The sequence below is a fragment of the Balaenoptera ricei genome, chromosome 7, assembly GCF_028023285.1.
Source record: "Balaenoptera ricei isolate mBalRic1 chromosome 7, mBalRic1.hap2, whole genome shotgun sequence".
Lineage (NCBI taxonomy): Eukaryota > Metazoa > Chordata > Mammalia > Artiodactyla > Balaenopteridae > Balaenoptera > Balaenoptera ricei.
In genome coordinates, this window is record NC_082645.1 from 54,448,535 (window position 1) to 54,592,713 (window position 144,179).

General features: G+C 35.8%; 1 protein-coding gene and 1 non-coding gene across 12 annotated transcripts; one reads left to right on the forward strand and one right to left on the reverse strand.

Annotated features, from left to right (window-relative positions):
* Nucleotides 1-20,440: 20,440 nt before the first annotated feature.
* LOC132368520 (sodium channel protein type 2 subunit alpha) lies at nucleotides 20,441-110,442 on the forward strand. Of its 11 annotated transcripts, none has more exons than XM_059927195.1 (26): nucleotides 20,441-20,707; nucleotides 21,602-21,720; nucleotides 32,028-32,117; nucleotides 32,846-32,974; nucleotides 33,363-33,454; nucleotides 34,525-34,797; nucleotides 37,473-37,536; nucleotides 39,099-39,240; nucleotides 39,382-39,588; nucleotides 41,068-41,355; nucleotides 46,323-46,670; nucleotides 53,312-53,444; nucleotides 57,743-57,981; nucleotides 63,736-63,909; nucleotides 65,819-66,175; nucleotides 72,121-72,600; nucleotides 82,287-82,407; nucleotides 90,731-90,885; nucleotides 92,484-92,657; nucleotides 96,166-96,288; nucleotides 97,284-97,565; nucleotides 98,892-98,945; nucleotides 101,721-101,858; nucleotides 102,224-102,328; nucleotides 107,444-107,714; nucleotides 109,247-110,442. In XM_059927195.1, exons 1-26 carry the CDS (start codon nucleotides 20,441-20,443, stop codon nucleotides 110,440-110,442), a joined length of 6,021 nt encoding a protein of 2,006 aa, XP_059783178.1. The 11 variants fall into 11 exon arrangements, with proteins under 11 accessions (XP_059783178.1, XP_059783186.1, XP_059783179.1 ...); XM_059927203.1 differs by having other exon boundaries at nucleotides 46,323-46,523; nucleotides 98,892-98,949; nucleotides 101,725-101,858; XM_059927196.1 differs by having other exon boundaries at nucleotides 34,525-34,737; nucleotides 46,323-46,709.
* Nucleotides 89,740-89,845, reverse strand: LOC132369432 (U6 spliceosomal RNA). Its single transcript, XR_009504407.1, has one exon. It is a non-coding gene; the product is annotated as a U6 spliceosomal RNA (small nuclear RNA).
* Nucleotides 110,443-144,179: the final 33,737 nt, after the last annotated feature.

Below are 144,179 nucleotides of genomic sequence, written 5' to 3' on the forward strand. Positions count from 1 at the left end.
GATAGCTAGTGGGAACCTACTGTATAGCACAGGGAGCTCAGCTCGATGCTCTGTGATGACCTAGATGGGTGGGTTGGGGGTGGGGTGGGAGGGATGTCCAAGAGGGAGGGGATATAGGTTTACATATAGCTGATTTACTTCATCGTACAGCAGAAACTAACACAACATTGTAAAGCAATTTCACTCCAATAAAAAAAAAATTGTCCTCTTAATCTTAGAGTATATTTCAACATTAGCATATCGTCTTTTGTAGTAATTTTGTTTCATAAGGAGGTATCTGCACCGATTATTACAAACATACACCTTACTTTAAACAATCATATGTCTGGTGATTTTTCTCTGTTCATTCATCCTTACAGAGAAAATTCTATGCTGTATAATATTGGAATTTGTGATGGTTCTATCAAGTATTGTTGGTTTCCTCTAATTATCTAGAGATCCTTTAGGCCGAAGAGAAAGCTTTAAATTCCCAGTTGTTATAACTTTGCCATTTGAACGGTCCAGTGGCCCAAGGAAAACAAGAGCTAATCACAGCAGGGACTGTGTAGGCTTGGCAGCCAGGATCTAATCTTGGGAAATAAAGCATTATTTCCTGAATTCAGTTGTCTTCATGAGGAGCAGAATTCCTGTTATTTGTCTGGCATGGCTGCCTGCATCTGTTGTAAACTGTGCAGAGACTTTGCCATCTAGTGAACATCCCAGAAATATTGGTGAAATCTGCAGTGTCCTATGATTACTACAAAACCTACTCTTCCTCCAACCTTTGCCACAGGCTCCAGCAGTGATGATGCTGTTCTATGGGCACATTTTTCATTTATTTCTGAGTGAAAACTGATCTATCTTATGCCCGCAGTTCTGCATATGTTTGGCTTTCCTTCAGTCTGCTGCTAGTGGTCTATATCTAGAAAGACACTTATGGCATGTGCAGATCTGTCTTCCTAGTTTCCAGAAATGATACACATTTTCCCTCCTCAACTCGTCTCAGAGTATGCAACGCTCTTTTCACTTGCATCTGACATTTGAGAGGGTTGTGCATTGAAAGGAGAGGAATTCTGTGTCTGTGATTGAGAGACTGTTTCACCCAAAGTAAATGCCTTCAAAGCCTAAGATTAGTCATGAATAAAGGAAAGAGATATAATAGAAGTATTCACTGACTCTAATAAATCTGTATAGTTTTATTTACTTAATAGAAAACAATTCCCATTTTTATCATTCAGTTCAAATAACTTTTGTTCCTTTTCTTTTTAAAAATCTCATAGCTTGTTTCTCTTCTTTAGAGATAACAAATCATTACCAGTGAAAAGAGGACTGGACTGGGAATCAGAAAAACAGAGCTCTGGCCCAGATCTGATACTAACTACCTATACTCTTAAATTCTATAAGCTTCAATTTTACCACCATTAAAGTGGAAAAAAAAATGGACTACATTCTCTCTGAAGTGCTCCATAGTTCTTCTAGCTCATATTAATAGAACCATTGATGATGACATGTTTAAAAAACTATAAAGTTATAGGTGGACAAGGTTATTTCCTTGTTTAGAAGACAAGAGGTTCCTCTCACTCCACGTCTGGAATACTAGTAAAACAGAAGTTATGCAGTAGGTAAACAGAGTGCTGTAAATGATTTATACTTGGCTTTCCCCTACTAACTTTCTCGGTCTTATTGATTTTGTATCATTTGCAAAAATAAAGTATGCTGAATTACCTGAAGTAGGGGTACATCTATGAGGTGAGAGTGATTCGGGGGATACCTCATATGGACCTTTTTTTTTTGCTGCAAATTATCCTTAATAGAGAATATTGCTATGGTTCCTTCTTCACGTGCTTGAGCATCCCATCACTTTATCACTCTGCATCACTGCGTATGATGTTGAATGTGTTTTAGCTGTTTGAAAAAGAGAAAAGGTATGATCTTTCCATCTTACTAAAGTGTTGATTTGTAATAAATAGTAATTTACTATCACTAACACTGTTTTTTTGGGTATTGCTTAATCTGTACAATGAAAAGTGGCTTTTGAGTACTATAGTTATCTCTCAAATGGAATGGCTTCTATTTTTTTAAACTGATAATGAAAAATATTGCAAGCGAAAAAAAAAGTTGCAGTTCAAAGTCTTAAAGCCAACTAGTGTTTTATCCAGATGGCTATCCTGTTTGGAAATGGTAAAAATGTACAGACTACGGTTCACAAAATACTGAGGTCTGGATGTTTTGCTTTTCTGTGTGTGTCTTTTATATTCATCTCTAATAATGATTGGTACTCTTCTGGCATGCTCTTCCACCTTATCCCTTAGTGATGAAGCTGCATTTTGTTGAATTTTTAAGTATTGGTGGCTTTTTTTTGTTTCATTATTGGCCTCTTTGGTGAAGCTTTAACTCAACTTTCCTTTAAATGAAAATTCCATTATTCACTTTTTATATTGATTGACTGTTTAAAATATCAGAATATTCTTTCTTAATACTAGTTTCATGTTCAGCCAGGCTAACAAAATTCAAATAAAGGAAAAGGTTATTTTTTTACTTTTTTGTTACATTTCTTTTTACTATAATAATTTTCTTAATATTTTATATTAGTAAAAGATAAATCTAATTTTTCAACTCCTTTTTCTGGAAGACTATTATTTTTTTCCTTATTATAGAAAAAACAGTCTATGATAGTCTAATGAACTGTGGAAATATTCACTTACTCTTAAAAAACGTATGTATCTTATATTAATCATTCAAACTTCACTCCGTTTTTTTTCTCTTATGAAATAATCAGAAATATTCATTCTTCACAGTTCAATATCCAGCTGACTTGGATATCTTCCTGCAAAAATTCCTCACTAGTATCCTTGATTTTAGTCTTCCTCTTTCTCCAGTATCTCAAAGCTGAATAATTTTTCTTTAATAAAACTTTCATTCTTTTTCCTCTATAAATTTGGGATGGCTTCACGTGCAATTAGACTTTAAAGACGAATATTAGTGAGGGCTGGGAAAACCAGAGAAGTTGTCTACCTCCTGTGCATCAAGTCCCCTGGACAAGAACCCTGGAGTCATTTTCAGCTTCTGCAGCTCTCCTCCACCAATGTGAAAACTTCAAGCTTTACTGAAGCAACCTCAGAAATGCTCAGATCATCTCCTCCTGATCCCATTGCTTCTGCCTCATTTTGACATTCATTGTCTTTCATCTGGGCTCTTACAATAGGCTTTTGTCTTACCTTGCGCCCTAAAAGGCTTCACACTCCAGACCTCTTCCACACTATCAGAATAATATCTAAGAAATAAACCTGGTTGGGTTGCTTTTCTGAATAATGTTCCCCAAGGATTCCTGTGCCCTTAGTATAAATTCCAGATTGCTTAACTTGCACGTGAACTCCACTCCATGGACTTTATACTCCAGTCCATATACATCCAGTTCTACTGGATATAAAGCCTGGGGAGATGGCAGTGGTCACAGTCTGACCTGGTATAGTAGACCTAAAGTAAAATTTTGAAATCTTAACACTGTAGCAGGAAATAGAGCCATGGCTAACATTTTACAGTTTACATAGATGATTTTAGTCAGCGTGCATGGTTAAGAACTTGGACTCAGACATTAGGTTGCCCCAGTCCAAATTCTGGCTTTTCTAGTTACTCCTCTGTTCTTGGGCAAGAAATAAACCTCTTTGGACTTCCTTGTGTGAAATAATTGTTCCTACCCCATAGGTTATTGTGAAGATTGAATTAAATAATACAGTGTACATGTAAAACATTTAGAACAGTACTTGTCCTTAGTAAGATTTCAACAAGTATTAGCTTTTTTTGACTAATTTTTTTAAATGTTAGTTATTATGATGTTCCATTGTGTTACATTTCTGGAGAAGTCAGATAGTAAAGTTTTCCTAATTTTAAGCTTAAATTCATCTCACACAAGGACATCATATCCTCTTTTATTCAAATGGGGAAAAATGCTAATATAATAATGATACTATATATGTATGAATTATTACTTAAATTTATGTTTTTTTAAAAGTCTCCTCCATTTCTGTATTTTTATTATTATATCTTATTTCTTTTGTGAACAACCAAAAAATCTGCTTCTTATCAGTGATAATTTAAATGACCTTATTATTCTTTCCTGTATTTTCCAATCCAAATCTTTTCTTCTTTTTTTAAAATCAATATCTGCACAAGACTTTACTCAAAAGATTGAGGTGATCAGATGAATTTGATCTTCTCTGTTGTCAATCTTAAGTTAACTGTATTTTCATCCATTTACTTGGACTTTTCCCCATACTTAATGTTATCCTTCTTGATTTCAAAGCTTAATGATTTATTCTTTGTTCTTGACCCTGTCCTATCCTCATATTCCAAGAGAAAGTCCCCTTAAGCAAGTACCCTCTCCATATCTTTAATTTCCTATTCTTCATTAACTCCTTTTGTTCTGCCTTCGAGCAAGCATAGCTCTCTCTTACATTGAAAAATGATGTGCTCTTTGGTTCTATTTTGTCCCTGTTTTTCTTCCCTTGAAAGTGAATTTCTTAAACAAGTTTTGTGAACCAATTTCCTTTATTTCTTTATAACCTACTTGTTGCTTATCTACTCTCACTACTGTACTAAAATTGTAATCTTACATGTGTATTAGTTTAGTATTTTCATATTAATATTTTATAATATTTAAGATATTTTATAATATACATTTTTCTTCTTAATATTTCATTTTCCTTCTTAAAAACTTCAGCAAATTGCACTGACCTTTGGCATTCTATTTGACACCTTCCCCGCTCTTGCCTCTAATATCCTTCCCTGATTAGATCTGCAATTTGATGTAGGCAAGAACTTCCACTTCAGTTCAATTGATCTTTTCATTTGCTATTGCCCTGACCTGTCTTGTTTTCTCTTGTAGGTCAGAGCCAAGCCCTGCTTAGGGCTGAGCCTTTGATTATGATTTCCCTTCCCATAGGAATGTCCTCTTCTTCTGGTACAGCTTTTAAAGCTTAGCCTAAGTTCCACCTCACCTAAGAAGCTTTTGTTTATCACTTCAGCCCTCAATGCCTTTAACCTTTTATAAACAGCGAAGGATATAAAATGAAATCTTTTGGGGGGAGAGTCAAAATATGTAAGTTGCACTCTTGCATCTGTTGTGTATTTGCTGTGGCCAGTGATATAACCGACTAAAAACTTTAGCTTCTTCATCTATTAGATGAAGTTATTCATACCTCCCTGATCTACCTCCTAGGGTTGTTGTAAGTGATAAATATAACATATATACAAACATTTTGTTAAATTAAAAAAAATCTGTCACAAACAAATCAACTTGTTAACTGTATTGTTTTTGTACATTTTTCTCTTATGCTGTTACTGGACTCAGTACTGTCATTTAAATTTCCATGTATTTATTTGGGCTAAATTAGGTTTCAAATTCTTTGGGTGGGGCTGGGGAGGCAAGGAAGATTGACAGTGATATGATCAAAGACCAAAAAGAGCCAACTCCCAATTATCTTAGAGCTAATTATCTTAGATGCATAATTGGCTTGTACTTCCCTTTAAAGTGTGAATCCATGTCAGAGGAGCTTATATTCTTATCTCGACCACATGGAGAGAGTAAATTGAAGATACCTGATAGAAACACTCTATCAGCTGAAAGAGGGTCAGCAAGAGAGTGAACAAAGATGGTTAGCTTGCCTCAGCTCACCCAGGTCTGGCTTGGTGTAGTCACACAGACTTACTGGAAAACAGGATGTAGAAGAAAGGCAGTAGAGCTTGGGCTCATCCCATTTTCTTTAGTTGAAGTATAATTTGCATAAAATATGAATTAGCTTGAGTCTTGACAAATGTATTCCTTGTGTAACCACCATCTTGATCAAGATGTAGAACATCTCTATGCCCAGAACATCCCCAATGCCCTTTCCCGGTCAATTCCTTCTGCCTCCAGAGACAAACACTGTTCTGATTTCTATCACCATATCTTAGTTTTGCCTGCTCAAAAACTTTACATAAATGAAACTGTAAAGTATGTGGTGTTTTTTTCTTGGCTTCTTTCATGCAACACAATGTTTTTTTTAGATTCAGACATTTTGTTGCATATATAAGTAGTTCATAACATTTTGTCAAGTAGTACTCCATTGGATAAATACATCTTTATTTATTTTTCATTAACCTATTGATGGACATTTGAGTTGTTTCTGAGTTTTAGCTATTATGAAAAAGGTGCTATGAACATTCCTGTATAGGTTTTTTTGCTTCTCTTGAGATTCTCAGCAGACTGGATAAAAAACAAGATCCAATGATATGCTGTTTTTAAGAGACACATTTTAAGTATAAAAATACAGACGGGTTGAAAGTAAAAGAATGGCAAAAGATATAGCATGTAAACACTAAGCAAAAGAAAGCTGAAATGTCTATATTAATATCAAATAAAGTAGACTTCAAGACAAGGAATATTAATACAGATAAAAATGGTCATTTCATTGAGATAAAAGGTCAGATTTGTAACGAGACATAGCATTCTTAAATGTGTATGACAAAATCATAACATTCTAAAACAGAAGAAAAAATTGACAGAACTAAAGTGAGAAATAGACAAATGCACAATTATTTTTAGAGATTTTAACAGTCTTCTTTCAGTAGTTGATAAAACAAGTAGAAAAAAACCTGTAAGGACATAGGAGACAAATAGTATTATCAATTATCAAACATGAGGCTCAAATTGACAGTTATAGAATATTACAATCAACTACAGAGTATACATTCTTTTCAAGTGCACATGGAACTTTCACCAAAGATCATATGCTGGGCCATAAAATAAGTCTCAATCTATTTGATTATTTGGCTACAATGGAATTAAGTTAGAAACCAATAACAATAAGGCATCTAGAAAAAGTCCTTTTTTTTTGAAAAATTAAGCAACTCACTTTTAGGTCAATCCATGAATCAAAGAAATCATAAGGAAAATTAGAAAGTGTTCTATACTGAATGACAGACTATAACATGTTAAAAGTCTGTGTGTTTATGTCTTTTAACTATAATGTTGTCTCAGGACCTGATTAATCAAATTTACATTTTCTTCAGAAGAATTGGGGAAGAGAATGGGCAGAAAAGCAGACTAAAGGCTTAGAATTATAGGGATCAACCCACCATCAGCCAGTGTTTTTATTTTACTACAGTTGTTATTGAGTCACTGTACCTTGGTTGAACTAATAGGTAATATCCTTTCAATGTCAATAAAAAGAATGCTAAATAAATGTTTTGGCAATTTCACCCTGATAAATCCCGTACTGGGATGTGTATGGTGCTTCCATTTCCATCCAATGAAACACTAGCAGAAATAGTCTGGATAACGTTAATATTAACAGATTATAACTAAAGAGTAAGTTAGATGGTGATTAAAGAGTTGAATAGACAACCAAGGAAAATTGAGAAATCTCTGTTCTGAGATCTGAGACAAAGCCATCTGTCTCTGATTTTAGTTCAATCCTTAATGAATATAAGTAGTCTGACTAAATGATCTCTTGGGAGGCCCCCTTCCAAACACAAAACCTATGATTTTAATTAGCATTGGTTATGGTGCCAATACAAGGAAAAGAATTTGCTCAGTGCCATAAAGAAAGTAGGGGTTTAATTCTAAATATAAATCATATCTTCTAATTTGCAAATTCTTTTATTTGGAAGAACATTTTCTCTATAGAACTCAAACCATTCTCTCTCTCTCTCTCTCTGTATCTTTTATGAGAAACCAAAAGAAAATTCAGTTTGCAATTTGTGATCATGATTCGAACTTTTTAAAAAATGTGTGTCATTTCTTGCCCTTTGATAATTTCCAAGTGATGAGGCTGCTTTTACAGACTGGTCCTTGCTTTTAATGATTTCAGTAGATTTTGGTTGGGAGTGAGAAAAATAAATGGGAAATGTCATTCATGAGTATGAGCCTGGAAATGAATATGTAGAAGACAAATGATCACTTTATTGGGGAGAGGCGGTATGTTTTCCTGAGGCTTTTGCCCTTTTCCCCTTTTAAGCTTGCTATTTTTCCTGTTTTAGTTTGCAGATGAAACTGGTACAGCAATATGGTGGGAGGGAACTCATGTGACCTGACATATGTGGGCTTCTGCATCTATGTGCATGGATAGAGAGCTGTTCAAAATCTAACCATCTTATGAGTTCTAACCATACTTTTATAATTCACATACATGGCGTTATGTAGGGAAACTTTTAAACATAGAACGTAAGTGGTCATTTCTTTTTGTTTAAAATACCCTTTCTCCATTCATTTCTACAGGCAAATTTAATGTTTTAATAATATGAAGAAAAATAATAAAATGAATAAACAATGTTATAGGGCTCTACAGTTCAAAAAATGGTTTACTTTAAATAATCTGATTTCATCCCAACAACAACATTATGGATTTGATCAGGAAAGGAGTTATCCTTGTTCTAAAGAGCGGGGGAAAAGAAAGAAGAAATAGAAATAAAGAAAGAGAGAGAGAGAGAAGGGAGGGAGGGAGAGAGGCAGGAAGGAGCCCTTAAGGCTTGAGGGAAGAGTGGCTAATTCTCTTTTTGTTCTCTCTAAAATGTATTAGGAGTGATTAGAAGCCAGGGAATATGCTAGTGAAGATAGCTGCCACCATGTTGAATAGACAAATGCATTAGCAGCACACTTTTCATACACAAAAACAAACAAAAAGTTTTGTAAGCAATACCTGTTTCACAGCTGTGATTTTAATTGGTGCTATATCTTTTAATTGGTCTATTTTAAAACTGCATCACGGTCCCAAAAGAATATCCCTTTTCTAATCTTTTAAAATTTCAACAAATATTTCTAGGCATCAAGGATAGGCAACATTTTGCTTTGCCTGCTTCTCTGATGTTGAGCTGCTTCTAGCTGCTAAATTTGGCTCCTGTATACTCCGTATCTATCCATAAGGTGGTTCTTGGGTCCACTCTGCAGACGGCCATCCAGTTTAGAATTTTCTGAGCCACCGGGCATGGCTATCCTGCTTTTAACATCCCCCTTTTGTGCTCAGGCTGAGGACATTGAGTGGCAGTGAGCTTTCCTTCATTTCTGGTATGATTGTTGCTTCTCAGGTTCTGGCTTGGGCTCTGATCTTGACATTTATGTCACAGGTGTCCCTGGTGAAACTGCTGGGAAAGCAGATGGCGGGCCTAACTGAGGCTGGCAGCATCTGCTGCTGTACTCACTGTCCCTGCTACCTGCTCCACTTTCTCCTTCCTGTTGATACGTGTTGCTTTGCATGGTCATTTCATTCTTTCAATGTTATTTACCTTTCTTTAGACCTTTCCAAACCTGAATACCTTTCTGCAACTCTTTCGATGCGTTTGCTTTGCTTGCAACCCTGTCATCCAGGAAGGCTCATGACGTGGCTGGCTTCTCTGAGTCCTTCAGGGATTTTGCTTGAATGTTACTTCCTCAGCAAGACTTTCCTTGACCACTCTATTTCAAATTACAACACACCCTTCTTCTCCCTCACTCTCTACCCTGTCTTTTTTTTCTCTCTCTCTCTTTCCTACATTATCTTTTTCCATAATAATTACCACCACCTGCTATATTCTGTAATTAATTTTCTTGTACATAATCTGTAGTTCTAGGATACATAAAATATAAGCTTCATGAGGGCAGAGATTTGTCTGTAAGCATCTGGAAGAATGCTGGTTTTTAGTGAGCGCTTAAAAATTTTTTTGTTCAATGATAAACTGGATTGTAAATTGCAAAAGATCAGACTTCTAGCTTTATATTTAGTCTTATTTATTCTGCTTCATACGGTGTTATTTGTAAGAACTTGAAGGGGTCCTAGAGTCTGTCATACAGAGTGAAGTAAGTCAGAAAGAGAAAAACAAATACCGTATGCTAACACATACATTTGGAATCTAAAAAAAAAAGAAAAGGTTCTGAAGAACCTAGGGGCAGGACAGGAATAAAGACGCAGACGTAGAGAATGGACTTGAGGACACGGGGAGGGGGAAGGGTAAGCTGGGACGAAGTGAGAGAGTGGCATGGACATATATACACTACCAAATGTAAAAGAGTTAGCTAGTGGGAAGCAGCCGCATAGCACAGGGAGATCAGCTTGGTGCTTTGTGACCACCTAGAGGGGTGGGATAGGGAGGGTGGGAGGGAGACGCAAGAGGGAGGGGATATGGGGATATATGTATACATATAGCTGATTCACTTTGTTATACAGCAGAAACTAATACAACATTGTAAAGCAATTACACACCAATAAAGATGTTTAAAAAAAAAAGAACTTGACGGGTATAGGAAAAAAATGGAATAAGTAGCATCTTCTGTGTGTGCTGGGTAATTTACTTATCTTCTTCAATCCTCACTATAATCCAAGTACTTTGTTCAAAGAACCACAGCTAGAAAGTAGGAGAGTAAGGATGCAAACTAGTTCTGTCTGGCTCCAAAGTTACTGCCTTTTCTTCAGAAGCCTGGTGTACACCAAATAATTGTAAGTCAGTTAGAGCTCCTCAAAATGAGTGATGTTGCATAAATCAAGTGTAACTAGAAGATGAGTGCCAAAAAAGTTTGGTGAGAAAAAAAAGAACCTTAAATTAGCTCCCTAGAGAATAAGCAACAACCCCAAAAGAAGGAAATCCCAAACTATCTAGAGCCATAACCCTCTTGGCTTAAGTGCCTGGACCTCCAAGGTAACTAATTTTTAAAAGGAAGACATGTATCTGGGCACATATTTTCACATATTTGCTGAAAATATATTTTTTACAATGTGAACTCAACAAAGACAAATAGATTCATTCTTTATCCTAAAAAGAGGCAAGAAAAACTTCTACCATTGCTTTTCAGTGTTTTCTTATTGCATTCCAAGAAGCAGTAATTGATTGTATTTTTAAAACAAGCCAGATTTTGTTAAGATTCTTTTTTACTGTGTCTTCTTTCTGACCTCTTTCGGTCTAGTTATGCAAATGCAAATTAAGTCTCATTTTTAATTCAGTTCCGCATATTTATGGAGAAACCACATGATACAATAAGCACTGGAGAAGAAGGTGTGCTTAGCAGGTCCAGATAAGCTCCCTGCCCTCATGCTGCTCATTACCAAGCAGCGGCAACCACTGATCGGGGAGACAAAATATTTTATCACAATCTTCTGGATGTTGAGTTATCTCTAATCCAGAATTTATGTAAAAGACCATAATAATTAATTTAATTTTGTCTTCATTTTTTTACTTTAGTAAAAGATAATTTGGTGCTCTGCTTTTTAGGCAATCATACAATCTGGAGGTTGGAAATATTTTTGGAATTATATATTCCAATTATTTGCCCAGACAAGCATCCTTTCTACAGTATCAGCTTGAATATCTCTGGTAACTGAGAGTTACTTCTTATTAAAGAGTAGCTGTTTTGCTTTATGCAGGTCTAAGAATTTGAACATTATTATTTATATCGAAACAGTTTTTTTCCTATGACATTCACATGCATCTTAGATCTGTTCTCTTGAGTCACAAGAGCCTGTTGTACATCCAGGCCACCTTCAACATCACAGCTTTTTCAATACTGTCTCTCTGAGATCTTTTGTTATTCAGTTCTTTTATTGGGTATCTACTTTGTGCAAGGTATTGCTTTATGAACTTCAAGAGTTACAAAGAGGAGGACATCATACACTTACCTCAAGGCAGTTACATAAATACAACAAATAGTGTGTAAAAAACAAGTGTTATTTAGCTCAAAAAAGTGAAGGACATAACAGGATGGAAGGATGTGGAAGTATTTATGGAACATGCAATATTTGAGATTTAAAGCTGCTATTGGTCTCATCAGGTTGGATTGGTAATATAGTGAACGTCAGGTCGTGAAAACAGCATAAACAATTGCTTGGAAGTGAAGATACAGAGATCACAGTGCAAGTTTAGGAAAACTTGAACAAATTATTTTGTCTTTACAACAGGTAGGGGTAGGGGTTGACAGGATGTCAGACTTGAAAGAAAATTTGGAGCGTCCTTTAAATGTCAGGCAGGGGAATTTGTACTTTGTGTGGATGGTAATGGAGAATCCTTGACGATACTTGGATGAGGATGACAAATGTAAGGCTCTAGTTTCATTAAAACTGACCTAGAAGTAGTAATTTAGGGACAAATTAAAGCAAAGGAAAATGTATGTAGAGGTATGCCTTAAGAGGTAAATACTGCACTATTTTTCTACCATAAATATAGCGGAAATTCAGAAAATGAAGAAGAAATTTCTTAACGTTTTCCACAACAATGGCTTGTGAAGAATTGATAAGATTGTGAAAAGCAAATACATGAATGTTGAACTTTCTGGGCTGGTGAAATAAGCTAGAGAAACAGAAACAAACATATCTGTGTATATGTGCACATGTGTGTGGTGTGTGCATGTGTGATGGAGAGGAGAGGCAGTGACGATAGTAATCTGACTTTAGGTTAAGGGCACGTATTAGGAAAGGTGAGGTCAGCTCAAACTATAGAGGTGCCATAAATGTATGCAGTCAAGTATAAAGTTCTATATAACTGAAACAACGACCACAAAATCAGAAACCTAGAATTAGTTGGTGTCATGACACATAAATTATCCCAAAAAGGAAAGAAAGTGTACTCAGTAAAAAGACCAAGAAAGCTCCTGAATAAATATAGGGTTACGACTGTTAATTCATCAATGATTTACTGAACGGTTTATCTCAGGTGAGTACTATGCTGGACACTTGAAACCACAAACAAAAATGGGATAAGATAAGGAAGATGGGGTAATGGAGAGAGAAACTTTACAGAAATAACTTTAATAAAAAGTTCAAATGACAAACAACGGCACTAAGGTATCTCTGAAAAAAGGAAAAGAAGCCAGCATTTACTAAGCATCTACTATGTTCCAGTCATAGTGCTTAGTTTGTTCTTATAAATTTATTTCATAAAACTCAAAATGAGCCTTCATGTCTACTGATTAGAACACTGAGGTTCAGAGAGTTTAAAGCTTATTCCAGCGGAAGTCAAGCAAACCCCACAATAGCAAGATTATGAAGGGGAAACTGAGTTACCCTAGTGGGTCACCAGTTTGCTTAATAGCAGTGGGCTTAGTGTACCCTACAAACATCTTAGCTATAGATGGGGATCCAGTGACTTAAAAAATCAGACTTATTTCACATTATCCTTTTCAACTTGTGTATCAGTGGTACATTTCTCACTCCTGAGGCAAAATGGGACAATGAAGTATTTTTGAATTTGAAATCAGACACATGTGAGTTTAAATGCTGGCTCTGTGTGACCATGTCAGGTTACACAGCCTATGTAAGCCTGGATCACCATCACATTAGAAAAGTGACCACAATACTACTTCCTTCACAAAATATTAGAAGAATTAAATGTGGCAACTAATAGCAAGAACCAGGTAGAGTGCCAGAATTTAGGTCATGCTAACATGATGTGAAGAAACAAATCCGTGGTCTCTTACGCGCTCATTCTCATTTCTAGTTCTCTGTCTCTCTGAGGCACACACATGCGCACGCACACACACACACACACAGGCATGAACAAATTTTGTATCTAGGACACTTTAGAATGTAGCTATCTTTTGAGTATTATTTTTCATTCCAAAGACCTGCTCCTGGCTCTGCCTGATTGTTCTCTCCTGGGGAAGATGCCCAGACATTCAGATTTACTATCACACTTATGAGGTTAGAGGCCACTTTTTTCTCCCCTATAAAAAAGGATGAGGGCTGAGGGGGACAGTTTTAGGTAGCAATCCTTAGTGAAACAGAAGGAAGGAAGAAAACTGAGCTGGAAATATTCAAGCCTTTGGAGAACATGGAAATGTCTCACTCTCATGGGGAGGACCACACCTTAGGAAATTTCCTTCATTAGTTGACTCTTAAGATCCAGAAGTAGAATTCAACGATTCTAGTATGATCGATCCATCAAAAACAAACTAGTATGTAATCAGATTAGAGGTGAACTTCCAGTTGATAAGTCATTTTGACAGGGTTGAAGTATTTCACGGATGTGAACATGCATTTAATATATCTGAAGATAAAGAAAGGATGTAGAAACAAGTTGCCACCCTACCTGCAATAAAATGAAAATGCTTGTATAAAACTGGAGGCATATTTCATATAAAATTTATTTTTTCCCAGGAAATTTGATGAAAGTGATTATTGTTACCTTGAATGATATTTCCCAGGGATCACGATAGCATTGGAGTACATCTCTGTTAAAGAAAAACAAAATGTGTTTAAAAACATAACAGTCATTTAAAGGAATATCTATACTTTTATAAAGAATATTGCTCAACAAATATCATATGATTATAAAATATTGAAAATAAGGTTTCTAAAAAGTGTTGTAAGTAAAACTAGCATTTAAAGAAAAATGACATTTTATCTGAACAGTACGTACTGAGCATATGTCTTTTATTTTCTGTTATGCTCTTTTTCTAATCTGTAGTGAGAAAACATGTAAGTCTGGTAGTTCAGAACTTTCTCACTCTTACGGAAATTGTTAGTTATGGAAATGAGCTAGTGGATCAAGGTTAAAGAAAAAAGGATATGCAAAAACACAGTAAGTGACAATCAAAAAGTTCATGAGAAAATAGAGTCAAACCTATAGATTAAGGAAACTAGAAAATACAGAAAATAAATCTCCAGGTAATACTTAGCAAATCTTTCCTTAGCTTATGTTTCCAGTATTACTTTAATGTGCTGAAGAAAATTAAAAATTACAATTGTAAAATAGGATTAAAAGATCACTTTCAGAAAAAGATATTCCTTAGTCTTTCTCAGCTTTCTTAACTCTTAGGTACAAAATCCTCTAAGTTTTTTGAGCACTTATCCACAATCATCAATTATAATATAAACTATTTTATAGTTATTTCCTTATCCATAAAATGTAATAAGCCAACAATTTTCTTAGTATAAATTTAATTTTAGAGTACTTATTAATATAAATGTGACTCTTTGTGGAAAGGAATTGAGTCATATTCTATTTATTATTTCTTTGTTTTGTTATTGCTCTTTCATATCACTGTAATACAACTTTTTGTAGATATCAGCATGTGTAATTATATCGTTAATTTTTCTTTTATATTTTAATTTAGAAAATTAATGTTCCTCTTTTATAAGTGAGACAAATTTTTAAAAAAGAAGACATCGAAAGGGAAACAGAAATGTCATTGGAATTTAGAAATCCAATTCTTAATATTCTTTCCAACCACTTAAAATAATATTGCTTGCCTTTCCCATTATTTATGGGTCTTCCAAATATAGTGTCTGGCCTTAAAAGTTGTAATACAAAATCTTCTGTCTGAAAAGTAGTACAACTGAATGAAATTTAAAAACCATGTAACGTATGTCATTTAGCATTCTCATAAAATGTCAGCATAATGTTAACAAGGGTCAGGGCAAATGCAAGAAAAACTAATATGCGTGACTTCTGAAAACATCATCCTGGGAAATCAGAAACAAGAGACTATGATTCTTATCTATATTTTACAAAAGACATTTTGAGACGTAAAAAATAGTCAGGTGTTGTTCATTGTGTGTCTTGGATGTTTGGTAAAATATTTTGTGTTCACCATTTTAAATATCCTAAGACACATTCACTGGCTAGGATCAATGGGAGAGAAAGGGGTGACCCTACAATTAATGTAAATGCACATATCTTGGTGTGTTCCTGATACTGAGTGATTCCTGAAAAAGACTTAAGAAGCATTGTATGATGGTTAGAACATGGATTCTGTAGCCAGAGAGCATGGGTTCAAATCCTGACTATACTTCCAGCTGTGAGAGCTTATGCATCTTTCAAATTATTTAACTTCTTGGTACCCCAGTTTCCTTATGTTTTAAGTAAGGATGATCACAATATCTACTTCATCAGGTTGTTTTAAGAATTAAATGGTTTTATAGTTCTTAAAATAGTGCCTGGCAAAAAATAAGCACTGTGTATGTTAATCTCGCCCCCTCCCCACAAAATGTTTGGCAAAACACTTTGTATATTTTTACTCCTTAGTTTATTTTTTGAATTAGAATCTTTTGTATAACAAGTTAGCCTATTGTTGAGCACATCTGTAAAGTAAGACCAGAATATGTAGATACAGGCATACCTTGTTTTTTTTTAATTGCACTTTGATTTATTGTGCTTTTTACAAATTGAAAGTTTGCAGCCACCCTGTGTTGAGCAAGTCTATTATCACCATTTTTCCAACAGCCTTTAGTCACTTCCTGTCTCTGTGTCACACTTTGGTAATTATCAAAATATTTCAAACATTTTAATTATTATTATATTTGTTATGGTGATCTATGATCAGTGGTCTTTGATGTTACTATTGCAAAAAGATTATGACTCACTGAAGGCTCAGATGCTTCGAATTTTTAGCATTTTTTGGCAATAAAGTAACTTTAAGGTCTGTACATTTTTTAGACATAATACTATTGCACACTTACACTGAAGTATAGTGTAAACACAACTTTTATATGCACTGGGAAACCAAAGAATTCCTGTAACTTACTTTATTGCAGTGGTCTGGAACCAAACCTGAAATATCTTTGAATTATGCTTGTGTTCATTTGATAAATGAAGTTAAAGCTCATCATAGAGATTTGTAAAGTACTTTATTACAGTAGGACACCTTACTTTGAGGAAGTAATCTTCTAAATATCGTGCCTGGTTTCTAAGTCTTTAAGATGGTATACATGGAAGACAATGAAAATTTTCCTAATGAAAATGATAACACTAGAAAATATGCTATATATGTATATATATATATACTCTCTGCACTCTCCATATTTATACATATAAAGAGAGAGAGAGAGGAAGAGAGTTACTCTCTTGAGTATTGAGGCACTGCAAATATGACCACTGTGTGACTAGACTGCATGCTGGCTTGCTTGCTTGTTTTGGTTGACCAGCATCAATCCCCTTTTATTCCAGTAATAGCACCCAAGCTCTGCATTTGAGGAATGTTTCTGTGCCACCACCACAACCCTGACTGTTCATAGGTTTCAAGTAGGATTTCCTCCCTAGTCCAGGATGAGACATTGGCTTAGGAGAAGCCAATCAAAGCACAAAGCATGGCATCACCCTGGACAGCCTGATTACTTCAGAATGAGCATGTGACCCAACTGAAGCCAGTGAGATGTGGTGAGAGTTTTTCTGGGTCTTTGTTCCAATTGGATTTAAATCTGGGAGATTGGGAGGCCAGAGATGCTATAGCATCTTACTACAATGAGGAACGAAAAGCTATCACCATAGAAGTCAGAGCCAAAGGATGCAGTATGACTAGGTGCTGGTAACATCAATTGGGCATGCCTATAGCTAGCCCTAAACAATAAACCTTGACAATGAATTCCCATGTTGCTTTCCTTTCTTTCTTTTTTTTTTCTCCCTTCCTCCCTTCCTCCTTTTCTTTTTCTTTCTTTCTCTTTCTTTCTTTCTTTCTCTCTCTTTCCTTCTTTCTTTCTTTCCTTTTTCTTTCTTTCTTTCTTTCTTTCTTTCTTTCTTTCTTTCTTTCTTTCCTTCTTTCTTTTCTTTCTTCCTCTTTCTTCCTTCCTCTTTCTTTCTTTCTCTTACCTAAGCCACTTTGGGTCATTCTTTTGCTTCTATAACCAAAACAGACATGCTAGAATGAATTTAAAAATTCTTTTTGGCTATATCTTATTCTTGCTTGTTTCAATCAAATACCTTTTCTAATGAAAATGGTGAAGCTAGAAAATATGTAAAAAATATATTGACTTAATAATTATGACTGTTTCTGATTATAATTGATGCCACTTACTGATTTTTATTTAATCTTTATTTTAGGATTTAGTTACATGAGCAGGTGTTTTTATTTTTTGTTTTTGTTTTGTTTATGGCTGAATAAAGCTTACAGATTTTGAGTTTGAATCCTGCCTGTGTGATCTTAGGTAACTTTTCCTAACCTCAGTGTACTTCCTTTCTTCAGTTTTCAAATAAGGATCATGGAAGCCTTTATCTGATGGGGTTACGGGGAGGATGAAATGATACAGTGCATGCAGACTCAGCCCGGTCAGTGACTGGCACATAGTTAGCCTGCAAATCTTAACTATGTTATTAATCTAAGTATTGGCATTTAGTATCTCACTGGCTTTCATTTTTTTTCTGGTTGCTTTTCAGCCACTTAAATTAGAGATAAAATAATATTGGTGTCCCATTAGTTTAGTTTTATTTCTAGGGAAAGATAACTTAGATAGCGCAAAGGCCACCTCTTTGTTGAACAATCAAACCCCTTTATTGGAGTTCAGATACTCTGGGGCTGAGGCTAATGTTAAAGCTCATGTATGTAAGGCTTTCATTAATATAATTGCTGTTTTATGAGTTTTTATTTTTAACCCTTCTTTATTTACTTTCTTTTTACTTTGAATTATTTGTGTCGATTCAATTTGGCTTAGCAAATAAAAAGCATGAATGGAAGCATTATCAATTAACAAAATTAGTAATTCAAACCAGCTAAGTCTTAATGTTCTGTTCTAAGAAAAGCTTGTAGAAGATTAGAGCTCCATTACTGAGAGCTTTGGGCTGCTTCAAACATGCTTCTGTGTGTACACTGAGGGTTTTCTCTTCACAGTTCCCCCGCCCTCTAGTGGTAGTTATAATAATGCCATTTTGTAGTCCCCGCACAGGAAATGCCTGTTCTTACTTCAGTTACCAGAATCCTTTCACAGGAAGTTAGGTGTGGTCTTTGAAGGAGAATTAAAAAAAAAATGAAAAAAAGAAAAAAAGCATGATGGAATTTTAGCTGCAGTCTTCTTGGTGCCAGCTTATCAATCCTAAACTCTGGGTGTAAAAGATTCTGCAGGGGTAATGTTTTAATATTCTTATTATGCTTATTCTCTGTGATGCTTCTTTACCTTTACAGTAGAATCCTTGGGGGAATCTGCAGAGGACCACTTTCATTTTGAAGCTGCTGTCTGCATGTTTTAGCATGTCTCTTCTATTAGAACATCCAGGCATGGCAGGTTCCTCCCTGAAGTGTGCAGGGACCTTCTTCATGCCTATGCCTGTCACTAGGCATAAGGGTCTCTGGGGATGGGAGAGGAAAATGAGGGATGTATTGGAGGCACTGTGATACTGAGAGGGCAGTCTTCTAGCTGCTGGCTGAAAGGTCCTGGTCTACTTCAAAAAAAAAAAATGTGGAAATGGTACAGTAACTTATGTTATTTTAGATTTCCCTGTTTGATCTAGCATATCTGCAGAAATGATCTGGATGTGAATGAATTTTACTTTTAGAAAATGCAACTCATATAATTAAATGGCAATTCTCATTCCTGTAGGGTAAGGGTTAAAATGGATTGATATTTTAAAAAGAAGGAAAAATAGATAAGTGATTGTATATGGATGGCATTCAGGAGTCAAGATTTTGGTTGTATTATTTCAAAAAGCATAGAAACTCTTGCCACTGATTCAGAGATAACGTTTGAAATGATTGGTGTGCTCTCTTGAGCTATATATGTTAGTCCAGTAAAATATGATTAGAATATAGTAAAACTCCATTTATGTTATCACAAAGACAAGCATAATAGGAGTTCATGTAAAAGATAAACTATCTTAAACTTATTATTTTTTTCAAGTCCAAATCTGCTACGTGGATTCTTAAGAAATGGGCACTGTTTGAGAAAATGAGCTATCTCTACAGTATTTCCTAAGGTACTGCAAATTTGTTAATTTAAGAGGCAATTACACTAGCTAGCAGCAGGTTGCTAAACCAGGGGGTCCAAGCTCCAGACCTCTTGACGTGGGTGACTTCCTGCCTGGTTTGGCAGGAGCTGGGTCCCTTCCTGTGCAGCTTCCGAGCAGTTCCAAATGCAATCCGGCATTCCCTGCTCCTTCCCGCTCCCTTGCTTTCAAGCAGTATCTACCTATGTTTCCACAGCCTGGCATTTCAGGATTTCCAGAGCTCTTTACCAGGTGCGTTGATTTTGAATAAGCTCTTTGAGGTGGAAAAGTAGGCCAAAGGGAACATGGAAAAAAATGGAGAGATACATGCAAGATCTTCGCACAGCCCAGGTTCTACAATTTTTGATCATTATTCATCTCTTGTTATGGATCTCGGATATTTTTTTCAGAAGGGATGCTGAAAAAGATGGCTGCCAAAATATTCACACAAGTGAAACAGCAAGCACAAACCAGTATTCTCCATTTCTGAGCTCTGAGTTGGATATTTTCACTTAAAACATTTTGGGAGTGGGAGATTAGATTACCTCATAGACACCTACTGAATGTGAAAGATAGATCTCCATGCAAGCAGATGAATGCATGCAGGAGAATCCCCCGAATGCCAAGTGCAGCTTCCTTAGTAAAATATTACAGATAGCTTGGTTTATATATTTTATCTCAGTATCATGTAATTGGCCACAGTCACATTTTATCCTAATGACAGTTGCTTTTTTTTTTTTTTCCTCTCTCTCTCTCTCTCTCTCTCTCTCTCTCGTTTCCATAGCACTTTCTTATGCAAGGAGCTAAACAGTGATTAAAGGAGCAGGATGAAAAGATGGCACAATCAGTGCTGGTACCGCCAGGACCTGACAGCTTCCGCTTCTTTACCAGGGAATCCCTTGCTGCTATTGAACAACGCATTGCAGAAGAGAAAGCTAAGAGACCCAAACAAGAACGCAAGGATGAAGATGATGAAAATGGCCCAAAGCCAAATAGTGACTTGGAAGCAGGAAAATCCCTTCCATTTATTTATGGAGACATTCCTCCAGAGATGGTGTCAGAGCCCCTGGAGGACCTGGACCCCTACTACATCAATAAGAAAGTGAGTTCTTAGTCAAGTTGCCTTTATTTCCCCTACTTCCTAATTGCTTCCAGGCTAGTGCCAGGGATGTCACGTGAAGAATGTCGCGCCTCCTCCCCTCTGTCTGAAGTATCATTAGGGTACTAGGTGGGCTTGACCATGTAATGGCCCCATTACCCTAGAAGCCTTTTGGAAGCACTCATTTGAACCCATGTCCAGGACAGGGAGAGAACTGAAGGGGCATCCTGCAGTGGGGAAATGAGGAAGGGCAAAAGTCTGTTCACCTTACAGTGTGGTGAAACAGAAAGTTAAGACAAGGAGTATATTTTTTTATGCATTAAAAATAATATTTCCAGGAGTAGTATCCAAATTCCTCTTTACAATATCTAGCTCTACATAAGGTACTTTGATTTTCAGCAGGTTTATTCCTTCACACCATAAACTTTGCCCATTCCATGGCTCCCCCCAGAAGAAATAAAAGCAGGTGGCTTTTAAATGACCAAAAAAGAGTGTGATCAAACAACACCTCTGGAATACCCTGAAGTTCCTCTGAGAAAATTTTTATCTAACTGAAAAAGTAATCAAAGCCTCATTTTTGAGCTCTTTGTGAATTATAATTAGTTTTAAAATACTGATATTAAAACTTGATAAGGATGCTAAGTATTCCTATGGCAGTGACTACAGATTTTCGTTATGTTCTTTAAATCCTCATATCACTTACCAAATTTAGGAGAGTTTATAGGGCTCAGAAAGAGAAAGTTCGTAGCATCATGTCATATGTTGGTAATTAGTATATTATTATATTATTTTATAAGACAATATTTCTAAAAAATTGTCTCACTTTTTTCTTAAAATGGTCTTAATTTTAATACTAAGATTCTAAATTCTGTTTTATGTGTTTGTTTTCTTTTTCAGACGTTTATAGTATTGAATAAAGGGAAAGCAATCTCTCGATTCAGTGCCACCCCTGCCCTGTACATTTTAACTCCCTTCAACCCTATTAGAAAATTAGCTATTAAGATTTTGGTACATTCATATCCTTTTTTCAAATAGTCATTTAATATGATTTTGCTCTTTGACTTACTGAGTTGGGAATTTTTCAGAAATATGCGTGGTTGGCAATGTTATGTGCTCTTTCTTTTTTTTTCCCTCTTACTCAACAGTTAGCATTATTGCAAAATGGGATCATAGGTAAGTGAAACACTTTGCCCCATCTTCCAAGTATTTCTTCTTTCCCTGACTTACTACTTCTTTCTTTCTTCTTTCCTCCTCTGCTCCCTTCTGAATTGCCTACTACATCCAAGACTTCTTCATTAATTTTGACAGTATTACCAGGCTCTCCTTTTATAAGTCTTCAAATTTTACAAGGTTATTTATATAATGGGTAAATTCTGTGAGCTAATTTTCTTCACTGCTTTACATTTGGAAAATATATGCATAATCTGAATTATACAATTTTATATCTTTTTGATCTGAATTTTACTACTTTCTGCTTTTCATTTTAGCATTTGAAAGCTTTGAGTTAGTAAATGTTTATAATTGTGATGGAATACACATTAGCCTTTCAAATGTCACTTTTTTGGGTCACTTGTTCCTATGTTTTATTCAAGTCTCAGGTCCTGCTACAATGATCTCTTTCCCAAGGCTTAATTTCTATTTATCCATATACATCCTCATTTCATGCTTCATTCTCCTCATGAAGTATCTACTTCCTAGAGATGGGATTGATGACACCTTGGTGGGAGATGGTGATTTGATTTACTCCTGAAGGTTAAATAGAGTAGTTGTGAATGAGAAGTTTTATTCCAGGCCAGGGACAGTGATCTGGCTGACAGCCAGCCCTGGAAAAACCAGGGAAGCAAAGGTTTGCAAGACTGGCTGTGCTAGGCAGAGGCATTTACAGGAAGCGCACAGAAGCCTTGGGATGAGGAACTGATATATATCAGGAACCAGAGGTAAGGAAGGGGAAACTGAAAGTTAAGCAAAGTCTCAGGTAGGACAACTTTAAATTTTGTTTCCTAATTAGAAAGAGTCATTGCCTGCAATTTACAACATGGTCAGCCCAGGGCTTGGCTTTAAGGCTTACAAAGTAAAAACTTACTTCCTCTAGCAGGCCCAGAAAATACTTGAATTAGATACGGTAGGGAATTAGAAAAGATAAGGAATTCAAGAGATGGGATAAGCTTGGTACAGGGAAGTCATCTAATTTCTGGGTGGAGGGGCTGTAAAGCATGTCCCCAGACTTGCCTGGCATTGTGGCAAATGATGTCTTTAGAAGCGTGGCATTCTGGAATTCAGTTTCCTTTTAACCTCTAGGTCATTCCTTTTCCACCACCCCACCCCCAGTTTTGCGTAGACATCAACATATTTTAATTTTATACTTTAATTTCATGTTTTAACATTTAATAATTTCTTCTGAGTTTTTTTTAAGCAATAATGATTCCTTACCTCTGTTTTTCAAGTAAGAGAACCCAGTTGTACAGGGAGAAAAAATGCTTTGAGTTAGCTTTAGGAATGAATAATAAAATTGAGATTTAGATTTGAGTCTCTTGAACTATAAATTATGGTCCATTATTATGTTTGAGTATTTATAATCTGGGCACTGAATAAATCTTTCCATAAACTATTTATTATATTTAAAAATAATTGTACATCCCTATGTAATCACAATTTATACATGAAGTTATGTGGAAAATTCAGACTTAGCCCAATGCTCTGTTCATAGTAAATACTGAGAGAGTACATATTGAATAAATAAGTGACAAATGAGTCAAGAGGTTAAATAATTAGATGCAAAACAAGTGAAAAAATGGAAGGTTTGAAGAGGTCAGAAAAATCTATTTTTCTTGAAACTGAATGATGAAATAAAATTAAGAAAGCCCAATGTTAAAGGAAAAGGCAGGATTTTTTGTTGTTTTTGTTGTTGTTTTAAAACTTTTGTGGGGAGATAGTATATTTTTTTGAAAATCTATGATCTCCACTCCAAAAAATTCTGTATTAGGAGACCCAGGAACCCTAACTTAACGCCCTCTGGGAAAAGAGACTTCCAGTGGTAGAGGATGAGAGCAGTTTTAGAAGTTCTGATCAGAGACTCTGGGCATTGAGGACCGAGTTTATGGTGGGGGCTATTAAGGAATCAAGATACAATTTGAATTTGAAGGTTTGCACTTGCTTCCCAGAAAAAAAGAAAACCTCCAAGGGGCAAAGTTGTTAGGAGGCATGCAATGGTGCAAGTTGAAATGTGAAGGCAGCCAGGTAAATCTAAGATTTGCCAAACTGAACGGTTGACTCTCCCAGAACCTTACAAATGGCATATAGTTACAAATTTCTTCCAACGTAGAAAAAGTAGATTCTTAAAAATCTCTGATTGCCTGAATTAAAATATTATATTTCAGATATCTCACCTTGGAGTAGAGACATGAGAAAAGGCAGGTAGACTGATAGACACATTCTTCAGTCTTGTGGTGATAAGGCACATTTGCCTGGAGATCCTAGTAAACTTTGATGTAAATAATACTGTACAGTTTGCAGGTGATTTTCCCAGTGATTTTGTCTTATTCCTCACAACGCAAATCCTAAACTCATATCCTGGTTTTCTGACTTCAAGTGTCTTTTGCTATAAGATAAAAATGCTTGGGGTTGGTAATGGTGGGTTTTAGGCACAGTTAAGGGGTTGTTGTGTATTTATTATCATTAGTTTATAATCCAGAAAATGGCCATTCACAATCAAGAAATTTGTATTTTAAACCTAGATTGGTATCTCTATTTCCAACGAAAATCCTGACTTATTTCTTAAAGAGTTGTTATCTTCATTAGGAGCTGTTGCATATCAAATTAGCTTTGTTTCTTGATTTTGGCAGAAAAATCTTATGCTTACTATATTTTTGTCAGGGTATATTTTGAAAACTGAAAATACTGTTGATGTGCCCATTACCTTGTTTCAATAGTTAAATAAAATATGGTTATATTTTCTAGATAGTAAACAAGTAAAAAATAATCCATATTCCTAAAATTCCCTATCAGAATTTTCAATGTGTTGCATGTCAGTTTTTATTATTTTACTTTAATATGCACACTCTCCTTTACTTTGCATTTGTTACTCATTCATTTGTTCATTTGCAAATATTTATTAAGTACCTACTGTGTGGCAGGTGTTCTTCTAGACACTGGGATGCAACATAGAACCAAATCTAGTCCCTGCTCGCATGTGGTTACATTCATGTGTATGTGTGTGTTTGAGAGGAGAGAGGTAATAAAAATAAATCAGCTAGTGTCAGCTAGTGATAAGCGCTATTAAGAAAAATAATGCAGTGTAAAAAGAGAAGAGTGGCAAGGTCCTGTTTTAAATCATATGATCAGGGAAGTCCTCTCTGAAAAAATAGCATTTGAGTAGAGAACCAAAGGAAGTGAGGGAGTGAGACATGGAAATCTGAGGGGAAAAGGGAATAGCAAATATGAAGGCAAAGGATAAAAGTGGAAGTGTACCTGGTGTGCTCTAGAATCAGCCACGAGCCCAGAGTGCCTGGAGGAGAGTGGGAAAGGCAGAGAGTAGGAGAGGATGAGGTCAATGAGAGTGAAGGTCGGGGCTGAAGTTGTAGGCCGTGGTGAAGACACCAAATTTATGCCGCATGAGATGGGGAGAGATGACTGGAGGGTTTTCAGCAGAAGAGTGTCATCACCTGACTCAAATTTGAGAAAGATCACTCTGGCTGCTGCGTGGAGAATAGACTGCCTGGGGCGAAAGAATGGAAGCAAGAAGATAGATTGGGGGCTTACTGCCATTATGAAGGCAGGGGACGCCGGTGTCTTGGCCTTTGGTGGAAACAATGAGGGTAGCAAATGTCATCAAATTCAGATGTGTTTTTCAGAAGAGCTGACGGGATATGCTGAACAATTGGACGTGGGGTGTGAGGGAATGAGCAGAGCTAAGGAAGACTCCAAGTGTTTAGTCTGGTCAAGAAAGAAAAATGTAGTTACTTGAGCTTGGGACAACATTAGGTGGAGGGATATGCTGGGTAAAATCAGAAGCGTGGATTTGAACATATTTTTTTTTGAGGGGTCTATTAGACATTCAGTGGAGGAGTTGAGAAGTTAAATGGAAATACAAGTCTGGAGTTCAGAAAAGCGTTGGGCTGGAGGTATAACTGAGAGATGTCAGTGTATGGATGGTATTTAAAGTGATGGCAAAGACCTGAAACACTCCAAATCACACAATAATGCAGAACTACCTATCATTCATAAGGGATAGGAAAATAAACAGCTTTTGGTTTCAGAAAACCTGGATTCAAACTCCACCTCTGAGTTTTACTTATTGGCTCCATGACCTTGGGCCAAGTTACTCCAACTGGTTTGAATCTCAGTTTCTCCATCTATAAAATTGCAATCGTTATTTATACATCAGTAATAATAACTACATAAGTACCTGACACCATGACTAGCACTTGGTAGGAACATGATAACTGGTAGCTAGGACAGCTATTGTTGGTAGTAGTAGCTACAATTCTAGGAGCAGCTGCTGCAAGATTAGCAAAGGAACACTCTTATATTGTTTAAGGAATTCCACAAAGAATTCTGTACAAATCTCTACTGTCTTGAGGCTTGATTTTGCAAACAAAATGTTTATACAGCACCAGAGTTAGGAGCTGTTAGTCGACCAAAAAACATAATGTGGTCAGTTCCAGCCTTCTCATTTTGCCGATGAGTTCATTGAAGCCCACACATGTTTAGTCTTTTTCTAAGACTACATTTTATATAAGTGGCAGAGCTAAAACTTCAGGTTAGGCCTTTTGCAATTTCCATCTAACAGAAGAAAACTGATTTCTGAACCCTCAGGTATAAATAATGTACTGGGGGCATTGCCAGTATCTCTGTCTCTGTGTATTTCAAAGGTTATTTTCAGTGGCTCCAACTTACTATTTCATTAAATAGGAAGCAAGCTTTTTAGCTCATCCCAAAATTATATGGTATCTATGTAGAAATTTAAAAATCACGGTTTTCATCTATGTAGAAATCAAAACCCAAAAATTATATAGGTCTAAGGGAAAGGAGGGTGAACAGCTTATGATTTCTATTTTTCCTGCTTTCAATGCTCAAAAGTTATCACATAGTTAGGAATTTGTTAATAACAAAATTAAACAACTCAAGAGTTAACATTATGTGTGTGTCACATATATATGTGACATTTAGTCAATATTTCTGCTGTCTCACAAATATGCACCAATATGTAGAAAGAGGCCTGTCTTACTTTGCTTTGAATTCTCCATTTTTATGTTAGAAAACCTCTTACATAAAACTATCTTCTACCTCTAGTTCATATATATTTTAAGTTGAAAATTCCTCTGCAACTTCTCTGGATATTATGTATTATTACAAAGCCCCTGGACAGAACAAACGATGTCTTCTCCTTAAGAATAACAAAGAAACACCCTACATTTTTATGTTTAATAAACAAATAATTAATAGTAATAAAAATGATTGTATTCTCTAAGAAAAGTATTAGTACTCTTATCTGCATTTACACAAGAAAACTGAGGCTTAAAGAATTAACTTGCTGAAGCCCATGTGTTTGGTAAAGGATGCATCTGATCCCACAGTTCATCACTTTAAAACTCATGCTGCTTCATCCTACCTACATGGATATAGGGGTAGACATCTAGTGTCCATGTCAAAAGTTACATAAACCATTTTCAGTATAAACTTGAAGTCTTTCCTCATAATACACACATAGGAAATATTTTAGACTTGCCAACTGACAAGTTAGTATCAATCAAAAGGTTAACACATTTTTATTAATACCTGGTATAGAGAAATTAATAGATTTAAATATCCTTTTTTTCCTGATATTATGTGAGGTTAATCTACCTCTATTTTATTTTATATACAAAGTCTCTTAAGGAAATACTATTCTAGGATTCATTGTTCTTTCGAAAAATGTACTTTAGTTGATGTCATGGAATATATATTTAGAAAATAAATATATGCATTTTGTTACTAGTTCTAACTCCTTGAAATCTGCCTTGACATGGAGTTTCTATACTTTTTCAATGTATGGTATCACCAATACCATGTCTACATTTTTTTTCATATTTGTATATTTGTTATCATTATCTGAAACCCTACTATTTCAGTCACTCACCAAACTCCAAGAATCTTAAAGATATGTGACTGATAAAATAAATTTATAGTGATTTTAAAAAATAATGGATTTTGAAACTCTCTATTTAGAGATTTTCTATTAAACGAAAAGCATAAAAACCTGACTCTAGTTATCTCTTATTTGGTTTAAAAGCAAAATAGTTTTATTTGCTTTCCTTTCTGAGCATCTGTCAGGATCTTTAACTTAAGCATATTTTTTATTATTAAAATGATAGTCATACAATGTGAAAAACACGAGTTTGAATGTAATGATTTATTAATTTTGACTTACTGGGTAATATTCACTCTATTATTTATTAATATTTGAATATATATTTTACATTATTATATATACTTAATTTTTATCATTATAAGGAGTAAATATTTTTAAGGGTCATAAAACCATGGCTCAGTCTGTTGTGTGACATAAATCTCATGAGGCTATTAATTTCCACTTTATATTTATCCAGTGTTCTCTCTTTCAAAAAAAGTGTAGAAACTTGTGAACTTGATATATGTGAAAACAAATTTCATGCTGTATTTCTGATCCATATTAATAAATATATCATTAAAAAGGGAAAATTTACTTCACTTAGTAATAAACAATCTTCCGAACTGACATCATTCAATAGCCAACGGACACTGCAAAATGGCAAGGGTATGGTGGTGAACAATATAGACATGGCCCTCATAAAGTTGACTGCCTAGTAGAAAAAAAAATCAGTGTTAAAATTAGTCATTGGAGGAATGGTATCAGGTGCTACAAGTATATATTACTGATAGACCTAATCAGGAAATATGCTATTGTGCACAGCATTTTACTGAAAATAACTTTTAATCTGAGTGCTGGAGAAAAAGTTGGAATTGGCTAGGTGAAGTAGAGAGCATGTCCAGGGAAAAGAGGTGATATTTGCTAAGATCCTGACTTGAACAAGAGCTTATTTAATTCCATGACCTAGAACAATTGCAATAATATTGGACTGGGGAGAGTGGAATGAAGAGTAAAGAAGCTGAAATTGGAGAAGTAGAGAGGAGTTAGACCTCCTATTGTAAGATATTTGATCGCCGTCCTAAGGTAGTGGAAAGCTATTGAAATTACATTTACAAAGGTCATTTGGTACAGTATGCAGAAAGGATTGAAAGGAGTCAAACATGGATTCAGAGAGACCAGTTTAGATGAAATTGCGGTAATCTAGGTTAGATTTGATGGACACCTGGGCTGTGTAGTGATATGAGGATTGGGGAAAAAGGTCACTGAATCCAGGCATAGCAGGTAGAATTGACAATATATGGTGTTAAGTTGAATGTGGAGGTTTAGGGAAGAGAAAAATGCAAGATCGCTCCTAGGTTCCTGGCTGGATCGTGAGCCATTTTCTGTGAAACAGAGATGTCAAAGGGGCAGTATTTGAGAGGAGCAGAGGGATAGGATGAAAAGATTTTTAGTTTAGTTTTAGAACTGAAAAAATTTGAAGTGTCAATGAGATGAGTAAACATAAGTGCAGATGTAATATGTACAATTGGGTACCATGGACAGTTGAGTTCAGAAGAGAGGGCTAGTCTGGAGAGAAATATTTGAGATCAGTGGGCATGTAAATGTACTTGGAGCTATGTATGTTGATGAGCTTTACTAGGATAAATATAGCAGGAGAGGGAAAAATGGCTTGGATATCTGATGTCCTTTTCAAAAAGGGAAATATAACATTTCAAAGGATACAAAAAAATTGTCCATGAGACATGAAAAATCAAGGGATTGGGACTTCATGAAAGCAAAAATAAGAGAACATAATGAAAGGGGGAAGAATCATGCTTGTCAAATGCTGCTGAGAGAGCAAGTCAAATAAGAACTCAAAATTATCCTTTTGTTTTCCGGGCAGAACATGAAGATGTTTGTCATATTTAGAAAGAAAACTGGTAGGCTAGGGATGTGATAGATAAATGAGGGAAAGTAAAGATAAACATCTCTTCCAAGAAGTTTGGCTGTGAAATGGAAAAAAGAAGTAGCTAGTAGTAAGTAGTTAGAGGATTGTGGGTTATAGGAAAGTATTTTCTTTTTTTCCTCCAAGATAAGAGAGACTTCAGCAAGTTAGTGCTGATAGGAAGAGGTGGATAGAGTGGGAAGTGTTAAAGATAAGAGAAGGAAGAGATTAGAGATTTCTGAAGTGTTCTGGAAAGGTGGAAGGTGTCCAGAGTATGAGTAGAGGGATTGAAAACTCCCCCCATTGAAACAAGAAGGAGGAAAGGATCTTAATACAGAGAGGTTTGTCAATTTGGGGGTGGGAAGTAAAGATATGGCATTCTGATCCTATCTCTTCTCTCAGTGAAGTAGGAAATAAGGTCATGGGTTTGAAATGGGGAGGGAAGGAAGAAGATTGGAGAACAGAGAAGAGTGGAGAATATTTGGAATTGTCTTTGCAGAGTAGGAGGTGCAGTGAAGTGGAGAAATATTTAGACTGTGTTGAGTGTGGGTGAGGCTGGGAACCATGTATTTTGAATGGCGCCAACCGACCAAGGGGAGTCATTTTCTCCAGTAGAGCCTAGCAGCCTAACAGACACAGAGGATCCTCTAGTTTTATATACTAATAGCAAGTCATCTTTAATTTTGTCTTACTTTTTGTTTCTTTTTAGTAATAAAGGAAAAATGTTTCTTCTTTGAAATGGTGTTTTTCTGTGTTCTCTAGGTTGTAGTGCCCTCATGTGGCTGGTCCACATCATTCACTTATGACTGTTTTCATGTGGATGCATTTTAACAAGCTGAGAATTAAGCATGTGCCTTGCATCACTGCCAGTCAAAATGAAAAATCAATGATTGCTTTGACTAAAGTCAGTTGCGGGTGCAAAGAAGCTTCCTTTATAGATTAACACATAATGCATAACACAACATATAGATAACACAACACTATTCTATTTTACTACACTTAAAATCGTGCTGATATTTTGCTATGTGTAAGTAATGTGAAGATTTATAATAAAAATAAAGAGTGAGAAGTGATATTAATAGCATTTATTCACTGGAATTTTTATAAAGTTTCTAAATCTATATTGATAAAGCTCTTGTTTTGCATAAGTACAGCTGAATCCTTCTTGTGCTTTTTATTAACTATGAAAGAAAGTTATTTCAAGTATTACTACTGAATGTTTTCTTAAGGAGCTTTTGTTGCTGTTTTTCAGTATAAAGGAGAGTGAACTGCATTGGCTATGTCTACACAGGCAAAGTGGGGTAGAGTGAAACAAACCACATTTTTGTTATAAGTAGTGTTCTCTATGATTTAGGAAATTAAGAAAGTAATTTATTGAGTATCTACCATGTACAAGGCACATTAAGTTGTAGGAGGTTTAATATATTTTAACTAATTTGATCCTGACAGCAATCCTGTGAAATGGTTATTCTTTCTCCCTTTTATAGCAAAGTGAACCAAGGCTTAGGGAAATTATTAAGTAATTTGGCCACAGTTACAAACCCAAGAAATGTCAGTACTAACACCAGCCATCTTCTCTTACTATTCAGAATTTAATGAGCAATCACTGTATATTATATACTCCACTTATGAAGAATTTTATTGAAGATATTCCACTCAGGTGACCCTTAGGATGGAGTTATAATGCATTCAGTTACAGTCGGCCCTCCTCATCCACGGGTTTCATATCCATGGGTTCTACATTTGCAGATTCAACCAACAGTAGGTGGTGTACAGTGTTCAGGATCCATGGTTCCTTGAACCTGAGGATGCAGAAACCACGGATACAGAGGGCCCACTATGGGACTTGAGCATCTGTGGAATCTGGTATCTGCTGCAGGTCCTGGAACCAATCCCCCATGCATACTGTGGGACGACTGTAATTACTGGAATTCTCTTGTTGAATTTTTGTCAGAGTCTTCATACATGCTGAGCTTGCACTTCAGTCATTGAGTCTGTCATTAAAGAAAGAAAAAAACTTAAATTGGTAAATTATTTACCAATGAGCTAATTTCTTTTCATTTAATCTTTTTCATTGCTAAAATCACATAAGTAGCCTCCAAATAATTGATGGCTTGGCCTGACATGACTTGGTTATGGAGTTGTTAAAATTACAGAAATGGAAAAAGCAAACTCAATAATAAAATAATAAGGGCATAAAAGTTCTAAACTTCATGGTGGTGAAAGACATAATGGTGTATGAAAGTGAAATTTTCCACTGAATTTTGTCTTCCTTGACGGTATTCTTCTACTTTATTCAATGTGCTCATTATGTGCACTATTCTTACCAACTGTGTATTTATGACCATGAGTAATCCTCCAGACTGGACAAAGAATGTGGAGTAAGTAGAAGATTTAAAAAAAAAATCTTGCAATATTGTTGTCCCTTTATGTGCATTTAACATCTTGAGACCTCATCAGTTTCTTTAGCAAGTCTTAGTAGCTACTACAAACCAGTTAGACAGTGATTCAAGTTCATTTCAACCACTGATTTTCTGTAGGACAAAGCTTGCACTGGCTCATTAAGTTGCTCCAATTACTGCACTGATTTGACTGCCAATATTTGTAGCTCTTTATCTTCCTTATGAGTCTCACACTCTTTCAAAGGTCATCAGTGATTACTAATATCTGATGATAAAAATTATACCCAGTTTGTATGTTCTTTTCCTCATGGCTATCACCTTTCTATGTTTTATTAGTATATATTTCATGGCTGTTAATGATGCACATTTTATTAAACAAAAAATCTTCATTTATTTTTGTTAATAACTATTTCCTTAAATTAGACCAAAACTAGTGTATTTCGGGTAATATCTTCATATAGAACCATATTATTTGGGCCTTCAAATGAATTAATGTAGCAAGTACAATACTCATTTATAGTCAATGAGAATGTCTTTCAGAATGTAATGTTTCTTCCTTAAGTACTACCTAAGGTCTACATTATAGGGAGACCAATATAGAACTATATGGAAGCCTCTAATTTGTATTTGTGGTTTTTCTCCTTTAAGACATGTACATGTAAATTACCTACTAGATCTTTAATGTGGGCTTGGCTATTTTCTCTCAGGTACACCTTTACAGGAATTTACACTTTTGAATCACTTATAAAAATACTTGCAAGGGGCTTTTGTTTAGAAGATTTCACATTTCTACGGGATCCATGGAATTGGTTGGATTTCACAGTCATTACTTTTGCGTAAGTATCTTAATACATTTTCTATCCGGGAAGAGTAAATCATTAGTGGGAGCCTACACTGTATTTCTCCTTGGTGGTTTCCCTTAACAGATCAAGCATTTTTCTTGGTTATTATGTGAATTTAGGATATTTTTCTTCCAATCAGATTGTGCACTTTGGAGAAATTAGGGACTATCATAGTAAATTACATGGCTTTGATTTCAATTAGTGCTGTAGAGCAATAAAATAAGTTACCCAAGTAACAGAGATTATGATTGATGACAATGCCATTTTTCTCTTAATTGGGAAATCTGATGACAACACTCATTGAAGTTGAAAGATCTTGATGAAAGACCAACTTAGACTTAGATTTCCCTAAATTCTGAATAACTCTGATTTAATTCTACAGGTATGTAACAGAATTTGTAAACCTAGGCAATGTTTCAGCTCTTCGAACTTTCAGAGTCTTGAGAGCTTTGAAAACTATTTCTGTAATTCCAGGTAAGAAGAAACTGGTATAAGGTGGTAGGCCCCTTATATCTCCAACTGTTTCTTGTGTTCTGTTATTGTGTTTGTGTGTGAACTCCCTATTACAGATATGTGACAGAGTTTGTGGACCTGGGCAATGTCTCAGCGTTGAGAACATTCAGAGTTCTCCGAGCACTGAAAACAATTTCAGTCATTCCAGGTGAGAGCTAGGTTAAACACCGAGGCTGACTTTAGCAGCATTGGTGCTACAATCACAGCTTTTGTGCGTAAGCCTTGTTGCTTCTCACCTATTGCAAATAAATTTGTAAAAAAGCAAGAATCAGTACATCATATTTTGGGTGGATTTGATTCTTTGCTTTTACTAGTTGCTTTCTTTAAAATGATCTGTTCTAAATCAGCCTTTGAGTTTAACAAGTTTTTGCATGAGGCATTTGCAGTAACAGGCTACGTGGTTTGCGTCCTGTAACATCAAGCTTTCTGCATAGAAGCTAAACTGTAAGGCATTCAAACTGCTGCAGATTTGACCAGTTAGGTCTAAAATTGGTAATTTTCTTAACTTCAGATAAATGAAAGAGCAAGGGATAGCATGAGTGCTGCATGGGGCTCATTTTTCAGATGTCTTCCTTTTTTAACCCATACTCAAGCTTGCAGAATTCACAAGTATATAACCTCGTAATTCAGTGGCTTCAAGATTTCTTACTACTTTATTCATATAGATTTTTATAAAATCAATAAGAGGTTAGGGAGTAAGACATCTGCAAATAAAGGCAAAAATTTTATACAAGGTTGATGTTTAAGCATGAATAACAAAACCATTTCTTCTGCTCTAAGGAGTATTTGGAAATACACTTTTGGTTTATTTCCATTCACGGTTTTCTAATGAACATACAAATTCTGCTTTCATTCATTTTCACCAGCTAGCAGGCTTTTCATGAAAATGTTATTCAGTCACAAACATTAAACTAATATTGTTGGCATTCTGCATGACATCTTTATTTTCCAGGACAAGCTCATGATGTTTTTGTCTGTGAAGTAGCTGTCGAATAGTATATTTAAATTCCTCCCTTTGATTTTACGTGTAGGCCTGAAGACCATCGTGGGCGCCCTAATCCAGTCGGTGAAGAAGCTCTCAGATGTAATGATCCTGACTGTGTTCTGTCTGAGCGTGTTTGCACTAATAGGATTACAGCTGTTTATGGGCAACCTGCGAAACAAATGTTTGCAATGGCCCCCAGATAATTCTTCCTTTGAAATAAACATCACTTCCTTCTTTAATAACTCATTGGATGGGAATGGTACCACTTTCAATAGGACAGTGAGCATGTTTAACTGGGATGAATATATTGAAGATAAAAGTAAGATATACTCTTTTAACCATTAAGCTGTTTAGTCCTTTAAATATTAAAAATATATATATAGTGAAAATTGTCTCAATTTTGATGTGAACCAAATTACTTAGACCAATTTAAGATAGTATATATGATACAGAAATCAAATGGTATCTTACTCCTTTTTCCTTATCTTTCAATCAACGTGATAAAAGTTACCATTTGAAGATGTGTTCTTTTCCTAAACCAGTCTTGACAGCAATACAATATAATGCTTTATAAACAATAATATTTATTTGTTAGGGATTGATCAGGAGTTTTCAGTCATCTTAATAAATAAATCAGTAGTTTGGACTATTCAATGTATTTTGCTGAAATGGATTATTAAGAAGACTGAGGAGAAATAATCTGCCCCTATTTGGTTTGACTCAATATATGTATTGAGTGCATATGATGTATCTGGAAATGGAGAAACTAAGATGAAATCTGAATTTGTGTACTCATCAGAAAGTTAAGCAACCTCAGTCCAGCAAGTTACTTATTGATGAGAAAGTGTAAACTCAAAACCTACCTTTATAATATTCTTATTCCAGTTTATCTCTTTGGTATCAATCATTGTGTTAGAGTTGTTTATCAATACAGTTTGATTTTATTTTAGAGATGGACATCAGAGTATACTTATGATATGCTTTAGTATAATTTCTTATCATTGAAGCCAGCCCCTCTGTCATTGGAATGTCCAAGTCCCTCCCTCTCCTTATGCAATTAGCTAGCCAATTTCCATTGATCTCTTGATTATCCATACTCCATTGGGATACTTAGTCCGAGGTATCCTTCATGGTTTTTAGAACCATGTGAAATTTTATCACTTCTCACATTATATTAATGTTTTAAGAATTAGTATTCTCATGAAGATTTTTACTGAAGAGATTAAGGTTCTTTGGACAAGTGAATAAATAAAACAAATGATTTCATTATTTATGAAATTTCCCATTTATTAATGTTATAATAACAGCACAGTGACAATCTTTGCACATAAATCTTTTCTCTATTTCTGATTGTTTCCTTCAGATAGATTTCTATTAGTAGAATTTTGGGGGGTTAAAGGGTATGATGAGATTAAGGCTAGGGAGACATAGTGTCATATTGCTCTCCAAAGAGGTCAGACCACTATATACCTCCTACAGCAGTGGCCATCTTACTGAATTCTCATTAATATTGATTATTACCATATTTTAACATCTTCTGATGGAAGGAAAAGTGTATCCTCTTTTTAATTATTAATGTGGTAGAATCTATAATTGTTTATTAGTATCATTAGCAAGTTATATATTTAATGTAATGTGAATTATCTGTTGACATTTTTACCTGTTATTCTATCAGGTGATAGTATATTTTGGGAATTCATAAGATCTCTATAATTTATCAAGTATGTTAACATTTTGTCTTTTTTTGGCGAATATATTCTCCAGCTTGTTTTTTCTTCTTATTGTTTGTTTTTGGTCCCTAAGTGATTCTGATTTTTAGGCCATCAAGTCATCAAATTTGTTTTCTTTTTTTCTATATTTAAGATTATAAAATGCTTCTGGATTCAGAAATAATAAAAATTTTCACCTAGATATTCTGCATATAAAACAGCCACCTGTATATTCTGCATATAAAACAGCCACCTGTATATTCTGCATATAAAACAGCCACCTGTATATTCTAGATTGAAAAGAAAACCTACATATTTTTATATTATATTAATGGACTTGTCTTTAAATCTTTAATCTCTAAACATCTAGAATGATTTTTTGATATATGTTATGAGGTAAGGATCTAAAATTTTTTGTGAGATTATGACCCAGATTGACCTACATAATATATTAGGGTATTCCTTGAATATAGGCTTTTAAGTATTCCTGAAAACTATAGTAAAATTTTTTTGTGGGGGTTATGTGTGTGTTTTTTTAATGTATATGTGTCTGTGTGTTTTTGTATGTGAATATGTAAATATGTATGTTTATATATGTGTATGTTTCCTGAGATCATCTTTGCAACTTATTAAATTTATATATAAGGTATTCCTTAAGAATAAAAAATAGGTATACTTAGAAAATACGTATCTCCAAAGAAGGAAGTTTATCTTGAAAGACAGTATTCAAGCCAAAACTCAAAGCAAACCACTTACTTACAGTATCATGGAAAGAGCAAACAGCTCAGTCCACTTTTCACAAGAAATTAGGTTAAAATTGGTAGGGAAAACAAAGGTCTGAATCTAGTTTGGGTCCAGGCAAAGCGTAGTTGTAAAATAAAATGTTATTTCATGGCAGCATTTAGAAGCAACAAGGCTTTCCTATCTCTCACTTTTTGTGCCAAACAGCCTTAATTTGACAGCTATTTTTTGAATTATCCCAGGCAATTTGAGTTTATATTTGCAGTAAATGCTGATAGAGAATGCTATAATAGTTATTCCTTACCAAAAAATTTCTTTTTAAATCAATTTTCTAAACATTTGTTTAATCAAAAATGTTTTTTGATATTTGTTTAATATTCAATTATTATTAAAATATTTTCATTTAGCCCTATACATATTTATTATTTTATCAATTTCATTATGGTTTAAAAAAAGGTAAGCTTTGTTACCTAGGCACAATGGCTGAAGTGTTTTAAGGGTTTTTTTTTTAATGATTCTTTCTATTCTTCGCTCTTTTAAATAGGTCACTTCTATTTTTTGGAAGGGCAAAATGATGCTCTGCTTTGTGGCAACAGCTCAGATGCAGGGTAAGTGATGTTTTGTGTTGAGTCTCAGTCCACACTGCTCCGTCGGCCTTAATAACCTGCTACCTTCCACCCATCCAGCCCCCGCTTGCTCCTCATTCAAAGCCCTCCATAAATTCCACTTCACGCTGACTCTAAAAATAGCTAGGATAAGTGTGGATTCTCACCTCCTTCACACACTCACTCATACGCAGCAATTATTTTTCCATACTAGGTCACAGCTAATCTTGCAAATTAGTTCAACGGAAAATATAGGGAAAAGCAGTACATATACATAAGAAGCTTAAGTTAATAGAATTCATAAGCATGTTCTTTTATAAGTGTGATATTCTATATAAGCTAATGTGGTCTCCATGGCATAAAATGTAAGATATCTGAAGATAATGTCAATATCTGAGGTGTGGTGAGTACATGTTTAGCATATTTTAGCAAAGCGGTTAACAGCATAGACTGGAGAGTTTACATGAATTCAAACCCAGACTTCACCATATAACGTCACCTCTCCTTGCCTTGATTTCCCCATGTGATAAATAGGAATAATTATAGGGTGGCTGTGAGAATTAAATGGATTAATGAATGTTTAGCTATTACAGCATTCAATAAGTACTTTTAATTATTATGATTGGCATCATGTGAATGCTTGTTATTAAGAAGTATTGTACCTGGAGCTAAAGCAAGGAGGAAAATTCAGAGAAATAGTTACCTTTCTCTAGTTGACAAGATTTTAGAATCATAGACAGAAATCTAATGTTCTTTCTGTGGAAGATGATATTGTGGACATTAGTAGCTAATACCTGTAGCAAAATTCCCAATGGTATCAGCATCAGGCTTTGCATTTGGCTCATGTGATAAAGATTGTGCTGCCTTTATCTCCAGATCTTAGTGATAAGTAAAACAGACTGATTTTAACTCTTTGTCTGTACTATACTAAATGTTTTACATATGATATCCTATTCAATGATTGTAAGTTTGGGAGGCAGGTTCTGTTATTAGCCCTTTCTTACATATGAGGTTCTCCAAGACTAGCAAGTGTGGGAAACTTGCCCAAGGCCTCGCAGCCCAGAAGTGTCAGGCACAGTATTGAGGCCAGGTCAGCTTGATCATTAAGGTCATACTATGAAACCTTCACTCTGCAGACTCATTCATTCCTCTCAATGTGCCCCCACCATCTTTTCTTTAGCCCTCATGCCTACCTCCACATTCAACACACTTCTGCCTCTAGATGTCTTCAGTGAAAATCAAATTTTTCCCTGTAGACTTATTTTTCTGTTCATGTTCACAAATCCCAGAAGATAGTAATCATGATATGATTGCTTTTATGTGGAGACATGATAAATATAATAATGACAATCATGAATCACAGAGGAATCCACAAATAGACTTAGCAGATTCTGTTGTTACGTAAATCAGTCCACTTAAGTGCTGGGTTGAGCACTGGCTAAAGTGAGAGAAATCTGCTTTCCCTGGTGTCTCATAAAATGGATATTGGCGTCTATAAAAACAGGAAAGCCAGCCATCCAACTTATAGTTACTGACTTCCTCTCTTTCCTTTAACCTAATAACAGCCAGTGTCCAGAAGGATACATCTGTGTGAAGGCTGGTAGAAACCCCAACTATGGCTACACAAGCTTCGACACCTTTAGCTGGGCTTTCTTGTCCTTATTCCGTCTTATGACTCAAGACTTCTGGGAAAACCTTTATCAACTGGTGAGAACAGATAAAATGATTCTTCTGGGAAGCATGAAATACTGAGATCAAGAGAATTGCTATAGTATACTTTATTACTTAGAGTGTGAGCTCATAACATCCTGTATAAAATTTAATAAAATATCTCTTCCATTTTTGCAGACATTACGTGCTGCTGGGAAAACATACATGATATTTTTTGTGCTAGTCATTTTCTTGGGCTCATTCTACCTTATAAATTTAATCCTGGCTGTGGTGGCCATGGCCTATGAGGAACAGAATCAGGCAACGCTGGAAGAGGCTGAACAGAAAGAAGCTGAATTTCAGCAGATGCTTGAACAATTAAAAAAGCAACAAGAAGAAGCTCAGGTATAGTAGCAAGCATCGAGCCTTTTTGTGTTTGTTTATCTCAGCTCTCTGACCACACTGTCGAGATCAGAGTCATTTAACGCACAAAATCAGCAGTGGTAATTGATATTCGAAACAAGTCATATGTATTTGGTAAGTGTTAGGAGCCTGTTTGGTTATTAGGAGATTATTATTTTATTTTGATGATTACTTACTGTCAGTAGTAATGGCATCCAAACATGACGAATTATAATGACTTTGTTGACATTTTTTTCTCCCTTGTGACCCTTTATTCACTCAAGCTCACAAAGTAGTTATACCTACATGCCTTCAGTCGAAGTATTTTCTTAATCTTCTGAGGAAGCAGAATTCAGTTATAATTGCCTCTTCGTTAGCGTTGCTAGAGGTGGGAAAGGTCAGAAAACCAGGGTCAAACTGAGAAGATTATTTCATAGAGTCTGGAAGAAAGACAAAGACCTATTTAATATTTATTTTCTATTTCAAGTGTTTAAATGCAAGTTTGTGGATCGCATAAGGAAAACACTGGTACATAAACATACTAAATCATTACATTCTTTGCCTACTACTCTGTAAATCCTGTAATTTGGCCTGATGAGGCTTCAAAATAAGGCAAGAATTTCTCTAGTTATATTTGTTTGACTTAATGTCATTAATCCAATTGCCTATATTCGTCTTTTCTTGATGTAGAGTACAGTTCCCTTTTAACACGGAATATCCTAAATATCAATATGTAATAAAGATCAGATAAATAAAATATACTGGGCTAGCAGCAACAATACTGAGCACTTTATCTTTCCAATAACTGAACTGTTGAAATTTACAATATCAATATGTAATAAAGATCAGATAAATAAAATATACTGGCGTAGCAGGAACAACATTGAGCACTTTTTCTTTCTAATAACTGTACTGTTGAAATTTACAAATTCATTCAGATGCCATGATCTGGGATTTTCTTATATACAATCTATAATCTGCTTTTGTTGTGCATTTCTTAGTGAAATAATCATTTTAAGTCAAAGAGAAAAAAAGGTTTATTGAAACAAAATACTTGACTGGATTAAATTTAATAATTTAGACTGGCACTAAAAGTCATTGTCATGTGGAAGTGTGGTGGATCAGGTTAAAATAGGAAACCTTTAGTTCTTAAATTCTTTCCTTCTTATGATATTGTTTAAATCACAGAAAAAAATCATTATGACATTTGAGTATCTTATTCATCTTATTAGATAATTAGAAAGTGTAGTGTGAGGCTACAGGTTGAAGATCTTCATTGAAGTCACATGTATCATCTTCCCCTTTTCTGTTCATTTTAATTCTTTAATCGGTCTAACGACAATGCATTGTTTTCCAGATACATACTAGAATGGAGAATCATTTTTCAAAATCACATATTCATGATACCAAAGATAAAGTAAGCAGTAACATAGAGTTTTTCAAAGTGTATATGCAACTACCATCTCCCTTGAACCCTTCTAGGCAGCAGCTGCAGCAGCATCTGCTGAATCAAGAGACTTCAGTGGTGCTGGTGGGATAGGGGTTTTCTCAGAAAGTTCTTCAGTAGCATCAAAGTTGAGCTCCAAGAGTGAAAAAGAGCTGAAAAACAGACGGAAGAAAAAGAAACAGAAAGAACAGTCTGGAGAAGAAGAGAAGGAAGATGGGGTCCGCAAATCTGAATCTGAAGACAGCATAAGAAGAAAAGGTTTCCGTTTTTCCTTAGAAGGAAGCAGGCTGACATATGAAAAGAGGTTTTCCTCTCCACACCAGGTAAAAATATTAGATTATATAAATTGCGTTGTCATAACAAACACAATTTTTTTAAGATATGCCAGAATTTGGTTAGATAAAACTGCCTTCTTCCTGGATGGCACAATGCGTTCAGAATGGTGACGATCATTGAGTGTTTTGGTTATCACCTCAAGGAATTTGTGAGTTTTACAACTTTTTGGAATTCAGGAGAACATTTTTAGAGCATAGATCCCACTGGGCTTGGGAAGGCTTGTGATTCTGAGACTCCTCAGGGCAATTTTCTACATGAGGAATCATCAGCAGATTGTTACTGTCCCTTCTTAGCTGTGGTGCCTGGACCCAGTGAATTGTAGGTTTTCTGAGTGACAGGTTCCTAGAAGTGAAGAGTGGATTCTCTCAGACCATCTGTGCAGTTGTTCCCATGCACGTGCGAACTTCTTATGAGGAGTGTATTCTTCATGTCCTTGTTTCAAGGGAAACCGAAGCAAAATTTTTCTAAAAATGTAATCAAACATTTTAGGTAGACGTGCACTGAAGAAGATTTATGACGCTAAATAAACAGTTGTGCTTAATTGCTCTTGATTATCTGTGTCTCATGTTTAAGGAGACTTGCATGAAAAGAATACCTTGACTCACATAGTGCAGAAAATGATATCTAGATGCTTCTGGCTTATGTACCAACACAAGCTGCTGAAACTTTGAAATTTAGGATCCTTAATTGTCTTTGAAATTACCAAGAGAATTACCAGAAATACAGTTTTTCAGTAGTGAAAGCTTAATATCCATACAGTTAACAGTCACAATTTGAACAACACCGATAACAGTGATAATAGCTAACACCTATGTGGTGCATTGCTACTTGAAGCCACTCACTACAGCCCTAGGGTGGTACTATAATCTTCATCCCCAATCTGCAGATGTGAAGACAGGGGAAGGCTGGTATTCTTCGCTGAGTGCCTGTTTTGTGCTTGGCATTCTTCTTATTCTACCATAATTAATGTTAACAGCCCTGCATAGCACTACTTTCACTATTTTTTAGGCTCAGTGAAGTTAAATAATTGCCCAATGTCATCTGGTTATTAAAGGTTGAAGCGGCATTCAGATTTGGCCTGACACTGATACCCTTGAACTTTCCACTGTATCAGGCTGACTAGAAAGAATATCTTAAAAAAAAAAATCTTTTTTTTTCCCTGGCGGTCCAGTGGTTAAGACTTCACCTTCCAATGCAGCGGGGTGCAGGTCCGATCCCTGGTCAGGGAACTAAGACACCGCATGCCATGTGGCATGGCCAAAAATTTTTTTAAAAATAATAATAATAATAAAAGAAATAAAAATATTTTAAAAAATCTTAAACTGTTGAGGAAATTTACTATTTGATTTCATTTAAAAGATACGTATATTTAGGATTATACATGCTCTTTGTACATTTTTTAGTATACACAGTTTCACATAGCCTTATGTTTAATACATATAAATTTTTATGTCAGCCTGACTCACTCCAAGTCCAGGTAACATTATAAGATAGGATAAATTAAAGGCTTAGTGAGGTTGAATTCAAATTTGAAGTAGAATTTGTTTTTAAATAAATTTCAACATTTACTCACCCCTATTCATGTTGTTGTCACAATCATTATGATTACATTAGTGGAGATACTAATCTTAATAAATGTGAATTTTTAAAACATCTAATCCCCTTTTTAGAGCATTGTTTATTTTGAAGGAAAGGAAAAGGAAAAGGAGGGAGGGAGGAAAGAAGGAAAGTAAGTTACCTGAGGAAAAACTACCTAAATCTGAACTGCAAACCAACAGATACCACAGAGTTATTCCAATTTGCTTCATTTCAAGTCCGATAGAACTAATTCTAGGCAAAATAGTAAAGTCTGAAAATGTTAGGCTCTATCCCATCTGTTTCTGTAAATTTTGTCCAAAGACATAACATTTTCCCCATACTGTCTTCTTAAAACCTCTCCTTCCTAGTTGGGCATTATAGGTGATCACTCACACAACATGTAATATCTGGCTCAAATTGATATTTGTTTCTGAAGTGGTATGTGTATAAAAATAGAACTAAAGATTTTTATCTGATAAAGAAGTAGACAAACAAGTAACTAAGAAGATGGAGAGGGCAATGGAAAGGCACAGAGAGAGAGAGAGAGAGACATAAAGGAAGAGAAAGAAGGGGAGGGATGCTGAAATCATTAATCTCACTTTGCAAGACGCTGTAAGTAGTACTCAAAAATAGTGAACCAGGTTCTTAACCTGGGTACAGTGATGAAGGGTCCATAGCTTTTGTTAGATTTTTCAAGGGCCTAAGGCCCAAAAGTATTAAAAACTATTGTTTTGTAGTGACATGATAGGCAACTGTGTTGGTAACCATTTCTACTTTCATATTGAAAAAAATATAATGTATACTTTTACCATAGGATTATAATTTTCGCAGTAGAGTAGGTGGATTGTATGAAATATGTTTTAGACTTCAATATGACTTGTTAGTGTGGGAGAAGGGAAAGAAGAAAGTCAAGAGTGCAATCTCTAATGACGTCTCAAGACAACCTGAATATTTTATTCTGAAGCCTTTATAAGATACTGTTGACTTTCTGAAGTTATTATTTCCCTCCATATTAGTGATAAACCAGGAGTTTTTAGAGATCCATTTGGTATGGCAGATTTTTTTCTTACTGTCCATCCTCTATTTGTGGCATAGCATTTGATTGCTATGGATTTATGTAATCAATGTAAACAGTGGAAGTTGATGCTAACAGATGGGAAACAGTCATTTTTCATATAGCTGCCATATGTAAACTGTGCTCTTCTGTGGCATAATTCACCTTTGAACTTTGGGAAACACTGTGTGCAATTTAATAACTTATTTCTCTCCAGCCTTTCTATTGGCTCTAATTGAGGGGAGTACTTGTAGTTAAAATAAAAACTCTTACTAAGAGTGGTACGTATACATAATTTCTACTTTATTTCTTATTGCCAAGCATTTCTTATCTGGCTTCTTTTTGAGGTAATGATAACCAGTAGGTCAGAAATTCTGTAACTGTTATGTCCTTATAGCTAATTCAAAGTCCCTTGTGAAAGGAGAGAAAGGAGACATGAAAGAAATTGGATAGTGTAGGAGAAGTTTAAAAAATACTCATATTGGGGACTTCCCTGGTGGTCCAGTGGTTAAGACTCCACACTCCCAATGCACAGGGCCCGGGTTTGATCCCTGGTCAGGGATACTGTGTGCTGCAACTAAGACCTGGCACAGCCAAATAAATAAATAAATATTAAAATAATAATAATAATAATAATACTCATATGGAAACAATAAAAGAAAAGAATAATGAAGTTGATAACAGGATGAAAAAACATGGGTATAGGAAAAGAAGAAATAAGTTCTGCTGTGGGAGCAGATCAGTACTCTTAGATGTGTTTCTGTAAATAATGAATAAGATCATATAACATAAGATAGTGTTTAAAGATTATAGACATTTTATAGATGTTTATAGATGTTATTGAGAAGATCATTCTTTAGCTGAAAATAAACTTAAATGTATACTTATTAGTCAGGGAATGTAAAAAATATATGGGTACAAAATAATAATTTTAGTTAGCTTTAAATCCTTTGGAGATAAAAAGATGAAACTAGTAATGGTTAAATGATAAAGTTGGTATTCTATTAATAATCATAGAAATCCAGCTTAAGCCAGCTTAAGCAAAAAAGAGGATTAAATTATATAAATGATATCAATGAGTAGCTTTAGGCACAGCTAGATCCAAAGGCTCAAAACATGTTATCAGGGCCAAGTATTACTCCACATCTCCAGGTTCCACCAATATGCTGATAAGATGCCCACCATGGCTCCAAACTTACATTCAATATTTTTTAGCAACCTCAATCGAAAATGCACCTCTTTCCCAACAATTGTACAAGAGATTGGTGACTGTCAATGGACCATGCAGGGTCTCCTACCCATTTTCAAACCAGTCTCTATGGCCAGAGGCATGGAATACACTCATTGGCTAGACCTGGGCTATGGTCTTGCCTGGGGAGCAGTTCTTGGAGATAATCAGGGTACTGTCAACAGAAAAAGGATAAATGGGTATTGGACAAGCAGAAACAAGTGCTCACTAGAGTGAGGTTGTAAAAATAGACTAGTAATAAACAGGAAATGATTCGTTGTGCTCAATGGTACTATGTTTGAGAATCAAAGTAAACTGAATGATGGCAATGACATTGTAACCATCTAGAAAATTGTCAAATGGTTGTGACCAGATACTTAGTGAAGACCAGGTTTTTGTAAATATGGTGCTCTTTAGATTTCTTGAGACAGAAGAGTGAAAATCAGGGAATGAATCATACAGTTCTTCCAGCTTGATTTGTTTAAATTATTCATGAGGACCGTTATGAAATATGCAAAGGGAAGGAGAGAAGTTGCCCCTTGTTCTATAATTAAACAGACCTACTAGCAAGATTGGTTTTATTTTCCTCGGTGGTGAGATCTGCATCCGGGTGTGGGCACTAGTGAACTCTTACTGGTGTAGTTTTGGCTTCAAAGGATCAAAACGTAGTTGTGTACTTAATTGCTTTCCACTGGATTGTTAAATAAGAATAGTTTCTAGAGAAGGGTCTGGCAAAGATTTCAGTTCTAGGTGCCAGAAATGAGACAAAACAGTCTTCAGGGGGGTACTTCTGACTATCTGAAGTCATGGGTAAAGTAGAAGAAAATGGTAGAAAATGAGAGCTCAGAAGATGAAAATGAAGGAAGGGAGGAAAAGGGAGAGCAAAACAAAAGACCTGAACCTCGTAGAAAGTGCCAGAACCCCACCAGCAGTTGCCACAGGAGCCCTTGATTCCACCTGTCCAATGCCTTACCTTTGGTGAGTCAACAGCTATGAAATGAAGAGTCCAGGCTCATATTGTTCAGGACACCAGCACTTAATTCTGTTCATCTGTTTTTTGTTTGTTTGTTTGTTTCCTTTCTTGTTATTGATAGTCTTTATTGAGCATCCGTGGCTCCCTTTTCTCTCCAAGACGCAACAGTAGGGCGAGCCTTTTCAGCTTCAGAGGTCGAGCCAAGGATATTGGCTCTGAGAATGACTTTGCCGATGACGAGCACAGCACCTTCGAAGACAACGACAGCAGAAGAGACTCTCTGTTTGTGCCGCACAGACACGGGGAGCGGCGCCCCAGCAACGTCAGCCAGGCCAGCCGCGCCTCCAGGGTGCTCCCCGTTCTGCCCATGAACGGGAAGATGCATAGTGCTGTGGATTGCAACGGCGTGGTCTCCCTGGTCGGGGGCCCTTCTGCCCTCACATCTCCTGCTGGACAGCTCCTGCCAGAGGTGAGGCCAGTGAAACCTGCAGCTGTTGGGGAGGGAGCTGTGGCTGGTTGCAGGCAGGAATGGGTTTCGATTTCCACACGTGTGTATTTTACTGAGTCTAACGTCCAAAGGCCAGGGGTCAGTTCAATCAAGTTATGAACTTATTTTGCCAAATTGTTCAATTCAGACTTTTCTCAAATGAATTAAAAACGTAGGTTGGGTCTCATAGACTATAATTAGAAGTATTCCTTCATCATTATTACTACAGAATGAAACTTGCCAAAAAGTATAGCAACAATTTATCATGCATTATGATTAGTTAATATAAGCAAAGTAAATGCAAGAAATGATATAAATACTTATCTTAAGGATCTTGTTATCTCTGTTCCTTTAAAAGAAGAACTTAATACTTCCACTTGAAGTAGATAGTATTACTAAGTACATCTAAATCCTGCAATGCAACATTCTTCCTCTTGGCAGGTCAGAGTGCTGTAACATTTTTAGCACCCAGTCAAATGACCATTGTACATCTGTGTGGTAAAGAAGCCACTCAAAGTACCTGGTAAAGTCATGTGTTGTAATTGTTAGGGCAGATTTCAATTTTTATATTACCGTCATGAATTTTTTAATAAACATAGTGGCCCTAAATCATGCATATGAAAAAGGGTTTCAACTAAATACCAGATACTTACAGGGATATGTTATTGACATTTCCTTTGTAAAACATAGGTGCTTTTTAAGTTCGGTATTAAATAAGATTTCATTTGCCAATATAAAAATATTCTAGCAATGTCATTGGTTATACTTTATAGCTTACAGAATCATATTAAAATCTTCTCTGTATGATTCTTTTTTTTACACAATTCTACTCATTGTAGTTGGACGAGCTCTTTAAGCTACATTAAAATTATATGGAGTCAGCTTGCAGTCACCTAATAGAGGAGATTCTTACCTTGGATTATAGACATAGCCACTGATCTTCTTCAATTTTTTTTTTTTTTTTTTTTTTTTTTTTAACAAAGCAATCCCTCCAGGACATTCTTTTTTTTTAATTAATTAATTAATTTTTATTTTTGGCTGTGTTGGGTCTTCGTTTCTGTGCGAGGGCTTTCTCTAGTTGCGGCAAGTGGGGGCCACTCTTCATCGCGGTGCGCGGGCCTCTCACTATCGCGGCCTCTCTTGTTGCGGAGCACGGGCTCCAGACGCGCAGGCTCAGCAATTGTGGCTCATGGGCCCAGTTGCTCTATGGCATGTGGGATCTTCCCAGACCAGGGCTCGAACCCGCGTCCCCTGCATTGGCAGGCAGATTCTCAACCACTGCGCCACCAGGGAAGCCCCTCTTCTTCACTTTTTTTACATAGCCTCTCCCCACCACTTTCTCCCAGAGAAATGTCCAGGTATCCTGGAGTCAGATCAAGTCATGAAAAAAGTAGAACTCTGTTGTGAAAGAAACTGGAAGAATGCAAAGGGAATGTCAACTTCTCTTAAAAAATAATCATGGCTAACTATGTACCAGACACTGTCCAGAACACTTTACATGCATTAATTCATTTAGTCCTCACAACAGCCCTTTATCGTAGTTACTAATATTATCCTCATTTTATAAGGAGGAAACAGGCCTGTGCATGGTGGAGCTAGGGTTTGACTCCAGGTATGCTGACTACTGAACCTACATTCTATCCGTATTGCAATATTACCTCCCATTAATTTTCTTAAATGGAAAAGAAGACATGGCCAAGGAAACAAAAACTTTCATTTTAACCCAGTGTATCTCAAAATATATTTCATCCTCAGACTACTTACATCAGAATTCCCTGGGATACTTTTCAAAGTGGAAATTCCTCATTTCCCCCTCCCTCCACCCCTGGGAACCGCCATTCTACTCTCTGCTTCTCTGAGTTGATGACCACAGGGTCCAAAATTTCATTTATGCAAGATAAATAAATTCTGGATATGTTACTATATAGTATAGGACCTAGAGCTAACAATACTGAATTGTAAATTTAAAATTTGCTAAGAAGGTAGATCTTATGTTAAGTGTTCTTACCCCAAATAGCAACAACAACAATAATAAAAGGAGTGGAAGGAAACTTTAGAAGGTGATGGAAATGTTTATGACCTGACGGTGGTGATGCTTCATGGGTGTATACTTATCCCCAAACTCATCAAGTTGCGTACCTGAAATATATACATCTTTTTACATGTCGATAATACCTCAATAAAGTGGTTTAAAGAAAGAAATGGAGATTTCTGGGCCCAGACTTACTCAGACCAAAAGGCCAAGGAGAGCAAGATCAGGGATTTCTTCTTCCTTGACAAGTATCTCACATGGTTCTTACACATAATAAAGTGTGAGTATCACTGATCTTGATAAAGGTTAATTGAACAAACAAAAATAAATCCACAACTTCTTTGCATAAACAGTCTGTCAGAAGATATTTAGCATTTATCAATAATTACCACAAAACTCCTGTCATATCAGAGAGGGTGGGATAAATCTCTGAAGGCAAATTGGGGCAGTTTGAAAGAAAGCCTAGTGTGATCTCTATTTCCTGCTGCCTTGTGTCCGTCCTTCAGTGCTGCAGTCAGGTGTGAGGCAGGGCACTGCAACATGAGCTGCAACATATGGTGCCACATGAGCTGAAGGTGCAGGCCAAAGAAGGGGCTTTGCAAGGCTGCAGAGAGGAAAAGAGAACAGAAAATAAAGAGCTGCAGACAAATGCCACATGAGCTGAAGGTGCAGGCCAAAGAAGGGGCTTTGCAAGGCTGCAGAGAGGAAAAGAGAACAGAAAATAAAGAGCTGCAGACAAATGCCACATGAGCTGAAGGTGCAGGCCAAAGAAGGGGCTTTGCAAGGCTGCAGAGAGGAAAAGAGAACAGAAAATAAAGAGCTGCAGACAAATGCCACCCTCCAAAGCATACAATATCCTGCACTTTACACATAAATTCAACTGAAGCAATTTAACTTAAGAAAGAATTTCCTTGGTAATATCATTAGAGATTTTGGAATCTAGCACTAAAAATTAGACAGATATAGGATTACACATATAATTTTAAATAGAGCAGAAGCGACTAGATGACCTTTAAGCGACCCTATTTTTTCTTTTTCTTTCTTTCTTTCTTTCTTTCTTTCTTTCTTTCTTTCTTTCTTTCTTTCTTTTTCTTTCTTTTTAACATCTTTATTGGAGTATAATTGCTTTACAATGGTGTGTTAGTTTCTGCTTTATAACAAAGTGAATCAGTTATACATATACATATATCCCCTTATCTCTTCCCTCTTGCATCTGCCTCCCTCCCACCCTCCCTATCCCACCCCTCTAGGTGGTCACAAAGCACTGAGCTGATCTCCCTGTGCTATGCAACTGCTTCCCGCTAGCTATCTATTTTACATTTGGTAGTGTATATATGTCCATGCCACTCTCTCACTTTGTCGCAGCTTACCCTTCCCCCTCTCCATATCCTTAAGTCCATTCTCTAGTAGGTCTGTGTCTCTATTCCCGTCTTGCCCCTAGGTTCTTCATGACCATTATTTTTTTGGATTCCATATATATGTGTTAGCATACGGTATTTGTTTTTCTCCTTCTGACTTACTTCACTCTGTATGACAGACTCTAGGTCCATCCACCTCACTACAAATAACTCAATTTTGTTTCTTTTTATGGCTGAGTAATATTCCATTGTATATATGGGCCACATCTTCTTTATCCATTCATCTGTCAGAGGACACTTAGGTTGCTTCCATGTCCTGGCTATTGTAAATAGAGCTGCAATGAACATTGTGGTACATAACTCTTTTTTTTTGCTTATTTATTTATTTATGGCTGTGTTGGGTCTTCGTTTCTGTGCGAGGGCTTTCTCTAGTTGTGGCAAGCGGGGGCCACTCTTCATTGCGGTGCACGGGCCTCTCACTATCATGGCCTCTCTTATTGCGGAGCCCAGGCTCCAGACGTGCAGGCTCAGTAGTTGTGGCTCACGGGCTTAGTTGCTCCGCGGCATGTGGGATCTTCCCAGACCAGGGCTCGAACCCGTGTCCCCTGCATTGGCAGGCAGATTCTCAACCACTGCGCCACCAGGGAAGCCCCACATGACTCTTTTTGAATTATGGTTTTTTCAGGGTATATGCCCAGTAGTAGGATTGCTGGGTTGTATGGTAGTTCTATTTTTAGTTGTTTAAGGAACCTCCATATGGTTCTCCATAGTGGCTCTGTCAATTTACATTCCCACCAACAGTGCAAGAGGGTTCCCCTTTCTCCACACCCTCTCCAGCATTTATTGTTTGTAGAGTTTTTGATGATGGCCACTCTGACCGGTGTGAGATGATATCTCATTGTAGTTTTGCTTTGCATTTCTCTAATGATTAGTGATATTGAGCATTCTTTCATGTGTTTGTTGGCAATCTGTATATCTTCTTTGGAGAAATGTCTATTTAGGTCTTCTGCCCATGTTTGGATTGGGTTGTTTGTTTTTTTTGATATTGAGCTGCATGAGCTGCTTGTAAATTTTGGAGATTAATCCTTTGTCAGTTGCTTCGTTTGCAAATACTTTCTCCCATTCTGATGGTTGTCTTTTCGTCTTGTTTATGGTTTCCTTTGCTGTGCAAAAGCTTTTAAGTTTCATTAAGTCCCATTTGTTTATTTTTGTTCTTATTTCCATTTCTCTAGGAGGTGGGTCAAAAAGGATCTTGCTGTGATTTACGTCATAGAGTGTTCTGCCTATGTTTTCCTCTAAGAGTTTGATAGTGTCTGGCCTTACATTCAGGTCTTTAATCCATTATGAGTTTATTTTTGTGTATGGTGTTAGGGAGTGTTCTAATTTTGTACTTTTACATGTACCTGTCCAGTTTTCCCAGCACCACTTATTGAAGAGGCTGTCTTTTCTCCACTGTATATCCTTGCCTCCTTTATCAAAGATAAGGTGACCATATGTGCGTGGGTTTATCTCTGAGCTTTCTATCCTGTTCCATTGATCTATATTTCTGTTTTTGTGCCAGTGCCATACTGTCTTGATTACTGTAGCTTTGTAGTATAGTCTGATTCCTATAAGTCAGGGAACCTGATTCCTCCAGCTCCGTTTTTCTTTCTCAAGGTTGCTTTGGTTATTCAGGGTCTTTTGTGTTTCCATACAAATTGTGCAATTTTTTGTTCTAGTTCTGTGAAAAATGCCAGTGGTAGTTTAATAGGGATTGCATTGAATCTGTAGATTGCTTTGGGTAGTAGAGTCATTTTCACAATGTTGAGTCTTCCAGTCCAAGAACATGGTATATCTCTCCATCTATTTGTATCATCTTTAATTGCTTTCATCAGTGTCTTATAATTTTCTGCATACAGGTCTTTTGTCTCCTAAGGTAGGTTTATTCCTAGATATTTTATTCTTTTTGTTGCAGTGGTAAATGGGAGTGTTTTCTTAATTTTGCTTTCAGATTTTTCATCATTAGTATACAGGAATGAGAGATTTCTGTGCATTAATTTTGTATCCTGCTACTTTACCAAATTCATAAGCGACCCTATTTTTTCCTTCCAACTTTGTCTTTCTCTGACAAGGCAAAATATTTTAAATTCTGAGAGACAACTTTTTAATTTAAAGAGCTTTAGTTTCAGAGAGGGGTTATTTCTTTTCTCATTAATTTTACTTTTCTTTCACAGTAAAATTAATTTTAGAGTGACCTAAATGAATGTTTATTCCCATTAATGACAATCCTATCAATTGAGTAGAAAGTCTGCTTTTGAATATGTATGCATTAGAGGCATGGAGTTTAATAAAATAATGTTAATTATTCATAGCACAATAAAGTAGATGAACAGGACTCATATTACTATTTTAGAAATATGGAAAATCCTCAGAGAACTAAAAGTGACTTCTTATTTATTATTAGCACTCAGACCCACATTAGGAATGCTTGAGTTTTGCCCTTTTTTCCTGTGACCATTAACTTCATTGTTTGAGCTCCTGACATAGGAATAAATTTCTGCCCATATTGAAATTCTGGTGAGTTTATTTTGGAATAGAAACATACCAAGTCATTACAACATTGCTAAAAATCAAAGACCCCCCCCCCAATTTGATGTTTTGCCTTAAATTAGAGTTTCAATGCCAAGGATGGGTTGTGTTGTAAGTGTAAGACAAAGTTATAGATAGTTCTAAAAATTACTTTTATTATTAAGGATGTTGGGAAATGTTACCTGTCTATAATGAACAGAAGCATTTTAAAGTGGAATTCTCATTTTAGGAGAACATATTAGGGAAGCCTTTAAAGTTCTTTTCATGCATTAAACCACATGAATATATATAAATAAAGATCTAATAGCTCAACCTGTGAGTAAATCAAAGAGTGATATGCTTCAGTTTGAAGTCCTAGATAGGACTGGCTGAAATGCTAAAAGGTTATCTATCCTGTAATAGGCATGATCCCTCCAGCCCAAAGCTCCAAGTTGGAGGAATTAGAAAAGTCCATCTTGATCACAAACCCAGACATCCCTGAAAGCTGAGAATATGATGGGATTTTAAACACTTCCCAAGAATGATGATTCCAGCAATGTCTTAATGAGCTGTTTACATCTGGGAAAGCATAGTGAATACTTAGTTAAGTAACACCTATTACAGGAACACTTTGGATTTTGCTACCCTTAAAAATAATAGTTATTTCAGATGAATTTTTTTTTTAGGGCACGACTACTGAAACGGAAATAAGAAAGAGACGGTCCAGTTCTTATCATGTTTCCATGGATCTGTTGGAAGATCCTACAGCAAAGCAAAGAGCAATGAGTATGGCTAGTATTTTGACCAACACCATGGAAGGTATGTCAAAAGTCTTACAGCACAATTACTTGGCAGTGCTCTGGTAATGATGAAAAAAACTCTCATAAATTCCCAGAAAATTCTTCCTGACTTGACACCAAATCATCATTATGTCTTTTACTAAATAAAAGTAAAATCCATGTCCAACACATGGATTCTGTTGTCTCATACGGAGTTTTACATTTAGCCTCCAGGAATCTACTGCAAATTCGAGGTATACTTGGGATACCACTTTGGTAGATTAAGTTCTAAGTTGTTGAAGCTTGTTATGTGCATGACATAAAAAGGAATGTAATGATAAATGTTTATTTTTATGGTGATGCTAACCCATTTAAATTGTATTAACTGCTTGAGACTCAAGCTCTAAACTCTTTTGATTTAACCAGTTGTATAAATGAAAAAATGAAAATTAGAGTTTGATATTAACCTCTTTGAAGCAAAGTTTTCAAAATTTTGTAAAACTACTTTTGCCTCTCTCTGATCAGATATTACAATATCTTAGCTTTCTCTTTAGTTGCAGATTATACGTGAGTAGTGAATATATTGTTTAGAGGCCTGGATCTTATAATTCCAAAATAAAGACTTTGAGGACAGCTTGATTTGCGATCAATCATTGGCTCTGTGTGTTAGCTTGGGACTCTACACTTGTTTCTTCATCAGTAAAGTGTGGATAATGACGTTTAGATTAAGGTTGTTGTAAAGATTAAATAAGGCCTCATATATAAAGCACCTATGTATGTAGAAGCACCTGGCATGTAGAAGACAGTCAATAAATATTATTATTGGTTGTTTTATTGTTGTTTTGTTAATTCACATGTTTGTGCCTTTCCATACTGTAAGTGAATTCAGACATCAACTATCAACTTCAGCTGCTTGGAAAATACTTTCATGTAAAATATATTCTGTCCTCCTCCCATGCTGTCCTTTCCCCTTTTCTCCTTTTCTCTTTTATAACCCCTCCCTTTTCTTCCCCTCCGAAGTGTGTGTGTGTGTGTGTGTGTGTGTGTGTAGATGTGTCACAGGAAAAAGAAAGATGGAGAATGAAAGAGAGAGCGCGAACATGTGCTCATGCCTTTCTTCCTGTTAGTTATAGTTTCTCTTGATACTGGATAGATTCTTGCAATAATTATTTCCCAGTCTGAATGCAAAGATCCCGTGATACTAATATTAGTACCAAAAGCCTAAAAGTCACAGCCAGGAAAATCTCACAATGTAGATGGTCTTACATATCACAGCCATGTCAGTTACTGCAGGACCCAATTTTCATAATGTCCTAATGCAATATCAGAAATCTTTTCACTGATTTCTATGGAATATTAAACTCAGTACGTTCTTCCCCAACCTCGCCTGCGTTAGCTTGCACTCCCTCTTCCCCCCCAGCTGCCAGTAGCTTGCTCCTCCCTGTCCCTCCAGGTAAATCTTTTGAAGATTCTCTGGTCTTCTGCTCCTTGCCATAGCAAAACCACTGAGAGGAAGCTGCCAGTGGTTCTGCTACCGATGTCAGCAGCATGTCTGCTCCCTAAAGCAAGAAGTAGAGAAGGAGACAGGGTAAGTCTAAATTAACAGTCCTACTTTGAACTTCTGATAGCATTAAGTTTGGGCTAACTTAAGAAATTACTTAAAAAACATCAACCCACCACCACAAGATTGGACTTGTCCACTAATTAAGATATGGAGTTAAAAATGAGTGCACCCACATCGCCCTCCATGTAAATGTGTCTCATGGACTTGCTTAGAATGAAAAGGATGTCCTAGAGATAAGTGTAACTTAGGAAGCAGGAGACTGAGTGTTTGGTTTTAATATCTGCAGAGCTTTTAACTTTATATTTATGTAAGGAAAAATGGCTGAGTTTTCATTCTGTTTTTCATTGGTTGTATAGAATGCAAAGCCTACTTTTCTTTATTCGATTATATCTAAACATTTTGAATCTGGCATTAATCAAGGCTTGTTTTTAGCAGTACATAGCGTATACATGCAACTAGAGCTGTCTTTAATATAGTCCTTTTTTTTCCCTAATAACAGTGGAAAGGTGTCTTAGGTTGACATAATCTGTTTATTTGGAGATCCTTCCTTCTAAGTCTAATCATGGTTTAGTTCACCTTTCCTTTTTGGAACCAGGCTTGTTGATCCAGGCTGGCAACTTTTGTTTTCCTTCTTTTGAACTACAGCTAAGTCTTCATTGTCCAAGCAATGAATGAATGGCCTCCTACTTAATGACACTGTAGGAGATAAGGAAAAATGAATTGTTTGCTTTTCAAGTTTTTTAAATGCAAAAACCATATGGAAATGTTTCCAGGTCAAATCCTTGGGAAGGTGGTGGGAGGGTGAGGTACAAGCACTGAGGAATTGGGGGGAGCCAGCAAAAGATCTAAACTGGGCTGTAAATGATTTTCAGTGTGGATAACCCACCCAGGAATAATGGAGACGTGGCTGTAGTTCTCCCTGAGTGCTTTGTTTTGTTTCAAAGTGTGATATCCTTTTTTTATTTATTCTTATTTTTTAGCATGAATAATTGAATGATTTTATTTTAGAATTTAACAACTCTGCTCCACTTTTTCCTGGTGTCAAGACGAGCAACACTGGCTGCATTTTGCCTTTTGAACTTTTCTCTGATTTACTTTTTCCCACACAGTTTCTATTTGCTTCTCTTTATCTGCTAAATTACAAGTAACATTTTAAAAAATACTTATTCTGACTGTACATAGGCAAAGAGCTTTTTCAATTCTCTTTTGTTATTTACTGTAAGTAGTAAAGCCTTTTTACCTTCAGTATAAATATGAGTTTATTCGGGAGTCTTAAAAGCTTCTACAAAACAGTGCATAATAACTATATTTATATTTTTCTTCTGATTTACAATTCAGCTATTGTTTACTGTTTAAAAAGTTACATTTAAGAGAAAAGGAAATAAACTGGGTACTTGAAGAATTTCAGTATATAAAGAGACAATTGAAGAATCTACCTCTCATGGAATTCTGTTAAAAATAATAAGGAAATTAATTTACTTTAGGGAAGTAGTAAACTTTATAGTATTTGTAGTGAATGTTTATCAGCAAAGCAAAAATCACTACCTATGGTCATGTTTGTCCATTACATAAACTCTCTTGAAAAGTTTAATTCTTAGTAAACTGTACCAGGTTTGGAGGGATATTCCAGTTGCCACAGTAGTAATACTAAAGTGACCAACCAGAGTCATGCTATGGATGAACAAAGAATCTTTTCCTCTATTTTAGTGCTAATCAGTGATGGTCTCACATTTGGCAGAGCAGGTAACAGAGTGTGCAGCAATGATATTGGCAGAAAACAACAACTTCTGAATTCTTTTCTCACTCAAGAGTTGATTAAGAGAGAAATATACCAAAGGAAAAGAGCAGATAATTTCCCACTTCCTAATTATCCCAAATTCTTTGCCAATATTTACTGTTTCAGTATTTTGAGTATCACCTTATAGATCTGTGCATTTCTGTCTTTTCTCTCCTATTATTTAGTTGAAATTCTTTTTGAAATCATTGTATTTTTTTTTTAATAAATGTATTTTTATATGAAATCTTATATCATAGGTTTGGTGTGATAGTTATACATTTTAATATATTAAAATAAATGCATACCATTAAAATTTATGAATTCTACGTATGTTCTACCTAAGCTCCTCTTGTATTTTACCAGTAGTACATAAGTCCCATTTTGTGAAACAGTGCAGTTCTCAGTTTCCTAGGTTTGATATTTCCTCTTCTTTTGTGCCATCTAGTTAAATTAAGAAATACCACTGAGTTTAATATACAGGCCTATATCTAATTAGGCTTAACTAGAAACTTTTTAACTAAGACTGGTGACACTGACAAAACTATCTCATTAAAATACACAAAGAACATATCTAATCCAAGAAACTGAGATTCAGCATGACTGATAAAGGTTTTAAAGACATCTCCTGAGAGGTGTACTTTGATAATATATGTCTTGCTCTATCTGGAACATAGATGAGCTTTAAGTATACTTAACACAAGTCCTACGCATTAATTTCTGATAGCCTTAAAGATAATTATCAGACTGTTTAATATTGTAGATAGAATCTTGGAAACCATGTTTAACCAAGATAAATTTGGAAATTTACTAGCCTTTCTGTGCCCACACTTTTTATGACAGCTAATCCATTGTAAGTGCTTTCCTGCTCAACCATCAGATTAACCTATAATGCCTTTTAACAACTTTAGATTTTTTAAAAATCACTTTCAGTTTAAACCAAAGGCTGCTTAATAGGAAGGAAGCAGTTTTCATAAGTATTCTAACCTTTTTCTTCCAGAACTTGAAGAATCCAGACAGAAATGCCCACCCTGCTGGTATAAATTTGCTAACATGTGTTTGATTTGGGACTGCTGTAAGCCATGGTTAAAGGTGAAACATGTCGTCAACTTGGTTGTGATGGACCCTTTTGTTGACCTGGCCATCACCATCTGCATTGTCTTAAATACCCTCTTCATGGCCATGGAGCACTATCCCATGACGGAGCAGTTTAGCAGTGTGCTGTCAGTCGGGAACCTGGTAAGGCTCACTGAGAGTTACTCTACCCATTGAAAGAGTTCGTGATTGCCTTAATGAATTTCACATATCACTCTCAAATTAAATATGAATTAATTGGCCGTATATACCTGGACAGCAAAAGTTCAGCATCACTTTTTTATAACAAAAATATATTGCTACAGTTTAGCAGTGGAAAAGATTCAAAGATTTTATGTATAGTTTGATTTAGAATTAAATATAAATTGCCCATTCATTACAAAGATTATTATGAATTATGGAGGATATTGATTTATGGTAAAATCCTGATGTGTTTCTCAGGTATTTAGAATAGATTCTTTCAGACATGTCTACATTTGCCAAACAAATTATAAAATATGCCAAGTCAGATAATTTTGAAATATCATCTGTTCATAACTGAAGATGGATTTTTAAGAGAGGAAACATCATAGAGGTTATTATTTCTGTTTGAATTTGTCCTATAAATTTAAGAATTTATAAATGATTAATTTTTGCATACATTTTTACTTAAAATTTTGTATTAACATTCATGGATACATGGTAGAATGATAGAAATGAAAGTAAAGTGGTCTTTTACAGAGAAACAAAATGAATAAATTCAGGCAACAAAAATATATTAATATCAATATGAGGCTTATTAAGTTCTCATGAACCTCCCAACTTGATAAAGGAACACATAAACAGGTTCTATATGATAGTAAATGATATATTCTGAAGTATAATACACAATATTTTTAGGCTCTGAAGTAACCACTATTTTTTTATTATAATCCAGATAGGTCTTAACTGATAAAGTTAACATATATATGCTGACCACTTATTTTGTACCAGGCATTGTATTAAATGGTTTATGTAAAATCCCTCTCTCTAGGTTCCCACAAAGTCAGTCCTTAGGTAGATACTATGAATGTCTGCATTTTACAGTGGGAGAAAATATACCAATGAGAAATTCACAAAGCAATGGAAGCTCTGAATACTATATCAGAGACTGTAAAAGATATTTCGGAGACTATTTTAAGCTGTGGCCAAAAATCACAAAATTTTAGGAAAGAACAATAACATTACCTAGTCCAAATTTTTTCACATATATAGCAATCAATTCAACATTATCTATAAAAAGTGAGCAAGGGATCAAAGAAGCTTTATGGAGGTGGATATTAGGAAACAACTCAAATGGGCTTAAGCAAAAATAAAGATAATTCATTACTTCAAGTAACTAAAGTCCATTTGGGCATAGATCCACGTTTTAATCTGGCTAGATTCAGGTTCTCAGTCAATGTCATTGGGAGTTAGCTTCTTGCCAACTTTTTCCAAGTATGTTTTTTCATCTCTGGCTGGGTATTCTATTGATGTCAATGGTCTACCAACTTTTATCCTGACACAGCTCTTTAAGCAGAAGGATTGTGCCTCCTAACTAGTGGTTCTAACAAAAGCCCAAGAATTGAATATCATTGGCCTGGTTGGAGTTACATGACCATTTCTAAATCAGTCAGTTAATATGATTTTAGGGTTAGAATGCCCTATTTGGCCAAACCAGAACCATGTCTTATCACTGGAGACAGAGTAAATGAATACAATTATAAAGAAGAAAATTAGGTCTACCATTATCAGAAGAAGAGAGAGTGGATGCTGGAAAGACATAAACAACAAATGGACAGTTCAAAATAGGACTTGTCTTATGTGTTAAGGAAGATAATGAAATAATAGTAGAAAATATATAGACAGGATTCACATTCTTCTCAAGTACATATGGAATATTCCCCAGCATAAGCGATAGGTAGGTCATAAAACAAGCCTCATTAAACTTAAAAAGATTGAAATCAAAGTACTTTTTCTCACAAAAATAGAATGAAATTAGAAATCAATAAACAGGAATTTGGAAAATTTATAAATATATGGAAATTAAAAGCATACTTGTAAATAACTGATAGGTTAAAAAAGAAATCACAAGAAAAATTAGAAAATACTTTGAGATGAATGAAAACGAAAACACACCAAACTGAAATAGTGCCTAGAGGGAAATTTATGCTGTAAATGCCTATAGTAAAAAAATAATACCTCAAATCCATAATCTATATTTTCATCTTAAGAAACTAGAAAAAAGAAGAGCAAACTAAATCTTAAGCTAGCAGAAGAAAGGAAATAATAAAGAATAGAGTGGAAATGAATGAAATAGAGAATAGGAAAACATCAGAAAAAAATCAACAAACCCAAAAGTTGATTTTTTGAAAAGAGCAATAGAAATGACAAATTTTTAGCTATACTTACCAAGAAAAAAGAGAGAAGATTCAAATTACTAAAAGCAGGAATGAAGAGGGGACATCACTATTGATCTTACAGAAATAGAAAGGAGTATACAGAGTACTTTAAATAATTGTATGCCAACAAATTAGATAACCTAGAGGAAATGGACAAATTCCTAGAAAGTAACAAACCACTGAAACTGACTCAAGAAGAAATAGAAAATACAAAAAAACTTATAACAAGTAAAAATTGAATTAGTAATCAAAAGATGTTCCCACAAAGGAAAGCCTAGGCCCAGATAATCTGTTTGGTGAATTCTACCAAATATTTAAAGAATTAACACCAATCCTTCACAAATTATTCCAAAAAAAAAAAAAAAAAAAGAATAGAAGGAAATACTTCCCAAGAGTTTGGAATTTAAAGCTGACCAAGATGGAGAAACTGAACAGACTTTGGGCTTTCCTTTAAAACCCCAAAGGGGTTACACTTAAGGAGTAAAGGCTATGTCAGTGAACCAGAAGATTCAACTAGGACAAAGAGCAAACCAAAATAGCTGTGCCCTACTTAAGTATTAAACCAAACTACCGTAAGTTCAAAGTGGCCAACCTATAATTTAACTTCCTGCTAGGACAAAAATCAGTACTTTTTAGAGGAAAATAATTGAATCAAAACTCTCTACAACACATTATTCACATCACATAAAAAATTACATGATATGTGAAGAAATAGGAAACTGTAACTTTAGTTGAGAGAAAAAAATACTCAATAGAAATAGATCCAGAGATGGCTGAATTACTAAAATTAGCATTAAAGGACTTTAGAGGACCTATTATAAATACATTTAACAAATTGAAGGAAAAAAATGGTCATCAAGAATAAACAGATGGAGAATATGAGCAGAAAAAATGGAAACTATATAAAAGAATTATCTAGACATTTTAGAACTGAAAAGTACAAATTCTAAAATGAAAAATTCACTGGATGAGTTTAAAAGAAAATTGCAGATGTCAGAAGAAAGTGTCAAACTTGAAGCAAACCAATAGAAATTATCCAATTTGAACAGCAGAGAAAAACTTACAGGAAAAATGAACTAAGTCACACTAATCTGCAGAATAACATCAAGTGGTCTAATATTTACATAAGGGAGACTCAGAAGGACAAAAGAGAGAATGGAACAAAACAAATATTTGGAGAAATAATGGCCAAAATGTTCTCAAATTTGATGAAAGATATTAACTTAGACACCTTAATATTAAATTGTAAAATTTCAGTGAACATCAACAAGGATAAATATAAAATTAACTACATTGGGCACATCTTAGCCAAGCTGTGAAAACAAAAGAAACTTTTAGAAGCAACCAGAAGAAAAATACATATTATATACAAGGGATTAACATCTCATCAGAAACAGTTCAGGCCATAAGAAAGTGGCCTCATGAAAAAAAGAAAAAAAGAAGTTAAAACATTATTCTATGGTGAAACTATCTATCAAAAACTGGTGTGAAATAAAGAATTTTAATATAAACAAAACCTTAAAAAAGTTGTTACACCGGAATTATGCTGCAAGAAATACTAAAGGAAGTTCTTCAGGCTGAACGGGAAGAACGTATTAGATGGAAATTTGAGAATGATGGTCACTAGAAATGAATAAATGTGGGTAAATAGAAAATACTGGTTTTTTACCCTTATCTTAATTTCTTGAAAAGACAGCTGATTATTTAAAGCAAGCGTTTATAGCATATGTAAGTATAAAATATATGAAAATATTAGCACATGTGATTGGGGCGGCCAAGATTTCTTGGAAAAGAGACAAAAAGTGCTATTCATTATTTAAATATTTATAGAATATTCAAACAATAGAATTCTACTCAACAATAAAAGGAGGAAAAACTGGTAATACATGCATGGGTGAATTTCAACTTGAAGTAGTCAAGAGATATTTGGAAAAGTTAGCAAGACTCTCATGTTTCTGAGCTGGCCACCGAGGTAGAGAGTCATTCCATTTACTGAGTTAGCAAATATCAGAAGAGAAGCAAGGTTGTGCAGAGAAAGTGATGAAATGAATTTTGGACCTGTTGAATTTGAGGTACCTGTGAGACAGTTATCCAGTGGAGGTGCTGAATAAGGAAATAAGGATGTAGTTCTGGAATTCAGGAGATATGCTTGAATGGGAAAATAGATCTCAAAATGTAAATTTATTGTAAAAGGAAAATTAGATTAAGAAGGTTGAGGACAGAAAGACCTCTGAAGAAATCCAGTGTTGAATGATTTGTTGGAGGAAGAAAAGCAACTGAGAAGTTTCCAGGGAGATGTGGATCACTGAAGCCAGGACAGAAACTATTTTAAGGAACAAGGAACAGACAACGTTGTGAAAAACTCCTAAAGAGGCAAGCAAGATAACTACTAAAAGTTCAATTGAATTGATCAATGGCAGTTTCGGTTATGTTGGTGAAATTGGTTAAAGCAGTTTGTGCTGACTGGCAGGTCAGGGGGTTAGTTAAAGAAATGGAACTAGTGAGTACAGACAAGTACACAAACTCTTAAAGAAGTTGGGCTATGAAGAGAGGACAGATGGTGGTAGCTAATGGGGGAAGTAGAATGCAAGGAGAGTTTCTTTTATGATGCTGGTGGCAGTTTTAAGGTGGAGAGGGACTGAGTATCTGTTGATACTTGTAAAATCCCAATAAGAAGCAGTCAGTAGCAGGAAGAGGTTGAAACTACAGGTTAATTGAGAAAGTGAATTCTTCAAGAAGTCCAAAGAAGATACATAATTGCAGCTGCAGAAATTAGAGCAAGGCAGGGACATGTCTTTAATTTTTAACAGGAAAAAAAAAAAGCAAAGTATGGTGTGAATGTAAGTAGTTTGGTAGATATAAGGAAACTGAATGAGTTCAGGTTGACTGACTTCCATTACCTCTGAGATGCAAAAGTACTGAGAGTGGAGAATAAAGAAAAATGGTTGAAGACACGTGGAAAATTTAAAATAGTTGTAGAGAAAGAAAATGGAGAATAGAGAATGCTGCTTCTCTTTGGCCAGGAAAATAAATTTTTTTTTAAAAGCATCCTTAACATCTATAGGGCTAGTGGTGACCTTGTTTATTACAGCCAATATAAAGCCTTTTTAGCACCAGCCTTGCCTGCAGCGCCAAGGGAGGGAACCAAACTATTAGGTAATTATTTGGTGAGTTTTTGGAGGGCTAGGGAGATCAGAGGCAGAGCCAGGTAGTTGACCACAAAGAGTTAGCTGAACCTTTCACTTAAGAATATAGAAATAAGAATATTAATTTTATTGTCTTAATTCTTGTATTCTTTATCACTTGATGAACCTTAAATATAGTAAACAATTAAATATTGATTTGAATACAAACCATTTGAGGATACTAATTTCCTGGACCCAAGCCAATTTTTAAAACTCAGAATTGAATTGTGATTTGTTGGGACTAAATTAAATTGCTCAATAGTTATTTATGTTTTCAAGAGTCTTCACTTGTGTAATAAACATTTCTCACTTAGGTCTTCACTGGGATCTTCACAGCAGAAATGTTTCTAAAGATAATTGCCATGGATCCATATTATTACTTTCAAGAAGGCTGGAATATTTTTGATGGTTTAATTGTGAGCCTTAGTTTAATGGAACTTGGTTTGGCAAACGTGGAAGGATTGTCAGTTCTCCGATCATTTCGACTGGTAAATTAACTGAGAGTAACCATAATGTTTTTATAAATAATTTAATTAGTAGTCACTCTTTTCTAGGAAAAAATTACAAGATTTCCCATAGCTTTAATATTATTTGAATATACTTCTAACAAAGCAGATGGTAATTTCTTCTTCCTCATAGTTTTAATGCATAGATTAAGTTTATTCAAATGAACAGCCAATAGTTTTGTCCTTAGTAATTGAATGGCAAGGCTAATGGGGAGAGAGAAAATGGAGGTCATAGATAAACGCATATCAAATTAAACAACACAATATGTACCTCTCAGCTATATGGGGTTTACTTACCCATGGTAAGGCTTGGTTGGGGCTTTGGATGGGCTCATCTTTCTACCAGAGGCTAAGGGATTATGGAGTTGCCCACTTTGCCCCTGTAGAAGCCAAGACCCGGGACTGGGTAGAGTGTACAGGGAAAGAAGACAGAGCTCCTCTACATCTGCTCCTTCAGCCAGGTCAGGAAGTCACCAAATCCACTCTCTGAGAAGAGTTGCCTGTGTTATACTTTAATTTTAAAGAAAGGGTCTTTCATTTGATCTTTATATTTCAAAGTTTATGGATCTTTTACAGATGAGACAAAATATCACTTGACACATTTCCATTTGAAGTTTGGTATGTTTTATTGTGCTGTGTATTTGAGTTGGCTCTAACTTTTTGTGATTTATTTTGAAACAACAGAGGTTGTATATAGTTAGTAAAGACAGGTTCTTATAGGCAACTTATCTTAACAGTGATTAGTTTCAAGACTTTGTTGTGAAGTCTGTTTAGAAACTCCCTTACCACTTTCAAATTTGTGTTAAGATCCTTAGAGCTGTGATTTCCTTTCCTAGTCTTCATGGATAGCTGTAGATCTAATTTGAAGCTAGTAGGATGCAAAAAAAAACAAAACAAAAATTAGCAATGATTATATAACAAGTACATGTGTGCAACTACTTTTAAGAAGCTTAGTAAATCTTTGTGATAATGTGATGCACTTTGGGGAGATAGAAGGCATAATATCATCAGTGTCTTGCTTAGTATATCAGGCCCTTTTGCATTAATTATTCTCTGGAAATAAATTAAAATTTTTGGTTTTTATATCTGCTCCTTTGGGTCACTTAGTTGCCATTAAATAATGCACTACTCTTGACCTGACATTTACTGAAGCATTGGAAATAAAATGCTGCTGCTATTTAATGGTAAATGGTACTCTAGAGGCTTCTAATACAATCAGTGTGTCAGGCACAGTAGTGGAGAGCCATTTCTACACTATAATGAGTTGATTAATTAAATCACTGAAGACATAAAGGTTGACAAAATACAGCTCTTTACTCAAGTCCAAGTATTTCTTCCTTGAATATAATAAATCTCCTTTAAAATACAGCCTAATATTACAGCAAACTAAAGATATAGCAGTCCAGAGATTTAAAGAAATTAGTTGGTTTTTCTCTTGTACCTTATATAAGTGTTAATGTTGTTTGCACTTGTGCATTTCAGCATTATATTTCAAGTACACTGAAAAACATATCCACTTTGGGCTTTTAAATAATGAGAGCCTCTACTTCTCTGAAAGAGTCTTTTCTAATTAATCACCACTAATCTTAGATATCTCAGTTCCTTACAGAAAAACAAAAAGAATAGCATAAATGCTTATGTAAGATTCAGGAATATTTAGTGAATCTTATTCTTTGAATGCAGATGAAAAACTGTATAATTATTTTATTTACAATATAAACTATTTCAAAATGAAAAATATCCCATGGTAACAAACTAATACATTTGCTAGATAAGACTTTGGCACATGAATAATCCATCACCTAAAATTGAGACACTGTAGATTTTTCCTATAAACAAATATGCAGATTCTTCAGAATGCAGAGCAGTAATGGCCTTCTTTTGTTTCCAGCTCAGAGTTTTCAAATTGGCAAAATCTTGGCCGACTCTGAACATGCTGATAAAGATCATTGGCAATTCTGTGGGAGCTCTGGGTAACCTCACCTTGGTGTTGGCCATCATCGTCTTCATTTTTGCCGTGGTCGGCATGCAGCTCTTTGGTAAGAGCTACAAAGAATGTGTCTGCAAGATTTCCAATGATTGTGAACTCCCGCGCTGGCACATGCATGACTTCTTCCACTCCTTCCTGATTGTGTTCCGAGTACTGTGTGGAGAGTGGATAGAGACCATGTGGGACTGCATGGAGGTCGCCGGTCAAACCATGTGCCTTACTGTCTTCATGATGGTCATGGTCATTGGAAACCTGGTGGTATGTGGTAAAACATTTTTCTCATTTTCAGTAAAAGACAATGTAACCATGAAAAAGTATGTTCAACTGAGGAATGTTTTGAATGTTTTTTTTAAAAATCAATTCTCAATTTTCATGATGGCAGGAGTCAGGTATAGCTCAGACTATTGAAATCCACATGAACTCTTTTTAAATATTTCCTTATTCATTATTTTTATTTTTATTTTTTCCAGTTTTATTGAACTATAATTGACATGCAACATAAACTCTTAAAATGTCTTTTGAACCAAAGCTGTTCTTCATCTCTGTACCTCTTATTGTTCAGGGAGAGGGCCATTTTTGGCTTTTATGTTTCAGTTCTCGTACTAAAGCATGGAAGTGCCATGAAGAACAGTCATTCATTTTATTTATAAATACTAATAATAGTATCACTTGAAAATGTTTCAAATTTGGGTTCTCTACAAGTTGGAGTTAAAAAAAAAAAATAGTGTTAATCTCAGTCCGTTAAAAGCACATAAGGTAATTGTTGCCTAGAAACTACAGTATGAACAAGTAACACTGACTCAAGAATCACTTGTTTATCATATCTGTGTAAAATGAACCATGTCCAACACATCTCTGCTGAGTCCTGGAGGCATGGGAAAGATGATAGGGAGATATATATGGCATTGTGATATGACATTTACCTAAACAGGAGTAAAAATATGAGCTAGTAAGTGAAAAAACGTGAAAGTGAAGTGTTATATGTCAAGTTCACAAGATGGAAACTTTGCTTTACAGTGGCAAGGATGATCAAGCAAGGCTTTGTCAAGGAGTTCAGACCTGAAATATCTTTACTGAGATGTAAGATTTAGCTCGGTAAGAAGAAAGGTAGACTGTCCCAAGCCAGGGAGCAGTGGACCCAGTGGTTGGGGAAGAAAGGACAGTAGATTCTCTAAGAGGGATCAGGCTCTTATACTTTAAATATAAAGTTATTATACTAAGGTGCTTGATTAGGCCCCAGTCCAGTGGAATAGTCGTAACCAATATTTTAAAGTATGCAATTTATAGACTTCATTTCCTTTCACATCAAAGTAACTTCCAATTCCCCAGAGGAAAAGAAAAGGGAGGGGGGGAAAAAAAGCAAAAGACTATCATTTATTTCTATTTATCCCAAGATTTCAACCTCCTCAGTATTAGCTTAGATAATTCTGACCTCTTCTTAAAATAACAACAAACATGAACAGTGTACAATCCAGAAATATGAACAGTGGCCTAAAACAATAAACACTTATTAATTATTTCATAGTTTCTGTGGGTCTGAAATTTGGGGGCACCTTATCTGGGTGCTTCTGGCTCTGGGTCTGTCATAAGGTTGCTGTCAAGATGTTGGCAGGGAACTCAGTTATCTTGACTAAGACTGGAGGATCAACTTCTAAGAAGGCTCACTCTCATGGCTATTGGCAGGAGGTCCCAATTCCTCTTTGTTGACTGTTGGTAGAAGGCTTCAGTTTTTCTCCACATGTATCTCACCATAGGATTGTTGATTATTTCATGACATGCCAACTGGCTTCTCCCAGAGCAGGTGACACAAAACAAAGGGCAAGGAGAAAGCCCTCTTTATGTTCTAATCTTGAAGTCACATACTGTCACTTCTGCCATATTGTATTCATTAGAAGCTAATCACTAAAAAGAACTCACACTTAAGAAAAAGGGATTAGGCTTTCACTTTTGAAGGGAAGAGTATCAAATAATTTATATACATAAATATATATATATATATATATATATATATATTTTTTTTTTTTTTTTTTTTTTTTTTTTTTGGGCCATGCTGCGTGGCACGCAGGATCTTAGTTCCCCAACCAGGGATCAAACCCGTGCCCCCTGCAATGGAAGTGTGGAGTCCTAACCACTGGACTGCCAGGGAATTCCCCTGTAGATTTACTTTAAAGCCACCACAATTCCGAATACAACTTGCTTGCTTTCAGAAAAGTGCAATATTTCATAGAACAGAAAGAAATGGTTATAGGGTTAATAGAAAAGAAACAAAGAAAAGGTCATAGGTTTGATTTTAGATTTGACTTGATTTCATTTATATATTTGGCATACACTGGAAGAAAAGAATAAAAGGCAGAGAACAGAACCCTTTATGACAACAATGAGTGAGCAGATCAGACACAAGCAACAGGGAATTCATAGTGGGAGTAGTAGAAAGTAAGTTTGGGGCCAAACTGTGTAGAGTTTAATTTATGAAAAGGCTGACTTTGCATAACAAAATTGGAGTTTTTCTGTAGGCAATTCAGAGCTACAGATGGCTTTTTATCAGGAAAGTGACAATGAGCAAGGGGGTTTTGGTAGAATTCATGTAGCCAGAAAACACAGAGTGAATTTAAAGAGAAGGAAACTCAACATATCACATGTCATCTATTAGTTTACAGAAATAAGACACATCTCTCTAACTGTACGGAGGATTCAAGTTGAAAAGAGAATTTCAGGAAGTATCCATACCTATAGATGACATTTAATATTAATTTGGATGGCTGTATATGCATAAAAAGATATAGCCTATAAAATAATAATTTCCATCTATTGGCATAAATTTAAATTCTGTACATTAAAAAATTTTTTTTTTATTTTTGGGTGCATTGGGTCTTTGTTGCTGTGCGCGGGCTTTCTCTAGTTGCGGCGAGCCGGGGCTACTCTTCCTTGCGGTGTGCGGGCTTCTCATTGCGGTGGCTTCTCTTGTTGCGGAGCATAGGCTCTAGGCACGCGGGCTTCAGTAATTGTGGCACGTGGGCTCAGTAGTTGTGGCTTGCAAGCTCTAGAGCGCAGGCTTAGTAGTTGTGGCGCACGGGCTTAGTTGCTCTGCGGCATGTGGGATCTTACCAGACCAGGGCTCAAACCCGTGTTCCCTGCATTGGCAGGTGGATTCTCAACCACTGTGCCACCAGGGAAGCCCTAAATTCTGTACATTTTTTAAAAAATTAAAGAATCTCCCTTTTTTTTTGTTTTACTATAAGTTAAAAAATATTCCTCCTTTTGTGATATCTTGGATATTTTTTCTGGAGTAACTAAGGTAGTAATAGTATCTGTCATGTTTACCACTATTAAGGAAATGTGTTCGTATCACATTTGCTTAAATAAGACTGACTGAAACTGATGCAGTGCCTCCTACAATCCTTCCTTCTCATCCTCACCAGAACGGGTCATGTCCCCCAAAGACAAGCTGACATAACCTTCTGTTAACACATGTAAACTTCTGTATGGTGCTCCACCACGAGAAGTGTGAGTAACCACTGCCTAGTCCACAGACAAGACAGAGGTTTGGCCACAGACTGCTTTTCCCCAGGCTATTATTCTTGGTTTGCTAACACTATGGCCAGAAATCCTTTTATAGGTTCAAGGCAAGTGCTGCAGAAGGAAAATACGATTTTTTGAAGATTACCACTTCTAGAAGTAGCCACCGCAGTCTCGTCTATGTCTAAGAGAAGGTGGAGCATTAGCACACAGGAGGGATGTGAAAGTTTTGGGTTCTTCTCACCAATTAAGAATCAGGATGGGGGCTTCCCTGGTGGCGCAGTGGTTGAGAATCTGCCTGCCGATGCGGGGGACACGGGTTCGAGCCCTGGTCTGGGAAGATCCCACATGCCGCGGAGCGACTAAGCCCGTGAGCCACAACTACTGAGCCTGCGCGTCTGGAGCCTGTGCTCCGCAACGGGAGAGGCCGCGACAGTGAGAGGCCCACGCACCGCGATGAAGAGTGGCCCCCGCTTGCCGCAACTAGAGAAAGCCCTCGCACAGAAACGAAGACCCAACACAGACATAAATAAATAAATAAATTAAAAAAAAAGAAGAATCAGGATGGAGGGACTTCCCTGGCGGTCCAGTGGTTAGGACTCCACATTTCCACTGCAGGGAGCACGATCCCTGGTCGGGAACTAAGATCCTGCGTGCCCGCGTTGCAGCCAAAAAAAAAAAATAATAATAATAATCAGGATGGAGACAGTATTGATACGTGCAATACATTCCAATCCTGAACCCCAAATGGAAATTATTATTCCAAGAGACTGGGGGACGTGTGAGTCATTTTCACTCAATGAGCTATCAGGTCTGCCCATGACCGCGTGTGAGACAGGTTTCCAGGTTTCAGTCCCGGAGTAAGCTAGTTGAACTGTATTCCCTTAAATTGCCTTTGATCACAACCAACACCTTGGCCAGTTGTTATGCAGATCAATCCCCTGTGGTAACAAAGGAGCCCTAGAAAAAGAGTTCAGCTTGGCTCACACAAACATTTCCAAGAAAAAAAGATAAATTGAAAGATAGTATAACAGAGGGTAGGTCGTATCATAGTATTAATAACAGTGATGGTAACAGCTAAACTTTCTCAAGGGTTTACCATGTGCCAGTAGCTTTTTGAGAGCCACATGGATTTTCTAATTGAATCCTTACAACAATCTTGTAAGCTTAGCACTGGGAAAATTGACAGAAACTGGATTCTTACCCAACATTATAATTCTAATGAGAAAGGGGAGCAGGCCATATAGATATAACAGTAAATGACACAAATAGATACCTGTTCCAATGCTTTGAAGAGGAACTATAAGTTGGATCTCACTCTGGGAAGGTTGATTGATATTTGCCAAGAAAAAGTTCCTAATAGAAAAGTTCATTAATAAACCTTAGGAAATCAAATCTAGAAAAAAATTATGGTACCAAAATTCAGTTTTATAATGGATAAAACCCAAATGTAACATTTAATTTTTTTCTCTTGCATCTGTTTTTTCATCCAAAAAGTAAATTCAAGGCAAATCACAATAAAATATAACTTTATTGGTAAATTTCTGATGTGAAGGAGCAGGTCTTAGTATGAATACTAGCAGACATGGTATAGCAATTGAAAGATGTCAATATAGACTCACAGAATTATGTGCAGTCCTTGTTGGGTCTTATAGGTTTTTACCTTTCTTACCACAATTGTTTAGACTAACTCGTACTGGTTAGACAAAGGAACTCTGAGCCTCATTAGCTTATTGGAAAGATAGGAATATAGCAAGAATGCAGCATCCTTTTCTTTGGAGTTTTACTTAAAATTTTTCCTAGGATTCCTCTTCTGTACTATTTACTTTTAGTCTTTGGATCCCTTCAGGGCCATATCCTTCTTTTTTGTTCTGTATGCTTGAATAGTCAGGGACTCATGAACATTATCAATCAAATTCTGAAAAAAGTTATATTACTTGGTCTTGTGCCCATGGGAGTACTCTGTCCCTTAGTAAATTACCTCTTTTTGAGTGTGCATGGTGGGGGTATGGTCACTAATCTTTTCACTCACTCATATCAGTGGGTCCTATTTTTGGAGACCCAAGTTATAGACTAATTAGTGGTCTCTAACCATTTCTTTATAGTATTTCCAACCACTGTATAAGTCTAGTGGCCATTATTTTCTGAACCAAAAACTGGGAACTTTGATCTAGCAGTAGGTATATATATTTTTTTAAATCGACAAGTTATCTAAAGTGCAAAAGTTGGTACAAACACATAAAAATAAAATCGTATTTAAATATATTTGAATCATCTTTGGCTTCAGGAATAAAACTATAATAAATTATCAGTGTCCTGGAAAACCCAAGTTACATGGGGAAAATACTTAACATCCCAATAAAAGGTTTTTTTCTTTTTCACTGTACAGTTATCTAGATAGCTAAAATTTTAAATTTGGAATTGAACTTAATATAGAAGTTTTATGCAACAGTGGTTTCAGTAATTTTGCAATGACTAAAAAGGAATTAGTGTTAATAGTATTATTTTATATTGGCCAGGTATTTATTTCATTCACCTTTTTTTTTTCCCCAGGATAGTTTACCATAAACTAGAAAGAATACCTGTCAGCAAAAAGTGAGGTGTAAGAACAGTTTTGGAAAATTTGTAGTTCGGAGCAATAGAAACAACGGAATGTTTTGATCACCAATTTTCCTATTGTGTTTTAGGTTCTGAACCTCTTCCTGGCCTTACTCTTGAGTTCATTCAGTTCTGACAATCTTGCCGCCACTGATGATGATAATGAAATGAATAATCTCCAGATTGCTGTGGGAAGGATGCAGAAAGGAATTGATTATGTTAAAAGAAAAATACGTGAATTTATTCAGAAAGCCTTTGTTAGAAAGCAGAAAGCTTTAGATGAAATTAAACCTCTTGAAGATCTAAATAACAAAAAAGACAGCTGTATTTCCAACCATACCACCATAGAAATAGGCAAAGACCTCAATTATCTCAAAGATGGAAATGGAACTACCAGTGGCATAGGCAGCAGTGTAGAAAAATACGTTGTGGATGAAAGTGATTACATGTCCTTTATAAACAACCCCAGCCTCACTGTGACTGTACCAATTGCTGTCGGAGAATCTGACTTTGAAAATTTAAATACTGAAGAATTCAGCAGCGAGTCAGATATGGAGGAAAGCAAAGAGGTAGGAATTTCTACGTCAAAAGTTATTTTGGTGTTATGTATGCTTTAAACTATCAGACTTTTAAAAATTATATTTTCTTTCTGTAAGAAAATAGGAAATATCTGTTGACACAATTTCTATGGCAAAATTGGTGATAGATAAATTGACAGTACCTTAATATATAACTAGACAAATGATATGTTGACTCATTTTTTCAAATATTCACCATTTTGAATTATTGATAATATGAATATTCAGATTAATATGAATTTTTGAGGATTTTAAATAATTTTTGATTTGTGAACAGTGCCTCAATTTATACACTTTCTTCCTTATAATTCTCCCACAATGGTGGTTTTTTTGTATGTACTAGAACAATACTTGGTGAGAGGGCAGTTCCAATTCTCATTTTGCTACATTCTTGGCTCTTATGGAATAATTTACAAACTGTGACCTTATTTAGTTTTCACAGGCATATTTATTAATGGAAGTATGATTGGGATATTGGCTTGATATTTACATATAGTTTCATGTTTCCTGAAGTAAATAATTTTTTTAAAGGAAGTGAAGGTAGTGATGAAGAATCAGGTTGAAAATGTTTTTAACCTTACTGAACCCAGTACATGCTCTCTAAACAAACAAAAAGCCTTGATACATTATAGAATGTAAAATTCTAAATTTACCAACTACAGTTAAGAGTCTTGGTAGTTTAAAGAATTCTTTGATTTACTAGAAGAGTATAAATACCAGGATATGTTCTTGGTTTGTTTATAGGTTAATAAGCACAGAGTTGGGAATAAAGAGAAGAAGGAATTAAAACCTTAATGTTTAACTACACAAAAATGAAGACAGAATTCCCAACGATTAAAGCTTGCATAAACAAATAAAAATAACAACGAAAGACAAAGATTCATTCTTTTTTGTCATTTGAAGTGATTGGCAGGGAACAAAAAGACCTCTATTATTATTCTCATTCTAAGAAAGATGATTTGGGGGAGTTTGAGATGCTGAAGGGTACAATTTAAGTAGTGCAACAAAGTCACAAAAATTAGGGATCAGTTAATAAAATTATGAGCAAAAATATATTTCTAAGAAAGGAACCTTAGATATTTTAATCAGTATTACTATATTTATTCTATAAGATGACTGAAGAAGACGCTATTTCCGTTTTTCTTTTTTGTAAGATAGGTAGTATTGCTAATTCAGTGATTACATAGAAGTAGATGTTAAACATGAAATTCAGAGAAAGTTTAAATATAGGTACTAAAATTAGCATATAGGTAACAAGGCCATAGCTACTAGTTTCACAAAATAACAGATGAGATTAAAGGGGAAAATTTTAAACCTTATAGCCTGGGACAAATAATTGCTGTAATTAGTTGAACTCAATTGTTCACTAATAAGATCATTATTTTAAAACTGACTAATATCTTAAGATCTAGTTAATAAAATGTTGGATAAGCGTATTTGATTGCGCTATGCTGAAAGGGTGGGGACTAACTTCTGGCATTGTATATTACTAGAAACTAAAGTCAGCATTTGGAAGATAGAATTCGGTCATTAAATTTTAATATATATTCCCCTCTCATTATTTTGACATTATACCTAATAGCAAATATCTCCCTTACAGTACAGAAGTCAATTTTTATTTTTATCTAGTAAAAAATATATTAACTAAGAATGAATTATGGAGAATAAAATGTTGAAGCCATCAGTCAATTTAAACTTCTGGCTGAGTATCTTTTGAGGTATGGTTAACTCATCATCCAGTCTTCTTAATTTTCAGAAATTTTAAAGCCTCAGACTTCTCCAAAGGAGCATGTATTTTGCCTCATCTCAAACCATTGTGTTTGACATTAGAGAATTATCTAGTTAAGGTGGGGCTTATAGAAGGAAAAATCCAAACTCTCTTCCCAGTTTCTCTTGTTACCATTAAGCTTTTTCATCTGTTTTCTGTTTGAGTTAGGTACTCCAAAGTAATATATGTGAAGTCAATACTTTGGAATTGGAGGCAGAGAACTGATCTGCCAGTTGAAAGTAGACAGAATTATTGTATTGCTTTAGCTGTAGAGTCCTTTCAATACTTTCCCATCATAGTGATTGTTACTTGTGTGCTAAAATTTATTATTTGGTGAAATTTTTAATTATGGCTTTATATCAAACTTCCTAAATATAAGCTCATAAACAAATAAAGGACTAGAGCAATAGTCTAGGAAGGGACTATGTGCACGTTTTAACTTTTTGGTATTTTACCTTGTAACTCTACACTAGAAAACAAAAGAGAACTGACATAATTATTCAAGAATTGCAAATATTCCCACCTCAGATATCTTTTTAGTGTTCTGCCTTCAAGTTTTGTCTGGTCATTTCCTTAACTGGTAGGTTTGGATTGTGCTGTTAAATATCACATGTGGAGTATTAATAAATGGAATAAGGCTAATTGACATTCTTTTCTAAATGATTTGAAAAATTAAAAGAAAAAAAATGGAGCACCTTTTAATTTTTGGAATGCCTAATGAATTCCTTTTTATAGGGCAGACTAACCAAGTGGACCCAGAGGTTGTTTAGGTGTTTGAACTAAATCCTCTTCTATTTCATCTTTGCCAAATTTGTGTGATCCTTTGACAGCTTTCTGTAGATTCTCTAGAGTATATTATTTTAAATTCATATCTTAATTATATGTTTTAACTCGTTATTTTGACTATATATAATGTAATTCCTTTCATACTTTGTGATTTTGAATGATTGATTTTTCTTATAGAGTTTTAATAATGTTGAAGCCGCAATGATTATTTTTCAAAGTGAAATTTACTAGTGCAATATGGTGACCTTCACTGCTTACCGTTCTTCTCACAGGGGTAAAATCAAGCTGGAGCCATCAAGAATGCAGCTCTGGTGTTTTTTTAACCAGCCAGAGGCTCGTGCCACCACTTTTACCCAGGTTACCTAAGCAAGTTGTACATATATAAATATAATTAGTTTCTAAATGAATTTTGACTGGCCTGCATGTTACTCAGCTACATTCCTTGCCCGTCCATTGGCAGTAAAATAAAAACATGCACAGCCGCTTTTATGCTGAGTCATAAAGCATGGTCAGGCAAGTCTGGCAACCCTAACTTTTTTTAAAAAATGAGTTAGCTGCTAATTTTCTTACATAGATTTTTATAGAAATTACATTCAGTGAAAAGTAAAAGTGCATGCCTTTATGGATTATTTAATTACCATTTAACATTACAGAGTTTTGAACGTGCTAAGGGTCTAAAAGGAGAAATATAAGATACTCTTTGAAAAACTCTTGCAGAAAGCTTTCTCTCCCCTGCCCTTTTCTTAAATAAATAAAGCCCCAATGAGTGTACTTTGTTGGTATTTTTTTGTTCAGTGTCATATTAAATTTTTCTGAAGGGTAATCTGCAAATTAAAGCAATCCCTTATTCATGTGCAAACTTCCTAAAGGATGCTTTAATGTGATTAGAATGTAAATGAATTGGAATGTTATGTTTTGGCTGCTACCAGCATGGGTACAATTTTTATCTGCTTCATTTCAGAGAAAATGTCTATTTAGCACTTTACCAAAAGTACTTTGTATTTAGAATACAATTCCCTTGGAGAATCTGTTGATATTTACCCCTAAAACTCTTGAGAATGAAAGAAAAGGAAATACATTTTCTACACCAAAAGAAAGGAAGGAAGGAAAGAAGGAAAGCAGTGTTATAGGTGGTATATTCATTCTGAAAAGAGATCTGGAATCCACTTTCTTCATCGTGTTGCTCCTCTGTACTTGGTGTTTTTGTCTCTCCTTTATTTCATCCAGACCTGCTGGGAAACTTTCTCTTGAAGAATATTATTTAAATATATCATGCACTGCAAATTCATATAGGAAGAGAATCAGTGTGAGCTTTTGCTCCTTTCGTGTTTATTAAATGAAGGGACCTCCTAGTCATGCAACTAAGGCAGTGAATGTAACACCTTTCTATGGGCTGCATTTGGAGGACCTTTCATTTCCTGATGTTGAAATCACAGTTTTGTGCTAAAATATGTTAACCAAATTGCTCGACCCAATTTAATTATTTTCAAGAAATGTTAATTAAATGCTTTGTCACTTAGATGCAGTTTCCTCTCCTTCTACCATTAAAATTTTAAAACAACCCTAACATAAGCATATTTGCCTCTTTGGAAGGAGCGATAATCATGCCATTTTGGGAACATTCTTTTGTATCTTGGAACAAAATATTCAGTCACTGGCACTCTACATTCATGAAAGATAACGCCTTATATATTGGAGGAATGAAACCAATGTCATTGGTCATATAAAGTGAGACCCAAGGTAAAAAATGCTCACAACTAAACACAGATACATACTAAAAACATATACACAGGGACTAGAGAGAATTATTTTTTCCTATTATATATTACTTCTTCAGAAAAGTGTGAGATTTGACTCCTTAGGATAATGGCTTGTTTTTCCCAGTTTCTTAGAAAGAGGTAAGTTAGTTTTCTTATTCTCTGAGTATCATTTTCCAAGTTCCTGTGTAGAGAGGTATATGAGGGAAAGTGACAATCAGGAATATCATCTACCAGTATTTAAGAGATTTAGCTGGAGTAAGTGTGGTGGAACACTAAGTAGAACTGATGCAAATGACTTCATTTATTCTCACCCTCACATTATTACACTTTCCAATTTCCTTGAATATGTCTCTGGCCAGAAAACATTGTCTGCTCCCTAAAAGAGTAGTATACTGAATTCTAACACAAGGGGTAGGAAGGGAGAGAAGGATGTGTAGAGATGGTTTGGGTAAGCAGTGATAGAGTGGTTTCAATAGAAACCCGTCTATAATTTTATACTGGAGAATGTGTAGTCTTCAAGGGAAAGTTTTCCAGTGGGATAGTGATTAAAGGATAAAAAAAGCTCTAAATATCCTTAATGTAAGAACAAAATTGGCCAAACATGTGTCTTTGGGGCACTGGTAATATGCTGAGGGGTAGGTCAGCACGACATAAGGGTTACATTTGCCATCCCAAGAAATATTTAAGACCCTGCTATTTATGGATTATAGAATTTTATAATGTATCTATTATAAAGACAAAAATGATTATCTGATAATGTAGTACGATGATAATGATAGTTTTGATTTTGCCTTCTTCCTTATTAAGAAGAGCAGTTCCTTTCTAGTATTAATGTATCACTTTGGCCTTAGGCCTATCCCAATGTAAGCATAACCATCTCTTTCATTGTTTCAATGTTAAGATTTTTCATGTAAAATGACCTAGAGTTCTTTAAGTACAGATTAGGATCCATATGGAACAAAATATTGCCATTTGTGGTGACCAAAATAGTTAGATATGGAATATTTGATTTAATCTATATTTGAATTATCTCTTTTTAAAAAAAATTCCAATTTCTTTTATTGACTAAGTTTAGAATATACATTTTCCCCAAAATATATACAATATTTACTAATTACATTTTCTCAAAAATATATCTTAACTTCATAATGAGAAAAAAAAAGTGTGCCTTTGAAAAACTTAACAAGAAGTGATGTTTTCCCTCCCTTTTTCTGTTGTGATTAATTATTTTCAAAAATACTTTTACCTTCTGAAAGAAGGACTATGAGTTTGGCATGTAAATGTTTAACAATAGTTTAGAAAGTAAAAGTTAGAAGTATAATGTTTAAAAATGCGAAGTGAAATACTGTGTGTCTTGAAATTTATTTATTACATCATTAAGCAAAATATGATTCTGCCCTGTTTAACTCCTATGATTATAATTCCCCAGCACTTAGAGGAATCCAGCAGATTTTCAATAGTAAGAGCCCTGTAACATGAAGTTTTCACTAAAAAAAAAGTTCAGCTAATATTTTCGTCTGAAAATAAATGATTGTCAATGCCAGGCATAGCAAATAACAGTTTGTTATTCCTGTTTGATCTCTTGACTATCCTGACATTGAGGGAACATCCATATTTTCTTAAAGGCTGAGTAAGGAAGGGCTGTTCTAACAACATCATTCAGTCCACTTGTCTTCCAGCAAATAAGCACAAATAATAAAAAAGGAACCTAAACATCTAAATTTTACCAAAGGGAAGAATGGAACTTGAAAATAAAAAAACCGGTTCTATTTCTAAGTAGTTAATATATTGGTCTCTTACTCATGTGGCATTTTACAGTGAATGGTGCCTAGATTGGAGAATTTACAAATAATCTTTATTTGAAAATTCTTCTTTTAAGTATATGAGTACTAATAATTCCATAAAATGATGTGTATTTGATAATTCTAATTGGTGAATTTGCACTGTAGTTAGAATTAATCATAATTATGACCTTATCTGAAGCTGAAGAGTTTTATATTCTTAATTTGATTCCTTTGGTTTTTATTGGCTCTTTATACATTTTAACTGTTTTCGTCAACATATTTTATGATATTATGATATTTGCCTCTTATGTGATTTTAAGAAAGTCATTGAATTGATGTTATCAAGAAAGATTTTATAAATCAGAATTTCTTGCCTATATCTCAGGCTTATTGTTTAAAGTAAACTTTTGTTTATAAAATATCCCAACATATATTTAGCTTCACTCTACATTAATACATATAAAGATATGAATATAAGAAAGTAATACTAAGTTCATGGTCATGAAACATGGGAATCAACAGTATCCCAACACTATCTTGAACCTACGATGTTTAATTACATATCACATCTACTAAATGTTTTAAATTGATAAAGATTGGCTTAACTTATGGATCATTAAAGAAATTCTCTAGAGAATCCTAGCAAAGTGGGGTACAGAAGACCTAGAGTCCAGCTACTGACTCAGTATGACTTTTGACAAGATGATTAAAGCCACATTTCCTTCTCTAACTAGACACTGGATTGGCTGGTGTTGAGGATTAATGTGTACCCTAGATTTTTTATTTGTAAACCAAATAAAGTTATTCAAGTAATAAATGTGACAGGTAGATCCTGTGCTGTTCCACATCAGGGAGAAGATGGAGAAGGATGAGATATTGCCTTTCCTTAGAGAGGTTCCATTCTTTGCTGGGATTGTAGGTCCATGTGCATAGAGTAGAAACAGGAAAAACATTGTCAAAATGAGTCAGTCTTAGTTTTCCTGACTCCAGAGTTAAAGTACAGTTTATTTCATAGTTTCACCATAGGTCTGGTTAATTGGAAGCCTGATGTTGAGACAGCACTTCAAATTCTAAGGGTTGTTGGTCATTACCTACACAATTTAGAATCTTGAAGGATTTGTGTTTCTCTGTACTTACATGAGAATATTATATGTATTCCCTTGAATGTAAAAGTAAGTATTAGATAGGAGGTGTTAGAAGTAGTTAGTGGTAAAATAAAATAGTGCATGCATTGGTCATTCATTCATTTACCCAATGAACATCTATTAAACACAAACCTTGTGATGGGTCCTAGGGATGCAGAGATGGCAAAAGCATGACCTTTGCTTCGAAAGATTGTCTGGTGAGATACATCTTCTAGAAAAGCAGAATACTTTTATGTTGTACTTTTGAAAAAGTAATGATTTGACCTTTAAATATATAAATGTTTGGCTTCAATTAAAAAGATATCTATTAATTCTATGTCAGTACTAAGGCATTGCACTAAATGAAAGGCATTGTAGTTGATGTTACAGAGATCCTCTAGAAACTTTTGAACCAAGATTCCCTGGAATATGTTGTCTGGTGACTTCTCCCAATCACTGTCAAGGACTAGCCTTCATTCTGTTATGAAGAAGTTCATTCATTCATTCATTTTTTAAAAAAAATTTGTTGAGTACCTGACGTGTAATATAGCCAGCACTGATGCAGGCTCTGATGCAGTCATTTGCCAATGTGAAGCGCCCTGAATATGGATTCTCATTTACCCCCAGGTCATCCCCCAATCTGTAATTGCAGTGTTATCCTTTTTCCTAAAAGGAATGTTTTCCATTTGTTATTGTGGGCTGTTTGTAGTTAGATTATATATGACCAGGCTTCAGGCTTCACTTATTCTGATTACCTATGTCATGTTTCAATATCCAGTAAATGATAAGATCAGTATTTTCAGGTCCCTAATATGTAACAGCTTTATGTGAATCAGATGGATGGGATTGATAGGATAATTTAGCCATTTCTTAGTCAATTACATGTTTATAAACACAGCTACACTTATCAAAGAAAGAGTCTAATCAAAAGATGAAGGACAGGAAATTAGAAAAAATCATATAATATTTCATTTTAAAACAAAATATATTCAAATTTTAACAGTAAAAATATTATAATTGAGTATCTGTCTAGTATTGTGATATACTTGGTGAGTAGAAAAAGAAATCAACAAACTTCAGGCACCTTATAATATATAATCCTTGATTTAAGTAGTTTGGTTAGATTTAAAAATAATCCTGAACAAGTTCTAATTGAGGAGACATATAATATTTATGCTTCTATCATTGGTATTGTTAAATTACACACACAAAAACATTTTCAATCCTACCTATAGCTTATATAAATATTTTTACTTTATCAGCACCACTATGCCAAGGAAATATTTTATATAAAGAAAATTATTTTCAGGAAATAAGGGAACCAGCTTCCTCCAGAAATCGATAGAATCCTTAGCCCAAATATAATGTTTCCAGTACTGACTACACCATCTATTTTAGAGTGGGTTCAACATATTTCAATGTGCATTTTATCATATGCTTACCTCATCCCCTTTATAAAGTAGCTCCTATCAGCTCAGCCATTTCCTAATGTTATGCACTAATGGTAATAACATTGTAACAGGTCCAAGAATGCTGTGGCCCAAACTACTCTGATTCCATGTGGCACTCATACCTGGCCCTGTGTCACTCCTGCAGCATTTTAAGACCAGGTTAAAGACTGGATCCCTTCATTTATATTGATCCCATGAATGACCTGACCTGGCTAAAGTTTGTTGTATTTCAAGATTTAAAACAACTTATTTCTATTATATTTTTCTTTTGGTGGTATTTGATTTAACCTAAAGGAAAACAAAACAACAACCAAAGATTCATTTCTGCCTTTATTAACTGGAGAGGTAAGAGTGCCAGAGTAACAAGTAGTTTCCAAATGCACAATGAAACACAGGAGTGCATTGGCCAAAGAGAATGCAAAATATCAGCTCTTGCTATAAAGCTAACAATGTGCTGCTCTTTTCAGAATTAGAAAACTATAGAATATATTTAATAACAACAAGTGGTATATGTTTTCATGTCAATGAAAAGTGGGTAAATTTAGACTGTTGCTGTTTATGTGCATTTGATCAACTCTTTTCTGCATTTGACATGAAAATACACTCATACAGCTTTTGTTGGTTGGGTCACAATTTTAGAATAAAACAAACTAGACCATTTGCAAACTAATTTACAAAAGCAAGGTCACAGACCACAATACTACTCTGGCAGCTTACGTAAGCTCTCTGCATGATTTTATTTCAGAATCTCTCTCTATACAGGAGCTTAATCAAAAATTATTTAAGTTGTTAGCACGATAGTTTTAAAGGAAAAAATTCTGTGGTGCTGTATCTAATCTTGTGACCCCCACCTCTACTAAAGCGGACTGGCATTATGTTTAAGATATTCTTAAATTACAGATCAAGGAAATGAATACAGAAGACTTAAGGGCACGCCTTTGAAATTTTTATATTGTAGATTAAAGAAAATATTTTAAAAGCTTTTCTGTGGAATTGATTTTCAGAAGCTAAATGCAACTAGTTCATCTGAAGGCAGCACTGTTGACATAGGAGCTCCCGCTGAGGGAGAACAACCTGAGGTTGAACCTGAAGAATCTCTGGAACCTGAAGCCTGTTTTACGGAAGGTGAGGAAACAATGTGTGTACACTCATTAGACTTCTCTGATCTAGCCATCTATTCTCTCCCTCCCGGGCTCGCTCTAATCGTCTATATCTATCCAACAACTGTTCCTTTACTTGTCTGTTCATTGCTTTTTCTATATCAAAACAAAGATGATTTTTGAAAAGGTAAGATTTATGTAATAAGATATTCTATTTTTGTGACTCCTGTTCAACTTTAAGAAATGCTGTTAACCATCTGGGTTTTTTGGTGGCCGTCTAGAATCTTTTATAGGAGAGAAAGCCAAATCATACATGTCTCTCTTTAGCTTTTAAAAAAAAAGAAAAACATTTTAAATCAAAGAAGTAATTTACTGTTTACTGTTTTGTTAGGTCATAATGGGTATGAATTGATTAATGTACATTTCAAACTGTCCATGAATAACAATTACCTGTATCTGTCAAGGTCAAATATTTTTTATTAGCTCTGAATGATACTAGATTGTAGATAATGAAATGCCAAAATATACTGAGTTATATAATACAGGGATCCATGCCATTAGAGTAATACTAGGGATTTTGTGAAGAAAACTAAAATTATGTTATTTGAGGTATGCATCAGTTATCTCTTGAACAATAATGTTGTGTATCAAACCACCCAAAACTTCTTATCATATAACAAAAAAATGTATATTTTTGCTCACAAGCCCATGGCTGGCTAGGTGGTTTTGCTGATCTTGGTTAGGATTAGTCATACGGCTGAGGTCTTAGATGAGACTGCTGCCTGACTCAGCTCCATCCACACACTGGCCCAGGCTTGTTATCATAGCGAAAGCAAAGGAGCAGGAGAGGAAGCCTAAATGCCAAGCACTTAATCCTCCACTTACATCAGGTTTGCTTCTGTGCTGTTCACCAAAGCAGAGTCGCCAATCCAGATTCAGTGTGGGAATGTGCTACATACAAAGAGGCGTAAAAAATTAGTGCAATATTACAGAGTATGAAATTCCTTATATTTCTTATATAAATCACTATTGTAGGTACAGAACTTTTTCTCTAAAGTCCTAGGAATCACTTCATTCTTAACTCATTTTTTTAGTTAACAGCTATTTAACAATTCATACTATGTCTTAGACCCAAATTCAATAGTAATTGCTTAAACAAAAGTTTATTTTAATAATAATGACTGTAATAATGTTATTTAATTACAACTAATTCTAAAAGTGTTTCATTCATTTTCATTTCATTTAAGAACGTTAAAGCTGTTTTAATTTAGACTTAAGCTAACTTTAAAAATATGTGATTATACAAATGTTAGAAATCAAAATTGATATCAATAGATTCAAGGCTTTTGCAGATGATTATGTTACATACACCTATTGCTTTTGGACTTAAATGCATTGGAGAAAACAAATATTTATATATTAATTGTCAATTTTTAAATTATTTCAGAGGAAGAGCTATTTGTTCAGCATAAGTTATGAGGGAAGCCACTTTTCTTCACTATTTCCTCCAAAATTCTGCACACGTTTCAGTGACGTTGATTATGAAAAAAATTATGACTTTACGAAACATTTAAGTGGTATATCACAAAAATAACTTCTGTAGTATTAGTTATTACTCCTTCCCAGACAATTAGCTTATTTTCAGGGTCACAATATATGCATAATAATATTTATGGTAATATCAACATTTGTCTTTTGTGAAGTTAAAAAAAAAGCATTTAAGTATGAAATGTCACCAACATAACATTATAGAAAACAGAAATAATACATAGACACCCACCAACCAACTTTAACAATTTGAATATTTTTGTCATGTTTGTTTCAGACTCTTTATTTTAGAATAAAACAGATACAGATTTGACCCCTTTTGTACCCTTTCAGTATCCCATTCCCTTGCTTTCCTCTCAGAAGTGAATCAGTATCCCAAATTTGGCATTTATCCTTCCCACTAATATTGGTCTTTTTATGTTAAACAGTGTTTTTTCATCCCATATCCTCTTTAGGGGAAAAAAAACCCCTTAAATCCAGTTCCATTTAATTCATTACAACAAATATTTTCAGGGCATGTAATTCTTCTTAATCCTTTGGGAGTCAAGAAATGTGAAAAAGATCTTGCCTCAAAGAAACAAGAAATACAATGCTATTTCTTTCTTTCTTGAGAAACAAATAACATTTAAGAGGACTTCATTAAATATTCATGAAACAAAGGATATGATCTGGCTGACATTATAAAGTAGCATCTGTTAAATATTTATGCATTAAAATATTAAGCTCCTTCAAAATGAGGTTTCCATTTTTCTATTCACTGAACAAGAGCTCTCTGTCATGGTTAAAACTCTATGTCATGACTCCTGTCTCACACCCCAGCGCCCCCATATACTGTGTGCTGCCAGGTCCTGTCAACTCAGCAGTATCTTTTGATTCCTGACCACTATCACTAGCATTACCCTTGCTTTCACTTTCTTTAATGTTAAGTTGATTGAATCTCATAGACTCTGGACTCCTTTTCCATCTTCTCTCTTCTAGTCATCCAATGCCTTGTGCAGGTAAAGATCATTCTAAATGAGTATTCTTATCAGGTAAATCTCCATAACTCCCAAATAAATCCTTCAATGTTTTCCCCATTAGATAGCACATAAAATCTAAGTTCTCTAACTGAATCATTCGGGTCCTGTTGAGATTGGCTTTAGAGTGTCTTTTCTAGTCTTGACTCCCAATTCTAAGCTTCATACAATTTCTAGACTTTTCCATCACCAAGGTTTATTAATATCACTTTTTCTGCATTCCTTTACCGCTCCATATACTAGACCTGATTCTTACACATCCTTCAAAGTCTAGCCCCAAATCCACTTTTTCTGTAAAGCTCAGTATTAGAAAAAATTTTTTTAACATCTTTATTGGAGTATAACTGTTTTACAATGGTGTGTTAACTTCTGCTGTATAACAAAGTGAATCAGCTATACGTATACATATATCCCCATATCTCCTCCCTCTTGCATCTCCCTCCCACCCTCCCTATCCCACCCCTCTAGGTGGTCACAAAACACTGAGCTGATCTCCCTGCGCTATGCATCTGCTCCCCACTAGCTGTCTGTTTTACATTTGGTAGTGTATATATGTGCATGCCACTCTCTTACTTCATCCCAGCTTACCCTTTCCCCTCCCCGTGTCCTCAAGTCCATTCTCTACATATGCGTCTTTATTCCTGTCCTGCCTCTAAGTTCTTCAGTACCTTTTTTTTTTTTTTAGATTCTATATATATGTGTTACAGTACAGTATTTGTTTTTCTCTTTCTGAGTTACTTCACTGTGTATGACAGATTCTAGGTCCATCCACCTCACTACAAATAACTCCATTTCATTTCTTTTTATGGCTGAGTAATATTCCATTGTATATATGTGCCACATCTTCTTTACCCATTCATCTGTCAATGGACACTTAGGTTGCTTCCATATCCTGGCTATTGTAAATAGAGCTGCAATGAACATTGTGCTACATGACTCTTTTTGAATTATGGTTTTCTCAGGGTATATGCCCAGTAGTGGGATTGCTGGGTCGTATGGTAGTTCTATTTTTAGTTCTTTAAGGACCCTCCATACTGTTCTCCATAGTGGCTGTATCAATTGACATTCCTACCAACAGTGCAGGAGGGTTCCCTTTTCTCCATACCCTCTCCAGAATTTATTGTTTGTAGATTTTTTGATGATGGTCATTCTGACCAGTGTGAGGTGATACCTTATTGAAGTTTTGATTTGCATTTCTCTAATGATTAGTGATGTTGAGCATCCTTTCATGTGTCTGTTGACAATCTGTAAATCTTCTTTGGAGAGATGTCTATTTAGGTCTTCTGCCCATTTTTGGATTGGATTATTTGTTTTTTTGATATTGAGCTGCATGAGGTGCTTGTAAATTTTGGAGATTAATCCTTTGTCAGTTGCTTCATTTGCAAATATTTTCTCCCATTCTGAGGGTTGTCTTTTTGTCTTGTTTATGGTTTCCTTTGCTGTGCAAAAGCTTTTAAGTTTCATTAAGTCCCAGTTGTTTATTTTTGTTTTTATTTCCATTTCTCTAGGAGGTAGGTCAAAAAGGATCTTGCTGTGATTTATGTCATAGAGTGTTCTGCCTATGTTTTCCTCTAAGAGTTTTACAGTGTCTGGCCTTACATTTAGGCCTTTAATCTATTTTGAGTTTATTTTTGCACATGGTGTTAGGGAGTGTTCTAATTTCATTCTTTGACATGTAGCTGTCCACTTTTCCCAGCACCACTTATTGAAGAGGCTGTCTTTTCTCCATTGTATATTCTTGCCTCCTTTATCGAAGGTAAGGTGGCCATATGTGCATGGGTTAATTTCTGGGCTTTCTATCCTGTTCCATTTATCTATATTTCTGTTTTTGTGCCAGTACCATACTGTCTTGATTATTGTAGCTTTGTAGTATAGTTTGAAGTCGGGGAGCCTGATTTCTCCAGCTCTGTTTTTCTTTCATAAGATTGCTTTTGCTATTTGGGGTCTTTTGTGTTTCCATACAAATTGTGAAACTATTTGTTCTAGTTCTGTGAAAAATGCCAGTGGTAGTTTGATAGGGATTGCGTTGAATCTGTAGATTGCTTTGGGTAGTATAGTCATTTTCACAATGTTGATTCTTCCAATCCAAGAACATGGTATATCTCTCCATCTGTTTGTATCAGCTTTAATTTCTTTCATCAGTGTCTTATAGTTTCCTGCATACAGGTCTTTTGTCTCCTTAGGTAGGTTTATTCCTAGGTATTTTATTCTTTTTGTTGCATGGTAAATGGGAGTGTTTCCATAATTTCTCTTTCAGATTTTTCGTCATTAGTGTATAGGAATGCAAGAGATTTCTGTGCATTAATTTTGTATCCTGCTACTTTACCAAATTCATTGATTAGCTCTAGTAGTTTTCTGGTAGCATGTTTAGGATTCTCTATGTATAGGATCATGTCATCTGCAAACAGTGACAGTTTTACTTCTTCTTTTCCGCTTTGGATTCCTTTTATTTCTTTTTCATCTCTGATTGCTGTTTGAAAACTTCCAAAACTATGTTGAATAACAGTGGTGAGAGTGGGCAACCTTGTCTTGCTCCTGATCTTAGTGGAAATGCTTTCAGTTTTTCACCATTGAGAACGATGTTGGCTGTGGGTTTGTCATATATGGCCTTTATTATGTTGTGGTGAGTTCCCTCTATGCCTACTTTCTGGAGGGTTTTTATCAAAAATGGGTGTTGAATTTTGTCAAAAGCTTTTTCTGCATCTATTGAGATGATCATATGGTTTTTCTCCTTCAGTTCGTTAATATGGTTTATCACATTGATTGATTTGTGTATTTTGAAGAATCCTTGCATTCCTGGGATAAACTCCACTTGATCATGGTGTATGATCCTTTTAATGTGCTGTTGGAGTCTGTTGGCTAGTATTTTGTTGAGGATTTTTGCATCTATATTCACCAGTGATATTGGCCTGTAGTTTTCTTTTTCTGTGACATCTTTGTCTGGTTTCGGTATCAGGGTGATGGTGGCCTTGTAGAATGTGTTTGGGAGTGTTCCTCCCTCTGCTATATTTTGGAAGAGTTTGAGAAGGATAGGTGTTAGCTCTTCTCTTAATGTTTGATAGAATTCGCCTGTGAATCCATCTGGTCCTGGGTTTTTGTTTGCTGGAAGTTTTGAAATCACAGTTTCAATTTCAGTGCTTGTGATTGGTCTGTTTATATTTTCTGCTTCTTCCTGGTTCAGTCTCGGAATGTTGTGCTTTTCTAAGAATTTGTCCATTTCTTCCAGGTTGTCCATTTTATTGGCATATAGTTGCTTGTAGTAATCTCTCATGATCCTTTGTATTTCTGCAGTGTCAGTTGTTACTTCTTCTTTTTCATTTCTAATTGTATTGAGTCTTCTCCCTTTTATTCTTGATGATTCTGGCTAATGGTTTATCGATTTTGTTTATCTTCTCAAAGAACCATCCTTGAGTTTTATTCATCTTTGCTATCGTTTCCTTCATTTCTTTTTCATTTATTTCTGATCTGATCTTTATGATTTCTTTCCTTCGCTAACTTTGGGGTTTTTTTTTTCTTCTTTCTCTAATTGCTTTAGGTGTAAGGTTAGGTTGTTTATTTGAGAGTTTTCTTGTTTCTTGAGGTAAGATCGTATTGCTATAAACTTTCGTCTTAGAACTTCTTTTGCTGCATCCCATAGGTTTTGGGTCATCGTGTTTTCATTGTGATTTGTTTCTAGGTATTTTTTAATTTCCTCCTTGATTTCTTCAGTGATCTCTTGGTTATTTAGTAGCATATTATTTAGCCTCCATGTGCTTGTATTTTTTACAGATTTTTTCCGGTGACTGATATCTAGTCTCAAAGTGTTGTGGTCGGAAAAGGTACTTGATAAGATTTCAGTTTTCTTAAATTTACCAAGGCTTGATTTGTGACTCAAGATATGATCTATCCTGGAGAATGTTCCATGAGCACTTGAGAAGAAAGTGTATTCTGTTGATTTTTGATGGAATGTCCTACAAATATCAATTAAGTCCATCTTGTTTAATATATCATTTAAAGCTTGTGTTTCCGTATTTATTTTCATTTTTCATGATCTGTCCATTGGTGAAAGAGGGGTGTTAAAGTCCCTTACTATTATTGTGTTACTGTTGATCTCCCCTTTTATGGCTGTTAGCATTTGCCTTATGTATTGAGGTTGTCCTATGTTGGGTGCATAAATATTTACAATTTTTGTATCTTCTTCTTGGATTGATCCCTTGATCATTATGTAGTGTCCTTTTTTGTCTCTTGTAATTGTCTTTATTTTAAAGTCTATTTTGTCTTATATGAGAATTGCTACTCCAGCTTTCTTTTGATTTCCATTGGCATGGAATATCTTTTTCCATCCTTTCACTTTCAGTCTGTTTGTGTCCGTAGGTCTGAAGTGGGTCTCTTGTAGACAGCCTATATATGGGTCTTGTTTTTGTATCCATTCAGCCAGTCTTTGTCTTTTGGTTGGAGCATTTAATCCATTTACATTTAAGGTAGTTATCAATATGTATGTTCCTATTACCATTTTCTTAATTGTTTTGGGTTTGTTATTGTAGGTCTGTTCCTTCTCTTGTGTTTCCTGCCTAGAGAAGTTTCTTTAGCATTTGTTGTAAAGCTGGTTTGGTGGTGCTGAATTCTCTTAGCTTTTGCTTGTCTCTAACGGTTTTAATTTCTCTGTCGAATCTGAATGATATCCTTGCTGGGTAGAGTAATCTTGGTTGTATGTTTTTCCCTTTCTTCACTTTCAATATTTCCTGCCACTCCCTTCTGGCTTGCAGAGTTTCTGCTGAAAGATCAGCTGTTAACCTTATGGGGATTCCCTTGTAAAAAATATGGAATGCTTCATGAATTTGCCTGTCATCCTTGTGCAGGGGCCATGCTAATCTTCTCTGTATCATTCCAGTGTTTTATATGTGCTGCCAAAGTGAGCGCAGTATTAGAAATTAATCTGCTGGTAAACTCTCACAGTACCTCTTTTGCTTTCTACAACTGTAATATCTGTGGGCAAATCTCCCCTACTCAAAATACACACTCTTTTTAGAGCAAGGCTGTGTTTTACACATTCTAGTTTTATAATTTGTCCAATATAATTCCTTGAATAAACAGTTATTCAATAAATATTTGTTGACAAGCCTTTGATATAGTAGACTGCAAAGGTGTCTATTACATTATTGCTGATAATAGCTAGAGTTAAAGAAACATAAATATTCAATAATAGGTGGTGTGATGAATTGGGAGACTGGGATTGACATATATACACTAATATGTACAAAATGGATAACTAATAACAACCTGCTGTATAAAAAAATAAATAAAATACAAAAAAGATATTCAATAATAGTGGAATCTTTATATAAATTTTGGTTATGTCTGGTAATCTTATTTAGAGAAGCATGTGAAACCTTTCAAAATTCTATTTACTTGTAACAAAAAGGGAAATGTTTATATTATACCATTAAGTTAACTAATTAGAAATCAAATATATATAAAGTCTGTATATGAGTGGAATCATACTCATAGGGTAAGGATAGGATGGAAATATCAACTTTTGGTGATTTTACTTCTTTCTGTTGTTCTATAATATGTTTTTATAATGCAATATAATTCATTATAATAGTCCCATAAACACTAAAAAATAGTTGTTGAAAGAACGAGTAAAAAAAGTATAGATGATTTCTATTTCTACAAGTGAAAGCTATATTAAAAAATAAAGTTATTTACAATATATCAGGTAATAATGTAGATGAATCTCACACCAACACAAATATACATAATCAAAGAGTAATTTTTTTCTTCATTTACTTTGACATATTTTAGACTGTGTGCGGAAGTTTAAGTGTTGTCAGATAAGCATAGAAGAAGGCAAAGGGAAACTCTGGTGGAACTTGAGAAAAACTTGCTATAAGATAGTGGAGCATAACTGGTTCGAAACCTTCATTGTCTTCATGATTCTACTCAGCAGTGGGGCACTGGTAGGTGAAATATGATTTGCTCTTTTACTTTTACCTGAAATCCTTCACCTTTTCCCTTAATGAACCTCCTCTTACATGTTTTTACAAAAAGGTGTTTGTGAATATGAGAGACATTGTATGATATTTTTAGCACACTACTTAAATAGCAATTTTCATTGTTCTGGAATAGGCCTCAGATTAAATCAAATTTAGATCAGTATGATTTTTTGTGAATATTTAAGGAAGGATCTTTCTTTTACTCATCAGAACTAGTTCCTGTTAAGAATGAGTATGTAGACGTGATATGGGATTATCAGCTAAATATCAAACTGTTTAACATAAGCTCCATTGCTGCATAAAACCCACCTGTCTTGTTCATGCTGATTCACTAGTGCCAATCACACTGAATGGCAAATAGTAAACTAACTTAATTACCAATGAGTAGCAAAGTGAAAGCATTACAAACTTATTTTATATCTGATTTCATTCCACAGAATGGTCAATTTGGTCAAAATATTGATTAACATAATGAAAGCAGTGTGTCCCGTTTTCCATTTGGTAATGTAAATGTGGTTACATTTCTTTTATTTGTTTATTTTTCTATTAGTTGCTAGTGTTTGGTGAGTTGATTTCAGTAGGAGGATCATGGCATTATATCTGGAGGCCTCAAAGCCCACCTCTGATTTGATTAAGGATCCTGCAGCCTGTCATGTACTTGGAGCAAAGAGGGTCAGCTCTGTGTTTTAATGCCAAGTAGAGAGGGAACTGTGACATCTTGTCGGTGACTAGTGCCCTTGCTGTAGCAGCTCACGGTTATCAATTATACCCAGTCAGAGCTCACCAAAGTGCACCAACATGCACAAAGGCTGGCTTCTGAGGGGCTTCTAGCTTCAGCTATAGATAGAGCTGAAAAGCATTTAGGCCCTTGTATTGAGCCCCACTTACAAGCCCAGATCCCCCTTTTCTCAAAAAAAAAAAAATTCTCCTTTCTCCTTGATCCAAACCACCAGGTTACCCTGATAGTTTTTCTTATAAGAGGACTGAATTAGATAAATGCTCTTTTCGTTCCAGAAGGCCTAGGGACTCCTGCAAATGAATTCCTCCTCCCTTTCCAAAGAGCTCTGCAAAATAGTGGCAAAGGGAGGTTCTAGATATACACCACACACATGCCCAGATTGAGCAAGAGAGATAGAAGAGAAAGCTAGAGATCATAATCCATTCCCCTTTCCCAGGCTAAGGGGGCTCCTTGCCTTACATTTGCGTTACTGAAGGGCTACAGTCCACAACTCTGCACTGAACAAAGCAGATCTGCTTGCAGATGATTTTCTGCCTCCTGCTATAGAGAGAAGCAGCTGGCAGTCTCAAAAATTTTAAGCTCTTTTGGGGTACCCTGATACCAAAATTTAAAAATTATTTGAATTAATTGGTTGATAAATGCTCAGTCAACAGTCATTTGCATATAGATAACTATAAAGCAAAGTATAAAGCAGCTCTGGGAAGCACAAAGTGTTCCACCCTTAAGCACCTGAGAAGAGGCTTGCAGCATGTTTTTCTCTAATAAAATACCAATTAGAGACAGTTTATGAAAATGAAATTCAGTGAAGCTTTTTCACTTGCAGGCCTTTGAAGATATATATATTGAACAGCGAAAAACCATTAAGACCATGTTAGAATATGCTGACAAAGTTTTCACTTATATATTCATCCTGGAAATGCTTCTCAAGTGGGTTGCATACGGCTTTCAAATGTATTTTACCAATGCCTGGTGCTGGCTAGATTTCCTGATTGTCGATGTGAGTATTCTGCACATTCTTGTTTCATTCTATTGGCATGTGAATGATATGTGCTAGCAATGGTGCCTGGCACATAAAGGGCACTCAGTAAGTATTGCATGGCCCCAAATATAAATGATGGTTCCCATCTTCCCAATAAGAAAATGCCCCAAAACAATTTTTTTGCTGGTTTAAATGTATATACTTTCAGAGATGAAACAGTCAAATGGAACTTATTGTATGTATTGATTTAGTTTAAATTAATATTTAAGATTCCAAGTTATACAAAATAATATATTAACATAGAAGTTTTGCTTTTATCACTCTCACATTTCATACAATAACTGTATCTAAATTCTTCAAGGGCATCTTTGATGTTACTATATTCATCATCACCAGAGCCTGTTGCAAAGTGTTTGTCCCACAGGTGGATTACTAATTACAAAAAAATTTGAAAGTCCAAATAGCAAGAGACACTTCTTGATTTGTATAATGGTAGAAACAGATTGGCTATGGACCAATTATTTAAAAGTTTTGTGAAACCACGATGGTGTTGAAAATAAAGATGCAGTATCAGAATATGAAGCTTTAAAAATATGAATATGAGGTTATTCCCTGATTTTTGAGGGAAAATTTTGAGGAAGATCTCACCTTTTTTAATGCATATAATATCTTAACTAAAAAAAAAATTTTAAATCACTTTCATTTAGTTTTGGAGATTTACTTCTTAAACCCCTTTTAAATTAATAGTCCATTTTGAAAGACTAGAAAGGAACTTAAAGGCCTTTTGTCTAGAAAAGACTAGGCGAGCCAGTGAGACTAGGGGACAGGAAACCTGGGGGGAGGGGACGGAGTGGTGCTCAGAGCTAACGGAGGAGGAGGACTCTGGAATTTTCAGGAAAGCACAATGTGTTAAGTAGTGTACTTTAAAGATAATATTCTGTTGATTATAATAATTCCTTGGCAATTAAAGATGTATTTTGAAATATAAAATTTACATATGATGCTAGCAGAGAAAAAAGTGGACCCTTTCATGGAGAAAATTATTTTTTACAACTTCAGGTGAAAAATATATCAACTTTTAATTTAGTAAGAGTTTTCTAATCACCAAACAGAGGAAAAAATTTGTGAGAGACAAAGAGAATTCTTTGAATTTAAGAGACAAAAATATCTTTTTTCCGTTGAATCTGCCTAAAGCAAATCTATTCTTAAATAACATATAGAGCTACATGCAGACTTATATCAAAAGTTTACTGGCAATGAAATAAGACAATAAGTAATACTTAAAACCACGTATGTGTGGACATTACAAACAAAGGAAAAATATACCAAGACAATACCAGTTATTTTATTTGTATAATGAGATTATGGATGATACTTTTCTTTATTTTCTGTATGTGGTTATGATTTTTAATCAAAATATCTGGCATTTAACATATCTATGTGATAATAAAGGCATTAAGTCAACACTACCTAAATATAAAGAAATTCTTAAGAGAAATCTATTTGAAGTCTATAAGCTGCTACTCATATTACCCAGCATATCCTGATATTTACCTTCTTAGATTTAAGAAAACTATTATGATAATGTATTAAACTAATCGATACTTTGCTTTATGTCAAATATATTTATTGAGCATCTATTTTGTTATGATAGAGACAAATATGAATGCCATTTTTCTGGGCCTATGGGAGCTTACAGACAACTAGTGAGGACAGATAGTATACAATGAGAAGATGACATCTATATTAAAAGTGCCGTCTGCTTCACTGAGGAAGGAGCAAAGGCTTCATGAGGGCAGTGCAGTGTGAGCTGGCTTTTGAGGGATGACATGTCAGCAGGTACAGATGAGGGGAAGGACACCAAAGCCTTAAAGACACTGATGCATGCCAAGCAGGGCTTGTTCACAAAACAAGTGAGGGAAAGCGTTCTGTAATTGGATGATAAGGTAAGAAAGGTAAGTTGGAGAAGAGGTTGAAGGACCTGAGATGCCATACAAAGAGATTTAGATTTATGATTTAGTAATGAAGCCGCTAAAGAATTGTCTATGGAAAGTGACAAGAAGAGCTCACTCTTTCAGGGAGAGAAATTTGGTGGAGGTGTCAGTGATGGAATAGAAGGAGATCACTATTTACAGGCCAAAGACCAATAAAGATCAAAAAGAGAAGAGGGTCTACAGGTATCTCCTTTTCATATTCAGCTACACAAGACATATAAAATTGAATATTTTACTACTTCTTTAGCCAATAAATACTGCCCCGGTTCAGAATTTTTTTTCTTATGTCTAACTTTTATCTTTCCTCCTTTAATTTATGCCTAGCTCTTTTTCATTTTGCCTTTAGAGAAGATAAAGTACTATAGGTTCTCTTGTTTTATATGTAGAAGATCTTCACAACAGATGATAATTCAGTAACTATTTTTCAGTTATATGTGAAGAGGAGACTTACAAAGCCTAAAAGTTTAGATTTTAGGAAAAATATAAAAACCACTTCAGAAATTTTTATAGATTAATTTTTTCTAAATTTAAAGGTTTTTCTATCTCAGATGACATGTGCAGAATTAGTTCGAATAAGTCAAGTTTTGTTGTAAAAATTTTCTCTGTGCTTCACTTATTTTTCTTAAAAAATGTATTTTTTAAATATACGCTAACACCATATTCTTAAAACCTATATTACACGTCTGTTTTCATTTTTCTACTTTTGAAATTCAGGTGCACTTTAGGAGAAAATATCTTTTTTTAGTTTATATAGCTTTAATGATTTTTCTATGTATTTTCAAAGGAAATCAGACATTTCTGTGCCACCTATGACAGTGTTCTTTTCCTTTTTAGCTGAGATTTTAGAACTTCTATCAACTGCATTAGTCATCTGTGTAAATGACTAAAGAAAACATTGTTCTGACAATTTCTAATTAGTTATACTAAAATCTCAACTTTTTTTTTACTTAATTATTTTAATTTTCCCTAATTAATGATCTTATGCCCTCACACTGACATTTACAGGAAGACTAAACCACTGTTTAGAAACCTAGATCTTTCTGAATGTGTTTATATTCAGAGTCAATAGTGGTTTGCGTAGTTTACTTGCATACTTGTACTAAGTTTTAATTTCTCTTTCAGGTCTGCTCAGTAATATGAGGAATGATAAAGTTTTACAGATCTATAGATGAAAATTTCATTTTGGTGTCATTCTTTTTCTTGCTTTACATTTAATTTTTAAAAATTTTCTTGTCAAGAATCTTGAAAAAAAACACATATAGCTTCTTCTTTTTCATAAGTTTATAGCAGTGGTTTTCAGAGTGTGGGCTCACAGGCCAGTATCATTAGCCTCACCTGGGAACTCGAAGAAATGCAAATTCTCAGGCCCCACCTCAAACCTTGGCCAGTGATTTGTGTTTACAGCAAGCTCTCCAGGTGATTCTGATACTCACTAAAGTTTGAGAACTACTGGTTTATTACATAGAGCAAGGTTGAATTGTGTAAACATTTTTGTTTGTAAATGAGAAAACTGTGTTGCTTTTTCTGTATAGGTCTCATTGGTTAGCTTAACTGCAAATGCTTTGGGTTACTCAGAACTTGGTGCCATCAAATCCCTCAGAACACTAAGAGCTCTGAGGCCATTGAGAGCCTTATCCCGGTTTGAAGGAATGAGGGTAAGACCAAATGCTTTAGAATTTGTTGGAATTAGAATTGAGAACAAACTGCTGCTTTGAACCTTAGACATGACAAATCCATGCTGAATTTGTGTCTTCTACATTCAGACTCACATAACCAATCAATCAGTAATATTTGTCAGACATCCATAAACTTGACATTGTTGGAGGCACTCACAGAACATAATGCCTGAATGGTTGCTTCTAATTAGAAACAATTAGATTGCTTCTAACTAGATTTTTTCACTCTGTGGGAAATTTCTAGCATGTTGTGTAGGCTTCTGATGTGAGTCAAGATTAGTTATGTTCCTTCCATTTATAAACGTGCACGAAATCCCACTCACTGTAATTTGAAACCACCACATCGTTCCCCATCATTTTTCTTGCCTGCTCCTTATGATGTATTTTGAGCCTTTTAAAGTTCAAATCTGGCCTTTTAGCTTTCAAATGAAGGCTGAGATGGCTAAAAAGTAGGTCAGCTGTGGAAATCTAACACATTTAGAAAGGTGGTACAAAAGAACTCAGAGGAATTTGTGCTGCCATTTGTCATCCCCTGGGGCACAAAACCTGAGACCACATACCCTCAGCACTGAGGAAATGGTGATGCCCTGTCTCGGTACATTTAGCTATTCAAAAATGAACTTTTAGATGCTTTTTTTGTGATATTTTAAAATAGCTACTTAGGACTTTCTCTGAATGTTGCAAAAACAACCAGAAACAGCTGATGTGTGTAGGTGTGTGTTCTCCTATGTTTGTATGCACATGATTGCATAGAAAGGAATGGCTAGCTCTTAAATTCTTTTCACTTTACCAATTTAAAATCTACTGTTTTTGTAGTAGCTGTTTTAATTTTTAAAAAGAGAATCAAATTTTCAGTACTAGAATGATTTTCATATTTTCTATATCAAGTTTGCATATATAATGACCTAAATTCCTAGTCCTTCCATAGATCTGACTCTCTTTTCACTTCTTTTTCCATCTCATTTCTGTGCCAGGTTGTTGTCAATGCTCTTTTAGGAGCCATTCCATCCATAATGAATGTACTTCTGGTTTGTCTGATCTTTTGGTTAATATTCAGTATCATGGGAGTGAACCTCTTTGCTGGCAAGTTTTATCACTGTATTAACTACACCACTGGAGAAATGTTTGATGTCAGCGTGGTCAACAACTACAGTGAGTGTAAGGCCCTCATAGAGAGCAACCAAACTGCCCGGTGGAAGAACGTGAAAGTCAATTTTGATAATGTGGGACTTGGGTATCTTTCTCTACTTCAAGTAGTAAGTAACCACCTTATTATTCACTGTGATGTATTATGAAAAGGAGCCCAAAATTCTTCTTTCTCAGTGTTTGCAAATACATCCTTCCTTAAGCCCATCTGCCTAGATTCTTCCTCAGTCATGGCCGAACTGTCTTTTCTGCGCCATGTTGAAAACTGGACAGCTCTACAAAGTTTGTAGTCTCTCAGACTAAGCCTTAGGTTCCCAGCACAGGTCTTTGTTACTGAGATTTCTGTGTAGGTTCCTACTGTTTTCCCCCATCCCTAATCTGAGCAAAGTAGAGGCAGTGGCCCGAGGGTGGGGTTGGAAAGGTGGTGGGGAGAGGGGTGGTAGATTTCTGTCCTCCTTCTCAGGTACCAGACAGTCTCTAAACCCTCGCCAAGTCTCCACCCACCCAACCTTCACCAACACCGTAACCAAATGTACCCTCACACGAACTCCTACCTTGATTCTCCTCTTCCTCCCTGCTGCTTGAATGCTTTCAGATAGGGAGATTGCTCTCTTGCAAATGAAAACCTTCCTATCAAGTCTATTATGTCTGCTATAATTTCATAAAAATCCATTCAACTTCTCAACTGACCACTCTAAGTCATGTCCACATGCTCCCTGAGATGATCCACCTACACAATACCCAGCACTAGATAAATATTGCAGGGTCCTGTGGCACTAAGGAACTGAAAAAAAATGTATAAGACTTGTCTTCAGGATTACTATGCCCACATATACACAAACACACAAAACCAAAATATTTTAAAAAGTAAATTGCAATTAAATATAATGTTTGCTTCAGGTTATAATGCTGCTTCTTGTAGAATAACTGCCTCAAAATAGTATATTTAGCAATACTGAGGAGAGTTTCAAGAACACACACATCATGATTGATGGTTGGTGATAATACCACTTAGAAAGGGATAAGCAGAAAAGAAAGCATTAAGATCAAACAACACAGCATATTTTTTCGTTTGTCTGAAGGTAGTACTATATTCGTGAAATTATTTCATGTTATATTCTTTAGATACAGCAGAGTCAAAAGTTATTGATAGTTGCTTTTATGATAGCATATTGTTATAATCCATCATGATTTCATTATAGATGTTAAGGTTTCATAAAAAGATGTTATAGAAGAATACAAAGGAAGAGTTTTCAATGCATATGTTATAAAACTTTGCCCGAAGAGTTTAAATATTAATTCAAAGCTATTTTATGTACCTGTTTTGAATGAATCTTTTATATACCTGTTTTGAATCAATCAATCTGATATTTAATCTCTTTTCTAGAATTATAATTTGTGAGGGAAAAAATTAAATGATGTGACTTTTTTTACAGGCCACATTTAAGGGATGGATGGATATCATGTATGCAGCTGTTGATTCACGAAATGTAAGTCTGTTTAGAGAGAAAATTGTTTAACTTGATCCAGTGAATATTTCTGCAGTGTTGTTATTTAATGATATTGTCAATAAAATGAAATCATAGGTTAATTTATAGATTACATCTATATTAGAAAAATAAAATATTCAACCTTATATTACACTTTCCAAACTTTGATTTAAATGTATTTCTCTACTCACTGTGAATCTTTTAACATATCTTTCCTAGTATCTAGCATGGTACCTGGCACTTAAAAATTTGTTGACTCTATTTGTAAAATGAGACATCTTATTTTTGGTTCTGATAGTTCTGGCCATGAATTAAAAGCCCTCACAGGCACTTTCTTCATCTGTCACAGATTTCTTCCAGCTTTTGATCTTTCCTCTGATAGGAAGGATCTGACTAATGGTGAAAAAAGCAAACAGAAGACAAACATATAAAAAAAACCTAATGGTGTTTCTCTCTGGGAAGTGAGATTTTTGTGGTAGAAAAAGGGGCTTTCATAATCTACCTTATACACATCAGCACTTTTGAAATTTTTTGTATAATCTCCATTAATTTCTCACTAACAATAAGGGAGGAAATCACATTTTGAAAAAGAGATTGGCTTCTGATATATTGCCAGAGTATAGTAATTAAGCTCAAAATATTATATCCCTGACACCAAAAACCAGGTGGTAACTTAGAAAGAATTCCTGATTTTTTTTCACCTTATTAAAAAAAAAAAAAAAGAATGAGAGAGCTTAACACCCTGCATTGTATCTATTACTATCAGGAATCCCAGTTATGGGTTTTTTTGAATAATAATTTATTATTTATTACCACTCACTGTGCTGGCTTTCTTACATTATCTCATTTTCGGCAGTGGTTTCCTACCTATTTGATTAACTCATTTAAAATTCTCTCCACCTTTCTTATCAATAACCTACATGACACACAACTTGCTTTCAGTTTCTTCCTTAATAACCTAGCATACACTATCTGCTATGTAACCCCTCAGCATTCAAGCACTTTACAAAAGATGCAGTCCAATTGGCCACTATAATTATGACAAGTTATTCACTCTTACTCTCATTAGTTAATAGAGAAATGCAAATTTAAACCAAAATTAGATATTACCTACAAACCTTCCTGATTGGAAATAATAAAAAGTTTGACAATACCAAGTGCTGCTAAGAATAAACAGCAGCAAGAACTCTAGTGTGCTGGTTGGGGGGAAATGGATAAATATTCCTTTAAAAAAGTTGAGCATTACCAACATTATTCATTAAAGTTCAAGATATTCTTTAACCCCACAATTCCATTTTTAGCAATATATTCTATAGAAACTTGTGTACATATATAAAAGAATCTCTGTATAAGAATGAGCATAACTTTTTTTGCATTAGTGAAAAACTGGAAACAACTCAAAATTAGTAGAAATAGGCAAATAATTGAATATTAAACAGTATTGAAAATGATATGTGAATCCAGTATACATAATAATGCAGATGAATCTTAAAATGTAACTGTTATAACAAATGTGTCTACTAGATAAAACGTAGACACAACTAACCTTGTTGTTCAAGAATGCATACTTAGGTTCTAACTCTAAAGAAAAAGCAAGGAAATAATTACCGTAAAAGTCAGGATAATGATTACCTCTAGCAGAGATGGTAGAATTTATGTTTGGGAAGGATACACCAAGGGTTTCTGACATCTTGGGTTGTAAAGTTCACTTTAAAAGAGTTTATTACATCTAACACTTATGTACTGTGCACCTTTGTGTTTGTATTGTATTTAATTTTAAGACATTTTAAAATATTTTATATCACTGTCCACTACACACATGCATAAATAAAATAGAAGTCTTATCAAAGAATAGGCAGTTTTACAATATTTCCAATATTTTCTATTTTACCCTATTTCATTAGAAAAAAAAATTTCATGTTGGCCATTACCCTCTAAATTGATTTCATGACACAATGGGTCATTACCTGCCTTCATTGTCACCTGTGACTAGTTAACTGAGTTGGTTAGAACAATGTCCTGTGAGACCTGAACTACAGATTACAGCCAAAGCTTAAACCAACCATCATACATTTTTCATCAGAACTGTGCTGGTTGAGAGAGGGTATCATTGTTACAAAAACAATGCCTAAGGCCTGCTGAATAGGATGAATCAATAGACTCATTTTCAGAATGGAAAGATCCTACTGATGTACCTATGTCCACACGTACAGTAATAATTCTAGTCTATCAACAGAAATATGTAATAGAAATCAAACCTTTACTCTTAGCTCTTACTATTGGCCAGGTGCTGTTCTAACACCTCTCATATACAATAGTAACATTTAACCTTCCCAACTACCATATGAGGAGTAGGTTCTATATTTTTCCATTTTACAGATGAAGAAGCTGAGTCAGAGAGGGTAAAATTTGAAAGTTTTTAACATAGAATAGTGTGACTACAACACCTCTTCTGTAGGAAGAGGAAATCCTCACTTTGCATGGCCCGTTGGGGTCTTGAAACTGCATTGAAAGTGCATTCATAATCTAGGCATTTACTGGGTGAAATTAATTTTAATTATTCAGACTTTTCTCTGAGTTGTTTCATTTTCTCAACTCAGTGAACCGTATTAGAGACTCTTCAATAGGTGTGTTAGATTTGATGTTTCATAAAATCTGTTTAATTTTTTTTAATTTCCAGTGATAGAGACATGCTTTGAGAATCGAAAATTCACTGATGTCTTTTTTATGAAACATGGATTAGGTCTAATAGTTATCATTTTTCATATTTTGTAGGTAGAATTACAACCCAAGTATGAAGACAATCTGTACATGTACCTTTATTTTGTCATCTTTATTATTTTTGGTTCATTCTTTACTCTGAATCTTTTCATTGGTGTCATCATAGATAACTTCAACCAACAGAAAAAGAAGATAAGTATACTAAAACTTCATCCTTGCTCTAAAATGTGAACTAAACATATCACACTGTTTCCTTTTGGCTCCAAATGCAGTCAACAAAAAGAAAGAATATAAAATTCAGAAATTGTTTTGAGAGACTTAATCATCTATGAGTTTTTAAGTGATTGATAATTCAGATAGCATGTACTGATATTTCCAGTATAGAAATCTGACTAATATGGCATAATTTATGCATTGGATATATGCATCTCTAAAATACATATTTTAATTAGTAGCATTAGAATAGAATGTGGAGCCATTTTTCACACAATTACTAAGATGAATTTTGTAGCTAGCAAAGAACGTGATTTTTACAAGTTTTTCTTTCATTTCTTTACTTTGGAGGTCAAGACATTTTTATGACAGAAGAACAGAAGAAATACTACAATGCAATGAAAAAACTGGGTTCAAAGAAACCACAAAAACCCATACCTCGACCTGCTGTAAGAACAACATACTGTCATCATTGATAAAATCTATGCTATCTATCACTTTTACAGCCCAAATTGCTAGACACTAATTTTTGTGTATTTGCAAAACAAAGTTTTTGCCTTAACAATGTGACTAGCTAGCCTAAATAGCCTAAGTATTTGTAATTTATATATACATACTATGTAGAAATTATGTAATATATTTTATATACAGACATAAAATACATATTAATAATAATGTTCAGACTTATATGCCAATATTATTCCATAGGATTGATGTCATTGAGGAGCTTCTAATAACGCAGAGAAGAAAACATATTCATATATACATAGTGTGGGAATATTGAATGTTCTCAGAGTGCAGTGGGGACCAATTGGGATAATTGGTACCTCTTGGATATGCCCCATATTCTGTCCAATTCTGCAGATTGAATGGAATCATTAATGCAAAAAGTCACAGGTCTTGTTGTTTTTTCCTGGTTTTTAAGAAAAATCTATTTCCTCCTAGCATCTTGCCCCTAAATCAGATGACATCATTCTTTAAGACTTTTTATGGCTATTCCAATTGTATATTTGCCAATGGCTACTGGTTCTGTTTGGTTGCTGCAAGGAATTGTTGTCAGGAGAGTTCCTGAGTTTTTCTATGTTTCAGAAGTCCTCCCCCAAGGTACACGTGGTACAAGGCAATCCAGTGTTCCCCAGGAATCATGACTCTATGACTCCATTAGTGGCGATGTAAAACTGACCAAGCTAAAACTGGCCATGCCCATGTTTTGTTTGTAAGTTAGCCAAAAGCTCAAAGAAAGTGGATAGTTATATTGGACAAAACATTAGGAATGGACAATTTGAGCCTACTCTTTGAGAAATAATACAACTTGAATGGATGGGGAGTAAAGCAGAGTAATGCCCTATATAAGAAAATATATACTCCAAAGCCATGGAAATAAATATTGCAGTGGAGAATAGTGATATATTTGAAATAGTGAGTAGTAAACACAAGGTTTTCTGGGTTAAATGAGTCAAGGTTACCACTATGAGTCTGAAGAAATCGATCTTAATTAAGCCAAATGAAAATATAATATAGTTAAGTGAACAGCATAGTAATGTGAAGAAAAAGAATTTTAGAGACTGGCATGAGAAGATGTTAGAGACAAAATAATGCTGGGCCTCAGACAAGAAGATGAACCCTTATATACAAGAAGATGAGTCCACAATATGGGGTCATGCCAGTAGGACTGGAACATAGGAAATAAAGAAGCCAACATGAAGACTCAGTGGGATGAGGCAGCTATAAAATATAGGAAAAGAGGAAGGACATGTAGATAATGAAGAATGTAAAACAGTTAATGTTTTGTAAAATTACTGATTGCACTAACAAAGTCTTATAAAGGCATTTGGAAAAATTAGGTCTTATGAATATGAGACAAAGATTTTAGAGTTGTCATTGTCAGACATAATTCAGTTGAGCTCTGAAGCTTAGATTCATTTTTGAAAGATAATTAGAATATATCAAAAAAAAAAAAAAGACCCAAAAAGTGCTGAGCATGAAGGCTTGGGCACTTCACCATTATAGGAAGAGGTAAATCAGTGAAGGAGTGAGATTTATCAGTAGGCAACATATATATGTAGATAAACGATTGAGAAAGAAATTTTTAAATGGCTGTTTAATTACATCAAATGACGTAGATTTACCTGGCAGGGACAGGGATGCACAGGAAACGACCAGTGCACTTAACTAGACTATTATTGGCAACAATTTGGCAAATTAAGAAATGATTTGGTAAAATCCATCCATTCAGTCTTTCATTAACAATGTACTATGCTAAACATTCAGATTTAAATATCGAACAATAAAGAGTCTATTTGGTAATCAAATAGTCACCCCAACAAATATAGAAATATCCAAGAAGGAAAGATCCATTTGGCTATGAGAGCTGATATGAAAGAGGGGACTGATGAATCAGGGAAGTTGGGGAAGGCTTCACTGAAGCATGAGCTGAGGCATGGAGAAGAATGAGGAAGCGTCAGTAGGCAATGTGGGAAGAGAAGAGGAATGTATATGTGAAGGCCCTGAGGTAGGAAGGCCAGTGAGCTGGAGTGCAGAGGGTGGGGGTTCATTTAGGACATGGGGAGAATGAAGAGGTTAGGATGGTCCACACTTTTCTGGGCTTCATAGGCCATGTTCAAGAGTAGTCTTTGTCCTTAGAGCAATGGGAAGCCATTGAAGGGGACCTGGGCCGTTTGGGTTTTGTGAATATCACTCAACCAGCGCTGACAGAGGCAGTATGTGCATTGCAGACTCGTTTTGGAACTATTTCAGAGATGATAGGTAGAGTGGTGTAGAGATGAATAAAATGGATGGATTTGTAAGCTATCACAGGAGTGAAATTAAAAGGTTTATTAATTGAATATGAGAGGTGAAGAAGGAAGCAACAAAGATGACTTATGAGTTTCTGCCTTACACAACTGGATGAATAGTGGTGTCATGCAGAATATGAAGTAGGGACATGAATGGAGAAAAAATTGGGGATGCTAGTTTACAGAATTTTACAATCAAAAAGGGAGTCTGAAAGAGAATGAATGTTTAGAAGAAGTAGTAAAATAAAGTTTCTAAAGATTGAGAGATTAGGTTCATAGCAAAGCAGGAGTTCTGGAGAAGAAGAGATTGAAGAGAAAGGGAATAAATATAGAATAAAGTTGTGCAGGATGTGGCTCAAGAACAGTGTAGTCTAGGTTAGAGAGCAAAAGGGACTGAGTCCTCCAATGAATTTGGAGTAATATATAAAAAGTAGGTGTGGGAGACAAGATAATATGAAATGAAAAAGGAAGTAGAAGAGTTTCTTTACACCAGTTGACTTTGGTGTTCTCAAAAAAGAAGAATAGAGGGCAAGAGAATGGGAAATTTCTGAGAAGCTTGAAATTATCCTGGGACCAAGTGAGGGACAAAGGTTTGCTAATCATTGTCAAGGGCCAAGGTAAAGTGAGAGAACATAAATCTTTGGTGAACAAGGCCTCCAAGGTTATATAGCTTCCTCCAGCATATTCTGGGATTTAAATTGGAGACAGTGATCTATAACTGGGAATTGGAGTTGTACGTTGAGGTAATCCACTGGAAAACTAAATGGACAGGGAATCTAAGGAGCTTTTTATTGATCATGCTGATATGAAAATAAACACCAAGTTTCTGATTTTATGCAATTTTTATGCAATTTTGAATCTACTACACTGTAGATTCTACAGTGTAGTTTCTATAGCATTCTGTAGGTGCTATATCTGTGGAAGAGAAAAAGGTTTTAATTAAATAAGAGCAATTGATGTCATAAAATGTCATCACTTTTATGACAAATGTAAGCACAAAGTTTTCTGAGATCACAGAGTGCTTAAAACTTAAAACTGAGTTAGAATTCACCAGACTGAGAAGGGCTGTCTGATAATACCCCTTGACAGAGGTGTTAGGACAGAGGAGACAGATAAACAAGATAAAATGATACAGTACAAGAGTGGTAGGAAATATCAGAAGGGTAGAAATAAGGGGACCATAACTAGCCTTGGAAAAGTAAACTTCAGTACACAAGAGCTAAGAACGAAGTGTTTAGAACTGGAATTAGATGCATTTATTAGGTTGAAGAAGGCCCTAGAAGGACAGACCCAGCTGAAACAATGTAAGTCCAACCCAGCAGGCTAAATATGTATTCAGAGAAAATAGCAAAATATAACAAACAGGTGGTGTTTGATGTCCCAGAATTTCAATAGGGAGTAATGGATGCTTCTACTAGGGAGAGGACAAAACACTAACATAGAGAATCCAGACCAATAAATGTGTCTATCTGGGAAAGCAGACTATGAGTGTAGAGGTAGCAGAACGTCTGTAGTTCTAGTTGAGAAGGTAGAGGACAACCTAGCAGAGGTAAGCCAAGGCCCAAGCTCCAGAGTGCCTCAATACCAAGCAGATAGGGGCAAAAAGGAAGAAAATAGGGTCCAGTCGGCTTAATTGGTTTACAAGATGAGGACTTAATTTCATAAACAAGACGTAAGGCCAGTTAGTGCTTGGAATAAGGTCCAAATTGAATAGGGCAGAGTTTGAACATTTGAATTGTGAACTGTAATTTTTTAAAGATAATTTTATTCTTATAGAAGAGTTACCTCACAAAATCCTCACCCTACTTTCCTTTCTTTTAACCTCTTACATAACCATAGATTGGTTAGCAAAACTAAGAAATTAATCTTGGTGTAATACCATAAAATAAAATGTAGAATTTAACTGGATTTCACCAACTATTCCACTAATGTCCTTTTTCTTTATTTCTTTATTTATTTATTTTTGGCTGTGTTGGGTCTTCGTTTCTGTGCGAGGGCTCTCTGTAGTTGCGGCAAGCGGGGGCCACTCTTCATCGCGGTGTGCGGGCCTCTCACTATCGCGGCCTCTCTTGTTGCGGAGCACAGGCTCCAGACGCGCAGGCTCAGTAGTTGTGACTCATGGACCTAGTTGCTCCGCGGCATGTGGAATCTTCCCAGACCAGGGCTCAAACCCGTGTTCCCTGCATTGGCAGGCAGATTCTCAACCGCTGCGCCACCAGGGAGGCCCCATAATGTCCTTTTTCTTGAACTATAATTCTAAAAATATCTTCTCAACTGAACCTTGAGGTAGAATTAAGGTAGAATTTAAGACGCTTTGGCTTTGCTGGGGGTTGGGGGGTATATAAAGGGAGAAACTAGGGGGGAAAAGGACAGAAAAAGCAAGAGAAGTATTTATTTATTAGTTCTTCAAAGTTAATTTTGATGCTCACCCCCAACACAGGCAATAACAAAGATTCATTATAGTGGCAAATATTTACTAACTGTCCATTGTACACATGGTGATGTTCTGGGCACTGAGAACCTAGCAGGCGGTTCTTAACATAAAATCAGTTTATAAAATCTGGTATCATGAACAGTGTAAATAAAACAAATACATTTGGAAAGAGTTGGATATTCCAATATACAAATTTTCTTCCAAGTGTAAAACAAACATAGAGTGTTTTTTAATAAAAGCTACATTTTCATATTGCTATATTAAAATCAGATAAGTTGAACTTGATTTTTTTTGTTTTCAGTTTCTAAGTGAACTTTACATACTCTTTGTTTCAGAACAAATTTCAAGGGATGGTCTTTGATTTTGTAACCAAACAAGTCTTTGATATCAGCATCATGATCCTCATCTGCCTCAACATGGTCACCATGATGGTGGAAACTGATGACCAGAGTCAAGAAATGACAAACATTCTGTACTGGATTAATCTGGTGTTTATTGTTCTGTTCACTGGAGAATGTGTGCTGAAATTAATCTCTCTTCGTTATTACTATTTCACCATCGGATGGAATATTTTTGATTTTGTGGTGGTCATTCTCTCCATTGTAGGTAAGAAGAGCTGCTTTTACTCAGTTAAGGAATTTAGTAGTGAAAATTTGTGTTTTAAAGCTTTAAAGTTTTTTTCGCTAATCTTACTCATTCACCCCGAAGTTTCAAATAAAAGTCTAATTATTAGTCCATTCTCAGCTTGTCATTTCTCTAATTGCATGCTGTGTATGAAATGATGTGTAAAAAAAAGAATTTATATTCTGCAGGTTTCATTTATCATCTTGTCTCATTTCAGAAGAAAATAACTGCAACTTTGGCCTAATACTCCTGTACTCAGTCATACTCCTGTAGTATAGACAAGTATTGCTTTGAATAAACAATTCACACACACGTACACATATAAATCATTACAAGTAGTCAAATAGTCCATAAATAATTGTCCTTGATAATTGGAATATCATGTTGTGTGTTTATATATATTCACACTCATACAAGCTTCATGTTATCTTTGGGTTCAGATAGTTTTCTATGGTGTGTAATATTCTTTTTCACAAGTACACATTTTGTTCAAAAATTCAAAGCAAATTCATTTCATCAATACATATTAAGTGTTTGTGTGTAGGACATTAAATCAGGTGCTAGAGGTAAGGTTCTGCTTGTTTGAGGAAAGAGAACATATACATAGAGAGAAAAATAGTATTCCACTATTTATACACTTTCGCTGGTTAAATAGAAAGACAAGGTAGCATTCCATTTGATCCTGACGACTGTGATATGCAGGATAATACAGTGATTAAGGGGTGAGACTCCTGGGTCATACAGACCTGACCGAGCGCTTCCCTATTTTCACTACTTACCAGCTCTGACCTATGGCAAGTTACCTCACCTTTCCAATCCTTAGCTTTCCAAGGAATATTTTTGTGAAGTGGTGTTGTGAAGATTAAATGAGATTATGAAAGTAAATGCACTTTAGCACTGTGCCTAGCACAAAGAAAAGACTTAGTAAATGTTAAGCCTAACAACGACCACAAAAGTAGCTATTATCACCCTGTAGCAATGCATAAAATCATTGCCAGGATTCAGTCCCAAGTATGTCTGTCTTGAAAGCCCGGATTGTCTCCAGTACGTTGTTCTGCCACCTCCCAAATAAAATGGATCAAAACCATCTCAGAAGAATAAGAACTCTCATATTCCTGATCCAAAAATCATATGCTTTATCCATTAAATCTTATACAAACACTAGAACTAGTATTTAAGAAACATAAATTTCTTAAATTTCTGTGCTTGGCTGCCATATACATTGTGTCCTTTATAGATGCTTTTCTTGAACCAGGAAAAATGACCATTAATACTTTCAGTTAGTATAAAGTTGTTAATGTTATAACACTAAACATACCAGTTTCATTTTGCTAAACAAATATTGCAGATTGTGTGTATGTAAATGTGTGTGTGTGTGTGTGTGTGTGTGTGTGTACCCCTAATTCTCATGTCCACATTTTGTAAAACTAGTTAGTGCTTATCTTAGAAATATAAATTTTCATCTGCTGCCATTAAGTATAACCTTATTTTTGTTTTATCTTGGCTTTCCATAGGTATGTTTCTGGCTGAGCTGATAGAGAAATATTTTGTGTCCCCTACCCTGTTCCGAGTGATCCGTCTTGCCAGGATTGGCCGAATCCTGCGTCTGATCAAAGGGGCCAAGGGGATCCGCACGCTGCTCTTTGCTTTGATGATGTCCCTTCCTGCGTTGTTTAACATCGGCCTCCTGCTCTTCCTGGTCATGTTCATCTACGCCATCTTTGGAATGTCCAACTTCGCCTATGTTAAGAGGGAGGTTGGAATTGATGACATGTTCAACTTCGAGACCTTTGGCAACAGCATGATCTGCCTGTTCCAGATTACCACCTCTGCTGGCTGGGATGGATTGCTAGCACCTATTCTGAATAGTGGACCTCCAGACTGTGACCCTGAAAAAGATCACCCTGGCAGCTCAGTTAAGGGAGATTGTGGGAACCCATCTGTGGGGATCTTCTTTTTTGTCAGTTACATCATCATATCATTCCTGGTCGTGGTGAACATGTATATCGCTGTCATTCTGGAGAACTTCAGTGTTGCTACTGAAGAAAGCGCAGAGCCCCTGAGTGAGGATGACTTTGAGATGTTCTATGAGGTCTGGGAGAAGTTTGATCCCGATGCCACCCAATTCATAGAGTTCTCCAAACTCTCTGATTTTGCAGCTGCCCTGGATCCTCCTCTTCTCATAGCAAAACCAAACAAAGTCCAGCTTATTGCTATGGATCTGCCCATGGTCAGTGGGGACAGGATCCACTGCCTCGACATTTTATTTGCCTTTACAAAGCGTGTTTTGGGTGAGAGTGGAGAGATGGATGCCCTTCGAATACAGATGGAAGAGAGATTCATGGCATCGAACCCCTCCAAAGTCTCCTATGAGCCCATTACAACCACTTTGAAACGCAAACAAGAGGAGGTGTCTGCTATTGTTATCCAGAGGGCTTATAGACGCTACCTCTTGAAGCAAAAAGTTAAGAAAGTTTCATGTATATATAAGAAGGACAAAGGTAAAGAAGGTGATGGAACACCCATCAAAGAAGATATCCTCATTGATAAACTAAATGAGAATTCAACTCCAGAGAAAACCGATGTGACACCTTCTACCACGTCTCCACCTTCCTATGACAGTGTGACCAAACCGGAAAAAGAAAAATTTGAAAAAGACAAATCAGAAAAGGAAGACAAAGGGAAAGATATCAGGGAAAGTAAAAAGTAAAAAGAAACAAAGAATATTCCATTTTGTGATCAATTGTTTACAGCCCGTGATGGTGATGTGTTTGTGTCAACAGGACTCCCACAGGAGGTCAATGCCAAACTGACTGTTTTTACAACTGTATACTTAAGGTCAGTGCCTATAACAAGACAGGGGCCTCTGGTCAGCAAACTGAGACTCAACAAACCAGAGAAACAACATCGACAGGAGGTTTCTGTGTTCACAACCAGCTGACACTGCTGAAGAGCAGAGAGTAATGGCTACTCAGACTCTAGGAACCAATTTAAAGGGGGGAGGGAAGTTACATTTTTATGTAAATTCAGCACGTGACACTTGATAACAGTAATTGTCACCACTGTTTATGTTCTAACTGCCACACCTGCCACATTTTTATGAAATGTATGCTGTGAATTTATCACTTTCTTTTTAATCCACAGGTTGTTTACTATTATATGTGACTATTTTTGTAAATGGGTTTATGTTTGGGGAGAGGGAGTAAAGGTAAGAAATTCTATGTTTCTCTACTGTATAACTGGATATATTTTAAATGAAGGCATGCTGCACTTCTCATTCTCACATGAAAAGAAATCACATCACAAAAGGAAAGAGTTTACTTCTTGTGTCAGGATGTTTTTAGATTTTTGAGGTGCTTAAATAGCTATTCATGTTTTTAAGGTGTCTCATCCAGAAAAATTTTACTGTGCCTGTAAATGTTTCATAGAATTCACAAGCATTAAAAAGTTGTTTTATTTTTTCATAATCCATTACATGTACCTGTATATATGTATATATGTATATGTGCGTGTATATACATATATATGTATACACACACCACACACACACACACACACACACACACACACACACACACCATTACATAGTCATTCAGAGTCCTGGCAGCATGACTATAACATTTTTGATAAGTGTCCTTTGGCATAAAATAAAAATATCCTATCAGTCCTTTCTAAAACCTGAATTGACCAAAAAGCATCCCCCCCCATCACTTTATAAAGTTGATTCTGCTTTTTCCTGCAGTATTGTTTAGCCATCTTCTGCTCTTGGTAAGGTTGACATAGTACATGTCAATTTAAAAAATAAAAGTCTGCTTTGTAAATAGTAATTTTACCCAGTGGTGCATGTTTGAGCAAACAAAAATGATGATTTAAGCACAGTATTTATTGCATCAAATACGTACCACAGTAAGTATAGTTTGCAAGCTTTCAACAGGTAATATGATGTAATTGGTTCCATTATAGTTTGAAGCTGTCACTGCTGCATGTTTATCTTGCCTCTGCTGCTGCATCTTATTCCTTCCACTGTCCAGAAGTCTAATATGGGAAGCCATATATGTCAGTGGTAAAGTGAAGCAAATTGCTCTATCAAGACCTCATTCTTCATGTCATTAAGCAATAGGTTGCAGCAAACAATAAAGAGCTTCTTGGTTTTTATCCTTCCAATCTTAATTGAATACGGTAAAAAGCCTGATGTACAAACATGTTGCAAGCTGCTTAATTCTGTTGAAAATATATGGTTAGAGTTTTGTAAGAAAATATAAATACTGTACAAAGTTCATTTTATTTTATTTTTCAGCTTTTTGTACATAAAATGAGAAATTAAAAGTATCTTCAGGTTGATGTCACAGTCACTACTGTTAGTTTCTGTTCCTAGCACTTTTAAATTAAAGCACTTCACAAAATAAGAAACAAAGACTAACATGCAATGTAGGTTCCTGCTTTTTTTTTATTAGTACAGTAAACTTTGCACACATTTCAATGTGAAACAAATCTCAGACTGAGTCCAGCATTTATTTGCTTTCAAATAGTGATGCCTTATCATCAAAAGAGGCTTAAGTAACGATCAGTTGATATTCTTGGCATCGCTTGAATCAGATGTTTCCACCTAGTCCTTTTATTCAGTAAATCATCAGTCTTTTCCAGTGTTTGTTCACACAGGTAGATCTTATTCTTACTGACCCATATGGCATTAGAACTTTATCAGATATGATATGAGGTCCAAGCTTTTCTTTTCAACAAAAATTATATAAGTGAAATTATATTACCAGTTACAGCTAAACATTTTGTGTTTCTTTCACAAGCAACATTAAATGTAGATTCTTTACACTAAAGCTATTGACTTGTAGTATGTTGGTGAAATGCATGCAGGAAAATGCTATGACCATAAAGAACGGTAAACCACATTACAGTCAAGCCAAAAGAATAAAGTTTTTGCTTTTGTTTTTGTATTTAATTGTTCTGTCTTTGTTTCTATCTTTGAAATGCCATTTAAAGGTAAATTTCTATCATGTAAAATGATCTGTCAGAAAAAATGTAAAAATACACATTGAATATAATAATTCATCTTTAAATTTTTTCATTTAATGGAAATTAATTAAGAAGAGTGTACTGGATATCTAGTTTTAATATTGGCCCAAAACCTAGATATGGTATTGGATAGAGCAGTGGAAAATTACAAAAATTAATAAAAAATTGACTAGCATTTTAAGTTGTGCATCCTTTCTCCTTCCCGTCTACCTACTGCTTTGTTTTGTTTTGTTATTCTCTTTTCCATTTTGGTTCCTTCCCTATGTATTCTTGATGTACTTTCTATATACTTTTCCATCACTTCCTTGGGCTCTCAGTATTTTTGATTAAGGATATTCTCATTTTTTCTTTTCTGTTCACCAAATCTCTTGTTTATTATAGTCTGTAGACAACAGATCTGTACACTTAGGCCCCTAATAATCCGCTGCACTAGAAAAAGTTCATATAATATCTTCATATTCATTTCTATAATTTTGGAAGCAAAAATTCCAAGTGAGCTTAGATCTCACTCTTTATAATATATAAACAAAATTCCCCAAATGACACAGATTTGGTTTTTCCATTTAATTATGAGAAGTTTGAAATGTTTTTCAGTTCTGATTACCTATTAGAAATACCTGAGAAGCTTTAATAAATGCCAATGTTTGAACCAAAAGCAGACCAATTGAATTCATATCTCTAGGGATGAAACTTAAGCATCCAAATTTTTTTTTTAACGTCTTTATTGGAGTATAATTGCTTTACAATGGTGTGTTAGTTTCTGCTTTATAACAAAGTGAATCAGTTATACATATACATAAGTTCCCATATCTCTTCCCTCTTGCATCTACCTCCCTCCTACCCTCCCTATCCCACCCCTCTAGGTGGTCACAAAGCCCAGAGCTGATCTCCCTGTGCTATGCGGTTGCTTCCCACTAGCTATCTGTTTTACGTTTGGTAGTGTATATATGTCCATGCCACTCTCTCACTTTGTCACATCTTACCCTTCCCCCTCCCCATATCCTCAAGTCCATTCTCTAGTAGGTCTGTGTCTTTATTCCTGTCTTGCCACTAGGTTCTTCATGACCATTTTTTTTCCCCTTAGTTTCCATATATATGTGTTAGCATACGGGATTTGTTCTTCTCTTTCTGACTTACTTCACTCTGTATGACAGACTCTAACTCCATCCACTTCACTACAAATAACTCCATTTCGTTTCTTTTTATGGCTGAGTAATATTCCATTGTATATATGTGCCACATCTTCTTTATCCATTCATCCGATGATGGACATTTAGGTTGCTTCCATGTCCTGGCTATTGTAAATAGAGCTGCAATGAACATTTTGGTACATGACTCTTTTTGAATTATGGTTTTCTCAGGGTATATGCCCAGTAGTGGGATTGCTGGGTCGTATGGTAGTTCTACTTTTAGTTCTTTAAGGACCCTCCATACTGTTCTCCATAGTGGCTGTATCAATTTACATTCCCACCAACAGTGCAAGAGTGTTCCCTTTTCTCCACACCCTCTCCAGCATTTATTGTTTCTAGATTTTTTGATGATGGCCATTCTGACCGGTGTGAGATGATATCTCATTGTAGTTTTGATTTGCATTTCTCTAATGATTAATGATGTTGAGCATTCTTTCATGTGTTTGTTAGCAATCTGTATATCTTCTTTGGAGAAATGTTTATTTAGGTCTTCTGCCCATTTTTGGATTGGGTTGTTTGTTTTTTTGTTATTGAGCTGCTTGAGCTGCTTGTAAATTTTGGAGATTAATCCTTTGTCAGTTTCTTCATTTGCAAATATTTTCTCCCATTCTGTGGGTTGTCTTTTCACCTTGTTTATGGTTTCCTTTGCTGTGCAAAAGCTTTTAAGTTTCATTAAGTCCCATTTGTTTATTTTTGTTTTTATTTCCATTTCTCTAGGAGCTGGGTCAAAAAGGATCTTGCTGTGATTTATGTCACAGAGTGTTCTGCCTATGTTTTCCTCTAAGAGTTTGATAGTGTCTGGCCTTACATTTAGGTCTTTAATCCATTTTGAGTTTATTTTTGTGTATGGTGTTAGGGAGTGTTCTAATTTCATACTGTTACATGTACCTGTCAAGTTTTCCTGGCACCACTTATTGAGGAGACTGTCTTTTCTCCACTATATATGCTTGCCTCCTTTATCAAAGATAAGGTGACCATATGTGCGTGGGTTTATCTCTGGGCTTTCTATCCTGTTCCATTGATCTATATTTCTGTTTTTGTGCCAGTACCATACTGTCTTGATTACTGTAGCTTTGTAGTATAGTCTGAAGTCAGGGAGCCTGATTCCTCCAGCTCCGTTTTCTTTCTCAAGATTGCTTTGGCTATTCGGGGTCTTTTGTGTTTCCATACAAATTGTGAAATTTTTTGTTCTAGTTCTGTGAAAAATGCCAGTGGTAGTTTGATAGGGATTGCATTGAATCTGTAGATTGCTTTGGGTAGTAGAGTCATTTTCACAATGTTGATTCTTCCAATCCAAGAACATGGTATATCTCTCCATCTGTTTGTATCATCTTTAATTTCTTTCATCAGTGTCTTATAATTTTCTGCATACAGATCTTTTGTCTCCTTAGGTAGGTTTATTCTTAGGTATTTTATTCTTTTTGTTGCAATGGTAAATGGGAGTGTTTTTTTTTTTTTTTTTTTTTTTTTTGGGAGTGTTTTCTTAATTTCACTTTCAGATTTTTCATCATTAGTGTATAGGAATGCAAGAGATTTCTGTGCATTAATTTTGTATCCTGCTACTTTACCAAATTCATTGATTAGCTCTAGTAGTTTTCGGGTAGCATCTTTAGGATTCTCTATGTATAGTATCATGTCATCTGCAAACAGTGACAGCTTAACTTCTTTTCTGATTTGGATTCCTTTTATTTCTTTTTCTTCTCTGATTGCTGTGGCTAAAACTTCCAAAACTATGTTGAATAATAGTGGTGAGAGTGGGCAACCTTGTCTTGTTCCTGATCTTAGAGGAAATGGTTTCAGTTTTTCACCATTGAGGACAACACTGGCTGTGGGTTTGTCATATATGACCTTTATTATGTTGAGGAAAGTTCCCTCTATACCTACTTTCTGTAGGGCTTTTATCATAAATGGGTGTTGAATTTTGTCGAAAGCTTTCTCTGCATCTATTGAGATGATCATATGGTTTTTATCCTTCAACTTGTTAATATGGTGTATCACGTTGATTGATTTGCATATATTGAAGAATCCTTGCATTTCTGGAATAAACCCCACTTGATCATGGTGTATGATCCTTTTAATGTGCTGTTGGATTCTGTTTGCTAGTATTTTGTTGAGGATTTTTGCATGTATGTTCATCAGTGATATTGGCCTGTAGTTTTCTTTCTTTGTGACATCTTTGTCTGGTTTTGGTATCGGGGTGATGGTGGCCTCGTAGAATGAGTTGGGGAGTGTTCCTAACTCTGCAATATTTTGGAAGAGTTTGAGAAGGATAGGTGTTAGCTCTTCTCTAAATGTTTGATAGAATTCACCTGTGAAGCCATCTGGTCCTGGGCTTTTGTTTGTTGGAAGATTTTTAATCACAGTTTCAATTTCATTGCTTGTGATTGGTCTGTTCATATTTTCTATTTCTTCCTGGTTCAGTCTTGGCTGGTTGTGCATTTCTAAGAATTTGTCCATTTCTTCCAGGTTGCCCATTTTATTGGCATAGAGTTGCTTGTAGTAATCTCTCATGGTCGTTTGTATTTCTGCAGTGTCAGTTGTTACTTCTCCTTTTTCATTTCTAATTCTATTGATTTGAGTCTTCTCCCTTTTTTTCTTGATGAGTCTGGCTAATGGTTTATCAATTTTGTTTATCTTCTCAAAGAACCACCTTTTAGTTTTATTGATCTTTGCTATTGTTTCCTTCATTTCTTTTTCATTTATTTCTGATCTGATCTTTATGATTTCTTTCCTTTTGCTTACTTTGGGGTCTTTTTGTTCTTCTTTCTCTAATTGCTTTAGGTGCAAGGTTAGGTTGTTTATTCGAGATGTTTCCTGTTTCTTGAGGTAAGCTTGTATTGCTATAAACTTCCCTCTTAGAACTGATTTTGCTGCATCCCATAGGTTTTGGGTCATTGTGTCTCCATTGTCATTTGTTTCTACGTATTTTTTGATTTCCCCTTTGATTTCTTCAGTGACTACTTCGTTGTTAAGTAGTGTACTGTGTAGCCTCCATGTGTTTGTATTTTTTACAGATCTTTTCCTGTAATTGATATCTAGTCTCATAGCATTGTGGTTGGAAAAGATACTTGATACGATTTCAATTTTCTTAAATTTACCAAGGCTTGATTTGTGACCCAAGATATGATCTATCCTGGAGAATGTTCCATGAGCACTTGAGAAAAATGTGTATTCTGTTGTTTTTGGGTGGAATGTCCTATAAATATCAATTAAGTCCATCTTGTTTAATGTATCATTTAAAGCTTGTGTTTCCTTATTTATTTTCATTTTGGATGATCTGTCCATTGGTGAAAGTGGGGTGTTAAAGTCCCCTACTATGATTGTGTTACTGTCGATTTCCCCTTTTATGGCTCTTAGGATTTGCCTTATGCATTGAGGTGCTCCTATGTTGGGTGCATAAATATTTACAATTGTTATACCTTCCTCTTGGTTCGATCCCTTGATTATTATATAGTGTCCTTCTTTGTCTCTTGTAATAGTCTTTATTTTAAAGTCTATTTTGTCTGACATGAGAATTGCTACTCCAGCTTTCTTTTGATTTCCATTTGCATGGAATATCTTTTTCCATCCCCTCACTTTCAGTCCGTATGTGTCCCTAGGTCTGAAGTGGGTCTCTTGTAGACAGCCTATATATGGGTCTTGTTTTTGTATCCATTCAGCCAGTCTGTGTCTTTTGGTTGGAGCATTTAATCCATTTACATTTAAGGTAATTATTGATATGTATGTTCCTATTCCCATTTTCTTAAATGTTTTGGGTTTGTTATTGTAGGTGTTTTCCTTCTCTTGTGTTTCTTGCCTAGAGAAGTTCCTTTAGCATTTGTTGTAAAGTTGATTTGGTGGTGCTGAACTCTCTCAGCTTTTGCTTGTCTATAAAGGTTTTAATTTCTCCATCAAATCTGAATGAGATCCTTGCTGGGTAGAATAATCGTGGTTGTAGGTTTTTCTCCTTCATCACTTTAAGTATATCCTGCCACTCCCTTCTGGCCTGCAGAGTTTCTGCTGAAAGATCAGCTGTTAACCTTATGGGGATTCCCTTGTGTGTAATTTGTTGTTTTTCCCTTGCTGCTTTTAATATGTTTGCTTTATATTTAATTTTTGATAGTTTGATTAATATGTGTCTTGGCGTGTTTCTCCTTGGGTTTATCCTGTATGGGACTCTCTGTGCTTCCTGGACTTGATTAACTATTTCTTTTCCCATATTAGGGAAGTTTTCAACTATAATCTCTTCAAATATTTTCTCAGTCCCTTTCTTTTTCTCTTCTTCTTCTGGGACCCCTATAATTCGAATGTTGGTGTGTTTAATGTTGTTCCAGAGGTCTCTGAGACTGTCCTCAGTTCTTTTCATTCTTTTTTCTTTATTCTGCTCTGCAGTAGTTATTTCCACTATTTTATCTTTCAGGTCACTTATCCGTTCTTCTGCCTCAGTTATTCTGCTATTGATCCCTTCTAGAGTATTTTTAATTTCATTTATTGTGTTTTTCATCATTGCTTGCTTCCTCTTTAGTTCTTCTAGGTCCTTGTTAAATGTTTCTTGCATTTTGTCTATTCTACTTCCACGATTTTGGATCATCTTTACTATCATTATTCTGAATTCTTTTTCAGGCGGACTGCCTATTTCCTCTTCATTGGTTAGGTCTAGTGTGTTTTTACCTTGCTCCTTCATCTGCTGTGTGTTTTTCTGTCTTCCCATTTTGCTTATCTTACTGTGTTTGGGGTCTCCTTTTCGCAGGCTGCAGGTTCGTGGTTCCTGTTGTTTTTGGTATCTGTCCCCAGTGGCTAAGGTTGGTCCAGTGGGTTGTGTAGGCTTCCTGGTGGAGGGGACTAGTGCCTGTGTTCTGGTGGATGAGGCTGGATCTTCTCTTTCTGGTGGGTAGGTCCATGTCTGGTGGTGTGTTTTGGGGTGTCTGTGGCCTTATTATGATTTTAGGCAGCCTCTCTGCTAATGGATGGGGCTGTATTCCTGTCTTGCTAGTTGTTTGGCATAGCACTATAGCTTGCTGGTCGTTGAGTGAAGCTGGGTCTTGGTGTTGAGATGGAGATCTCTGGGAGATTTTTGCCATTTGGTATTACGTGGAGCTGGGAGGTCTCTTGTGGACCAGTGTCCTGAAGTTGGCTCTCCCACCTCAGAGGCACAGCCCTGATGCCTGGCGGGAGCACCAAGAGCCTTTCATCCACACGGCTCAGAATAAAAGGGAGAAAAAATAGAAAGAAAAAAAAGAAAGAGGATAAAATAAAAGAAAGTAAGATAAAATAAAATAAAGTTATTAAAATAAAAAATAATTATTAAGAAAAAAAGAAAAAAAAATTTTAAGTAAGAAAAAAAACAAAAAACGGACGGACCGAACCCTAGGACAAATGGTGAAAGCAAAGCTATACAGACAAAATCTCACACAGAAGCATACACATACACACTCACAAAAAGAGGAAAAGGGGAAAAAATAATATATCTTGCTCCCAAAGTCCACCTCCTCAATTTGGGATGATTCATTGTCTATTCAGGTATTCCACAGATGCAGGTACATCAAATTGTTTGTGGAGCTTTAATCCGCTGCTTCTGAGGCTGCTGGGAGAAATTTCCCTTTCTCTTCTTTGTTCGAACAGCTCTCGGGTTTCAGCTTTGGATTTGGACCCGCCTCTGCGTGTAGGTCGCCTGAGGGCGTCTGTTTTTCCGCTCACACAAGACAGGGTTAAAGGAGCAGCTGCTTTGCAGGCTCTGGCTCACTCAGGCCATGGGGAGGGAGGGGTACGGATCCGGAGCGAGCCTGCAGGCGGCAGAGGCTGGCGTGACGTTGCGCCTGCGTGACGTTGCCCCAGCGTGAGGCGCGCCGTGCGTTCTCCCGGGGAAGTTGTCACTGGATCACGGGAGCCTGGCAGTGGCGGGCTGCACAGGCTCCCAGGAGGGGCGGTGTGGAGAGTGACCTGTGCTCGCACACAGGCTTCTTGGTGGCGGCAGCAGCAGCCTTAGCGTCTCATGCCTGTCTCTGGGGTCCGCACTGATAGCCGCGGCTCGCGCCTGTCTGGAGCTCGTTTAGGCGGCGCTCTGAATCCTCTCTCCTCGCGCACCAGGAAACAAAGAGGCAAGAAAAAGTCTCTTGCCTCTTCGGCAGCTCCAGACCTTCTCCCGGACTCCCTCCCGGCTAGCTGTGGTGCACTAACCCCTTCAGGCTGTGTTCACGCCGCCAACCCCAGTCCTCTCCCTGCGATCCGACCGAAGCTGAGCCTCAGCTCCCAGCCCCGCCCGCCCCGGCGGGTGAGCAGACAAGCCTCTTGGGCTGGTGAGCGCTGCTCGGCGCCGAGCCTCTGTGCGGGAGTCTCTCCGCTTTGCCCTCCGCACCCCTGTGGCTGTGCTCTCCTCCGTGGCTCCGAAGCTTCCCCCCTCCGCCACCTGCAGTCTCCGCCTGCGAAGGGGCTTCCTAGTGTGTGGAAACCTTTCCTCCTTCACAGCTCCCTCCCACTGGTGCAGGCCCCGTCCCTATTCTTTTGTCTCTGTTGTTTCTTTTTTCTTTTGCCCTACCCAAGTACGGGGGGAGTTTCTTGCCTTTTGGGAGGTCTGACGTCTTCTGCCAGCGTTCAGTGGGTGTTCAGTAGGAGCAGTTCCACGTGTAGATGTATTTCTGATGTATCTGTGGGGAGGAAGGTGATCTCCGTGTCTTACTCTTCCGCCATATTCTCCTCTCTCCAAGCATCTAATTTTTTTAAGGCTCCCCATTGATGCTGATTTATACTTAGGGTCGAGGACCAGTGAGTTAGGGTATCCTTGCTCAATATGAAAAAATGTTCTACAGAAAATGCACCTGTTCCCTTCAGGGCTTCATTGTATAAGTCATCATATACAAGTTCCCAATATGATGGCTTTGGGGGTGTTTATCTTGTAGTGAGAGAGGTGTTTATCTTTTTTAAAAATTTTATTGAAGTATAGTTGATTTACAATGTTGTGTTTAATTTTTGCCATACAGCAAAGTGACTCAGTTATACATATATATTCTTTTTCATATTCTTTTTCATCATGGTTTATCACAGGATATTGAATATTGTTCCCTGTGCTATACAGTAAGAGAGAGGTGTTTATCTTTTTTTTTAAAGCTTTTTAAAAAAAAACATTTATTTATTTATTTATTTATTTGGTTGTGCCGGGTCTTAGATGTAGCAGGTGGGCTCCTTGGTTGTGGCTCCAGGGCTCCTTAGTTGCAGCTCATGGGTTCCTTAGTTGTGGCATGCAAACTCTTAGTTGTGGCATGCATGTGGGATCTAGTTCCCTGACCAGGGGTCAAACCCAGGCCCCCTGCATTGGGAGTGTGGAGTCTTACCCACTGCGCCACCAAGGAAGTCCCAAGAGGTGTTTATCTTGAAGTGTGACACTGACCCATTTGTATCAGGGGTTCTTTTCTAGGACTGTAGTTGGTGGAAAGGGAATTCTATCAGAATAGTTTAGAGATCTTCAAATTATACATACACACACATACAAAATGGCACCCCAACTATCCCTAGTGCATACGGGGTGGGGGTTTAGGAAACAGTATGGATTCATAGAAATAGTCCTCCAGATGCCCTGTTGGGTAAGAACCATTAAATCTGGACAATGGGAGGCAGCTTATATAAAACGTTCATTCGATTAGTCATTGTCAAGTCACATCTAAACAGGAAAGACTTCCATTCTTATCTTGGGCACCCCTCATCATCACTTGTTTTCCTAAGTTCTGGTATAATACAGATCAATGTATAAAGAGAAGGGAGGAGTGAAAAAAAGAAGGGAGAGGATGAAAAGGGAGAGGAGAAGGAAGAAGTGGGAAGAAAAATGGGAAAGTCGACGAAAGGAAGGGAGTATAAGAAATAGGAAGGGATGCTTCATAAATAATCCTCTGAAAAAAAGTCTTTTGTTGTTAATATGTACAGCAATAGTGGGGGAAGAGGGAAGGAAGAGGCGTGGGTGAAAGAAATTTTGCTTAGTTGTCAATATGTCAGATCCACAATATAAATGTGCTTCTCTCTTTTTTTAAAAGAAAAAAACACCTACGAAAAAGTTGAAGAGGACATTATGCAAGTAAATGTTATGATTGCATGAATCGTGAGTTTTATTTATTTATTTATTTATTTATTTATGGCTGCGTTGGGTCTTCATTGCTGCACGTGGGCTTTCTCTAGTTGCGGTGAGCGGGGGCTACTCTTCGTTGCGGTGCACGGGCTTCTAATTGTGGTGGCTTCTCTTGTTGTGGAGCACGGGCTCTAGGCACACGGGTTTCAGTAGTTGTGGCGCATGGGATTAGTGCTCCGCGGCACGCTGGATCTTCCCTGACCAGGGCTCGAGCCCGTGTCCCCTGCATTGGCAGGCGGATTCTTAACCACTGCACCACCAGGGAAGTCCCTCATGAGTTTTTTTCTTTCATGTGAACTAAATAAATATTTGAGTGTCTACTACATATCAGCTTTATGATAGGAGCTGAGAGATCAAACATGAACTTAACTGTCCAAAGGAGGGTTGTAGCCAAAGGTGAAGAAACTTGAAAGTTATGCTAAAGAGTCTGGAATTTATTCTGTTGGCAACGAGGAGTGATTGATTGCTCTAAGCAGTAGAATGAGCAGTGAAATCAAATACATCTGTACCTATTTAAGCTGTTAGTAATAAGTGTACCTTGCCTGTTTTTTGCTAATATTTTACAGAGATCTCATTTTCCCATCTCTTTTTTTTTTTTAAAGGTGTCTGTGTTTTTATCTTTTTAGTACATATTTTTAAAAGAATATACCTAGTTTTTATTTTATAAAACCCAATTTGACATTTTCTATTAATAGCCTTTCTTAATCTACTCACATTTATTTTAGGTACAGATGTATTTTATTTTATTTTTATCACTATTTTATGCTTTCTGTTTTTCAAGGTTTTTTCTTTGTTTCTTCCTTCTTTTCTTTGTCCTCTTTTGCATTAATTTTGTTATCATCATTTCCCCTCATCTCTACTGTTGTGAAGATGCACATTATCTCCCTTCCTTCCTTCCTTCCTTCTTCCTTATTTCTTTTTATAAGTGATTACTTTTAAATTTTAACATGTATACTTAATTAGTGAAATATAATCAATAGTTGTACCCTTATCTGGAGCAATGAAGTTCCAAGACTGATTTCATATCATTGCTCACTTCTTGTGTTATTTTTGTCTACTATTTTAATTCTACCTTGTCTGGCACCCAATGAATTAAACAGTACTATTATTGTGGATTTATGTAGGCAGTGTTTATTTAGACGTATTTAGATGTTAATTCATTTCTTTCTTTAAATTTGCTTCTTTTGCTTACTTCATTTTGTGTTCTATTTCCTTCTTGTAATAGATGAGGAATTCTGTTAGCAAAGTTTGTAGATAGCAAACTCAGTCAGTTTTTCTTTTCCTGAAAGTGACTAGTCAGCCACATTTTAAATACATTAGCTTATATTATAATTATTTTTGATGTTTTTAAATTTTTTGCATCATTATAAAATTACTTTTATTAATCTGACTTAGAATTTATGCTAATGTAATTTGAAGATATTTATTAGTATCTTTAATTAAGACAATTTCAGGAAAACTCTTAGCTTTTAGCATTAGAAATATTTTCTCATCCCATACTTTTCTATTCTCTCCATCTGGAACTTTTGAGGATTACATGTTGAAATTTCTAAATCTTTCTCCCATGTCTCTTAATGTCTCTCTCTTATTTTTAGTGCTTTTTCTGGATAATTTGTCAGATTTTTTGTATCAGGATAATGCTGTCGTCATAAAACAAGTTAGGAAGTGTTCATTCATTCCTGAAAGAATTTCTGTAAGAGTGGAATTATTTCTCACTTAAATATTGATAGAATTCACTAGTAAAGCCATCTGTAACTTGAGTCTTCCTTGTGCAAAATTTTAAATTAAAGATATTAGTTTCTTTAACAGATATGGGGCTACTGAGATTTTTTTCCTTTTTTTTTTTTTCCTTTTGATAAGTTGCGTTTTTCTAAGAATTTCCTCATCTAAGTTATTGCATTTATTGCATAAATTATTCAAATCACTCCCTTTTTATGCTTCTAATGTCTGTGGCCTCTCTAGTCATATCCCTTTTTTCATTTCTGGTATTGAAAATTTGTATTTATCTCTTTTTCTTGATTAGCTTATCTAGGGATTTCCTCAATTTTATTAATGTATTCAAAAATACTAACTTTTGGCTTACTGATTTTCTCTACAGTTTTATAGTTTTCTGTTCCATTTATTTCTGCTCTTTTCAATTCCTCTACCATCATTTTCATTTTCTTTCCTTACTGGACTGACTAGACATTCATTATAACATTTAAGAGGTATGATGATAATGGTTAGCTTGTTTACTTTTGATCTGAGTATGGGGAGGATTTTAATAATTCACTATTAAGTATGCTGTTTGGTGTAGGTTTTTAAAATAGATATCCTTTATCATCTTAAAGAGGATCCCTTCAGTTCCTAATTTTCTAAGAATTTTTAAAACCATTTATAATACTGAATTTTATTAAATTTTTATTGCATTATATTTAGGTATTTATAGTATTTTTCTCCTTTATTTTTATATTGCAGTAAACAACATTCATTGATTTTAGAATGTTAGATCTAATTATTTTCCTGGAATTGAATTCAATTTGGTCACTTGCATTATCAATTTCATATATTGCTGTGTTTCATTTTTTTCATATTTTGTTTCATATTCTTACATCTATTTTTGTGGAAGAGTTTGGCTTATAATTTTTCTTTCTTTTAATGTGCTGGTTAGATTTTGATTGTAAAGTTATGCTAACCTCTTAAAACAAGATGAAAAAGGTTTTCACTTTTTTGTTCTCTGGTAGAGATTAAGATTGGTATTAATTTTCCCTTAACTGTTTGGATAATTTACTAGTGAAGTCTTCTGGGCCTGAGTTGGTTTTGTGTACAAGTTTTTAGTTTTTTTCTTTAATAGAGAACCATTCAGATTTGCTGTTTCTTGTTTCAGTTTCTGTAGCAAATTTTTCAAGGAATTTGCCCATTTCAAATGAAATTTCAAATTTATTCACATAAAGTTGTTTATAACTTTGTTATCTTTTACAAATCTGTAGAATCTGTATTAATGACCCTTTTTTGATTCCTGATATTGGTATTTTGTGACTTTTTTCTTTTTGTTATTCAATCTTTCAAAGAACCAACTTTTGGCTTTTGACATCTTTTCTACTGTATATCCTTTTCTATTTCATTGGGTTTTTTTTTTTTTTGCATTTATATTTATAACTTACTTTCTTCTATTTCTATGATTTTTATTTTCCATTGTTTTCTAAATTATTGAAATTGATTTGTAGCCTTTATTTTTTTTTGGTAAATGCATTTAGGCTATATATTTCTCTCTAAGCATGACTTTAATAACATCTACAAATTTTGTTATATTTTATTTTGTTACCATTCAGTTAAAAATATTTTCTAAGTTGTATTGTGATTTTGTCTTATCTTATTGGAAGTTCAGAAGAGTACTGCTAAATTTCCACATACTTCAGGAATATCTAGATATATTTGTTTTGACTTCCAATTTAATTTCTGTTTATTCAGATAATATACCCTGAATAATTTTAACCATTTAACATTTGAGAGGAATTGCTTTTTAGCTCAGCATCTATCAAATGTAACATAAGTTTCATGTGTAGTTGAAAATGAAATGCATTATTCATTTATTAGATGCAGTGTTTTATATGTTTAAAAGATCAAGTTTATTGGCCTTCTCATTCAGAATACATCTTTACTGATTTCTTCTGTCTGTTTTTTCAATCATTTACCAAAAGGTAATGTAAAAAAAGAATATGTAAAGATCTGCCAATGTATTTATGAATTTGTTTGTTTCACTGTTAAGTCCTGTTAACTTCTGTTATATATTTTTTAATTTTTATTTGGTTATTTGATATTTATTAGCACCTAAAATTTATAATTGCTACATTTTTGTAGTAGATAGACCCTTTTATCATTATGAAATAGGCTCCTTAACTTCTAGTAATAATAGTCATAATAATTGCTAGTAATAATCTCTAGTAATTGCCCTAAATTCACTTTGTCTGATATTACTGTATCTACAGTGGCTTTCACTTAGATGGTGGTTGCATGGTATATCTTTTTTCATTGTTTTACCTTTAATGTTTCTGTAACTTCATATTTAGTATTGAATATGGATGTTTTATTTTGCATCCAGTCTGACAATCCTTATCTAACAATCTTTCACACACACACACACACACACACACACACACACAATACATTTGGATTTAAATTGATGACTTCTTTTGGATTCATTATTGGTATTTTTTTTATTTTATACATTTTGTTACTATATTGTTTTTAGCTACCCCAACAACTGCCACATGCTTCTGTGACTTATTAAATTCTAAAATAAATTGGGGGGGGGCCTTCAAGATGGCAGAGGAGTAAGACGTGGAGATCACCTTCCTTCCCACAAGAACATCAAAAATACATCTACATGTGGAACAACTCCTACAGAACACCTACTGAACGCTGGCAGAAGACCTCAGACCTCCCAAAAGGCAAGAAACTCCCCCACGTACCTGGGTAGGGCAAAAGAAAAAATAGAGACAAAAGAATAGGGACTGGACCTGCACCTCTGGGAAGGAGCTGTGGAGGAGGAAAAGTTTCCACACACTAGGAAACCCCTTCGCAGGCAGAGACATGGGCTGGGTGGGGGTTGGAATCTTTGGAGCCGTGGAGGAGAGCACAGCAACAGGGGTGCAGAGGGCAAAGCGGAGAGATTTCCACACTGAGGATCGGTGCCAACCAGTACTCACCAGCCCGAGAGGCTTGTCTGCTCACCCGCCGGGGTGGGCGGGGGCTGGGAGCTGAGGCTCGGGCTTTGGAGGTCAGACCCCAGGGAGAGGACTGGGGTTGGCTGCATGAACACAGCCTGAGGGGTCTAGTGCGCCACAGCTAGCTGGGAGGGAGTCCAGGAAAAAGTCTGGACCTGCTGAAGAGGCAAGAGACCATTGTTTCCTGGTGCGCGAGGAGAGGGGATTCAGATCACCATCTAAATGAGCTCCAGAGACAGGCACGAGCCGCGGCTATCAGCATGGACACCAGAGACAGGCATGAGACGCTAGCGCTGCTGCTGCAGCCAAGAAGCCTGTGTGCAAGCACAGGTCTCTATCCATACACCCACCCCGGAAGCCTGTGCAACACACCACTGCCAGGGTCCCGTGATCCAGGGACAACTTCCCCGGGAGAACACACAGCATGCCTCAGGCTGTTGCAATGTCACACCAGCCTCTGCTGCCACAGGATTGCCTCGCATTCCAATTATAACTACCATACCCCTCCTTTCCCCTGGCCTGAGTGAGCCAGAGCCCCCTAATCAGCCGCTGCTTTAACCCCACCCTGTCTGGGCAGGAACAGAAGCCTGAGGGCAACCTACACACAGAGGTGGGGCCAAATCCAAAGGTGAACCCCAGGAGCTGTGCGAACAAAGAAGAGAAAGGGAAATTTTTCCCAGCAGCCTCAGGAGTGGTGGATTGTATCCCCACAATCAACTTAATGTACCCTGAATCTGTGGAATACCTGAATAGACAATGAATCAACCCAAAATTGAGGCGGTGGACTTTGGGAGCAACGGTAGACTTGGGGTTTGCTGTCTGCAATTGACTAGTTTCTGATTTTTATGTTTATCTTAGTATAGCTTTTAGCGCTTGTTATCATTGGTAAATTTGTTTATTGGTTTGGTTGCTCTCTTTCTTTATTATTATTACTTTTTAAATTGTTATTTTCATAATTTTTTTATTCTTTTATTTTAAATAATTTTATTTAATTAATTAATTAATTTATTTGTTTATTTTTCTTTCTTTTTTTTCTCCTTTTTCTTCTGAGCCGTGTGGCTGACAGGGTCTTGGTGCTCCAGCTTAGTGTCAGGCCTGAGACTCTGAGGTGGGAGAGCTGGGTTCAGGACACTGGACCACCAGAGACCTCCCGGCCCCACGTAATATCAACTGGTGAGAGCTCTCCCAGAGATATCTGTCTCAATGCTATGACTCAGCTCCACTCAATGGCCAGCAAGCTCCAGTGCTGGATGCCTCAGGCCAAACAACTAGCAAGACAGCAGCACAACCCCACCTATTAACAGAGAGGCTGCCTAAAATCAAATAAGTTCACAGACACCCCAAAACACACCGCTGGATGTGACCCTGCCCACCACAAAGACAAGATCCAGCCACACCCACCAGAACACAGGCACCAGTCCCCTCCACCAAGGGGGGCACCAGTCCCCTCCACCTCCCCTACACAACCCACCGATCCAACCTTACCCACTCTGGGCAGACACCAAAAACAATGGGAACTACAAACCTGCAGCCTTCAAAAAGGAGACCCCAAACGCAGTCAGTTAAGCAAAATGAGAAGACAGAAATACGCAATAGATGAAGAAGCAAGGTAAAATCCCACCAGACCAAACAAATGAAGAGGAAATAGACAGTCTACCTGAAAAAGAATTCAGAGTAATGATAGTAAAGATGATCCTAAATCTTGGAAATAGAATGGAGAAAATAAAAGAAACGTTTAACAAGGACCTAGAAGAACTAAAGAGCGAACAAACTATGATGAACAACACAATAAATGAAATTAAAAATTCTCTAGAAGGAATCAATAGCAGAATAACTGAGGCAGAAGAACAGATAAGTGACCTGGAAGATAAAATAGTGGAAATAACTACCACAGAGCAGAATAAAGAAAAAAGAATGAAAAGAATTGAGGACAGTCTCAGAGACATCTGGGACAACATTAAATGCACCAACATTCGAATTTTAGGGGTGCCAGAAGAAGAAGAGAAAAAGAAAGGGCCTGAGAAAATGTGTGAAGAGATTATAGTTGAAAACTTCCCTAACATGGGAAAGGAAATAGTCAAGTCCAGGAAGTGCAGAGAGTTCCATACAGGATAAATCCAAGGAGAAACATGCCAAGACACATATTAATCAAACTATCAAAAATTAAATACAAAGCAAAAATATTAAAAGCAGCAAGGGAAAAGCAACAAATAAGATACAAGGGAATCCCCATAAGGTTAACAGCAAATCTTTCAGCAGAAACTCTGCAAGCCACAAGGGAGTGGCAGGACATATTTAATGTGATGAAAGGGAAAAACCTACAACCAAGATTATCCAGCAAGGATCTCATTCAGATTTGACAGAGAAATTTAAACTTTTACAGACAAGCAAAATTTAAGAGAATTCAGCACCACAAAACCAACTTTAAAACAAATGCTAAAGGAACTTCTCCAGGCAGGAAACACAAGAGAAGGAAATGACCTACAAAAAAACCCCCAAAACAGTTAAGAAAATGGTAATAGGAACATATATATCGATAATTACCTTAAATGTAAATGGATTAAATGCTCCAACCAAAAGACATAGACTGGCTGAAAAGATACAAAAACGAGACCCGTATATATGCTATCTACAAGAGACCCACTTCAGATCTACGGACACAAACAGACTGAAAGTGAAAGGATGGAAAAAGATATTCCATGCAAATGTCAATCAAAAGAAAGCTGGAGTAGCAATTCTCATATCAGACAAAATGGACTTTAAAATAAAGACAATTACAAGGGGCAAAAAAGGACACTACATAATGATCAAGGGATCAATCCAAGAAGAAGCTATAACAATGGAAAATATTTATGCACCCAACATAAGAGAACCTCAATACATAAGGCAAATGCTAACAGCCATAAGAGGGGAAATCGACAGTAACACAGTAATAGTAGGGGACTTTAACACCTCAATTTCACCAATGGACAGATCATCCAAAATGAAAATAAATAAGGAAACACAAGCTTTAAATGATACATTAAACGAGATGGACTTAATTGACATTTATAGGACATTCCATCCAAAAACAACAGAATACACTTTCTTCTCAAGTGCTCGTGGAACATTCTCCAGGATATATCATATCTTGGGTCACAAATCAAGCCTTGGTAAATTTAAGGAAATTGAAATCGTATCAAGTATCTTTTCCGACCACAATGCTATGAGACTAGATATCAATTACAGGAAAAGATCTGAAAAAACTACAAACACATGGAGGCTAAACAATACACTACTTAATAACGAAGTGAACACTGAAGAAATCAAAGGGGAAATCAAAAAATACCTAGAAACAAATGACAATGAAAATAAGACAACCCAAAGCCTATGGAATGCAGCAAAAGCAGTTCTAAGAGGGAAGTTTATAGCAATACAATCCTACCTCAGTAAACAAGAAAAATCTCAACCTAACCTTACACCCTAAGCAATTAGAGAAAGAAGAACAAAAAAAACGCCCAAAGTTAGCAGAAGGAAAGAAATCATAAAGAAAATATCAGAAATGAATGAATAAAAAATGAAGGAAACAATAGCAAAGATCAATAAAACTAAAAGCTGGTTCTTTGAGAAGATAAAACGAATTGATAAACCACTAGCCAGACTCATGAAGAAAAAAAGAGAAAACTCAAATACAATAGAATTAGAAATGAAAAAGGAGAAGTAACAACTGACACTGCAGAAATACAAAGGACCATGAGCAATTACTACAAGCAACTATATGCCAATAAAATGGACAACCTGGAAGAAATGGACAAATCTTAGAAAAACACAACCTTCTGAGACTGAACCAGGAAGAAATTGAAAATATACACAGACCAATCACAAGCACTGAAATTGAAACTGTGATTAAAAATCTTCCAGCAAACAAAAGCCCAGGACCTGATGGCTTCACAGGTGAACTCTATCAACCATTTAGAGAAGAGCTAACACCAATCCTTCTCAAACTCTTCCAAAATACAGCAGAGGGAGGAACACTCCCAAACTCATTGTACAAGGTCCCCATCATGCTGATACCAAAACCAGACAAAGATGTCACCAAAAAAAAAAAACTACAGACCAATATCTCTGATGAACATAGATGCAAAAATCCTCAACAAAATACTAGTAAACAGACTCCAACAGCACATTAAAAGGATCATACACCATGGTCAAGTGGGGTTTATCCCAGGAATGCAAGTATTCTTCAATATATGCAAATCAATCAATGTGATAAACCGTATTAACAAACTGAAGGATAAAAACCACATGATAATCTCAACAGATGCCAAAAAAGCTTTCGACAAAATTCAACACCCATTTATGATAAAACTCTCCAGAACATAGGCATAGAGGGAAGTTACATCGACATAATAATGACCATATATGACAAACCCACAGCCAACATCATTCTCAGTGGTGAAAAACTGAAACCATTTCCTCTAAAATCAGGAACAAGACAAGGATGTCCACTCTCACCATTATTATTCAACATAATTTTGGAAGTTTTAGTGACAGCAGTCAGAGAAGAAAAAGAAATAAAAGGAATCTAAATCAGAAAAGAAGTAAAGCTGTCACTGTTTGCAGATGATATGATACAATACATAGAGAATCCTAAAGATGCTACCAGAAAACTACTAGAGCTAATCAATGAATTTCGTAAAGTAGCAGGATACAAAATTAATGCACAGAAATCTCTTGCATTCCTATACACTAATGATGAAAATTCTGAAAGAGAAATTAAAGAAACACTCCCATTTATCATTGCAACAAAAAGAATAAAATACCTAGGAATAAACCTACCTAAGGAGACAAAAGACTTTATGCAGAAAACTATAAGACACTGATGATAGAAATTAAAGCTGATACAAACAGATGGAGAGATATACCATGTTCTTGGACTGGAAGAATCAACATTGTGAAAATGACTCTACTACCCAAAGCAATCTACAGATTCAATGCAATCCCTATCAAACTACCACTGGCATTTTTCCCAGACTGGAAAGAAAAATTTCACAATTTGTATGGAAACACAAAAGATCCCAAATAGCGAAAGCAATCTTGAGAATGAAAAACAGAGCTGGAGGAATCAGGCTCCCTGACTTCAGACTATACTACAAAGCTACAGTAATCAAGGCAGTATGGCACAGGCACAAAAACAGAAATATAGATCAATGGAACAGTATAGAAATCCCAGAGATAAACCCACACACATATGGTCACCTTATCTTTGATAAAGGAGGCAAGCATATACAATGGAGAAAAGACAGCCTCTTCAATAAGTGGTGCTGGGAAAACTGGACAGCTACATGTAAAAGAATGAAATTAGAACACTTCTTAACACCATACACAAAAAATAAGCTCAAAATGGATTAAAGGCCTAAATGTAAGGCCAGACACTATTAAACTCTTAGAGGAAAACTTAGGAAGAACACTCTTTGACATAAATCACAGCAAGACCCACCTCCTACAGAAAGGGAAATAAAAACAAAAATAAACAAATGGGACCTAATGAAACTTAAAAGCTTTTGCACAGCAAAGGAAACCATAAACAAGATGAAAATACAACCCTCAGAATGGGAGAAATGTTTGCAAATGAAGCAACTGACAAAGGATTAATCTCCAAAATATACAAGCAGCTCATGCAGCTCAATATCAAAAAAACAAACAACCCAATCCAAAAATGGGCAGAAGATGTAAATAGACATTTCTCCATAGAAGATACACAGATTGCCAACAAACACATGAAAGGATGCTCAACATCACTAATCATTAGAGAAATGCAAATCAAAACCACAATGAGGTATCACCTCACACCGGTCAGAATGGCCATCATCAAAAAATCTCCAAACAATAAATGCTGAAGAGGGTGTGGAGAAAAGGGACCCTCTTGCACTGTTGGTGGGAATGTAAATTGATACAGCCACTATGGAGAACAGTATGGAGGTTCCTTAAAAAACTAAAAGTAGAACTACCATACAACCCAGCAATCCCGCTACTGGGCATATACCCTGAGAAAACCATAGTTCAAAAAGAGTCATGTACCACAGTGTTCATTGCAGCTCTATTTACAATAGCCAGGACATGGAAGCAACCTAAGTGTCCATTGACAGATGAAAGGATAAAGAAGATGTGACACATATATACAATGGAATATCACTCAGCCATAAAAAGAAACAAAACTGAGTTATTTGCAGTGAGGTGGATGGACCTGGAGTCTGTCATACAGAGTGAAGTAAGTCAGAAAGAGAAGAACAAATCCCGTATGCTAACACATATATATGGAATCAAAAAAAAAAGAAAAAAATGGTTCTGAAGAACCTAGGGGCAGGACAGGAATAAAGACACAGATGTAGAGAATGGACTTGAGGACACGGGGAGGGGGAAGCTTAAGCTGGGATGAAGTGAGAGAGTAGCATTGACATATACACACTACTAAATGTAAAACAGATAGCTAGTGGGAAGCAGCCACATAGCACAGGGAGATCAGCTCGGTGCTTTGTGACCACCTAGAGGGGTGGGATAGGGAGGGTGGGGGGGAGTCACAAGAGGGAGGGGATATGGGGATATATGTGTACATACAGCTGATTCACTTTGTTATACAGCAGCAAATAACAAAACATTTTAAAGCAATTATACTCCAATAAAGGTGTTAAAAAAATAAAATAGAATAAATTAGTACTTTTACCAGCTTCTATACTTTGCTAGGACATGAGAATACTTTTTTTCTACTTCACCCCTGTCATCTGTTGTACTATTATTGTCTTATATTTTCATTTTACCTATATTTAAACTCTGGAAGGCATTATTGTTACAGCCAATACTCACTTAGATTTCCCAAAATATTAATGCTTTTTATTCCTTCTTGAATTTCCTTACTTATGAATCATTTGTCTTCTGCCTCAAAAAAACCTCCCTTTAGTATTTTCTTTACTGTGGATCCACTCTTATTGAGTCTCTGAAGTTTAATTTGCCGAAAAGTGTTTCTTTTTTATTTTCAATTTTGAAGGATATTTTCACTAGATATAGATTTGTAAGGTAATTTTTTTTTCTATTTTAGTATTTTGAGGGTGACATTATTTTCTGTAAAATGATAATTTACCACCAAAACACCTAAAACCATGTCTCTCATACAAATTTTTAAAAAGTCCAAGATTTCATTTAACTCCTTAATTAATGAGAAAATCCATAAGAACCCAAACAGCAGGATCAAGTGAGGACTGACTTACAGAGATCTATGATCTCTATCTGACAACACTGATTTGCTTTGCTATGAACAGGAATCATTTGCTGGCCGCAGATGGATTTCACATGAACAGAGACACTGCAGTTTCTTGATTCAAATTCCCTCTTTTCCACATAGTGCCTCCAGATGTCTCAGATCCACTCTGTTTTTGGCTCTTTCATACTTTGCTTTCTACTTCTCCCATGCCAGAGCTCCAAATAAATTCTGGATCCTCTTACCTGTTAGGAGCAGACCATGTGACATTGTAACCACTCTCTTGATTCTTCCTGTACCTACAGGACAGCACCACATTGCTCCCACGATTTGCCAAACGGGGTCATCTCTAAACATCTTTCAAATTTCTTAGGCTATGTCCTGAAAAGTGCAGAATATGCCCTCTGCTTGAGAGTCACTTAAATCTATCTTCGAATGGTAATGGTCTACCACCACCACCTCCAATATTAGTTTCAACTATGAGGTGGGAGAGAGAATCAGGTCACTCATATCTAATCCCCTTCCCTTAATTTTTTCTCTTCTTTTGCTCCACTGACCAGTAACAGGAAATGTTTTCCCTTTCCTGTGAGACAAGAACTTCCCTTATATAATAAACTATTCTTCCTATTCTAGAGCCTATACTTTATTCAATTCTCTGAACTTTGAATCTTAATATGCAGAAACTCAACATTACTATAAGTTTATAAATATCAAATTTGGAGGGGAGCAATGTTTTTTCCCCTCCAAATTGATGTAATTGATATCTGAATTCCTGTTATTTGAAACAAGAAAATATCATGTTTTTCAGATAGAAAGGATTCAAGAAAAGGAGAAAAACTTATTTAGAAGTCAAAATGCAACAGGAGATAACTCAAACATCTTGGTATACATAAATAATCATATATATTTAAATTGATAAATCTTATAGCATATCGTTGAACTCAATATTCATGGGGTAAGAGGGATTATCACCACATGCTCAATTCTAGAAAGGCTTTCTGTAAAAGATTGGCATTATTAGAGGGAAATATAAGTAGCTATAACTATTGCCATTATTTTCCCCACTAACAAGCATTCTCTTGCAAAACATGCCAATATTTTAGGAAACCATATTCTGATGTGTCTTGGTTGGCCCTTTTTTTTTTTTTCTTTTTGTGGTTCCTCAAAAAGTTAAACATGGACTTACCATATGACCCAACAATTCCACTCCAAGGTATTTAACCATGAGAAATGAAAATATATATTCACACAGAAACTTGTACACAAATGTTTATAACAGGATTACTCATAACAGAAAAACGTGGAAACAACCCAAATTACATCATTGAATGAACAGGTAAACAAATTGTGGTATATACATACAATGAAATATTATTCTACAGTAAAAAGGAATGAAGTACTGATACAAACCTCGAAAACTAAATGCTAAATGAAAGAAACAAGACACAAAAGTTCACATATTGTATGTTTCCCTTTATGTGATATATTCAGAATAAGCAAATCCATAGAGACAGAAAGCATAATAGAGGGGATGGGAGGGCAGAATAGGGAGTGATTACTCAATGGTTATGAGTTATTTATGGAGCGATGAAAAAGTTTTGAAACTAGCGAGAGCTGGTGGTTGCACAACATTGTGAGTACACGAAATACCACTGAATCATACACTTTAAAATGGTTATAGTATGTGAATTTCACCTCAAAGAAAATTTGTTTTTAAAAAAAGTTTACATTATTGCAACTCTATCCACTAGAGGATGCTGCTTCCATTGAGAAGCATGACTAGTTGTTTTTGGTGGAGTAGAAGGGGTTAGCCTTGCAAAAACATTTTCTGCTTATTTTCCATCTATTTTAGGTGTTAAAAAAAAAAAGTAGCAAATTTTTTCTAGGAAACATTCCTGGAAAAACTATGAATTTGCATTTGAATATACCTCTTCAAGAAAAAAAGGTTGTGAAACGTGTATTAAGAAAATATTTCTTTCCTTGTGTATAGAAGACCTCTTGGTTCAAAAATTAAACCAACATGAATAAATTGTGACACTAAAGAAAAGGTTAATGGAAAGCATTTCAGAGACTCATATAAAACTTAATGAACAAAGTGTCCAAGCATTCATATAAATACAAAGTTTCAAATACTTTTTCATTATTACTGTAAGTACTTGAGAGAGTCTTGAAAGTGTTTATCCATATTTTCATGAGCACAGTAACATTTAGTTATCCAACTCAGCTCATGTCTTAACTTCTTTCTCTGATTCATGAAATACTTCATCATGTATTAAAATTAATAAAGCTACATTTGTGGAAGTCATATCAGGAATAAAATAATTAGACCATAATCTCCCTGAGCTACTGTGGCTAGGGCTTTTAACAAAGTAACACAGGAAATGTCATGTATCCACATGTGTGGAATATTTATTTTCAGTTCCAAAACCACACAATAAGTTACTCTTCCTACAAAACGGAAGTCTTCCTGCCACCATACACAACAACTTCCAACTGCAGCAGGGAAAAATTAGCCCAAGAAAACAGAGTCCACAAAGTAAATCTGATCCAAAGGGCTCTGGTTAGTACCATACAATTATAGTATTGTACAGCCATTTTTGGGTTAATTTATAAAGTGGGCAGTCAGCCTTTTCCAAGGCATACTAACAGGAAGCAAAGACTTCCTTGGGAATCAGCTGATAAACACTATAAAGACCATGCTCTGAGCAAAATCAGAATGATACTAAGTCCTCTATGAAACAAGAAGCAGGCATATCAGTATAGACAGTTTGGGACAAGACTCAATATGGGCCTGGCAAAAAAAAAAAATTCCCCAAATCCAGAAACATAAGCTTAATCATAGGCCTTTAGCAACATCTGGAAATATACCAGAATCTACTCTATAATCAGTATATAAATCATATATAGATTTTCCTAAGGTGTTTCAATTCAGTCATTCTAAAAACCAACAAATGGAATATCTATTTGTCATCTCCACCAAACAACTTTCAGATATTTTTATGATAGCATATTGGTTTTCAATTGCTGAGTAATAAATAACCACAACATGGTGGTTCAGACATGTTTATTATCTCCCAGTTGCTATGGATCAGGAGTTTGGGGACCGCTTACCTGGATCTTCTGCTTAGGACATCACAAGGCTGTAGTCAAGGTGTTGGCCAGGGCTGAGGTTTCACCTGTTGCCTGAGGTCCTCTTTAAAGCTCATGTGGTCATTGGTAGAATTCAGTTTCTTCTAGCAGTAGAACCCATGGTGGCTTGTTTCTTCAAGGCCAGTAGAAGAGAGTCTTTTCTGCTTCAAGTCTCTGAGTTCACTCTAATGACAGACACATGTCATTTTACATTTGTCCAAACCCACAGAACGTAAAACACCAAGGGTGAACTATAATGTAAACTATGGACTTGGGTGATGATGATGTGTCAATGTAGGTGAATCAGTTGTAACAAATGTACTACTCTGGTGGAGGACATTGATAATGAGGGAGGCTGTGCATGTGTAGGGGCAGGAGGTATATGGGAAATCCCTGTACCTTCCTCTCAATTTTTCTGTGAACCTAAAAGTGCTCTAAAATAATTAAGTCCTTTAAATAAATTTAAACCAGTTGGATACCTTCATTACATCTCCAAAATGTAAAATATTTTATGAGACACACATTAATAGTATACCCTATGATGAAACTCACCTGCTTTAGAGTTTAAAATTGGGTTGATAATGTATTGCTGATTCTTGCTTTTCATTGTTAAAAAATATAAGTCCAAATAGGCTACAGAGAATGGTTAAAAACTAACAATTGTATGCATTTCTGTTTGAAGTTATCACTGTGTTTAGTACTTAGTCATTGGGATAACAATTACTGATATCACCGAAGCACATGCCTCGCCCACCTGCCGTGTTTCTGTGGCCACATGAGTCTCTCTGCCTCAGTTCCTGTTTTGCCCTCATGGGTAGCAGCACTCCCAATGGTTATTGCTCAGTCTCACTCTACTACTCTTCTTCTGGTCCCACTTTAGCTCAACACAGAGGAGTAATTCAAGTCTCCTGTTGTCACTCATTTCTTACACCAAACTCAGTAGTGAAAAGTGGCAGGGTACACATTCATACATGTAAATTGGCAGTGAGCCTGAACTTCAGAGTCTGAGATCGTGTCACCCCTGGGTAATCATCTGGGTTCACAGGCCATGTTCACTCAGCAGCTTAGAGGCAGAGTAGACCCAGTCCTGGGGAGAAGCTTGGCTTCCTGCTATGAACAAGTGAGAGGAGCTCTTCCAGTTAACTAATGGGAAACATGGAAATAATTTGTTCCCTAGACAATCTGGGTCTGACATTATGTCCTCTGGGTAGCCTTCCTAATGTCTCAGGATTAGAAGTCTGGCAATCCGTCTCTCAGAGTCTGTGCTCTTGGCTGAAGAGTGGCAGCAATAGAGTCAGAGAAACCAGAGCCTTACAGCTTGAGAGATATCTTACCACCAGGTAGGTAATACTATACTAAGCAGAGAGACAGTGATGTTCACTATACCCAACAGAGAAGCAGGAAACTCTTAACTATGAAGTAGCACAGAATAGAGCAGCAACAGTTGGGGACTGCCACGCGGAACAGTGGCAGTGCCAGCAGAAGTAAATATGAGCACGTATATGTATTTATACAAAACACAAATTTGTAAGCACATATGAAAATTAGGACCTCCTAGAAATATTTGTGAGGCTGGAGACCATGTAGAACAGAAAGAACAAAAACTAGAAATATTTGGGTAGCTAGTGTGACCAACCATCTAGTTTACTTGAGAATTTCCTGGTTTTAGCACTGAAAGTCCCATGTCCTGGGAAATCCCTCAGTCCCAGGAGAAGTGTTGGTCACCCTAGTTATAACTCTTACTGTGTTACAATTTGTCCTATATTCTGATTACACCTGGGGAAATTTGGATCATACATTTTAAAATTATATATACATTTTATTATTTCCTTAAAAATTCTAGTAGTGAAATTGCTGGGCCAAAGATTGTAGTTAACTTTGTCATTTTTTAAAAAAAATTTTTTTAAATTTATTTTTGGCTGCGTTAGGTCTTTGTTGCTGCCCTCGGGCTTTCTCTAGTTGCAGCGAGAGACTCTTCGTTGTGGTGCGCGGGCCTCTCATTGCAGTGGCTTCTCTTGTTGCAGAGCATGGGCTCTAGGTGCGTGGGCTTCAGTAGTTGTGGCTCGCAGGCTCTAGAGCACAGGCTCAGTAGTTGTGGCGCACAGGCTTAGTTGCTCCGCAGCATGTGGGATCTTCCCGGACCAGGGCTCGAACCCATGTCCCTTGCATTGGCAGGTGGATTCCCAACCACCGCGCCACCAGGGAAGCCCAACTTCGTCATTTTTGACACACGTTTTCAAGTTGCCCTTGAAAGGAAAAGAATAAACCTCCTACCAAATATTAAGGCATTTTCAAAGCTATAGAAACTTAAATAGCTTGTACTGGCACAGGAATAGATATATCAATGCAATTATATTCATTCAAATCCAGAAATAGATTTAAATATGTATAGGATTTAAGATATGATAGATGATATTTCATATCAGTTGGGAAAATATGGATTATTTAATGCGTGTAGTTGGGCAGCTGTATAGTCATCTGAAAGAGAAGTGAATCCCAATCTCCCTCCTTATAACAAAATAAATTCTAAATTTACCAAAATTTAAATATTAAGATAAACACATAAAAATATAGAAAAACACGTCATTTTTTTTTATTATCCTTGAGTAGAAAATGACTTTCCAAGTATACAAAAATCCTCAAAGTCCAAAGCAAATGACTGATTCTCTTGAACATGTATAAATATATTTTAAAAGACATGCGTATTCAAGATAACATTCAATAAATAAATCGACAGGAAAAATAATAAAGTGGAACAATATTTTCAACACAAATGACAAAGAATTAATTTTTTAAAAAAAGAATTCACAGAAAACAAAATTCAAATAACCAATAAATATCTGATGTTTGGCATCACTAGTGCTTAAAAATGCAAATTAAAACAGCACATTTTTAACACATTATATTGGCAAAGATGGAAAGATTTGATAATATTCTGTCTAACATGGGTGTGGGAAAGCAGGCATTTTTTTTACAAGGTTCTTGTAAATTGAAATAACATTTTGGGATGGCAATTTCACAATATTTATGACATTTTAAATTAACGTATCTCCTTTACCCAGCAAATCCATTGGTAGGTGTTTATCCTTTAAATATATTTACTCAAATTCACAATGATACAAGAAGAAGAATGTTTGCTTTTGCATTAGTTATAAGAGCAAAGAACTGAAAATAACTTAATGCTTGTCAGTAGAGTTCTGTTTAAATAATGTGACAACTACTTAATATAATACAACGCAGCTGTTGATAGAATGAGGCAGATTTATATTAACAGAAATGGATAAAAAAAAAAAGAAATGGATAGTTACTGTAAGAAAATAAAGTTAAAGAATAACATGTTTAGAATGAGTTTATTTGTATAAAAATGTATATACAAAAAGAAATATTCTGGAAGGATAAACATGAAACCGTTACCCATTACTTCTGGCAAGTATCAATAGAAATAAGAGCTAGAGGTTGGGCTGGAAACTTTTATTTTATATTACACTCATCTGGATGATTTTGTTTTGGCTACAAGCATGGGTTTTTAATAATAGAATATTACTAATAGGATTTTTAAAGGACGTACCAACCTGTTCTTTCACTTGTTTGCCTACTTTCATGGTATCTTCCCAGTAAGAATGGGTATTTCCTGAATGGCTTCATTCAGGTTGATCACAGTTGAATGTCAGGGAGATGAGGAAGCATATCAGCCTTTTGCAGTGTGTGATGTTCATTCTGTTTGCCCCACTTACATGAATTTTTTCTAAATTAAGTGAATACAAAGGTTCTGAGTATATCCCCTAGCCTTAGTTCTGGAACATGCCTCTTAAACTCATAAAAAACAAAAAAGATTCCTCCTACCCCCACCATCTCTCCCTTTTTACTAATCAGTAATCAAATCATTAACAAATGGCCCTGGATCAGTGGGTGGTGCTGTCTGTTGGTCAGAAACAGAAACTCAGACTACCTCACATTGTATAAGTTTAATAAAAGGATACGTGTGGAAATCAGGAAGGCAAGAACCCCACAGAAACTCAGGAAGAGTTGAATGGTTGAGATGCAGTGAAATTGAACGAAGTGAGGTAGAATTATCCACACAGCATTAGGGTTCATTTATTTGGTCACCTCATTAACCGAGCACATCCTTCTTGGGCAATGATGCAGACTTATCTCTGCTCCTACCAGCTCCCACCCAGCTCGTGCATCTCATTTGTAGCTTCTTCTTCTTCTTCATGTCTTCATTTCACTCATGGTTCTCATGGCCCTGCCTCAATATGGTCTCCTGGGTATCTTCTCGGCTTCTGTTCCCACATGGTCTTCTCCTGCAGATTCTCTCTCTGTTTCCTGGCTTAAATTCCAGAGAAGGAATCTAGCTCCCCTCATGACTTACCTGTGCTTAGAGATTTCTATTCCAGGCCACTTTGGATGGTTGCCTTTGAGATAGGAACCTGTCTTGTGCACATAAAGGATTGGAGAATATAGAACTGACTTACCATAGGTTGGGGCCAATGTGTAAAAGTGAGAGAATTATTCTGGATTCTTTGCCTAAATAGCTTTAAAAGATCTCTGCAAGGAACTGTGGAATTTACATAACAACAAGAAAATGATACCTCTGCTATTATTGTTTAGACCTCTCCTTCAGCCATATAATCAGGTAAAAGCAATGAATCTTACCTGATAAAAAAATCATATCTAACAAAAAGTTGTCCAAAAAACATTAGACATTGTCAAGTCTAGAAAAAGATTATGTAATTTATCCTTCTGATTTTCTGGTTTATATATATTTTATAATATACACAATATACTAATACACTATTAGATTAGTAATTACTAAGTAGCCATATGTAATTAGGGATATGTTTAAAGATTAACTGATAGTGTTTATATTCAAAAAAGTTATAAGCTACCCACTTGACTGTCAGCTTTATGAAGTCAGGGCTCCTTTCATTTATCCACATTTCTCACTTAGCACCTAGCATTTAACCATGTTGAGAAGCTCTTGTAAGCCAGACCAGATACTAGTTTGTTTATTGTATACCACAGTCCTGAGGATCCATGTTTTTTTTAGAAAGGGGTAAATCAGTATCGTAGTCAATGACTTCAGCAGAAGTAGTACTTGTGGATATAATGTGACAGAATCAGTGTGCCCATCCTGTACAAGGCACTGTGCCTGCCCAAGCAGTGTGCAAGGGCAGGAATCCCACCCCATGACTGAGAGCTGAGAGCTGGAATGGAATGAAGGGCTCTTGTCCAAGAAACATTCAAGCACCGCAGCAAAGGGATGCAAGGCTAAAGAGCTGAGAGGTAGCGCCTTGTCCTGGCATGGCCACACTGATCACAGGGATGTATAATTGGGCCTCTGGCTGTGTCACCATCCTGGGAGGTAACATATAGGCAAGTTAACAGGTCAGCAAGGACATTAAGTTGAGGCACAGAAAAAGGTTTCAGGGAGGAGCCAGGAATCTGGAATCCTAGAGAAAAAATTGAGTCAGGAAAAAAAATGGGTAGGTGTCTAACAGAGACCAGAGCAGATAGAGAATCCAGGGATGAAGCTAAATAGGCACTCAGCTAAATAACTGCATCAGGATGGCCCTTGTTAGTTTTGTTAAACCTCTAGTTTCTCAGTGACTTTTTCTTGGACCAGTTGGAAACAGTTTATAAGTATGAGGTAGATTTTTAGAAACATGGTCAAGGGCCATTCTCCCTGTTAGAATCTTTTTGGATGCTATAGTCTCACCAAACAGAAGTAATTCAGGTATGGAACATATATGGAAATATATCCGGTAATAGGAAGAGATTTTCTATTATTAAAAAGATAAAATTCTTAGACTACTTTCAAAGATGCTTCATAAAATGTCCCCAAACTTCTGTCCATAGCTTAGCATTCATTTTTATGTTTCAAAATACCTTGGAGTCAAGCCACACAGACCAGAAGTCTTTACTCATGCAAGACACGCATGTTCAAGTCTCTATATTTCAATGCCTACGTGTTGGTCCCTGTTGTATAGTGAAGAATTTAACTGGTCTTTGTCTTCAGTTTCTGGGAAGTAGCCTCTAAATCCTTGGAATTTCCCAAGTGATAAGGGTATTTTTGTTATTCACGGTGGTGGTCCCTGACACTTTATACTTGTGACCTACTAGTTACCTACTCATAGGGGAGCCCTAGAGAGTTTATGCTGAGATGACTCAGGACCAACCATGTAATTAGAGGGTTGGGGCTTTGAGCCATGTGACAGAAGCCCAATATCCAGGGAGAGGAGGGTGGGTATAGATTTAGTTCGATCATGTGACCAGTGACTCACTCATTCATGCCTATGTAATGGCAACCCAGTACAAATTCTGGACACTGAAGCTCGGGTGAGTTCCCCTGGTTGGAAATACTCTGTTGACTTAAAAAACAAGCAAACAACACTTCCAAATACCATTTATTAAACATCTATTCTGTTCCAGGCACTATACCAGATTACCGCAGTGACAAAATCTGCCAGTGCCCTATGCAGAGCGGAGGTGAAGACTTTGGGGTCCTCTGCTGTGAAAGTTGCAGAGTTCGCAGCTGTCACCGGAGCTGTTGAGCTCCTCGGGGACAAAGGCTGCCGGTGTCCTCTGTACAGCAGGTCACTGAGGATCTCGATGGCACCCGCCACATGGTTGGTGTCGATACTGATTCTGAGAGCCCCTGACCTTCTTCTTTGTTTCCCGCTTTCTCCAGATGTTTCAGCCAAGCCAATCTCCTCAGCAATCCTTTCTGTGCCGTTATTCTCTCTTTTTCTTCCCTCCACTGAGTTGCTGTAGGATCTTAATTGAACTCTTGAGCCCTCCCAGGGCTATTTTTGTTCATGAATAGCAATCTGTTTTCACGGGAGGATGAAAACTAAGGATTTCCTACTCTGTCTGCTTGCTAAAGTCCTAGATCTGTCTCTAATCACACGGAGTATTTAAAAGACATGTACTTAAGGGTCAAGATTTAATAAAATTAATTTTTACTGCTTCATTAACATTCTTAAGTGAAACTGGCTTTTTCTCTTTCTTTTTCCCATGTGTTTGTGGCAGGAAGAATAAAATTACTAGAAATGGAGGACAGTAGGG

Coding starts and splice junctions, on each gene's coding strand:
- LOC132368520 (XM_059927195.1), top strand. CDS start 20,441: ATGGCACAATCAGTGCTGGTACCGCCAGGACCTGACAGCTTCCGCTTC. Junction 90,886..92,483: donor TACTCAGCAGTGGGGCACTG/GTAGGTGAAATA, acceptor TTTCACTTGCAG/GCCTTTGAAGATATATATAT. Junction 107,715..109,246: donor GGTCATTCTCTCCATTGTAG/GTAAGAAGAGCT, acceptor GGCTTTCCATAG/GTATGTTTCTGGCTGAGCTG.